Consider the following 144,179-nt stretch of genomic DNA (forward strand, 5'->3'; position numbering starts at 1 on the left):
CTGTGATGTGTGATCAGACACGCCCCCTCCCAGTTGAACATCAGGCATCCAACAAAGCCCTGTCTATTCCAGAATGCATTTTAAGTAAGTTGTATTATGCCTGCTTATAGAACTTACGATTTTACCCCAGGGTGTGTGTGTTTTAAACACCTCATTATTTGACTGATGAATTGTTTTGATTGTTGTGTAAAATGCTTTGTGTGACTTGCTGTTATGTGCCTTCAAGTCAATTTCGACTTATGGTGACCCTATGAATCAGCAACCTCCAATAGCATCTGTTATAAACCACCCTGTTCAGATCTTGTAAGTTCAGGTCTCTGACTGCTTTAAGGGAATCAATCCATCTCTGGTTTGGATTTCACCCTTTGTTTTCACCCTTAGTGAAAAGTGATCTACAAATATTGGAAACAAACATATAAACACAAATACTGTTTAGAGACACATAAGTATACAAATGGTGAAGGGGAGTGCTAATAACCATTGTCTGGAAATTCTCTTACTCAACACATCATATTCTACAGGCTGTGCAGCAGCCTACATTACTCACTCAGATGCCCATGGAGTGATGTGGATTGTGCATAACCCGCATAGGTGGGGAAAAGTAAAGTGGACATGCCAGGCATTCATTTTTAATGTAAGTCAAGGGTAGTGAACCTCAGGCCTGAGGGCTAAATGCAACTCTCCTGGCATCTCTATCTGGCCCTCAGAGTTCTTACAAAGCCATACCCTCTCCATATGCCACACCCTTCGCTGGTCCTGCTTCACATTCTCCTTCAGTGTTTTTGGCTAGCTGAAATGAGACCTTGCATCTTACCTGTTAGGGTGAAAGATATAGAGAGGTAAAATTTACATTCATTGCTTTGCCCACTGTTGGCTCTGGTCTTGCCCACCATTGGCATGTGGCCCCCAGAAGGTTGTCCATAAGAGAATGTGGCCCTCAGGCTGAAAAAGGTTCCCTTTCCCTGTTCAGAATGAGACCAGTTCAGTGTCAGCGGCTGGACTCTATGTGCCTCTCAGAGCAGAGTGCCCTCCATGTTTGGGATGAGTGTGCTTATTTTCAGTAGATCACCTAAAGCAAACTGAAGTATTCCTTGAAAGCTTGGTATATGTCCAGAGCTATAAGGCCACCATCCATTTGGTCTCAAGAAGTCCCAGTCGCTTTAGCAGGACTACTCCTGAACAGATGGGTTTACTCACACGCATATATAGTGCTTTTCTTAAGAACTCAAAAGTGTTTTCTTTGGAGCCTAAAAAGAATCCTTTATGCCAGTATTATTCTCCCAATATTACAGATGGGGTGCTGAGGCTAAGTTGCCTAAGGCTCAGTGAGTTCAAAGTTGAGCATAGATTTGAATTACAAACAGTTCATAGTGCATATTCTTTCCAGGAATGGGGAACTTGTGGCTCTCCAGATATTGCCGGACTACAGCTTCCATCATCCTTGGTCTCTGGCCACATGGGTGGGGCTGATGGGAGTTGGTGTTCAGCAACATCTGGAGAGCCACAAGTTCCTCACCTCTTCTCTGAACAATTATGCTGCACCAATGCATACAACTGGCACCTCAGTCCTAAACTTAACCTTGAACTCTGTTGATTGAACTCTCATGCACAATTAAATGTGTTTAAAACCTGGCTATGCCAACTGTGCATTTATTTTATTTCCCTTAGATTTAATTTCTTGCTGATTTTATACAGATACACAATGCTGTTTTCCTAAGTCTTTTGTTCCCATGTTAATTGCTTCCTCTCAGTGGGCACTGCAAATAATTAATTAAATTGAAGAATTGCAAGCTTAAAGTATCTCGAAAATTCAAAAAGCTTAATTTTAAAAGCCAGCTTTCTTTTGAATACCTCCCAACTGCGGATCTTATAATGCATTTTGCTGGAGTTATGTCAAATCAGGTCTCTTTTAATGTCTGCCAAGCGCAAGTATGGGCCAAAACTACATGTGATTGGATCTCACAACATCTTTTTCTGTACTTCAAAGCAGCTGTGGGAGGCTGTGGATTGATCAGGAAGTGGTGTTAGGTCAGGGGGAGGAGGTGGTTAACATTGTTCCATCATGCCATTTTACTAATTCATCGTCGTCGTCATTTTTTTTGTTTAGCAATATGCCATTACAAGAATAGATCATTCAAAGCTGAGACACAAATTCAGCTCTTACAATCCTAGCTGCCGGGGCAAATAAGAAACACATACTGAGATATAATTTTCCTTGTCCAATAGCAAAAAACACACAAACTCACCTGGTGAAACTAAATTTTTCCTACAACTAAATACAGACAGATATTTCTCACGAGGATCTTTATATAAAGGACACTGGGTAATATAATGAACAACATCCTCTATAGCTGCTTTACAAAATACACAAAACCGGTGTTCTAAGGGAAGTTTTTTATAATGACCATCAAGAAAGGTGGAAGGCATGACATTAAACCTTAGCTCAGTAAAAGCGATTCTGCATGGAGCTAAAGTAATTACTTCTAAGTAATTAGCTTTCTAGTGATCTGTACAGCCTGGAAAATCTTGAAGAATGGATGGTTAGCATATCAGTTAAAGAAGCTCTCCTGTACACAAACTGCTTTAACTGTATTTTAGACAGTAACTGAATCTCAGTCAGCTCACTATCAAATGCTCTAGCAAGTGTATGTAAAGCAGCATCTTGCTTTGGGGCATTTAAAGGTGAGCCATAAGCTATGAAGATCAGGCGGGGGAGGGTGGCAAAGAATATTCTGTTGTGAAAATTTAGGAGTCGAACCTGTATTCTGGCCTGGGCATTTCACCAGTTCAAATTGTTCCCCTAAGCTGCTATTAGCTATTAGTCCTACTGTGGGGAAAAGTCAGGTACAATATAGCTATTTCTCTCTTTACCTCAGAGGTGCTAACAGCAAGTTTATTTATTTATTTAATAGCAGGGCACGGGGTAAACAATGTGGATTGGGAAACAGTAGTAAGTCGTAAGGGAAAATATTAAAACCAAACTGTGCCAATTTCTTCATCAAATTAGCAGTTCCAAAGAAAAAGAATTCAGAAGATCTAGTCATGGATCACCTGCATTACCAGTAATATTTGTTTTGACACTCATTTAACACAAAACTCAAAGGCCTTCCTACCTCCTCTATTATTACACAGCTATTTCTGCACTGAAAGATATTGTCATGAGATGCAGAATCTTCTGTAATAATTTCCCATATATCTGCATTCTTCTTCTAAACCACTTTGCCAATCTGCATGGCAAAGATACCAAGAGAAAAACTTAGAGGGGGAACCTGCAACCTTTTACCTGTGAGGCACCCTCCAAATTCCCATTTCTCAGAGGTTATTGAAGCCCGCGCTGTCTGTGTTGGAGAGTGCCTGGTATATCCCTCTCCACTATTAGCAGCAGGGTCAGGTTGATGCTGTCATGGATCAGGGAAGGGAGTGCCACCCTCCCACCCTTAGGAGGGGCCCTTCAGGGGCCCCTCTGGGCTGCAGAGGCCCTCAGCCAGAGCCCAACCTGGCCACCCTCTGGTGACTGCCCTGTTTCTACCATTTTACTAATTTTATTATAAATCATAGAATCATAGAATAGTAGAGTTGGAAAGGTCCTATAAGGCCATAAAGTCTAATCCCCTGCTCAGTGCAGGAATCCAAGTAAATTTTGGGATTTCCAAGGAATCTTGTAAAATGCAGTAACTTCCCGAAAGCATCAGTAATTTTGTAAAAGCAGAATCTAGTAATTCCTTCTTACACACCATTCTACAAATTTGTTTTGTCATCTTGGAAATGCGTAGGATACCTGTGGTTCTGTTAGAAATACATTGCAGTCAGATTATGAAAAAAAAATAGGATCAGAGTGCCATCTTTCTTCAAGTTTCAGTCTCCTCTGGCCTGATATTAGCATCTCCTTAAGGGAGAAGATTACCAACTGCACTGTCAGTGAAATGTCATAAAATTAGACTTCCCTTTGTTTTGTGAACAGACTGATTCAAATGTCTCAAGTTGCTTCCAGATGACCTGTTTATTAAGCATTCATCCTGATATATTTGCACAATGTGTGCAGGGAAGCTAGATGACATTGGCTATTGAGCATTAATCCTGATTTGACTGAGGGGCGGTGAGATGATGTTGCATCAAGCATTAGTCCACATTTTCCAGTGCTTTTCCCTGTCACTTTCCTTATCACAGAAAGTCTGGTTTGGAGGGCAAGGGGATGGCTTTGTTAAGCAAGGGCACCAAATCAATTTTAATTATGCAACATGAATTTACTAGTATGTGATTGAATCCCAATTGAAAATGGTGAGTTTGGAAGCTGAATACCATTGTTTCCATACCAAAATAATGGAATGCCTGCCACACAATGCTGTTAATTTGTATCTGGATATTTCCTGGTAACATCTGGTAGAGCTTTCATCTGGTGACATGCACTGAGTGGCATTTGGCATGGCAAAAGCATCAGAAAGATATCTCAGCTGGACAGGATTTTAACAGAGTCCAGAATACAGAGCTGGGTAAACACACAGGTGCTCTTCCATAATTACACTACAGTAAACTTCCAATCTGACTTTGCTTGATGAATTTTGTACAAGACTAGTACAGACATTGGATAGACTACTACAATTATATGTCTGGGAAGCATTGCTGAAAATATACTGTGCTGTGGGATAAACTAGAGCAGGGTAAACAAAGGGCAGTTTTCTTGACCTGCTAAAATTATGGAAAGGTCACAAAGCAACTTGCTATTTTTTGCAGACATAGCTGTGTTGGTGTTTAATCATTTCCAGCAAGGGCAACAGAGCCTTACTGTGTATCACATTCTTGACACTGGGAACTTGGGAGTTAAACATGTGAGTAGATAAACTTCTTTTCCTGTCCACCAGTCAATGCATTGTTAGATTTAGCATGTATTCACAGAATGGTAATGCAGAGAATTATCTTACCAGAGGCTTTCTGATTATGTATCTTTCTAAGTTAACAGCAATTGCTTCCTGATAATCTTCCCATTTAGAGATGCAGCAAAAAGAAGAAGAAACCATCGCAACAAAGCAACTTGTTCAGAGTCGGTCTTATTTCTTAGAGTCTGGCTTGCAGTGCAGACCTTTTTATGGCACTTCTGAGATACAGCTCTCAAGAGCCTGGAGGTGAAAGATCTTTCTGTGTTATAAACACACAAAAGAAGTAGAGAAGACTGGAGTAAAAGGGAAAAAAATAAATTGCACAAATAAAGATATGGACTAGAATGCAGTGACTGCAATCTCCACTTGGCAATACACTCATACGTTTATATAAATACTTCCACAGAGAAACGCATAGACACATACACCTCTAACCATAGAAGTACATGAAGGGAGAGAGACTTGGTTTGTCATCAGGGGAGGCTATTTCCACCTGCCTTGCCCCATCCTCCAGCCCTGGAAGCCTTCAAACACAGCTTCTTTCAGAAGACTTTCTGGCCCTTTGGGTTGAGCTATGGGGGTTTGGGGGATGGAAGAGATTTTTGTATCAGCTTGGGGGTTAGTTTTTAAATGTTTTTGCTTTGGCCTTCTTGTTGAGCTTTATGCTCATTCATGCTTTGATGTATATATATATTTCTTAATGTAGTGATTATACTTTTTATTATGTGTTGTGCCATTGCATTTGGATTATTTGTGTGAACCGCTTTGCGCACATGTGTATTTGTGGAAAATGCGGTATATAAATAAATTTATTAATAAGTACTACTGTTTCTTATATTTTGAAGATGTTGTTGTTGTTTAAAAAATAAAGTCTATACTCAAAGGCTTCAGGAAGAAATGATGCAAGCATAAGTTCCAACACAGAGATCAGTCTGTGTTTAAGATAGGCATATGGACCTGACCAAGTATGTGGCATGGACTCCCCCATTCATTGCAGACAACTAGTTGGAAAGAATCAATTCACATGCAGAAACTAGGACCAGTAGACAAAATAGCAAGTAAACTCTTACATGTGTAGATCATGCAAGTGTCTAAGAGAGACTGCATACATGCATGCATGTTAATCATCTGATGAGTACAAAATATATCTATGTATGGAACAGCTGTCCCAGAAGACGTACTGCAGTCAGGGAGCACTCCTTTAGATAATCTCAAACACAGTACTTAATTCAGGTACCTCAATTACAAATTGTTAAGTGTTAAGTCATCAAGCAATGACCTATCAAATTATATATGTACATGTGTGAATCAGCTCTGTGAAGAAGTGTATACCCTTTCTCATTTAGGGTGCTTCTGACAGTTGTGTGTACATCTGTGATCTCCATACATGATGAACATCAATGTGCATGTTTGCACAATGTTACAATATTTGGGACTTTCCAGTTTAGAGAAAATGTGAAAAAGAGGAGGCATGATAGAGGTGTATAAAAGCATACATGGTGTGGAGAAAGCAGACAGATAAACGTTTTTCTCCCTTTCTCATAACAATAAAACTTATCAATATCCAATTAAGCTGAATGTTGGAAGATTCAAGACAAACAAAAGGAAGTACATCTTCATATAGTAATGTAATTAAACTATGGAAACTGCTTCCATGAGAAGTAGTGATGGCCACCAACTTGGATGACTTTAAGAGAGAATTAGACAAATCAATGGAGGATAAGGCTGTTAGTGGTTACTAGCCATGATTGCTATGTTCTACTTCCACTGCTAGGAATCACGTGTTGGTAGAGTGCTGTTGCACTAAGGCCCTGCTTTTGGGCTTCCTAAAGGTACCTGAATGGCCACTGTGACAACAGGATGCTGGACTAGATGGGCCATTGGCCTGATCCAGCAGGCTCATCTTATGTTATGTTTTTCTCCTTTATCACCATGCCCCCATGTAAGGATAGCATCGCAAATGAAGCAGCTCTTATTTTTACCTAGATGTGTGCCTTTTTAAAAGTAATCTTCCAAGCTCTGCCCTGAACTTAGTGTTTGAATCAGCTTGGAAGGATTGCTCTCTAATCCCAGATGCATGGGGGTGGGGGGTTACAATTGTTTGGTTGCAAGTGAAATGCCCTCTGTTCTTACGTACTCTCTCCTGTTCCCAACCGTAGCTGCCACAACAGGTTCCATATTGGTGGTCTCCATATTGGTGGTTCCTGCCTAATACTAACCATAGAACTATTTTTGTTTCAAAACTATACATTAAATGTTTGTTTCAGCCAAAAGCAGAAGCAACCTAGTTGGTGGATTGATGCTCCTTTTTCCCAAAGATTGACATCAGTGCCTCTGTAGTCCTTTGATATTCTTGAATAAGAGGCATTCTTTCAAAATGAATGAATTTATTGTATTCTTAACCCGCTGTTCAGGAAAAAAAGGGGGGGCTCCCAGAGATACACTGCAATACAAGTGAGACATGAAATAAAATGTTGCAATGTGGAGTGCTTTCAGGATTCCAAGCAACCAGCTATGACCTCTTCCATGGTATGCCATTCCAAACCTACCACCTGTTTTCAATTTCTCTCTCTCAACAGTCAGCATTCTGTGGCTACATTTTGGGGTTCCACATCCCTTAATGTTTTCTAAAGGTTTTTTAAAATTATTTTTGTAAACCTTGAGGTTCTTCCAAGCCTTCTGTTACTTGGTCATGTGCATGGGCAATGCCATTTTAGCAATTAGTATATTGGAAACTGTTGGAACCAGGAAGGGTGGAGGTTGCCTGGTTGCCAGCTCCAAGGACCTTGGCCTGAAGAAATTGTTTTTTTGTTTTGTTTTTTATTAATGGGCATGTACAACCCAGAGAATAATATGTTGGGGCAAGGACTTAATAAGTCGGGGTTCTCCTTTTTTTCTTTTTCTTTTGGTACTCAAGCTCAGCTCCTTAACATTTGGTAAAATGGTTGATGTGTATGGAAACATTATGGTTAGGAAAGAGAGAGAGCTCTGGAGAGTACATTTCTCAAACACTGTGACATCACTTCTGTATGGCTATTAGAGATGGGATTCTGTAGCTGGTTCCTAGCTGTTTGAATTCTGACAGTCCAGCTTTCAGTACTGATCCGCCATTTTTTTATTCACGATTTTTGCAATTGCAGATTTGTAGGGGTGGGTTCCAGTGAAAAAAATAACATAATTGCTAACGAAAATGCTAATGAACATGCTTATGCTGTAGGTACTTGTTCCACTAATTTGCATTAGCTTAGAGGAAACCTGATTATGAAGACAATAACGTAAAATCCAGAGCAATTTTTTTTAAAAAAACAACCCATGCCAATGATAGCTGTGACCCACCACAAGAAATCAGTCAGACAAAAAACAATGTGAGTTGTCGAATTATGTTAAAAATGTGGTAATAAATAGCAAATATTCTCCCCCATCCCTGATAGATATACAGGAAAGTAAGTGGAAGTTACCTATTCTGCTGCTTATTCCTCACACAATGATTGCTTCTCTATAAGTTAAATTTCATACTTTAGGAGAGCTTTGGACCTGGGACACCTGAAATAAAGAGCATCCATGATCCTCTATATTTCAAGCCCAGTTTTCATAACATGTCCAACATTTGTTAGGCTTTAAAGTGCACAGGACTCTGTTATTTTTGCTGCTAATCTGGCTACACTACCCTCTGGAAGTTTCAGAATGGGGATATACTGAAGCTTCAGATTGCCATTTCATTCCATGTTGAATGATGCAAGGATCTACATTCAACCCATGTTCATATCATACCAATTTCCTTGTGTGTGAATTAACTATACATGGTCTTACCTCATATATAGCATAAGGCAGTGGTTCCCAAACTTCCCCCCCCCACAATCACTTGAAAAATTCTGAGGGCTTGGCAGACCACTTAATTATTTTTCTGCCTGTTGTAGCAATTGTAATTCCATAGAATTCAAATGGCAATACAATAAACACGATACAATAAATAAAAGAAGCAAGAAAATATAATTAAAAATAAATATGAATATTCATTATGATGGATGTGCCATTTCCCATCTTCAACCACAAATTCAAACACACTGCAGACCACCAGAATGAAGCTCACAGACCATTGGTGGTCCATGGACCACAGTTTGAGAACCCCTGGCATAGTGGACAGTTATTTCCAAACCATATCCATAGAACATCACGTACATCCCTTGCTTCCAGCACCATAGAACCAAGATGTGTCTTAAGGTTAATTCACATTCTATGTGGAAGTTGTGTTTGTTTTGCTGCATACACACTGGTGCTTGTCAACATAAGCTACAGCAACATAAAGTAAGTAGCAGAAACAAGTGTATAAACATGTCAGTCAGTATGAAGCCACATCTCAAACTATAGTCCTAGCATGCTTCCAAATGCTTTTATACTTTGCATAAGCCCTCCTCAGAGGTCCTGGATTTGTGAATAATCCAGAGTGGAAGGCAGAAGATGACACTTGCTGTCTTGGTTCCTCTCATCTACACATTGATTTGAAGGTCTGAATAAAGCCTGTTCTTGTATAGCTGTACACACAAACACACAAAGATGGAAACTATGCCACCTGTGCAATTTCTAAGTAATAGGCTTTATTTAGGGTCCAAATTTTAGACTCTCAGATCCATGGGTGGAATTTGGGAGTGGAGGGAGAAGACACAATGTTCTCCCCATTTTTTTCTTGCTGATTATAGGTGCTTCCAGGTGGGTGTTTATGAGTGGGACTGGTGCTGCTGACACATGCACCTTTTCACAATGCCTATACAATGTCATTGGCATCAAAGTGCCAGCATGTATTCCGCCTCGTTCAATCTGGCTTTACCCTTCCCATTTTTAAAAAAACACACACAATCTGTTCCCAGTTGCCCATCTGCAACATCTAAATGACCCATATACAATACTACGCCGTCTGGAAGCATCATTAGCCAATAAAGCTCTACCATTAAGCAGAGTCATGTGGCTGCCTCTGGTAGCTAATTTGGAGGTATCCTGAAACGGCAGCAAATTGTTAGTTAATTTGCTATCATGTTTTTAACCCCAGGGAGAGGCAGGGGAAGGATAGTTCCAACACAATTTGGTGCCATGCACTGTGACCGGTGGGGGTGGGCAGCCATTTGCTGCTTCGCCTCAAGACGCAAAATATCTCGAGTCTGCCCTGTCGAGTGGTATTCACATAGGGAAACACGTCTGCTGTTGCTGTGCGTAAAGTTGGACTCAACCATCATATTTGGCTATGGTGAAGTGAGACCCTTCACCTCAACCCTAACTTGCAAAAGACTTCTGAGGAGCATTTGCTAGCTTTGGGAGCGCAGAGAAAGTGTGTGTCCGCGCGGAGACCATATGGGCGCGGCGCGGGAGAAGGAACAGAGAGTTCCCAGCCGCACACACTGAGCGACCACCATCTTTCCCTCACTTTGAGCGAGGAGCCCCTCCTCTGCGCGCTCTCCCTTTGCGCAGGGGCTGCCCGCAAGCGCCCAGTCTGTCTTCGTGGCCCTTCGCCGAACAATGAGAAGAGGCAGCGTAGCGCCGTGCGCACCCCTCCCTTCACGCTCTCGCCCTCTCTCCTTTCCTCCCGCCCTCGCAGTCCGGACTTTGAGCCGACGGAAGCAGCAGCAGCAGCGCCCATCTCAGAAGCCATAGACACACCGGCATATCAGCAGCAGAAGCGGTAGCACTGGGGTTGCCTCAGTATGTCCACCCCCCAGCACCGGCGGCGGGCGATGCTTGCAGCCAGCCGAGCCGCAACAGCCAGCCGGTGGCAGCAAGAGCAGAAGCTGCGGAGCTTCCCGGGTCTTTAACGCCCCGCTTGCTCTTCAGCCGCCGCCAACAACACCTCCTTCTCCAGAGGACAATGATAATGAACTAACCCGGCGGCAGTGGCACCCCTCCCCATCTGCTCCCACCCACCTCCACGGTAAGGAGCGGTGCGGAGGAGAGAAGCGCCCTTTCCCCGTCCCGGGAGGAGGCAAACTGAAGTCGACATAGCTACTGTAATAATAATAATAATAATAATATCTTTCCAAAAGCAGAACAGAGAGAGAAGCTTGGCTTTGCCCATAGTGAGGGAAAGAAAGAGGCGCGCGCACGGTTGAACCACAGCGTGCAACCACGGCCATGTGCAAGGAGGGGAGTGGAGCAGAGGTCAGAAGCACAGCCTGAAGGAGGGCGGGAGTTGCCCAGATCGGGGGGGGGGAGCTGACAGTTGGATGGCAGCTGGGGGAGGGGGCTGCCTTGGTGTGTGGGAGCTGGTTGGCGCGAGCGTTAAAGGGACCTTGCTCCCGGGTCCCACGAGAAGCAGGGAGGTAAGAGCTGCTGCCTAAGCACGGTTTGGTGGATTTTGAGGAATTCCTAGAATGTGGTAGGTTGTTGATCCTTCCCCGTGTGTGTGTGTTTGCATGTAGGTATCTATATATGCATAGTTGAGCGTCTTAAAAAAGGAAAAGGCATTTTCTCCCCTCCCCCCGCTCTGCTAATGAGAGAAGATGCTGCCTTTCCTTCCCTCAAATGTAACATCCCTGGCTGGTCTTGGCAGCAGCACTGAAGCGAGTGGAGTGGCCCCCGGCACAGCACGCACAGGGAGACTGTGGCAGCTGCAAAGTGCGTGGGAGATCAGAAGTATTTTGCCCGCTGGGTCTGAAAAGAGAAGTGCCTTGGTCTCTCTCTCTCTCTCTCTCTCTCTCTCTCTCTGTTTCTCTTTTTAATAACCGAATGAACGCTTTTTTGTTCAGGGAAACGCAACCTTCATTCAACAACGGGCTAAGTTGTTTCACAAATATCCCAGAGCTTCAGTGATCTTGAACATGAAAATCGGAGAGAATCAAGATTAGTTTGACTCAAAAGCCCTCAAATATAAATGCAATTTGAGTGGTGTGTTTTGTTTTGTTTTTTGAAAAGGTCCCTCAAGCTTTTTGCACTCTTAACAAGGAGGAAACTGGTTTTTTTACTTAAAAAACACACACTAATTTTTAGTGGGATAGCCTGGTCTTTTTGTTTCCAGAGTTCTGCAGCTTACAGTAGGCAGTGTGGTTATTTATTTATTTATTTAGTAAGATGTAGCTGTTCAAAGAGTTGAATAGATATGTTTAGAGATGCAGTGCTTTCCAAGAATTTAAATGAGGTCTTTAAAAATGGCTTTCCAGGACTTTTCTATTAGCTCCCTTTGTTTTCTCTGGCTGACCTTTGGGTAGTTAGGCAATTGTGCTGAATCTTAAGGGGCAAAGCCATGGTCATACAAACAAATTTTGTTGTGCATCCTTGAGTGTTTTCTGTGTAACTGGAAATATTTATCATGATCACCATGCTGAGAAACAATAGAATAAAACAGGATGATTTACAGACATTTTAATAGTAATTTGCTCTAGTTGGGTTAAATCTATAAGCCTTTCTTGCAGTGATATATTTTATATGTATAAATATAATATAAATATAAATGTATACATGTTTTAGAATGGTACAGTAGAATTACAGTAGGACAGAAATGTAATCTTCAGCTTCAGTCCTTTACCCACTGACTTCTCAGGAGATATATTCAAGATTGCACTGTTAAAGACATAGGTTACAATGTGATCCCAGACATGTCTACTCAAAGGTAAGTCCTATTGAATTCAGTGAGGCTTACTCCCAGGTATGAGGGGCTAGGATTGCAGCCATAGTTTTCCATTTCAAGAATTTGTACCTCAGTTCTAAACTCCACTGACTTTGAAGTTATTGCTATTGATTAGGATCAGGATAGATGTAGATGTACTGCCCTTAAATCGATTCCAACTTATGGCGACCCTATGAATAGGGTTTTCATGAGGTTGAGATGCAGTGACTGGGCCAAGGTCACCCAGTGAGCTTCATAGCTATGTGGGGATTCAAACCCTGGTCTCCCAGGTTGTACTCCAACACCTTAACCACTATACCACACTGGCTCTCTGAAAAAATATGGAACGCTTCATGAATTTGCTGTTCAAAATACATCATATGGAAATAAGCTTTACTGAAATTAATGGGATTTTATTGCAAGTAAAACTACTCATCATCATCATGTTATTGTATTTGACTAAAAGCCATTACAAAAGTAAAACTACTCAGGTTTAAGATGTTGTTAGGACTTTTGGTGATCTCTGTGTGTGCAGAATCAAATCTGCATTTCTTCCATGAAGAATTCCTTATATTAGTATTTTTTAGTGGAAAAAGTATTTTGATTTTAAAACTAAAACTTTTCTTTCCAAAGAAAATACCAATCATTTCACTATAAGGTATTGGAGTTTAAAGTTGAAATTGGTCATGGAAGTAGCTACCACTCAGGAGAAGTGTTTTGAATCCTCAGAGAAAATTTGATACGATTGGACTGGGTTAAATAATCTGCAGAATAATCACATGCTGTGAATGTGTAGACTACTTTGCAAGGAGTTTTTCTCTCAAAGCTCATAAACTGTATAGTTAACGGAAACTTTGTGGTGCATGCATACTTGATTAGATTTCATTGTGTAATATAGATATATTGTGCTATATAATATGGATACTTGGACTTTAACCCAGGCTCTTTGAAAATGTAACTGTATAACAAGTGCCCTAGAAATAGTCCCACTGAATGGGATATAGGGAGATACTTAACATCTTAGTTTCCTCTGTGTATGCTTCTTTCAAAGTACAAAACTGGACTTGTCATTGCAGTTGGATGTCTTGCTTCAAGGTAGGAATGGATGCTGTTCTGCACAGTGTTTGGATATGCACTTGAGCTGTGAACTGTAAATGCAGTTTGGTGTGCTACTGCTTCTACATTATATCCCACTTTTCCTCCAAAGACCTCAAGGCAGTGTAGATGGCCTTCCCTTTATTTTATCCTTGCAACACCTCTGTGAGGTAGGTTAAGCTAATTGTGAAAGGTCCAAGTCACCCACTGAGCTTCATGGCTGAGTGGGGATTAGAACCTGGATGTTCCAAGGCCTAGTCTGGCACGCTAACCACTACACAGCACTCTGCAGATGTCCTGGGTGTTCTATATAAGGATGGGAGCAAATGTAAAGTCTTAGTATAGACATTTGAATCAAGACATTGAGATAGCAGATCTGTGTTTGCTAAATTTTGTAGGAGAAAGCCCTTGTTAAGAAGCTTTTGATCCTATACAGTTTCTGATATTTGTGTTTCTCCCACTAGTTAGTTCTGTACAGGGAGTAAATTTATAGATATATGAACTGTAGGTTCTATATTTTGGTTTCTGTGAACTTGAGGTGGCACACCTGTGAGATTCATGATCAGTTATCACAAATTGACCATCCACACAGCACATATAGTCTTGGATCCTACAACATTGTCAAGAGAATGTTAAGGTTTGGCTGCTCATCAAAATGATTGGCATCACATATCTATTTTCATTCTGTGAATGCAATCTACCAGTAATGTCATCACTATGCATTTGCATGAATGTATGGTAGTATACACAATACATATGTATGCATATATTGTAATGAATATTCCTGTATGACCAGTGTTTTAAACATAAAATTTATATAACCTTCCAGGTTTGGGTAGCTTCCCCAAGTATATGCATGTTGTTTTCTCATTCTGAGGAATCAGTACTTAATTTTTAGTTATCTACTAAGTATACTAAAATATGAACTGAAGATACAAGTTTTTTTCTGTTTTCTGTAGAATATTGTAGATGTGTTATTGTATATCTTAGGACTCATTTATACATGCATGTTCACTCATTGATTGCAGCATTGTGATGACTTGCATGTATGAATAGGCCATCACAGATTCATTGCAGATGTCAATTCAGATGCAGTACATTTTCAAGGAGAGAGTTCACAATTAAACTGAGAGTAAACAAAGGATGAATGTACATCAGTGAACCTCCTTGTAATGTAGTAGGATAGAACTCTTGGTTATAGTATGAGGCAGTCAATATTTATGTATATTGTTCTCATGCATGAACTGTAGTCTCGGAGGTCCTCTGTACTTGTTGACAAATCACAAAGAACTACATGGACACGCAATGTTATGCTAAACTACTTCATATTTTGAGAGCAAATATATTTGTAGCAGTTTGTTCCTGGAGTGAGAAGTATGGGAAACAACAGGTTTGTCCTTGTGAAAACCTTTATCAACTCCACTGACCAACAGAATTAACCTCTAATTGAAAGGGGCTGATGAGAAGTTGCTAAACTTGGCAGAAAGGAGAGCAAGATACTTGGTATGGTGCATTGTAGCCAATGGCATTGGAGTGGACAGCAGTAATGGGAAAAGGAGTGTGGGAGACTTTGAGCTCAGTAAAGAAACCTAACCCTGTTTTCACTTATCACCTGATCGCTTCTTGCCTTTTACAGGTTTGTTAAGGAGTCTGTGTCACACTCTTACTGTAGCAATGCCATTATCCCTTCTCATGGTAGTAAAGTATACTTGAACTGATTTGAAGAGCCAAGGTTTTATATTTTAACAATGAGACTAGAGTATTTAACAGGGTTTCATGATATGAATTTTTAGACTTGAGACTGTTTCACTGCCTCTGCGTTTGAAGCAGTGCTGGGCAGCATTCGGATCCTGACTTAGTTTTTCTTCATTGCTTCTGCAGGTCAAGTGTGTGATGAAATAAGACCCAAGTCTTTGTTTTTCTTTTTTTAAGGCTGCATGCACACCACAACTTTAAGGCACTTTTAAAGCACATGACTTCCTCCAAAGAATCCTGGGAACTGTAGTTTAAGGGTGCTGGGAATTGTAGCTCTGCAAGGGATAAACTACAGTCCCCAAGATTCTTTGGGAGAAACCATGTGCTTTAAATGTATGGTGCATATGAAGCCTAAGAGGACACACTGGCCCAGTTCATACATAATGCTAAGCCAAACCATGACTCAGTACAAACAGGAAATGCTGATTCCTAGAGCAAAGATTATGACTGCACCACTCCTCCCATGACTGCTGCCATGCAACCAAGGCTTAGCCATGGTTTTACCTAGCTTTATCTCGTTTCAAGTGGTAAACCAAGAACAGATCTTGGTTACAGCTTGTAATTTGCCTGGAGTGAGAGAAACCATGAGTCCGGATAATGTTAAGCCAAACCATGGCATAGTCTTGGATAGCATGGCAGCAACAGGACCAAAGGAGGAGTGCAGCAGTTGTGATCCTGAGAATCCACGTGTTTGATCATTACACTAAGGCTAAGCTATGGCTTGACTTAGTGTTGCATGTGAGCTGGGTCATTGTGCACTTACTAATGAAAATAATCATATAGGGCAGTCATTTTCTTGCAGTGACTATATTAGTGACAATGCTAAAAAAATGCTGCAGAGGGCAAGAACTCAGCTGAGCCCAGTGCATTCTGAATGCCATACCTTGAATTTAAGGGAAAGATTGCACCATGCTAGTATTTTCAAATATATGCATGATTGCTTTACTGTGCTGAGTGGTACTGATTGTTTTTGTTTGATGATTCTTGAGCCTTAAATATGTTTTTCAACAAGGCATTTCAAAAACAACAATTTCTAGTGCTGTAGTTATTACTGGGAAGTTTAAAAAATATCAGAAACATCTTTTAAAATTAGAGGTCTGAAGATGTGCTGGCAGCCCTTCTTTCTTTTAGAAAATATGACATCCTTATTGGAGATTTTCTTTCCTTTTGAGCTACCTAGTGGCCTCTCTCATGACTTGGCAGTGAGGATAAATTAAATCGGAGCACATAGATCACATCCTTTATGAGGCTAAGATGTATTTCTGTGTTTCCTGGATAGGGCAGCCAATTACTGGACATTCCTTCCCTCTACTTCCTTCTGATCAGAGGGAGAGAGGCTTCCTACTTAGAAACTTTTCCCTATAAGATACTGACATAGATATGCATCATAACCATGAAGGGATGATGAAAGGTAAGCAGATATCAAAGTACTTAGAGATTAGGTTTCAAGGCCAGCACCTGACAGACAAGTAGGATTGTGGATTCCAATTTCGAAAAGGTGTTGTTTACTAGCTGAATGGCAGAGTGTAATTTGGAACGTGTGTGTCTCAGCCATGCAGCACACCTGCTAAACTGCTCTATACCACTCATATTTTGAAGACATGGGAAGTTCACAAATTGACAGCAATATCTGGGCAAATCTGTCGTCTTGTGCTTTGATTCTGGTAGCATCAGTTTGAATCTGCAAGAAATAGTGGAGGAGATGCATTTGACTGTGAGTATTGGTGTCAATGAAATCTGTCAGTATTGTTTGAAACAAACACAAACCCTGCCAAAGGTCTTTGCTTCAATAAGTGGTGGCATAAATCCTTATAATACATTTTTTAAAAACAAAAAACAACACCCAGCTCATCTCCCTTTATGCTTGCTTTGACAAAAAACAGCAAAGAAAATGGAAACCACTATTAGTACCTACAACAGGTTTTATTTGTAAGTCAGTATTCTTTTGTAAGTAAATGTTTGAATGTTTGTGACATGCATGGAAAGAGTGGAGAAGAGATGGCTGAGAAGGAATTAAATTCTTGTTATTCCAAAAAATGTTAAAATAGTCTTACAACTTTGTTAATTTGTTTGTAAATGGCTTGCTGGGTATCATTTGATCTTTGTCTTGTTGAATTATTAAAGATAGCACAGCAGTCTATGTACACTATAATAATTGTATTCAGTCACTAAAATGTGGGCATTTTTTTGTTTAGGAGGAAGCATGTATGTAGCCTACCATAAACGTTTCACCCTTCTCATCTTTAATTGTTGCAGTTTTGCTACATACAGTTAATGTGTGTGTGTGGGGGGGTTGTTTTGCACAGCTAAAAATAAAAATAAATGCTACTGAATGCAGTTTCTGAAGTTGTATTATTTAAATGAATATTTTGTAGTTAATTATATACTCTAATACATATTTGGGAACTACAGCATGGCTTCTTAGAAACATGTGTTATTTATAACTATAGCACGTTTCTGAAAATAATCAAGTGAGTTTACCATCTTTCAGGCTCATATATGTGTATTAAAAAGTCAGGTGTCATTCTTCTATGTCGTTGTCACATTCTAGTATGACTTAGGCAGCAATCCTATGCACACTTAACTGGGAGTACGTTCCACTGAACTTGATGCCACACACACACACACACACACAACACACACACACACACACACGATGTCAGTAACCCTACACCTGCTGTCTGTTCCATGTTGGTTCACTCTTCTCAATAAGCAAATGGTGTTCTTAACCCCAAAGTAAAGCTCTTTGCTTGGAGGACTGTCACAGGTGCATTTGCCTGTCTTGGCTTCTGACACTAAAGCACATTTAGAGCATATCACTTCTAAAGAATCCTCGGAACTGTAGTTTGTTAAGAGTGCTGGGAATTGTAGCTCTGTGAGGGGTAAATTACATTTCCCAGGATTGTTTTGGGGAAGCCATGTGTTTTAAATGTATATCTTGAATATATGGGTCTATGTCCCAGCTCACCCATTGTAAGGTTGGGTATTTTGTTTGTTTGTTTTCTAATTTTATACCCCACTCTTTCTCTCCAAGTTGCCCAGTTGTGATAAAACAATAAAATTAATTTAAAAAATGAAAATAATTTAAAAACAGCAAACACAGTAAAACATTAAATAAATTTAAAAGCAGATGCAACCAAATCATGTGTTTGGGTAGGCCCACTGAAACAGAGAAGTTTTCAGGTAGTGAAAATTCCTGTGTAATGTCAATAGGCAAGGAGTTCCAGAGCACAGGTTCTGCCACACAAAAAGAATGACTCCTTGCAAATGTGGAATCAACATTGTGTGACACTTCTCTGGATATTTTGCTCATATCTGGGTATAAAAAACAGCTATCACATGTTTTAGTACATGGGTAGCCAATGTGGTGCCCCCTAGAGGTTGTTGGATGACAACTCCCATCATCCTTGACCGCTGGCCATGCTGACTTGGACTGATGGAGTCCAACAACATCTGAAGGGTTCCACACTGGCTACCACTGCTCAAGTGTTATACTAAAAAGTGGAATTTAAAGCAGGGATATGCAAATGTTGGGGTGTATGTATGTAAATATAGGTTGTTTCAGGTCTCAGTACCCTTGAATTCTAAGGAACATTGTAAATGAACTGTAAAAGTTGTAAAACTGATTATAGATATATGATTCTAGTTTCCCAGAGCATCATGAGCTTAATCGCTGGTTTATTTTCTTGTAAGTCTTTTAAAAGATCAATTATTGGTGTGGTTACAAAGATATCCTCCATTCACTGTGAACAAGAGTTGTTATAATCACTCTTCAATGTGAATTCCTTGAATGGAATCTTGAGCTGCACTGTTTGTTTCAGAGTTATCTACTTAAAACATATTTATCCCACCTTTATACTAAGAGTAGCTTCCAATATTCATTTACAGATTCAATTTAAAGGCATCAAATGATGAAACTAATTAAAAGTTAATATTAACTTAAAAAAGAAATGAAGAAGCATTTGAAAAGACCATCATAAACAAAATTAATACCACTCAAGTGTAGATATTGTTTAAAGAACAGATAAAATAGGACAGACTTTTCGTGGCACCTAAAAATAGTACTTGTCAGGGAGGAAATTCCACAGTTGGGGCACCACCATTCAGTCTGTCCAGTAGCCTTCGTTAAACCTCTGAAGGTGGGAGCATCCGGAGAGTGCTGGCAGTCCTTTAATTGGCAGACATTTTAAACACCACAGTAATATTAAGAATTTATCTTAATCCTTAGATGCTTGTTATTATTTTATTCCTATTCTCTTGGGCTCGTTTATTTATTTATTTTATTATTTATTTATTGCGTTTGTATTCCACCCCATAGCCAAAACTCTCTGGGTGGTTTACAACAATTAAAAAAATTAAAAACAAATATACAAATTTAAAAACACATTTTTTAAAAAGCAATTTAATAATTGCTTATATAGAGAGAATAAGGTAAGCATGTAGGATATATTGATTCTGCTGTCTTTTGTGTTAGAACCAGACCTTATAACACCTGACATGGCATGCCAAGAACTTGTTGATGGAGGTATTTCTTACTTTATTGCCATTTGTGGATATGTTGTCAATATGATACTACATGAAATGGATTCTTGTATTTTGTTAATTGTTTATTTTTAGTTATATTCTGTATTATTATTAGGATGTCAGTGTATTTTTTTATAGTTTGTCATTTCTGTGGTTGTAAATCAAATTAAAAATGAAATGAAAATGAAATATAACAAACCTTTTTCTATATTTGTGATCTGTCTTTTATGAATTTGTGATTTCATGGTATTCACGATCTCTATGTATGTATGTGAAAGTTGGACAGTGAAAAAAGTGGATAAGAGAAAAATCAACTCATTTGAAATGTGGTGTTGGAGGAGAGCTTTCCGCATACCATGGACTGCGAAAAAGACAAATAATTGGGTGTTAGAACAAATTAACCCAGAACTGTCACTAGAAGCAAAAATGATGAAACTGAGGTTATCATACTTGGACAAATCATGAGAAGACATGATTCATTAGAGAAGACAATAATGATGGGAAAAACAGAAAGGAGTAGAAAAAGAGGAAGGCCAAACAAGAGATGGATTGATTCCATAAAGGAAGCCACAGACCTGAACTTACAAGATCTGAATAGGGGTTCATGACAGATGCTTTTGGAGGTCACTGATTCATAGGGTCGCCATAAGTTGTAGTCAACTTGAAGGCACACAACAACAACAAGCATGATTGGGTCAGAGTTTCAATTCTAGTGTCAGACTACTGAGAGAACAGTCCTATCCTTGATGTATAACAATACAGGGATGGGAAATATGTGACCCCCCCCCAGATATTGTTGGACTTCACCTGGCATCATCCCTGACATTGGCTGTGCTTGCTGGGGCATGATGGAAGTTGGAATCCAACAACATCTGGAGTCTTACTGGCTAGGATCAGAATAGGATTGGTTCTAAGTCCACTTGCACTGATAAAGTCTGGAGAAGTGCTAGTGTAAGGAATGCATACCAAAATAGCACCACCATCGTATCTGTGGTACCCGCTGCTTGTAGAGTCATGATGTTGGTATAGAGGCAGCCGGACAAGGGGCAAAGAAAGTATGGCAAGGTAAGGGAGGTTCAGAACTAAGCCAGAATCCTGTGTTTCTTTCTTGCAATAGTTTAATGCAAGGCCTACAGAAGAGGTGGAGTAAGTTACACAGTTCCAGCTGAAGACATCCACAGAGGACTATCCTTTCTGCTCTCTCAGAAGATAGGGTTCTAGCTAACCTGGTAGCCAATCACAAAACACAGCACAGCATCACTCCTACATCAAAATGAATTGTATGGGGCTATTTGTATGGTTACTCTAGCCCCATGGCTGCATATATGTGTGCACAGGCGGAAACTTGGTGATGGGGATTTTTTGATGAAGAGGGGAAGCTGTACACAAAAAAATATTTTATTTATTTATTTAATTTGTTAGTCGCCTATACCTAGTGATTTCCAGGCGACTTAAAACACATTTTAAAAACACATAATATAAAACAAATTTAAAAACATACAGTATACAAAATTTAAAACCCAAACAAAAAGCACTAAGACAGTATATTAAAGGCCTGAGAGTGAGAAGGAATATCTTTGCCTGGCACCTAAAGATGGATAAAGAAGGCAACAGGTGCACCTCCCTGGGGAAAGCATTCCACAGCTTGGGGGGCCATTACTGAAAAGACCAGTGGTGTCTGGCAATGCGAGAACACCACTGTTCTTGTGTTGCCAGCCTCTGAGCCTCCCGTGGAGGGGGCACATAAAGAAGGGCCTCAGATGATGAATGCAGGGTCCAGGTCAGTTCATATGGGGAGAGGCGGTCCTTAAGATATTGAGGTCCTTTTTAGGCTTTATAGGTCAAAACTAGCACTTTGAATTGAGCCCAGAAACTAATGGGTAGCAGTGCAGCTCTGCCAAAATTGGTGCTATATGTGTGGACCAAACTACCCCGGTCTGCAATCTGGGTACCATGTTCTGCACTAGCTGGAGTTTCCGAACTGTTTTCAGAGACAAAAATGAACAACAAAGGCTAACAACAAAGTAGAGAGGACAGATGAATAATGCCTGCCTCAGAATCTCAGAATCAGGATTCCGGATACAAACACATCAGGAATGTCAACTCAACTCTGACAACTCCAAAGACACAGGTAAGCAAAGTAGGGAGGCCTTATAAGGGAGGGAGAAGTCCACACCTCAAACTACAACTCCTGAGAATTTTCTCCATCCCTTCTAAGCTATGCCACATGAGGATGTGTGGAGCATTTACCTACAGCCACAATGCTTGTCTACCCCTTTGTAATATGAGCAAATTTACATGAAATCTTCCTCAATAATTTGGAGCAATGTATCCAGCACAAAGTACACAGGTTAATTATGAACTAAGAGGGGTCCTTACCACACATGCAGGTACACTGCCATCTTTTATAGCTGAAAGCACTGGGGAGCACATCCATTTTGAGTTGGTGAACACCATGAAATTCCATCTAGTTCTCTTGCAGGCCAAACATTCATGATGTATCCTTCTTTGCAGGATGATTGGCAGGGCACATGGAGCAGAACAAACAAACTGTGGAGAGAGTTCCAATGTATACAGAATAGGTGAGTATTGTCTTAATGACTACTTTGCCTCCCCCAGCAGGTAAGTCTCCAAATGCAAGCATAGGTGGACTACCAATGAAAGGCAGAGCTAGACTTCAGTGTATGTGGTATCTCCTTTTCTCAACACCTCACTCATTAGCCCCCAATGATCCCCTAGTCATTGGATCTGTCTGTTGCAGCTATTACCCATTATGCATTGTCATGCACATGTTACTCATGTTTCTCTACAGGCAGCCTGGCAGCCACCCAACACGTGCAGAGGAAAGGATGCTGGCTGATGCCTTCAAGGCAGATGTTGACACTCAATTTCTGATTCTTGTGTGCCATACTCCTCACTCTTAGTCCCGTGCAGAGCACAAGCAACAGTGAGCAGTGGAAGGCCAGCTGTCTTAGGTACAGGGACCCTGCTACCCTGGGCGTGGATTCCCTAACTCCACATTGCTTTAAAAATTCAGTCCATGGTGTTGCAGTTTAATAAAAGATATGACAGTTTAAGTTGTTTATTTATTTATGCAAAAATGTATAAACGACTTGATCAAAAGAAATTCCAAATGGTATACACATAAAATTATAGATAAAACATGGCTTAAATCCATAAACCAATTAAAAACAAATGAATATTAAATCATCATCCTTAAAAATAGACAGGAAACCTCTGGCTCATGGGCCTAAGTAGGCCTGCCAGGCCACCCCATTTGGCCCGCCAGGTCATTTTGGCCAAGTCATACCCACCTGCCCTATACCTGAAGTCATATATGATGTCAGGTGTGGAGCAGGTTGTGACGCCCTTCCCTGGCTCTCCCTGTCAGGTTCCTACCTGCTCGTGGTTACTGCCTGTCTCTAGGCACCACCAGGGACTCCACCAGTCCAGACTGTCCTTTCTTATGGTTTCTCTCCCCGCTCTAGCACAGATCTCAACAGATCCCCCTGCTAGGCAACCACCAGTCACGTCCTAATACTAGTATTCCCAGAGACTCTGAATACTGGTATTGTTATTCTCTTCACCGCTGCCACCATTTGTTACAGTTTCCCTTCAGCCTTGGTCATTACCTTACCCTCCCTTCTGGTCTGTGAAACCCCAGCCAAGGATCGGGCCTTTGGTAAACCAAATTAAGTATTTATTAAAGATAACAAAGCTAACAAGATTAACAAGATTTCTTCTTAAGGCACATAAGCATATGGTTTTACTCAATACTAATCCGAACTCCACCTCCCTCCTTCTCTTTCCCTCTCCTGGCAAACCACTCTCTCAACCCCACCAAACAACCCACTCTTTCTCTTCCCCCCCCCAGATTCCACTCTCACTCTTCCTTTTATACATTCAGCCATTTTAAACACTCAGCCAATCATCTAGCATTCTACTGCCCATTCACTCCCCCTCCTCTTTCACTCCACTTACCATGTATCTTCTAAAACAACAACACTTACCATATATACATTAATATAGGAACATCACATTCTCCCCCCCCCCTTAAACAACAGCAGAGTATTATTCCTGCTCCAGGATTTATACGTCGCGTTAACAAATAAAAGTCTCTATGGGGAAAATGTCTTTCTTTGTTCCTCTGTCTGGTCACATCACTGCAGTCCCAGCCACTTGCCTGGAAAGTCCATCGGCCAGTACATTGTCCTTGCCTTTTATGAACTGGAAGTCCACTTGATAGTCCTGTAGGGCCCAGGACCACCTCTGCAGCATAGTGTTATGGTTTTTCATAGTCTGCAACCATAACAAGGCCCGATGATCCGTAGTCACTGTGAATCTTCGTCCCCACACCTATGGGCGCAACTTGTTCAGTCTCCACACGACCGCTAGGCACTCCTTCTGGACCGACGAATAGTTTTTCTCCCTCGGCGTCAGCTTGCGACTCAGGTACGCCACTGGATGTCTGGTGCCTTCTCTCTCCTGCAACAAGACGACTCCCAGCGCCAGGTCCGACGCATCTGTAGCCACGATGAATGGTTTCTCATAGTCTGGTGCTATTAATATGGGTCCTTGGCACAAGGCTTGCTTCAGTAGATCTAAAGCCTTCTGACATTCATCCGTCCATACCACACTCTCAGAACACTTCTTCTTTGTTAATTCATGCAAGGGGGTTGCTATTTCCCCAAATTTCTCACAAACTTCCTATAAAATCCAGCCACACCCAGAAATGCCCTTACTTGTTTTTTGGTTAAGGGGATCGACCACGCTTGTATTGCCTCCACCTTCCTCCATAAGGGGGTGATTTTCCCACTCCCCACCTTATGTCCTAAATAGATTACTTCCTTTAGTCCAAACTGGCATTTCTTAGCTTTTATTGTGAGGCCTGCTTTTCTTAAGGCCTCCAATACTGTTGTCAGGTGTTGGACATGCTCAGGCACCAACTTGCTAAAAATGGCCACGTCATCGATATAGGCCACTGCAAAATCTGACATGCCTCGCAACACAGTATTGATTAGCCTCTGAAATGAACTTGGTGAGTTCCTTGGTCCCATGGGTAAGGTCACAAACTCATATAACCCATCTGGTGTACTGAAGGCAGTTTTGGCTCTGGATTGCTCGTCTAGTTCCATTTGCCAAAATCCTTTACAGAGATCTAGTGTAGAGATAATGGTTGCTGCCCCCAATAACTCTAACATTGCGTCTACCCTAGGCATAGGATACGCATCTGGGACAGTAATTTTATTGATTAGCCGATAATCAATGCAAAACCTTGTCGTTCCATCTTTTTTCGGAACCAGGACAATACTTGAGGCCCAGGGACTGATGGATTCCCTGATCACTCCTAATTCCAGCATATCTTCCACCTCCTTTTTGATCTCATTCAAAACTTTCCCATTCACACGGTACGGAACAGATCTGATTGGGGCATGATCTCCAGTATCAATGGAATGTATAACTATACTGGTTCGGCCAGGTTTGTTGCTAAATAGATTCCTATAGGTTTTCAAAACTCTCAGAATCTCCTCTTTTACTTCCTCCTTCACCTCCTCTGGCCATTCCACTTGATCTACCCCTCCTTTGTCTTTGCTTTCCTGTACCAAATCTGGAAGTTCAGGCCCACTTCCCTCAGGGAATAAGGTAACTTGCAACACCTGTGCATCCCTGGTATGGTAAGGCTTCAACATATTTACATGAACCACTTTGCTTTTGTTTAATTGGTCTGTGGTGATTACATACGTCACTGTGTCAAGCCTTTCTCTGATGGTATATGGTCCTTCCCAGTTAGCCTGTAATTTGTCATGTTTCCTGGGTATGAACGCCATAACCATATCTCCCACATCATACACACGTTCCCTGGCTGTTCTGTCATACCAGTAACTTTGCTTCTGCTGAGCTTGACTGGGATTCTCTTTCACCACTTCCATCATTTGTTTCACTGGTTCACATTCATCCTTTCTCTCAGCAGGCATCCACAGTCTATATAAAATCCCATTCTCACACACAACTTGATTCCTCAGTTTGTCAGTGAAAGGAATCTGTTGGGTCAGAGCTTGTTCCTTTATTTGATTCAAACTGGTATCTTTATTCAGTTCTTCTCTGAAATGCTCTGTCTCTTCCCCAGAGACCAGCTGATACAGTTTGTCTCCTTCAGCAGGCCTGCTAGTGGAGACTATGGTGACCTGAGGCTGCTTAACAGTTTCCACCCTGTTTGTTTCAGCCCCCCTTAATATGGCTTCTTTTTCTCTGCCAATTTGCTGTCTGGTCACTACATAGATCTTTCCTTGGGCGCCCATTACATCCCTTCCCAGTATTACTGGTTCTTGTTGCTGGGCATCAATGCCTACTTTATATCGGCCCTCTCGGCCTCTCCAAGTCATTTCCACCAGGGCCACAGGCAAACTTTCTGGTTGACCCCTCACTCCTTGGATAGTCACAGTTTCCTGAGGTAATATTACCTCAGATTTTATTAAATCTGGCCTCAGTAATGTCTGAGCGGCACCAGTATCAAGCAATGCCCAATAATTTGCCCCATGTACACTCACTTCCTCTCTCAGACTTGAATCAAGGTCTGTTACTTCTGTCCAGTTTATCTGGCAGAACTGAACCTTTTTTGCTGTTTCTAAAGCCTTGGGCTCTGTTTTCACTGCCCTTGTCTGAGCAGGATTACTAATGGGGTTGGCAACCTCACATTGAAAACGTAGGTGCCCCGGTCTACCACATTTGTAGCATAATTTCTCCTCACTTTTAGGGTACACAGATCCACTCTGGGGTGTCCTCTGCCCTTCAGATTTTACTGGAGGACTCACTCGCTGTGGTACCACATCCCTTCTGCCAGCATTATATGGTCTGGGTTTAAAATCTCTTGATGTTTTCCCCACCCAGCCAGTTCTGTTGGAGGCGAAGTGATCCGCCATCTCTGCGGCCTCCTGCACCGATGTAGGGGAACGGTCTTTGACCAGGAGCCTCATTTCTGGTGGTAACTGATGGTATAATTGATCCAATATCATGAGGTTTTTCACCTCCTCCACAGACTGAGCTTTTGCACTTGTCAGCCATTTCCCAAATATGTCCATCAGTTTTGCCCCCAGCTCCACGAAAGACCTCCCTGTCTGTATCTGGCAATTTCTGAAAAGCTTTCTAAAATAATCAGGCCCCAGTCTGAATCTTTTAAACACTGCTTCTTTGAATTCAGCATAGGTGACGGGCCTGTCTGAGGGGAAATATTGGTATACCTCAGCCAATTCCCCTTTAATCAGGTTTGATAAATACTGCATGTATTTATCTTCATGTAGCCCCCACAACTGAGCTGCTTTTTCAAAGGTGCTGAGGTAAATTTGAGGATCTTGACCAGGCTCATAGACAGCAAAGTCCTTTGGAGTAATTTTTATTTTTGCTCCATCTCTGTCCTTTCTTGTTTCATCAGAATGAAACTTCTCTCTTTCAAATTTTAACTTTTCTACTTGTAATTCAGCATCCAATGCTCGTTGCTTCTCCCTCTCCTCAAACCCCAATCTCATTCTCTCAATTTCCAACTCCCTCTGTTTTTCCTTCTCTGCACCTTCCATCCTCAATCTCTCAGCTTCCAACTCTCGCTGTTTATCTTTTTCCTCCGCCTCAAAGACCCGCTGCTTTTCTTTCTCATCAGCCTCCCTCCTCAATCTTTCAGTTTCCAACTCATGCTCCCATCTTAACTTCTCTCTCAAATACTCTATATAAGCGGGATTGGTTGAGTATCCTTCTGGGGTCTCTTCTCTGACAGGTTGTTTTTGCTGGGCAGTTGCAAATCCTATTAGTGCTACCCTCAATTCATCTACCCCTTTACCCTCGTGAGGTAAATTGAATGTTATGCACTTCTCCACCAGCTCCTCTCTTTTCATTTTTATGTATTCAGCCATGGTGTTTGAGTTCACTCACTCTTTGCCACACACTCTTTGCCAGTCACTCTCACAAGTAATCTTGTTTTGTTATTTCTGTTTGCCACACAACTATTAGGGATTGTCTAGTATTCGTATCTGGATTCTCTGTTGTTCGTATCCCACCGCTATTGCCACCACATGTGACGCCCTTCCCTGGCTCTCCCTGTCAGGTTCCTACCTGCTCGTGGTTACTGCCTGTCCCTAGGCACCGCCAGGGACTCCACCAGTCCAGACTGTCCTTTCTTATGGTTTCTCTCCCCGCTCTAGCACAGATCTCAACAGATCCCCCTGCTAGGCAACCACCAGTCACGTCCTAATACTAGTATTCCCAGAGACTCTGAATACTGGTATTGTTATTCTCTTCACCGCTGCCACCATTTGTTACAGTTTCCCTTCAGCCTTGGTCATTACCTTACCCTCCCTTCTGGTCTGTGAAACCCCAGCCAAGGATTAGGCCTTTGGTAAACCAAATTAAGTATTTATTAAAGATAACAAAGCTAACAAGATTAACAAGATTTCTTCTTAAGGCACATAAGCATATGGTTTTACTCAGTACTAATCCGAACTCCACCTCCCTCCTTCTCTTTCCCTCTCCTGGCAAACCACTCTCTCAACCCCACCAAACAACCCACTCTTTCTCTTTTCCCCCCCAGATTCCACTCTCACTCTTCCTTTTATACATTCAGCCATTTTAAACACTCAGCCAATCATCTCGCATTCTACTGCCCATTCACTCCCCCTCCTCTTTCACTCCACTTACCATGTATCTTCTAAAACAACAACACTTACCATATATACATTAATATAGGAACATCACACAGGTAAACACGACTGAGCTAAAAAGGGGTTTGTAGGCATGAAGGAGTGGCCTTTTAACAGCTCAATGTCCTCCTGACCCTTCCCTGTTACCACTGGTTATAGTGGTATAATGTGGTGAATTATGTTAATAGGCTGCATGAAGTGAAAGGAAGGGAAGTGGATAACAAGGTCTGGGGGAGAAAGAGCCAGTATCTGCTGGTCATCAATCAGTAGAACATGTGGACTGTGTGGCTGGGTTGGATTACATGTATTCTGGGGTCCAAGTAAGGCAGATAGCTGAATCATTGGTCCTTGCATTCCTCACTTGGTGGAATGCAACTGTCTTAGGTGTGTATATATGCCCCTTATCAGCTCTTTCTCCCAGAGGTCTGTGGCCAAGTCAAGCTCCTGTCTGCTGAGTTTGTGTTGTTCCAACGATCTATAGCTCTTAGTAAGATCTCTTTGCTAGCAGTCTATGTGGTCAGGGGCTGTGTCATGGGTTAGGACCCTGGAAGACTATCAGGGCCCCCCATCATGAGCTTCTCTATCTATGCCTGTGTGGTTAAAGATGATTGCTGTCTGGAATGGGAGTTGTGCTTTCTACTCTTGCTGACTCACCCCCCTTTTCTATCAATAACTATTGTTGCCAGGCAGACATAGTCTCCAAAGATGGGCTTTGGCTTGTGTAGGTTGCCTTTCCATCTCTTTGGAGTGAGATTCAAATTCATCCTCCTCTGAGGTTTTCTTTGTTGCAGTGCTCTTTTCCACTGTGGTACCGGGTAGCTCTTGGAGCTACTTCCTACTTGTGTCCTTGCTGTTGTAGCTTCCTCCTTGAGCAGAGGGTCCTTTCCCTCTACATTGCAAAAGCACATATGTCGACATAGACATGCTGTATGTAGTACTATTAGCATGGCCTGTTTGGAATGTTTAGTTGTGCAATACTTTCTCTAGAGAAGGCTTGTCACCTATGTATTATACATGCAGGCTTCATCCCAGTTACTGAGCTATGAAACTGGTTGACTTTCTTTTTAACTGCAATGTATTTATGTATTTATTAATAAATAATGATTTATTTATTAAATAAAGGAAGAATTGCTTTTTGTCCTGGCAAAAGAATTATTTTGCTGCTACCTGTGTTTTGGGTATATCAGAGAACTTGAACACCTGCCTAGAGTAGTCCTGGATTATGGCTTTAGACATGGTCTGCTTCTCTTCTAGCCACTAAACCACTAAGAATTTGCAGTCCCTGGAAGAAATGCTATGGGTTCTTTCTGGCAGCATGCTTGTGTCTTGCATATGAGAGGGGAATTGTATGGGTTAAGTGATGTTGTCATAGTGTTTATTCTGTCACTGCATGTTAATTGGTGCTTTCCATGCATGGGTAATGTGGGGGACAACTTGACTGGTGGACAGAGCTTGGAAAAGTTACTTTTTTAAACTACAATTCCCATCAGCCCCAGCCAGCATGGACACTGGATTGGGCTGATGGGAGATGTAGTTCAAAAAAGTAACTTTTCCAAGCTCTGCTCGTGGATGATGGAGTTGTTAGAGTCTCCATGTGGGAGTAGGCATCAATATTGCTATACTGTCTGTTTTTCTACTGTTGGCATTGTGCTTTTGTCATTGCTGCTTGTGAAAGCATAGGAATGCAGCTTGTTACACCCATGTAAGCTTTAAGCACTAGCAAAGTGGTAACCATCTTAGTTGTACTCAAGAATTGCCTTCTGAATTTTCTATAAAATTGAATGCTATGCTGCAAGGTTTCTTACAGAGAATAAAATAAGCCATTTGACATCATAAGCATTGAGTCAAAGATTAATTGCTTGCTTTGGTACTACTAGTTTTTTGTAAAATAGTCTGCTCGTAGATTGATGGTAATCCAGAACCCATTATGGTGTGGCTGTTGTTTTGTGGACATAAATTTGCGCAAGATGTAATCTGGAATGAAATGTGCCTTTATAAGATACCTGCCCAGTGGCCACACCTAAATATGGGTTAGCTTGTATTGGGTTTTGCTTTTGCTGGTTGAAATCAGGCAGAATCATTGAGGGAACTTTTCAGTGCTCTGAATGTTATTTCTCTGGGCATCCTTCACAAGCCTGCTTCACAGGTTAAGGCAACAGCTGTTGAAAAGTGCTTGCTGGTGTCAGAGGCTCTGTGCAGGTGCTTTAACATAGGCAATGCTGATCCCTGTATATCACGGATAAAGGTTTTGCATTGGCAACTCACAGGGGGTGTGGCGCTGAAAGGGAGGCAGTGATCCACATGGTCAAATGTCTAAATGCGTTATAGGAGACAGAGAGTCCTTATACAAAGAAGCAAACAGCATTTTAATTAGTAGCCCAAATGTCAAAGTGGTCTTGGAAAAGACATATTTTATTAGCCTACTTAGAGAAACTAGTAGTGTTCTCTTCCTTTTTGCTTTTGGCTGCAATGCCATTCCCATCTGAACATGAAATCCTTCTCCAAATCCCAAACTTCTATATCCTATAATCTCTTCCAGCCTTAGCTCCCAGTTTCTTCCAAAAGTTCCAGGTACCCATTTACTGCCTATGGCTAGGAGAAAGTGGAGAAGTTCTGGCTTCCAAGTGTCCCTCGCAGTTTGGTCACTCCTGGATAGGACTTCATGCCACTAAACTGACTTCATTTGGGAAATATGGCTTAGTAAATAATGCAATAATAGTCTCAGGATTTTGTTGTGAAATACCAAGTGCTGGGATCCTTTATTTAGAAGAGTGACAGCCAGTCAGACATAGGCTTGGGTGGCAGTAGGGTGGCCAGACACAAAAGAGGATAGGACTCCTGCACATTTAATAGTTGTGTAAAAGAGGAAATTTCAGCAGATGTAGTTTGTCATGTAAACTCCACCTGCTGAATTACAAGTGCAGGAGTCCCACTCACTTTTACACCTTGATGCCACCCCAGCCTCGTGTGCCTGTGGTGACTCTCAGAGGTGGTTGGACGACGTGTCTCATTGCCAACTGCTCCACTCCTCTCCATTGTTCCCTTCTCCACAATAAATCTATACAGTAGGTTAAATGTTTACTCTGATACAGAGTGCATACTCGCAAGTATAAAAAATACTTGAGTTTCCATGCTATGGAACAGGGATTGTTGTGTTGGATCAGGCTAAAAGTCATCCTGATCCATGGGTGTCCACAGGAGAGAAGAGGGAAGTTCCCCCCCCCCCAGATGAACCATAATCCTCAGATTCCCAGCTTTCATTTTAAAAAAGAGTAACTCTAGCGCTTAAAGAACATCCAGTGGGCATGATTCTATTTTTTTCTGAGAAACTAGCCTGGTCCCTACTTTCAGTGTTTTATTCCCCCCACCCCCCAAAAAAGTCCTGCAAATGCCCATGCCCTGATCACTGAAGCTTTATTGGGGCAACCAAATGTCAGGATATTTCTAGAACTGAGAATTCCTTTAGTTCTTGATAGTGTCTCTTTGAAGGCTATAAAAACATAATTCTCCCTGGAACGATGGGATAGGTAAGAACTTATTTCAACATAAGGAAGGTTGCTTCTGAACTATTGCTGTACAAGGCTGTGTAGCTAGTGGACGACCAAAGTCAAAGAGAAGCAAATTGTTCTATTCCCAGCCCTACTGTAGTGGTGTGCTTTAAATGCAGAAATACATACACAGTATTTAATTCCTGCAAATAAACCATCTCTGACAAATGCATGATTAGCTAAGCCGAGAGATGAAGAAAAGGCTTTGTACAGACTATTCTCTTGAGTAAATAATCTGAATTTTATGGGTTTTATAGGTTTGAGTCATAACTTTAATGTTATTTAAATGTAAGGATTTCTTGAGTGTGGTCAGCTATAATAGTGTATTGATTTTTGAAGATGCAGCGGGTAATTGCAGACACTGGGAAGCTTATTCTCCTTTTGATGCACACTTGTAACTTCCATCAGTGTGGCAGTCATGCATGCATGCATCTTAAAAGAATAGGCTCCTTTGTAGTTAAGTCATTTTTCACTTCAAATACCGAGGGGAAAATCCAAATTAAAATGGAGTCCTGGATTTTCTATCAGCTGATGATGTATATAAATTCTAAATGAGTCACAGTGTTAATCGTCCACAAGAACAGCAAACATGAAGGTAAACTACTTTTCAATAAAGTAATTCCCCTTTGTATCTGTTGCTCTTGTATGTGGTGGAGATAGGTGATGAATGAGTCAAAATATGGTTGTATGAACAAACATCTAAGCACTGCTGCAATTACCTTCATTTCATTAAGGCTTGGAATTTGGCATGTGATCTACTTTGAATGGGGAGACACTGTTAATAACTGAATAATATGTGCTTAATTTTCATTTTTTGAAGACAGTATCATCCATTTAGCTATTGAGATTGATGGTAGCTGTTTGAAATTTTTATGCACTTGGGCCCTGCCCCTGGGTGGTCCTGAACACTTGTTTTATATCACATGGAGGGTTAAGCATTTTGCCTGCCATTATGTCAAAAACCAGTGGGGTGTGTGTGTGTGTATAATATGTGGTAACATGCAAGAAGGATAAATCTGCACATTGCACAGATGCATATGACTCATGACCAGCATGGAAACACAGGAAAGCAGAACTTGTGGCCCTCCAGAAGTTTTTGGACTCCATCTCCCATCAACCCCAGCTAGTTTGGCCAGTGGTCAGGGATGATGGGAGTTCTAGTGCAGAAACATCTGGAGGGCCACAATTTCCCCACCCTGAGCTAACACGGAAGGAATTTCAAGTGGCTATCTTGTTGACCTATAGTGGTAACTGGACAGAAATTGTGTCTTACTGCTTACACGATGTCCCAGTAATGTGGGCTTTTACTGCGACCTTAAATATCTGAATGAATTGTTGTCTTTACAATTATTACTACTTTTGCCTAGTAATTTCAATATTGCTATTGCAAATATTTATGAATTTCTGTTTTAACATCCTAGACCATAGTTAATTCTTTTCCAAATGTACCCAAGACAGACCATCCATGCACAAAACTGAGGTATCTGGAGGCTTGCAGAAACTTCAAGGTTTGCGGAAGTACAATTAAATTAAGTTAAATTCTATTAAAATCTAAAATTAAATTTTGGGACCCAAAATAGCCAATGACAACTAAAGATGCTTGATGATCACAGAATTATGAATATCTGTTGGAAGAGGGTTAGGAAAGAAAACCGGAAGGGACAGTGAACTCTGAACAGGAGTACTCCATGATGCAACATTTTTGGGCTGCAGGTCTCAGTTGTTCCAATATAAAGTTAGGTGCTGAGAGCCAAGAGGATTAAAGCCAACACAGAGCCAGGGGAAACAAGAGGGTAGTATCGGCACACTTGAGGGAATTTTCAAGGTTTGCAAAACAAAAGCAGTCCAATGAGGACTGAGAATATTCAATAAACAGGGAATACAGAGTGACAGGTTGGAAAACAAGATTGCGGGGAGTGGGAAATGTCTGGCTGGAACTGTGAACAGCAGCTATCCTTTTCCAAGAGGATACAATGAAACATTTCATGTCACACGTTGGTTCCTTTCTAATTATGGCTCCTTATAGCATTGTATTTAGTTTTGTTTTTCGTTCTGGATCTTGTAGGGCAGGAATTTTCAAATTGTGTGCAGCAACTACACTAATGTACCACAAGAAAATTAACTAAATTAATGGCTTCTCTGAATCCAAAGCACCCATCCACAAAGAAGGTCACCCATTTCATCCCTGCATGATTCATGGCTGTAGTGTGTCTCTTTCTAGTCTGTCTTGGGTGGAAGCAGGTAATTCTACCAAAGTCAGGATTATTCACTTGCTCCAACTGTGGAGACCAGGGAAGCTATTTGACTTCAGATGAGGCTGTCCTTTTCATTTCTACACAAACCACTGCTATGGGTTTGCTCCCCTCCCCAATAAAGAGATGTGTTGAGAACAGTGAGGCTGCATGCATGTAGCACTTATGGGACATGGTCCATGAAAACCACAAGAAACGTACGACACAAAACTCCCACAATATTCTAGCACTCATTTCTCTGTTAATCATTGCCAGAAAAAAAAATCTGTTTGTAACTCTGGAAACCTGGAATATCTCAGGAATTTTGCATTGAAAGTTTCTCATGGTTTTCATGGATCAAGTCCTCCATAATTCACACTATGAAACCTTGGATGGTATATTGGCACACCATGCAGTAAATCATGGGGGAACAGAAGCATACATGTGCATAAAGGATGAGGGATGACGACATGTCTGATGATGTCAGCTGGAGTGTCATACCACGCCCACTAGTGTGAACGAAATTTAGCACGACATGGCACTATATTGATCAGAAAGTCACAGTTCCATAATGCAACAGGCAATGCAGTGAAAAAGGAATGTTAGAAATGGGGACAGAAGTAGTATTATTCACTAATAGGCAAAAAACGTTTAAAAACGTACCTATAGCCAAGAAATATTTCTATCAAACTTTAAAAAGCAGGGCAATTGGGCAGTTAATAGTGAATGCACCAGGAGAGCAGGAGACCTGACCTCCTCTCTGAGATATTGTACTGCCCTACAAATTTGTCAAAATGCAAACACAATTTGGGTTGGTCTTTCACAGTCCAATCCACTTCCTCCATAGCTTGGAAGAATTTGGTAACGTGCCTCTTTGGATATGGGGAGTGGTGGCAACACCTGCTGTCTCCAAAGATGGAGAATTACATTCTTGTATGTTCGTTGGTGTTCTTGTGAGAGCCAGTGTGGTGTAGTGGTTAAGGTATTGGACTATGCCCTGCGAGACCAGGGTTTGAATCCCCACATAGCCATGAAGCTCACTGGGTGACCTTGGGCCAGTCACTGCCTCTCAGCCTCATGAAAACCCTATTCATAGGGTCGCTATAAGTCAAAATCAACTTGAAGGCAGTATATTTACATTTTGGTGTTCTTACTCTGCTTTTTTTCTGTGTTACTACTGTTTCTACAGAGATTCTAACCTAGAAAATTATATTTCTCTCATTATTCATCCTAGAAATCTGTCAAATTTATTTTTATTAATTTTAAAGCCTTTTTACTGGTCAATGTCATAAGATGGTAAACACAGCCTTTTGTGTTGGAAACTGAAGGTTATGCTCTATTTCAGGTGCATTAACAGTTGAATCTGAAACTGCAGTTTCATGTAAAATCAGACTAATTACATTATGTTGTTACTTAAGCAAGGACTTTAGCTGCTGGAAAAAACAAACTTGGCCTGCCCAGGATGCATGTGTTCAGCTTGCCATGTTTAAACTACTCCACTTAAGGAAAGGTGGGCATGGTCAATTAAAAACAGAGAGCACACCTAGAATTTTGCTAGAATATATTTCACTTCCCACTGTTTTATCTTGTGCAATCTGAGACATTCCTGATGTCCACTGGAAACTATTCTGCAGAATAGTCAGTGCCATTATTCCACAACTCTTTTTGGTGCTTTGTTTTAGTGTTGCTGTGCATACACATTCACAGAAACAGAAGCAAAAGAAAATGATTTCCTATAGGAAGCTTCAGCAAAATTGCAGAGTAAATCAGACATCTTTAAAGTGACTACCTGAACTATGTCAAAATGGAAATGGACTGCCTTCAAGTCGATTCCAACTTACGGCGACCCTATGAATACGGTTTTCATGGTAAGCAGTATTCAGAGGTGATTTACCATTGCCTCCCTCTGAGGCTGAGAGGCAGTGACTGTCCAAGGTCACCCAGTGAGCTTCATGGCTGTGTGGGGATTTGAACCCTGGTCTCCCAGGTCATAGTCCAACAGCTTAACCACTACACCACACTGTCTTCACTAAGATTGCAAAGTAAATCAGACATATTTAAAGTGACTATATGAACTATATCAACTGTTTTAATATTGTTGCTTCCTCCCTGCTAATATAAGATCAGCATAGCACATGTCATTTCTATTCTTTGGGCTGATTGCAGGTGTTGCCACCACTCACCATATGCTCAGAGGCACATGTTACCAAATTTTTCCAAGCTACACAGGAAGTGGATTGGACTGTGAAAGACCAACCCAAATTGTGTTTGCATTTTGACCAATTTGTAGGGCAGTACGACATCTCAGAGAGGAGGTCAGGTCTCCTGCTCCCCTAGTGTATTCACTGTAGCTGCCCAATTTCCCTGCTTTTTAAAGTTTGATAGAAATATCTGTTGGCTATAGGTATGTTCTTTAACCGCAGGTTTTTTTTGCCTATTAGTGAATTTCTCTGTTTTTTAATCCAGGAGGTAAGAAATGGGATCCCGTGCACGTTTCCTGAGAATGGATTGATCATTTGCATACTTATTGATTTCAGTGGGATTTACTCCCCTGCAATCATGCTTAGGATAGGTGAAACTGACCACAGGGGATGGGGAAAGGGGGTGGGCAGGTTTGACCATCTGCATGTTTTTTGAGTTCAGTGGGATTTACTCCTGTGCAATCATACTTAGGATAGGTGAAACTGACCTAGGGGAGGGGAATGGCAGTAAAGGGGAGGGGAGAGGATTGGATGGGTGGGTACTGGGCAGAGGGAAAGCCCATTACCTTTCCAAAAGGAAAATATTGTGAACAGTTTCATTTTTTAAGCGTTTCCCCCACCATTTTATTCTACAGAGGCTCATGTAGCCTGCTACCACAATTTAAACCTAAGCTGTCCTTGGCCACATCCACACCAGACCTTTATTTTCCTTTAGATAGTCATGGCTTCTCCCAAAGAATCCTGGGAAGTGTAGTTAGTGAAGGATGCTGAGAGTTGCTAGGAGAGGCCCTGTTCCCCTCACAGAGCTTCAGTCAGAGCGGCTGACTGTTAAACCAGTCTTGCCACTGGAGCTCTGTCAGGGGAATAGGAGTCTCCTCTCAGCACCCTTCACAAACTATACTTTCCAGGATTCTTTGGGGGAAGCCATGACTGTCTAAAGTGAAATCAGTCTGGTGTGAGTGTGGCCCCCTGATTTAGCCAAGCCAAGCAGCTGTGAGTCTGGCTTTTAGAACACTGACAATTGGTTCTTACTGAGCATGCCTGACATTATCATTCAGTTCAATGCTAAATTTCTTAAATTAATTAAAAATCAGCTAGGCATTTTTAAAAAAACTGTTAAACTGCAAAAGGTGAAGATCAGAGTATGGGGCAAGGTCAGTAATAGATTACAGGCACTCTGTGAACATGGCTGATTTTTAATGAATTTCAACAGATTATGAGAACTCTTGACAGAAAAAAGTCCAAAAGGGGTCTGGGTTTTTTCTCTCTCGTTTTACACGTTGAGCTCTCAGTTCTCTTTGACTGTTTTGTGTATCGCCATGAAAATTTAGAGGGTTGTTAAGCAAGTATTTCTGAGTTCAAGGCTGTAAGTTTTGTAAGGTTTCATTTTGGAATGAGCTTATGGGAAGCATCAGAATGGCATGGGGGTAATTTCGATTTAACATTGCAGAATGCAAAAAAATCCATGCTGACTAGTATACAGCCACTTTTGTGGCTGTACAATAAGCAGGATTACTAATGCAATAAAACCCATGTCTGAATGCATCCTGAGTCATGCAGTAACTCAGGGATAGACTCTTCTAAGGTAACTAGTTGTTCCTTCATATTTTAAAGAATAAACCTTTAGGGGCTGATTTTTTCCCTTGAATGGAAAATCCACTCAAGAAAGAAGGGTGTCTCCAGTTTAAATCTGGGGCAGGGAGTCTTACACTAGTAGAAGCTTGGGATAGGGTTTCTGATTTTAAGACTCCTGTCCCAAAGGATTAATAAAATATGGCCATTTGATTTTGTTGTACTCTTGCACAGGGACTGGCACAAGGTTTGTTTAGTGGTTGTTTTATGGTTCTTGTAGAACAAGAGTTATTGTCAAGAAAACCAATTATTTAGGTTGCTTTTTATAACGTGGGCTTAGTTTGGCAGTCAATGGCAGATAGACACATTTGGAACTGGAGTGGGAAAATCAAAAAGGGTTGAGTTAACAGGAAAATTGTAGGAAAGAAGGTATTCGACAAGAAAAATGTGGTCTGCAGGAGAGGTGTGGCAGCTAGCCAAGATTTTATGGCACATCTTGTATTTAAGCATGACACAAATAGTGTTTGACTTTCTCAAATTCAGATAACTTTACTACAAACAAATCCTAAGCTGTAAGGGTCTCCTATGGGGTCTTTAAAAATTAGTTTCAAACTCTTATTTATTGAGAAGAGGGACACCTGATTACAAAAAATATTGCCAAACTGCTAGTTTCAAAAGGAAAAATGGAAAATTAAAATCCAGTAAAACCCCAGGTGTTACTTCATTATTTCTATACTAACTAGTGCTTCCCTGAAGTTTCTAATATTATGAGCTGGTAGCTCAAGTGTATTTCAGTCAGCTCTGATCATTTTAAGATCCAGTTCTATAGAATAGAGCTTTTCTCCTGCCACTTAAGCATGAGGTGCTGCAGATGATCAAACTGGTTATTTGGTGGAAGTGAAGATATTGGACTTTTAATATGCCACTAAAATATTAGTGAAAAGAGAAAAAGGAGGCATAAGTGCTCAGTCTAAATGGCTTAAGAACCATAATTCTAAATACTCATGGAACTGTTAAGTTATACAAGCAGATTTTACCATACTAGCTTTCCAGTGTGTGCAAATGCCAGCAAGCAGTGTTGGCAATGAGTTGTGCTGATATTGCACACATAATTCAATTTCAATTAACAAGCACCCTTAAACTGGTCAGAAGCGCTAGACTTTGCCAAGGAAACATTAAAAGCAAATTTTAATATTCAGAGCTGAGGCATTTTAAAATATGCTAAAGAAAATTAGGAAAATGTCCAAGAACTGGAGAACATCTCATTTTTTTTTAATTCATTTATCTTCAGAATGCTCGGTCCAGTATGTCTCAATTTCAATAAGCGAACAAACCCCAAAGCTCTACAGTAGCACAAGGTATGCTGGCTTCTAGCAACTTTTGGTTTATCCTGTATGGAGTCTGTAGTATAGAGATTGTTGTTGTGCTTGTTTGTTTGTTTTGGTAATTTTATTTAATTAATTTATCCTGCCCTTCAAACATTTACCTGGGATGGCTTATCTGACATAATTAAAACAATAAAAAACAGAGGAAAAGCAAACCTACAAATCCTAAAGCATGTCATGCCAGCATTAGTAGTGAAACCCATTTAAAATGTGTGTGTGGAAAGGGAAGGATGACATCGAAGTAGGTCCCAGATGAGCTTATCTGGGGAGAGCTTTCTGTATTAGGACATCATAAGAAGGTCCAATTACTGATTGCCATTCACCATAACTGTCATGATGGGAGAAACCTGAAGAAGGTCTTCCCGCAACAACCTTGGAGTACAGCCACATGGGCTCATAATTTAAAACTCTATATTCAGGGAACTTTCTTTGTGTGAACTTGCCTTCCACATTGCTGTGGGTTCTTGGGAGTGGTATAGATCATGCATTCAGTTCATAATGAGCTCCTAGGCAGTCCTGTATTTAGTATTAATAACAATAACATTTATTTATTTATATATTACTAAAATGTATATCCTGCTCTTCCTCCCAGAAAGAGTCCAGGGCAACAAATAAATGATAAAACACTAAAAGCATCTTTAAAACATCTTAAAAACAAAAGATCTTAAACATTGTTTTTTTAAAAAAATCTTTAAAAACATCTTAAAAACAGTTCCAACACAGATGCAGACTGGGATAAGGTCTCTACTTATAAGGCACTGAAAAAAGAACAGAGGTGGCATCTCTCTAATAAGGGGAGTGAGTTTCAAAGGATAGGTGCTGCAACACTGATGAGATATCTGCAGCAGGCCCTCACCTGCAGAGTACAGTGGTTGACTGGGTGTATATGGGATAATACCAATATTTCAGGTATTCTGGTCCCAAGCTGGGCATTATACACCAAAACCAGCACCCTGGGCTGTAGGGTTCCTCTGCTGCCCTGCATGCCACAGATAAAGTGCTTCAGAATATAGCCAACACTTCATAATGGAAGACAGTGGGCCAGTTGCATTTCAGGGAAACCTGTCCACCATTGTGATCTCATCGCTGAGTAATCCTGAGTAAACCCAATTCTGTACCATCTTGAAAACAACTGGAATAAAATATAAGTGACTCTTCACAACGCAACAGACTAAAGGTACAGCAAAGGTTGGAATAGAGATATCAAGACTGCACCAATATTTTTAAAACGTATGGTAAGAAGCAGCACCAGGTGAGTAGTATTTCCAAAGTTAAAGATTGAGACTTCAGTTCTATTAATCACTTGTCTGGAGTGATTAAACAGTGAACTCAGTGAAGTTTCCTTCTGGATAGACATGCATAGGATTGCATTGCTAGAATTTTTAGAAAATGTAAATTACTCTGCCTTCATAAAAAAGGAGTAGTGGTCTACTTCCTTCAGTATCTTTGTGAGTTACAAATAGGGGTGGCTGGTGCCCTCTAAAACTGGTGGGGCTGCTTTGAGGCCACAGGGAGGGTGCTCAGTGAGGCCACAAGGAGCATACCCAGTGTTTAGTTTTTCTGCCCATCCTCCATTGAAAGATTATGTGGATGCTTAAAACGTTGCAGTTTTACAAATAGCACTTAAATAAACTGAAATGTGCCTTACTTTGGTTTAGAGGGGGTTCACAGTTGCTTCTCTGGTGTGAGAAAAGTGTGTGGCCTCCACTTGTTCTCTTCCTAAAATTCTTCCTTGCAAAAAAAAACCACACCCAGTGAGCACTTAAGCATTTCAATACTATTGTTATTTAGCACTTAAGTAAACTGAAAATTTTCTTTCTTTGGCTCAGAGGAATCTCTGGATGGCTTTCCCACTTGCTTCTTTTGGAGTTAAGCTGTATATTTTCAACCACCCCTTTATTTATTTATTTATATCCCGCCCTTCCTCTCAGTAGGAGCCCAGTAGATACCCCAACCCTTTGCATTGGCATCTCAGTACTGGCTTTCTTTACACCTCTTTTCTTGTAAAGAAAGAACAGAATTAAGCATTGCAGCAACGCTACAGTCACAGCAATATATGGTCATCTTGGTTCAGAAGGGATCCATGCTGACTGTAACATTTGCTTCTTTCCTGGAGGAAGGTTCATCCATGGGGCCTCCACCTCCCCTTACTGCCACTGCAGTCCTACAGTCCGTGTTAGGCAAACTTCCTTGTGTATATTTTTCCTTTGTTGTTTTAATTGTTTTTTTAATCCTGCTGTAGTGACAGTGAAGGCTTCTCTGTCCCATTTCCTTAATTCGAAGCTTGGCCTCCAAGGGTAGCATGGACAACTACGTTTTCAGCAATACTTCTATAATATTCATCCTGCTTAAAAATAGAAGAAGAAAAAGGAGCACAAAGTGAGTGAGTTGCTGCAAAAAGCATTAAAAAAAGTGTAAGGCCTGTAAGCACCACAGAACACAGTGGGTTTAGTGCATAATAATTTGTGCAGGCCACACAGCTCTTAAGGCATATGTTTTTCTCTCCCCCCCCCACTGCCAACCTAATACATGTAAAGACCTCAAATTAAGAGTAAAGACACACACATTTAGGCAACTTGATGATATATTTTAAAATTAAAATATTTTTATTTAATGATGCTTGATTGTAAAAAAAAGTCTAATCGGTTTACAAAAGACACTAAAATTAACGGTAAAACAAAATGGGGCAAGTAATAAAAGAAATGTGGTGGTTGGAGTCTACTACCGACCACCCAATCAAGGAGAAGACAAGAATGTAACTTTTGAAAAGCAAATTGCCAATGTTTCAAGGAGGCATGATGTAGTAGTAATGGGGGACTTCAATTATCCCGATATCTGTTGGGAGACAAACTCTGCCAAACATGGCCCCTCCAAGAAATTTCTGACTTCTGTTGGAGATAACTTTCTCCTACAGAAAGTGGAGGAAGCAACCAGAGGATCAGCTATCCTGCAGTTGATTCTAACCAATAGAGATATTTGGTGGATGAAGTGGCAGTTATGGGAACTCTGGGGAAAGTGACCACACGATACTCGAATTCTTGATTTTAACAGAAGCAAAAGCTTAGCCATATGCGCACCCTGGACTTCAGGAAAGCTGATTTTCATAAACTCAGAAAAATTGTAAGTACGGTTCCATGCAAGCGACCCTAATGGAAAAGGATGGGTGGGAGTTTCTAAAAAAGGAAATTCTCAAAGTGCAATGGCAAGCAATTCCAACAAGGAAAAACGGGGGGGAAACAGCAGAAGAAGCCAATGTGGCTTCACAAAAAGCTTAGAGATGGGAGGACACATACAGGAGGTGGAAAGAAGGCTAGGCCACAAAGGAAGAGTACAGGCAAGTATCACGGAATTGCAGGGATGGTGTTAGGAAGGCTAAAGCTGAGAGTGAGCTGAGGTTAGCAAAAGATGCTAAAAGCAACAAAAAAAGCTTTCTTCAGGTACGTCCATAGTAAAAGACAGAGAAAAGAAATGGTGGCACAGCTACTCAATGAGGATGGCAAAATGACAACAGATGACAAAGAAAAGGCAGAAGTACTCAATTCCTACTTTGGTTCAGTCTTCTCCCCAAAAAGGGTCTATGATGCGCCTAGGAAACATGAAGTAGGAGGGGCAGGATTGGAGCTTGAGATTGATAGACAAACACTCAAGGAATACCTAATCACTTTGAACGAGTTCAAATCGGCAGCGCCCGATAAACTGCATCCTGGAGTATTGAAGGAACTGGCTGAAGAACTCTCAGAACTGCTGTCTATTATCTTTGCAAAATCATGGAGGACTGGTGGAGTGCCAGATGACTGGAGGAGAGTTAATGTTGTCCCTATCTTCAAAAAGGGCAAAAAGGAGGAACCGGGGAACTACAGGCCAGTCAGTGTAACATCAATCCCTGGAAAAACTCTGGAGCAGATTATAAAGCAGTCAGTCTGTAAGCACCTTGAAAACAATTCAGTGATTACTCGGAGCCAGCATGGATTTATGAAGAACAAATCCTGCCAAACTAATCTTATCTCGTTTTTTCATCGGGTAACCTCCCTTGTAGACTGTGGGAATGCTGTGAACATAATATATCTCTACTTCAGCAAAGCTTTTGACAAAGTGCCCCATGATATTCTGATTAACAAGCTAGCTAAATGTGGGCTGCATGGAACAACTATCAGGTGGATCCACGCCTCCAGAATCTTACTCAAACAGTGCTTATCAATGGTTCCTTCTCAAACTGGGCGGAAGTAATGAGTGGGGTACCACTGGGCTCGGTCCTGGGCCCAGTGCTCTTCAACATTTTTATTAACAACTTGGATGAGGAGGTACAGAGCATTCTTATCAAATTTGCAGATGATAGAAAGTTAGGGGGCACAGCTAATACCGTGGAAAACAGAAATAAAATTAAAAGGGACCTTGATAGGCTGGAGCATTCAGCTGAAAACAACAGAATGAAATTCAAAAATGCAAAGTTCTACACTTAGGAAAAAGAAACCAAATGCACAGTTATAAGATGATGGGGATACTTGGCTCAGCAATACGATATGTGAGAGGGATCTTGGAACTGTCGTTGATCACAAGCTGAATATGAGCCAACAGTGCAATGTGGCTGTAAAAAAGCTATATTAGGCTGCATTAATAGAAGTATAATTTCCACATAGCGTGAAGTATTAGTTCCCCTCTATTCAGCACTGGTTAGGCCTCATCTTGAGTACTGTGTCCAGTTCTGGTCTCCGCACCTCAAGAAGGATGCAGACAAACTGGAACGGGTTCAGAGGAGGGCAACAAGGATGATCAGGAGACTGGAAACAAAGCCCTATGAGGAGAGACTGAAAAGACTGGGCATGTTTAGCCTTGAGAAGAGAAGACTGAGGGGAGATACAATAGCACCCTTCAAGTACATGAAAGGTTGCCACACACAGGAGGCCCGGGATCTCTTCTCGATCGTCCCAGAGTGCAAGACACGGAATAATGGGCTCAAGTTTCAGGAACCCAGATTTGAACTGAACATCAGGAAAAATGTCTGTTAGAGCCATACGACAATAGAACCAATTACCTAGAGAGGGAGTGGGCTCTCTGACACTGAAGGCATTCAAGAGGCAGCTAGACAGCCATCTGTCAGGAATGCTTTGATTTGTATTCCTGCATTGAGCAGGAGGTTGGACTCGATGGCCTTGTAGGCCCCTTCTGACTCTTCTATGATTCTATGGAAATGAGCATTTGTATTTGTATAAAAGTAATGGTTAGAGCTTTGATCTAGGACCTGGAAGATCCCCAAACAGCCATGAGTAATACTAGAAATTCCTTTTCTGCCTATGCATACACAGAGAGAGACAACACACTGGCCGCTTTTTGCTTTCAGTCTACATCTGATTAGATGCAAAGCATCAAGCACCTGCCCCCACAATGATCCATTTGGGGCTCTGCTTTTCTCCTTCTCCCTTCCAAAGGCCCTCAGTTCAAAGCATACTCCTCCTTTGCCACTGCCATCGTTGTCCTCTCCCAGCCAGCAAAAAGCTGGTTGGGGCCAAAGCATACCTCCTCCTCCAGTGGCCAGCAAAAGGTCAGTCCTGGCCAAAGGTATACCCCTGCACACCCCTGCTCCCGCCATTATGTGTTGGTCCCATAGCTCTTTTTTCTCTGCAATCCGTAAAAGGCCCATCAGGGCCAACACCATACCTCCGCCACTGCTGCCACCATTAACATAGCTATTTTTTTCTATCTCATTCAGCAGCAAAGGACCATTCAGGCAACATACCCCTCCCCCATTGCCACGCAGCTTTTTTCTATTGCTCCCCAACAAAGGCTGTTTGCCCCAGCAACATGCATACACATGTGCACAAACATATATTCAAATACTGAACTGAACACATATTTTGCTGCTGCTTTCAAAGGCTGACTACAGAGAAAGAATTCTGATTTCTGCTACTTTAGCTTGCTGCTTGCAAAAGCAAGGGAACAGCAATGCAAACTCAGAGGAGCCAAGGCAGAGATTGCAAATGCATGCATCTGATTGGCTAAAATTGAAATGCATGCTGGAACATTGGAGAGGCTCTCCACAGTCCTGCCCTAATGCTATGGAACTTCCAATGCATTTCTGAGACTCCTGATTTGCTTGAGTTTATTCCATGGGAAATAATATCAAAATGGAGGTGCAGAGGGTACCCCTGCCATCCCTAAGCCATTCTTACTAAAATTTATTATTACTACCCTGAAGACGGGTGGGACTACAGCAATGATTGAAATTGGCTGTGCTATCCAGAGATGATTGACCAGAAGATGGACCGAAACTGTCTCTAAATATTGAATATAAATGTAAGGAACAGAAAAAGGACACTGGGCTCTAGATGATGTATTGAACATGAATGTAAAGAACAGGGAAAGAACACTGGATTATATAGGTAATGTATTGAATATGAATGTAAGGAACAGGGAAGGGAATGAGCTATATGTTTGAGCATTTAGAGTGGTGGTGGGGCAGTGCCCCTCTTGCCCTTAGTGAAGGACCTCCACTGATTTTCTTATTTATTAAAATTATATCCTGCCCTTCCAGAAAGAGCCCAGGCAGGCAAATAAGCAATAAAAAATCTTTTAAAAAATCTTTTAGAAACAAATCTTTAAAATTCCAACACAGATGCAGACTGGTGTAAGGTCTCTACTTATAAGGCACTGAAAAAACAACAGAGGTGGCATCTCTCTAATATTTAAGGGGAGTGAGTTTCAAAAGATAGGTGCTGCAACACTGATGAGATATCTGCAGCAGGCCCTCACCTGCAGAGTACAGTGGTTGACTGGGTGTATATGGGATAATACCAATATTTCAGGTATTCTGGTCCCAAGCTGGGCATTATACACCAAAACCAGCACCTTGAAGTGTAGGGTCACTTTGTTGCCCTGCATGCCACAGAATATAGCCAACATAATAGAAGACAATGGGCCAGCTGCGTTTCAGGGAAACTTGTCCACCATTGTGATTTCATCGCTGAGTAATCCTGGATAAGGTCCCACAGAACCCAATTCTGTACCATCTTGAAAACAACTGGAATAAAGTATGAGTGATTCTTCACAATGCAACAGACTAAAGATAAAGCAAATATTGGAATGGCGATATCAAAAATGCACCTATATTTTTAAAATGTGCAAAGTTAAAGATTGATTCTGCAATTCTATAATCCCTTGTCTGGAGTTATTATATAATGAACTCAATGAAGCTTACGTTGCCAGCATTTTTTAAAAATTAGTTTCTCTGTGCCTTCAGAGAAAGACAATGGTCTACTTCCTTCAGCATCTTTCTGAATTACAAATCAGAATCAGGATAGACAGGTACATTATTTCTGACAACAGAAATGTGGGGAGTCCCATTCCCTATGTCATGCCAATAATGGATATGCAGGCTCTCTGTAACAACTACTTGTGAATTCATGCTGGAAATTGCAATATTCAGGAGCTTCTGTTATCTAGATATATCCAGTTTCTGTCATACCACTTGCTTTTTTTTTTTTTTTTTTTTGGCTACAGCTCCCATCATCCTGAGCACTGGCCACACTGGCTGGAGAACATGGGAGTTAGCCATTGCCAACATCTGGAGGGCACCACGTTGGCTACTCTTGCAGTATGTTTTACTGAAACAGAAGTAGAAGGGTTATATAGTCATAATGTAACCAATAGCACTTGGGCTTCCTGATTCTGCTCCTGGCATTACTGAGATGTAAACTTCCAGAATAAAGAGAATGGGCGTCTTTCACTGGTCAAAAGCAAGAAAGGAGATCCGGTTATGTTTAATAAATGTTCCATTACTACTTCTGGGGTAGATCATACATGATGCCTCTTTATAACACTCCCGTTGGTGATCCACAATTGCATATTTGTCACCTGCACTGGCTGGTGCCTTCAAGACAGACCTTGACACTCAATTTCTGATTCTTGTCTGCCAAACAGAGCTTGTAATCATGTCTTCCTGTCTCCCTTCTCTTTGAAATGCAAAACTTTTCTAATCAAAAGACTTGTTCATTTTTTTTTTGTCTCTGGCTGGGAGACAAGAGAAAGAAAATATCACAGTGTGTAAAGTAAGTGAGGCATTTGAAATACTTTTGAAAAATACAAACAAATAACCGTTACTGATTGGCTTAAAGACTTTTAACAGCTGCAGTGAACCACTGGAACCTAGTTTTTTTAGTGTGTAATTTGAAGCCAGAGCTTAATAAAGGTGTATTAGCTCTAGAAACTAATTTGATGGCATAATTTAGTCCTGGTGTACATCAAGTAGTAATTCAAGGAAATTGTCCTTTTGACCACACCCACACCAACCCCAGCATTACAAATAGACCCCAGTCACCTGCATACCTAGGAATGGATTTAAGGTCTTCCAGGACTGATTGAATTATTTCCATCAAGGGTTAGGAATATAGAAAACTGCTTTAAAGCTAGTGGTCTGTCTAGCTCAGTATTGTCTACACTGACAGCAGTTCTTAAGGGTTTCAGACAGGTCTTTCCCAACCCTACTTGGAGGTGCTGGGAATTGAACCTGGGATTTTCTGCATGCAAAACATATGCTCCACCTTGGCCAGCTTTTCCTGTTATAAGAGCTTGAGCTTTAACAGTTCTCATTGGGATAGTGATGGACAAACTCCCTTCCTAAACCTAGTTTAGGATGCACTGGCTGGTGTGGTGGAAAAAGAATGGAAACTGACCACCTTCAGAATGGTTGTGGTGAGTTTATTGCTGCACCCAGAGAGAACTCTTACAAGATTTATGTTGTAAACAAACAAAAAAATGGAGCACTCTGCCCTCCTGGGCAGGTTGTTCAGTACTTATACTCAGAAATAAACAAAGTTTCAAGCAAATGTAACAATATGACAAGGGGAATTTTGCAAGGGCCTTTTGCAGACACTTCAAACATTTTCTTCTAACTACAGCATCTTCTAACTACAGCCTAGCAACGGCACCTTCTCAGCGTAGCAACAGCAGGTGGGCCTCTTGGCGTTTGGAAATCCCCTACCATCTAGCTTAATCACAAACTGTTCCATTTCCTCTTGCCTGCTGCCTACATGACTTGTCAGCTTTGCAGAAATGATTCTAACTTCTGCTTTAAAAGAGATCCTCAGCCAAAATGGATGCTGAGGCCAAGATGGATTCCAGTTTTCCCCCATCATTACCCCCTTTGGCAGTCTTTGACTGCCATTCAGTATTCAGTTAATGACATCTCATGTACTAGCTTATCCAGTTCCTCCATATCCTCCCATCCCTTTCCTCTCACTTCCATTTCCATGTACATCACCCGTATCCCTTCCTTTGTGATAGCCTCAGTGGTCTTAGTCACACATTGTCTAATATAACCCAGCACTAACTGAACTACTACATATATGGGCACTAGCAAGCACAGTCCCATTATAATATATTTCAGCAATTTTTTTACTAGGCCTTCCAGCCATCCACCAGGGTTGGGCAGCCATTCCCACCAAACAAAGTCACTGCTTCGATCAGCATATGCTATTTCTGATATTCTGTTAGCACACTGTACTATGGAATTGGCAAGTGCCTTTATTTCAACTTCTGAGCTGTTTATGTAGGTGCAACATTCATTTCCAATGAGAGTGCAGACCCCCCCCCCGTACTGCTATAGCAGCTAATCCAAAGCCATCCTGTTCTGATGCACCATTTTTCTCATCTGGCTCTGAGCTGCTGATAGGGCCCTTACTGCTTGGGACATTTCATAAGAGACCATCCCTAGTTTCATTTGCAAGGAGCTCCACCACTGATTGAAGTCTCAGCATTCCAGATGCTGTCAGGTGAGGCCACCTATAGGCAATAGGGAACACCCTACTAATGCACCCATCATCAAAGGTATATGATTTTCTACATCCCATTGTGCTGTCCCAAGATCTCTAACATTCCTAATTCTTTCCCCTGGGAGCACTTGAGTGATTCTGACAGCCGGGACAAGCCAGGCGACATAGAAAGTGCCCATCCAGTTAGCAGGTGAAGTTGTGTAGGCCTTATCTCCACAGACCCAATAGTGACCAATCAAAGTGTCCCATTGGCCAGTGTAAGGGATAAGAGTATTATTGGTGGTGTTAGTATAGTACCTTCTGTAATAAGAGCCTGTGATATTAAGCCAGGGAAAACTGCTATATGACTGCCTGAGGGGATTCTTGGTTCCATTTCAGAAGCATGTTCCCGTCCTGTTGTGGTACTTACAATCCCACAAATTGGCATAATAACTTTTCCATCTAGCTTAACCACAAACTGTTCCATTTCCCCTTGCCTGCTGCCTACGTGACTTGTCAGCTTTGCAGAAATGTCAGCTTTGCAGAAATGATTCTAACTTCTATTTTAAAAGAAATGCTCACCCAAAATGGATGCTGAGGCGAAGATGGATTCATTTTCTAGTCTTCCCCATCACCGGTCTTCTGAATGTGAAAATGGTTCTGAAAAAAGATACTAAAGATACTAAGTTGGAGCTGGAGTGCCTTCAAGTCAATTCTGACTTATGGCGACCCTATGAATAGGGTTTTCATGGTAAGTGGTATTCAGAGGGGGTTTACCATTGCCTTCCTCTGAGGCCCAGAGGCAGTGACTGGCCCAAGATCACCCAGTGAACTTCATGGCTGTGTGGGGATTTGAACCAGGTCGTAGTCCAACATCTTAACCACTACACCACACTGGTCCATACTAAAATGGACCTCATGTCAGTTAAAGTCAGCAGGGCAGGCCCTTTTGGTAATGCCACTGCCCTCTGTGGTTCAAGCGGTAGTGACACATGAGAAGGCCTTGTCTGTGGTGGTGACCTTCCCTCTTGGGTGTATTTTGCACTATTATTGTATGCTTCTTGATGATTAGTCAAGACACAACTCTTTATTCAAGGCCCTTGGTTGAGTGGATGTCTTCCCTTCTCCTGCATTGATGTTCTGTACTAGTTTGTTAACTCTGTTATTGCTTAGTTTTGTGGTTTTATTTTATGATTTTAATGATCTTTTGTATGTATTTTTCTTCTTCTGTTTTTTGGTAATCTGCCCTGGGACCATTCAGTGAAGGGAGAGCTATTACAAATAAATCAGTTATAAAATCTGGTTTGTAGAATCTGCTTTATGTATTCTTGTGAAAAATCTTATATTACTTAGAAGTAAGCACTGCTTGCTCACCTTAAGTTGTATGTTAGGAATGCTGTTCTACAAATACAGACTAGGCACCATGCATACACTTGTAATCGCTGTATTAGGTCATGTATGTTTAACATGGCTAAAAGAACCAATGAATGTAACAACTGTGGAAAACAAGAACTGCAACATAATTAGTGTCTCCCAAGATAAAACTTGTAAAAACTGACACATTCCAGCCTTCTGTATGACCCTCATCAAGGCAGGCAAATGTGGGGTGTTCAATTTGCTTGGATATGTGCAGTATGCTCTTCTATAGCATAGGAAGGGCTAACCCTCAGTCCAGAGCCCTGATCGAGTCCTGGGCCAAAGGTTAGCCACCTCTCTTGAGGTTTCTGCTGTTCCATACCATGGGTTCTATATCCACATTTCTGTACATGTTCAAATTTTCCTTAGGAACATAGGAAGCTGCCTTATACTGAATCAGACCATTGGTCCATCTAGCTCAGTATTGTCTACACTGACTGGCAGCAGCTCCAGGGTTTCAGGAAGAGAATTCTCCTAGCCCTGCCTGGAGATGCTGGGGACTGAATCTGGGACCTTCTGCATGGAAAGCAGATGCTGTATCACTGAGCTACAGCCCTTCCCCTCATGCCCCCAAGCTTCTTCACACAGTAGTTTTGCACATTCTGCTGCTGGTCCTGGAACGTTCAGCACTAATTGCACATTATTCAAGCTGCAATCCTATGCCCATTTATTTAAGGGCTATTGAACTCAGTGAGACTTAACTGCTGAATAGACATGTACAGGATTGCATTGTTAGCCCTCATGTAAAGGCTGCAACAAGCAGGGCTTCTGAAACAGATAGGCTCCCTCTCATGTTAGACTCGTCTGGAGGAATCCCTTTACTGTGTAGAGGCAGGGACAACTCAATTGACAAGGGTTTCAAATCTGGGAGCTTGTGCAAAATGTAGTACATCCAACCATATCTAATTTTGTTTACTTTGAGCATTATGTGCAAAGGTTAGTGTATCAAGCTGCTAATTCATCTCTCCCCCCACAAAATGGAAATTAAATTGAATTAAATTCAGACAAAAGATCTGGGTACTCATCTGCACCATGGAATTATAGTATCAGTGTTAGAAGTTGAACCTCGCATGTTAATGCAGTAACTGTATAATTGGCTGAAAGTGAGTATATCTGCAGTGTTGGTGCCTGAGAGTACTGGAAGGGTAACTGTATTACATGCTGATGAAAAATGTTGTTCTCTGGAAAGCATACCCTTAGGCATGTTGTGTTTGAAAATATGTCATTATACTTCATGTGTAATTCCATATCTGTGTGGAAACAGTGGCATTTACTGTATCTGCACGGCTGAAGTATTTCCTGTGTCTTAACCCTTTTTAATAGTAATCAATCACTGCTCATTTCAGAAATTTCATAGTATAAGCTCAGGAATCTATTACATGAACACTTAATGGTTCGACATCCACATCTGTCTCCAACAATAAACTTGGAGAGCCTTCTGAAAAGTTTTGGATTATATATGATCTTTCCCCTCCCCCCCTTTTTTTGTTTTCTATATAAGTTGTTTTTTGATACTTTTTTTAATTAACGTAACTTAAACTATTGTCTACTTAATTACTTTAGTAGGCAATATGGGAAAACATGCGCTATTGTGAATTGTAATAATATGATGTTTAAATACTGAATAACCCTTCTGATCCTGTCAGGAGTTTGTAACAATCTCACTTATATTGCTGTTAATGGATCTTTGAACTGACTGTAAAAATTCCTCAACTGGGAAACAAAAATGTTCTTTTAATTACTAATTCTGAACATTTTAGTTTTGCTTAATCAAGACTTGAACTCTTTATATCTAACACCCTTTTATACAGCACCACATGAGAAAAAATAGATAAAAAGATATTTAACTATAATTTTAAATCAATGTTCCTTTACTTTCCAGTTCAATAGTTTTAATCATAATTCAAGTCGTAAAAATGATAACTTTTATTTATTTATTTATTTATTTATTTATTCTATTTCTATGCCGCCGTTTGGCCAAAAGGCCCTCAAGGCGGCTCACAAGGTTGTGGCTCTGCAGGACACTACGGCTACTTGTTTCCCTGGCACTCCTCCAAAAAGCTTCAAAAAAAGTTTCATCAATTGCCAAGTAACCATGCTAAAGATCAAAATTTTAACCTTCTGCTTAAATATCTGGCTGAGATGTATTTTACCTAATAAAAATTATTAATCACAACTGGCAACCCAATCAATTTTTATTAAGGTAGCTGAGAGAAAGCTGTGCATAGCTATCTAATATTAGCAGGAACAGAAGTATGTTTTCCTTCTAACAATGATATTGGAAAGACTCTTCACCAATTTAAATTTTAAATGTAGCTGCATCCTGGTGTTTAGCATCATATGCTAAACTAAATAAAAACTGAGTTCAGTGGCTCCTTAAAAGACTAATAAATGTTCTGAGCTAAAAGTTCACTTTGTCAAATATGCTACCACAGACTGATATACTTGCTCATCTAAAATACAAAAGGCATTTTAAAGACATACATGACATGAGAAAGTGACAGATGTACAGCCTCTCCTTCCTGGGCAATTAAGAATAGAGCAGGGTTGCCAATGTTTTTGGGCCCATGGGCACATTTTGAAATTTGGAAATTGCCATAGGCAGCTTCCCTCCTACAAACCAAAACCATATAGGTAACATTCCCTTTTTCAACACCCCCCAATACACCCAGGCAACATCCACCCTCAGAAAAATAAAACGGGCAACATACCCAATGCCCCTACCATCCTTCAAGCCTTCCCAATGCTCCCCAGTCCCCCCATGTGTTATTAGGGAGTAGCATAGCCCTTCTCTTGCCCTCATTTCCTTTTCCTTGAAAAAACAAAATACCCAATTTGGCTGGGCATGGTAGAAAACAAAGCACCATCTAGAGAGGCCCCACCATCTTTGTTTCCTGTTCCCAGAAGGCCCAGCCCAGAGGCATTCTGGGGAGAAGAAAGGAAGATGGCTGGAAGCTAGAGCTTTCTTCTCAAAGGTGAACTTAAAACTTTCACATACAAAAAACCTAGAAAGTTACATTATCTAGGAAGTTGTTTTAGAGGGTGTACAAGATGTGCACAAACAGATTTTCTAAGAGTCAGAGTTGGGAGTATTTTAGCTTCCCCTCCCCCCCCTTAAGTTGGTATACTTTTCTATACCTGCCAAGATCTGAAAATAAAAAGAAGCTAGGGTTTCCATCTGACCAGAACCCCCCTTCCCCCATTTTATAGGCGTAATGGCAGCTTGATATACACAAATTGGAAGGTGAAGCCTTTCAAATAATAGAAATAAGCAGTATCACCTGCTAGTCTGCAAAACAAGTGCAGGTGGATTTAGGCCCAACCACCAACTGTTATACAGCATGGCTTGGGCCCTTAGGAGATCTGTGGTGGCTCAGTATGGACATAAATAGTTTTCCATGATCTTATTCCTGAGATATAAGTGTTACAGGTTCCCCATTTCAGGAACTTACTGCCAGTAATTGTAGGGTCTAAACCAGGGATCCTCAGATCTGTGTTAACCTCCCCCATATACTGATCTATCAGAGATGTAACTTGGAACTTACTCATAGGCAATGAAGTATTCTCAGGCTCTGGACTGGCCCCACTCACCATGACTTGACTACTGGGACTCCTCTAGGCAGTGAGGTCTATAAAGAGTTTCCTGAGCAATGGTGGTCTTCCCGACTCTTGTGTGATCTTTGGGTTTGATTTCCTGGTACTGAACAACATCTGGTTCCTAGCTTCCCTATGACAGCTGCCTATGGCTCAGCCCTGAGTCTGAATGGCTGCTTTGTTAACTTTTCCTGGCTGGAAGGGTATATAAGGGTAGTGATGGAGGGGTGTGACTGACAGGCCTGTATGCTTGTCTTGACAATTCATTTGCTAATAAAGATAGGCTCTTTGCAGCATGGCTGAGGAAAATGCTGTCATATTGTGTCTTTCTCCATCCTTTGTGGTATTAAGTTCAATAGTGTAGTGGCAAATTCAGAAGTGCAGGTCGCTTCATGATAGTTAGAGCCAAGCCTCCCCCCCCCTTTTTTTTTTTTTTTTGCTGGATTGAGAATACATTTTTATTAATGTCTTCTCCCACAACAACAGATGTCCCGAGGAGCCAATAAGCATGAAACAGAAAGTGTCAACTACTGAAAAGAGTCTTCTCAGTGGCCGACTCAACTCCTTTCACTCAGATTGGCTCCAATCAGCAGGAAAGGACAAGGAAGCACATTAGAAGACTCTTCTCAGTGGCTAACACACTCCCCTTTCATTCTGATTGGCTCATAGGATGCTAGAGACATAGGGACCCTGCTTCCAAAAAAGTAAGGGGTCCAAGACCCCCAAGATCCCAGACAACTACACCCCTGATTTAGGTTATTTCCCTTGCTCTCAATTTCAGTTATAAATCATAAATTGGAAAGAATGATGATTTATCTCAGAGGCTTGTTGGAAGGGCAAATGGAATGAAGATGGTGAAGCACCTTTCAGTTTTAAATGCGATATTCACTAATAGGCAAAAAAAAAAACACTTGCAGTTTAAGAACATACCTATAGCCAACAGATATTTTTATCAAACTTTAAAAAGCAGGGCAATTGGGCAGCTATAGTGAGAGAGCAGGAGGCCTGACCTCCTCTCTGAAATATTGTACTGCCCTACAAATTTGTCAAAATGCAAACACAATTTGGGTTGGTCTTTCACAGTCCAATCCACTTCCTGTGTAGCTTGGAAGAATTTGGTAACGTGCCTCTAAGCATTCAAAGATATATTCTTAAACTTCAAGGTTTTTTTGCCTGTTAGTGAATTTCTCTGCTTTTTAATCTGGCAGGTAAGAAATGGGATCCTGTGCTGAGAATGGATTGATCATTTGCATGCTTATAGAGTTCAATGGGATTTACTTCCCTGCAATCATGCTTAGGATAGGTGAAACTGACCACAGGAGATAGGGAGGGGAGGAGAAGGGCAGGGGTAGGGGAAGAGTAGGGAGGGGAGGAAGGGCAGAGGGGAGGGGAAGAGGGGGGAGGGGAGGAGGAGGGCAGGTTTGATCATTTGCATGCTTATTGAGCTCAGTGGAATTTACTCCCATGCAATCATGCTTAGCTTATGTAAAAATGACCATGGGGGCGAGGAGGAGAAGGGGGGGCTGGAGTGGTCAGGGGAGGAGAGGAGGAGGAGGAGGGGAAAGGCAGGTCTCATCATATGCTTATTGAGTTCAATGGGATTTACTCCCATTCAGTAATACTTAGGATAGGTAAAACTGACCATGGGGGAGGGAAAGGGAAGGAAGAAGGGAGGGGAGAGGGGGGAGCAAAAGGAGGACGAGGGGGAAGGAGGGAATTGGGAGGGACAAAGAAAGGGGGGAGGGGAGGGGCAAAAGGGAGGTGATGGGAAGGAGGAGGAGGGGAGGGCAGGTTTGATCATTTGTATGATTTTTGAGTTCAGTGAGATTTACTCCTGTACAATCATGCTTAGGATAGGTGAAACTGACCTGGGGGATGGGCAGAGAGGGGGGGAGGAGGAGGGCAGGGAGGGGGAGGGGGGACATATGTGAACAGTATCATTGTTTTTCAGGGTTTCTCTCACATTTTTATTCTATAGCAGGCACATTTAGCCTCCCACCAAATATAGACCAAAGCTGTCACTGGCCACTGTGATGCGTCCTTCCCTGGCTCTCCCTGTCAGGTTCCTACCTGCGCGTGGTTACTGCCTGTCACTAGGCACCACCAGGGACTCCACCAGTCCAGACCGCTCTCTCTTATGGTTTCTCTCCCCGCTCTAGCACAGATCTCAACAGATCCCCCTGCTAGGCAACCACCAGTAACGTCCCAATACTAGTATTCCCAGAGACTCTGAATACTGGTATTGTTATTCTCTTCACCGCTGCCACCATTTGTTACAGTTCCCCTTCAGCCTTGGTCATTACCTTACCCTCCCTTCTGGTCTGTGAAACCCCAGCCAAGGATCAGGCCTTTGGTAAACCAAATTAAGTATTTATTACAGATAACAAAGCTAACAAGATTAACAAGATTTCTTCTTAAGGCACATAAGCATATGGTTTTACTCAATACTAATCCGAACTCCACCTCCCTCCTGGCAAACAACTCTCTAAACCCCACGAAGCAACCCACTCAGTTCTCTTCTCCCCCCCAGATTCCACTCTCACTCTTCCTTTTATACATTCAGCCATTTTAAACACTCAGCCAATCATCTCGCATTCTACTGCCCATTCACTCCCCCTCTTTCACTCCACTTATCATGTATCTTCTAAACAACCAACACTTACCATATATACATTAATATAGGAACATCACATTTCCCCCCCCCTTAAACAACAACAGAGTATTATTCCTGTTCCAGGATTTATACGTCGCGTTAACAAATAAAAGTCTCTATGGGGAAAATGTCTTTCTTTGTTCCTCTGTCTGGTCACGTCACTGCAGTCCCAGCCACTTGCCTGGAAAGTCCATCGGCCAGTACATTGTCCTTGCCTTTTATGAACTGGAAGTCCACCTGATAGTCCTGTAGGGCCCAGGACCACCTCTGCAGCATAGTGTTATGGTTTTTCATAGTCTGCAACCATAACAAGGCCCGATGATCCGTAGTCACTGTGAATCTTCGTCCCCACACGTATGGGCGCAACTTGTTCAGTCCCCACACGACCGCTAGGCACTCCTTCTGGACCAATGAATAGTTTTTCTCCCTCGGCGTCAGCTTGCGACTCAGGTACGCCACTGGATGTCTGGTGCCTTCTCTCTCCTGTAGCAAGACGACTCCCAGCGCCAGGTCTGACGCATCTGTAGCCACGATGAATGGTTTCTCATAGTCTGGTGCTATTAATATGGGTCCTTGGCACAAGGCTTGCTTCAGTAGATCAAAAGCCTTCTGACATTCATCCATCCATACCACACGCTCAGAACACTTCTTCTTTGTTAATTCATGCAAGGGGGTTGCTATTTCCCCAAAATTTCTCACAAACTTCCTATAAAATCCAGCCACACCCAGAAATGCCCTTACTTGTTTTTTGGTTAAGGGGATCGGCCACGCTTGTATTGCCTCCACCTTGCTCCATAAGGGGGTGATTTTCCCACTGTCCTAAATAGATTACTTCCTTTAGTCCAAACTGGCATTTCTTAGCTTTTATTGTGAGGCCTGCTTTTCTTAAGGCCTCCAATACTGTTGTCAGGTGTTGGACATGCTCAGGCACCGACTTGCTAAAAATGGCCACGTCATCGATATAGGCCACTGCAAAATCTGACATGCCTCGCAACACAGTATTGATTAGCCTCTGAAATGAACTTGGTGAGTTCCTTAGTCCCATGGGTAAGGTCACAAACTCATATAACCCATCTGGTGTACTGAAGGCAGTTTTGGCTCTGGATTGCTCGTCTAGTTCCATTTGCCAAAATCCTTTACAGGGATCTAGTGTAGAGATAATGGTTGCTGCCCCCAATAACTCTAACATTGCGTCTACCCTAGGCATAGGATACGCATCTGGGACAGTAATTTTATTGATTAGCCGATAATCAATGCAAAACCTTGTCGTTCCATCTTTTTTCGGAACCAGGACAATACTTGAGGCCCAGGGACTGATGGATTCCCTGATCACTCCTAATTCCAGCATATCTTCCACCTCCTTTTTGATCTCATTCAAAACTTTCCCATTCATACGGTACGGAACAGATCTGATTGGGGCATGATCTCCAGTATCAATGGAATGTATAACTATACTGGTTCGGCCAGGTTTGTTGCTAAATAGATTCCTATAGGTTTTCAAAACTCTCAGAATCTCCTCTTTTACTTCCTCCTTCACCTCCTCTGGCCATTCCACTTGATCTACCCCTCCTTTGTCTTTGCTTTCCTGTACCAAATCTGGAAGTTCAGGCCCACTTCCCTCAGGGAATAAGGTAACTTGCAACACCTGTGCATCCCTGGTATGGTAAGGCTTCAACATATTTACATGAACCACTTTGCTTTTGTTTAATTGGTCTGTGGTGATTACATACGTCACTGTGTCAAGCCTTTCTCTGATGGTATATGGTTCTTCCCAGTTAGCCTGTAATTTGTCATGTTTCCTGGGTATGAACGCCATAACCATATCTCCCACATCATACACACGTTCCCTGGCTGTTCTGTCATACCAGTAACGTTGCTTCTGCTGTGCTTGACTCAAATTCTTTTCCACCACCTCCATCATTGATGTTAATTTATTGCGGAATACAAAATCTACTACGGATGTTTTGTACTCTCCCAGGGTTCCTTCCCATGAATTTTTTAATAGTTCCAAAGGTCCCCTCACTTTTCTAGTGAACATCAGTTCAAAGGGTGAGAAGCCTGTTGACTCCTGAGGGACTTCTCTGTATGCAAATAAGAAGCATCCCAACCGTTCATCCCAGTCTTGTGGGTGATCTTGAACATAGCTTCTGATCATGCCCTTCAAAACGCCATTGAATCTCTCTGTTAACCCATTAGTGGCGGGATGGTAAGTAGTGGTCTTTAGATGTTTTAGAACACAACATTTCCACATACATTGCATCACTTCTCCCATGAATACACTGCCTTGATCCGTCAGCACTTCATGAGGGAAACCCAGCCTCATAAAGATTTTTAATAAAGCCTCTGCCACTACAGGGGCTTCCACGGATCTTAGTGCTTCTGCGTCTGGGTACCTGGTGGCAAAATCCACCACCACCAATAGATATTTCTTGCCATGCCTTGTGGGTTTGGAAAAAGGGCCCACCAAATCTATTCCCGCTCTATAAAAGGGTTGTCCAATTATAGGAAGGGGCTTTAAGGGTGCCTTAATCTTTACTCCACTTTTTCCCACCTTTTGGCATATTCCACAAGATAGACAATGTTGTTTTACATCTTTGGAGATGTTTGGCCAATAATAGTGTGCAGCCAATCTCCTCTTGGTCTTTTTTATTCCCAGATGTCCTGCACATGGGACATCATGGGCTACCTCTAGCAATCTGGTTCTGTATTTGCTAGGTACTATTAATTGCTTCACTGGTTCACATTCATCCTTTCTCTCAGCAGGCATCCACAGTCTATATAAAATCCCATTCTCACACACAACTTGATTCCTCAGTTTGTCAGTGAAAGGAATCTGTTGGGTCAGAGCTTGTTCCTTTATCTGCTTCAAACTTATATCTTTTTGCAGCTCTTCCCTGAATTGATCTGCCTCATCATTATCAGAGACCACTTGATACAGTTTGTCTCCTTCAGCAGGCCTGCTAGTGGTTGCTATGGTGACCTGAGGCTGGTTAACAGATTCCACCCTGTTTGTTTCAGCCCCCCTTAATATGGCTTCTTTTTCTCTGCCAATTTGCTGTCTGGTCACTACATAGATCTTTCCTTGGGTGCCCATTACATCCCTTCCCAGTATTACTGGTTCTTGTTGCTGGGCATTAATGCCTACTTTATATCTGCCCTCTCGGCCTCTCCAAGTCATATCCACCAGGGCCACAGGCAAACTTTCTGGTTGACCCCTCACTCCTTGGATAGTCACAGTTTCCTGAGGTAATATTACCTCAGATTTTACTAAATCTGGCCTCAGTAATGTCTGAGCGGCACCAGTATCAAGCAATGCCCAATAATTTGCCCCTTGTACACTCACTTCCTCTCTCAGACTTGAATCAAGGTCTGTTACTTCTGTCCAGTTTATCTGGCAGAACTGAACCTTTTTTGCTGTTTCTAAAGCCTTGGGCTCTGTTTTCACTGTCCTTGTCTGAGCAGGATTACTAATGGGGTTGGCAACCTTACATTGAAAACGTAGGTGCCCCGGTCTACCACATTTGTAGCATAATTTCTCCTCACTTTTAGGGTACACAGATCCACTCTGGGGTGTCCTCAGCCCTTCAGATTTTACTGGAGGACTCACTCGCTGTGGTACCACATCCCTTCTGCCAGCATTATATGGTCTGGGTTTAAAATCTCTTGATGTTTTCCCCACCCAGCCAGTTCTGTTGGAGGCAAAGTGATCCGCCATCTCTGCGGCCTCCTGCACCGATGTAGGGGAACGGTCTTTGACCAGGAGCCTTATTTCTGGTGGTAACTGATGGTATAATTGATCCAATATCATGAGGTTTTTCACCTCCTCCACAGACTGAGCTTTTGCACTTGTCAGCCATTTCCCAAATATGTCCATCAGTTTTGCCCCCAGCTCCACGAAAGACCTCCCTGTCTGTATCTGGCAGTTTCTGAAAAGCTTTCTAAAATAATCAGGCCCCAGTCTGAATCTTTTAAACACTGCTTCTTTGAATTCAGCATAGGTGACGGGCCTGTCTGAGGGGAAATATTGGTATACCTCAGCCAATTCCCCTTTAATCAGGTTTGATAAATACTGCATGTATTTATCTTCATGTAGCCCCCACAACTGAGCTGCTTTTTCAAAGGTGCTGAGGTAAATTTGAGGATCTTGACCAGGCTCATAGACAGCAAAGTCCTTTGGAGTAATTTTTATTTTTGCTCCATCTCTGTCCTTTCTTGTTTCATCAGAATGAAACTTCTCTCTTTCCAATTTTAATCTTTCCCCTTGTATCTCCGCATCCACTCTCATTCTCTGTTTCCATCCTCAATCTCTCAGTTTCCAACTCCCTCTGCTTGTCTTTTTCCTCAGCCTCCATCCTCAATCTCTCAGCTTCCAACTCTCTCTGTTTTTCCTTCTCTGCACCTTCCATCCTCAATCTCTCAGTTTCCATCTTCAACTTCTCTCTCAAGTACTCTATATAAGCGGGATTGCTTAAATATCCTTCTGGGGTCTCTTCCCTGACTGGTTGTTTTTGCTGGGCAGTAGCAAATCCTATAAGTGCTACCCTCAATTCATCTACCCCTTTACCCTCGTGAGGTAAATTGAATGTTATGCACTTCTCCACCAGCTCCTCTCTTTTCATTTTTATGTATTCAGCCATGGTGTTTGAGTTCACTCACTCTTTGCCACACACTCTTTGCCAGTCACTCTCACAAGTAATCTTGTTTTGTTATTTCTGTTTGCCACACAACTATTAGGGATTGTCTAGGATTCGTATCTCACTGCTACAGCCAACACCTGTGACGTAGTCTCCTTTGTCACCACGTGTCTTTGGGACTCTCTTTGGTTCGTATCTGGATTCTCTGTTGTTCGTATCCCACCGCTACTGCCACCACATGTGATGCGTCCTTCCCTGGCTCTCCCTGTCAGGTTCCTACCTGCGTGTGGTTACTGCCTGTCACTAGGCACCACCAGGGACTCCACCAGTCCGGACCGCTCTCTCTTATGGTTTCTCTCCCCGCTCTAGCACAAATCTCAACAGATCCCCCTGCTAGGCAACCACCAGTAACGTCCCAATACTAGTATTCCCAGAGACTCTGAATACTGGTATTGTTATTCTCTTCACAGCTGCCACCATTTGTTACAGTTCCCCTTCAGCCTTGGTCATTACCTTACCCTCCCTTCTGGTCTGTGAAACCCCAGCCAAGGATCAGGCCTTTGGTAAACCAAATTAAGTATTTATTACAGATAACAAAGCTAACAAGATTAACAAGATTTCTTCTTAAGGCACATAAGCATATGGTTTTACTCAATACTAATCCGAACTCCACCTCCCTCCTGGCAAACAACTCTATAAACCCCACCAAGCAACCCACTCAGTTCTCTTTTCCCCCCCCAGATTCCACTCTCACTCTTCCTTTTATACATTCAGCCATTTTAAACACTCAGCCAATCATCTTGCATTCTACTGCCCATTCACTCCCCCTCTTTCACTCCACTTACCATGTATCTTCTAAACAACCAACACTTACCATATATACATTAATATAGGAACATCACAGCCACATCCACACCAGACCTTTATTTCACTTTAGATAGTCATGGCTTCTTCCAAAGAATCCTGGGAAGTGTAGTTAGTGAAGGGTGCTGAGAGTTGCTAGGAGATGTCCTGTTTCCCTCACAGACCTTCAATCAGAGTGGCTGACTGTTAAACCAGTCTGGCCGCTGGAGCTCTGTCAGGGGAATCTCTCAGCACCCTTCACAACCTATGCTTCCCAGGATTCTTTGGGAGAAGTCATGACTGTCTCAAGTGAAATAAAGATCTGGTGTGGGTGTGGCCCCCAGATTAGCCTAGCCAAGTAGCTGTGAGTCTGGCTTTTATAACACTGACGATTGGTTCTTACTGAGCATACCTGGGCTTATCATTGACTTTAATGTTAAATTTCTTAAATTAATTAAAAATCAGCCAGGCATTTTTAAACTTTTTTAAAAAGTCCATCAGGGTCTGGATTTCCCCACCCCCCTTTTTTTTACACTTTGAACTCTTGACTCTCTCTGACTGTTTTGTGTATCGCTATTAAAACTTAGAGGGTTCTTAAGTAAGCATTTCTGAGTTCAGGACTATACGTTTTGTAAAGTTTTATTTTGAAATGTGCTTATGGGAAGCATCAGAATGTCATGGGGGTATTTTCAATTTAACATTATTATTATTATTATTATTATTATTATTATTATTATTATTATTTGGATATCCTTGCCTTCTATGATTTATATCATAAAAGATAGAGTCATTCCAATAGATTGTGTGACACCCGTGATTTACGGAGGATTGGAAAGGGGGAGGAGAATATAAAAGTATGTTGTCAAGTACTTTCTTCTTAAAATAAATTCATTATCAGTGTAACACAAAATTAAAGCCTCAGGGGTTAGGCAAATTCATGGAGGATAAAGTTATTAAGGGCTACTAGTCATAATGGCTGTGTATTTTTTTAGTAACAGTATTGACTACAACAGACCAACTGCAATGGCAAATGTAGCCAAAAAAATTATTTTGTAAAGTGAAAACTGGGCAAAACTTAAGGTACATCACAGAACACACACACGGGAGAAACCATTTAAATGCACAGACTGTGGAAAGAGCTTTAGAGTGAGCAGTGATCTTACTGTACATCAACAGACACACACAGGGGAGAAACCATTTAAATGCATGGAGTGTGGAAAGAGCTTCAGTGTGAGCAGTAAATGTAATGTACATCATACAACACACACAGGAAAAAAAGCAGTGTGGAAAAAGCTTCCGTAAGAATCATCACCTTACTTTACATGAAACAATGCACGCAGGACAGAAATTGAAATGAATAGAATGCGGAAAAAACTTCAGTGTGAGCCTTACTCTACGTCTTTAAAGTAGAGGACTGGTGAAATCTAGGTGGACCAATGTAGTAGTTAGCAATGCTATGTATGTAGTTAATTTTAATCTTATAGTCTACCAAAGATTTTAATCTTATAGTCTACCAAAGATTAAAATCCAATGCAACTTGGGACAATAATACCTGGAAATCTCACCTCTTACATATCCAACGAATCGCTGCAGTGTGCAGGACACGGCCTCTTACATATCTCATCAGGAGATCCATTTTGTATGGCATAGGAACATGGTCTTTAGTGTGGTGGCAACTACCCTTTGGAACCCCTTCCCATTACATATCAGACAGGCACCGTCTGTATTTTCTTTTGGGTGCCTGTTGAAAATCTCTTTTTTCAACCAACCTTTTAAAATGGAGATCTTTATCCCAGTCTGTATTTGTGTTGGATTTAAAAATGTTTTTGATTGTTTTGATGTATGAAATGATTTTGTTGGTGTTTTTGAGATATCTTGTGGGAAGCGATTAATAAATGAAAATAAAAAATGAATAATGCTAGCCTTTGTATGTAGTGGCCTCTTTATCATGTGCTATCATATCATTCAGTATACTTTTTACTGTTGATCTTATTCATTTTGCTTTTAAAACATGTTTTTAAATGTCGATTTTTCTTGATAATTTTAATACATATTTTATATTCTTTGTAAACCACTTAAAGGTTTAATTACATTTCAGCAGTATACATATTTTGTTAAATACATAACTAAAACAAATTATAAAATAAAACAGAATTATTGTTGGTGGTGATACCAGGTCCCAATAGTAATTGAGTACTGGGGTCTTCCCCCTGGTCCAAATGCCCATGGAGTTCTTGAGATGAAGAATGAAACTGAAGAAGCATCCAAATTAGGAAATGTTGAGGGACTTCAAACTACCCTCACATAGACTGGGTGTTCCACTCATTACAAGGAAGTAAAATTTCTAGATACCCTAAATGACTGTGCCCTAGAACAGTTGGTCATGGAACCGACTTAGGTTCTTATGGAGCAGCTCCCCTATGAGATTTTTATTGTTTTTAAAATGTTGTTTTAATTGTTTTCATAATGTTTTAGTAACTTTGTTTTTATTGATGATTTTTAATGTTTTTTTGTAAACAGCTTAGAGGTGTTTACAGTCAAGCAGTATATAAATTTTGTGAAATAAATAAATAAATAGAATTGGTAGTGATGCTTGGTGACGGAGGCTTTCTGTTAATAAAATGTCAGATTTTTAAATTAACCTCCTGAGATATGGGGACACAAGTTACTGACAATTTTAAAAAACATCCAGCTTTAGGATTTTTTCCCCTTAGAAGAAGATATTTATTTTAAACTCTGTGGGGTTTATCTTTCTCTCCTTTGGGTAGGGAAATGGTAAACAAACAATGGCACTGGTGATACTGAAATTAAGGGCCTTATGGAAGGGTCAAAGTTAGCAAAAAAAAATTCTTTTTCTATCTTTACTTGCTTGCTGCTCACCCTGTATTTGGTGCAAAGTCGATAACAACTATAAAAAATGATGTCCAAACTATGGTGAATAAAACCTTTTTTGATTGGAGTTGATAACATTTATAGAAGCAGAGAAATTAAAGATAAAGCAAAGCCTTGTAGGTCCAGCTTTTATATGACCCTCCCCCATTTCTGTAAATAAGGGATGCAACATAAACATTTTCTGAATGTGTTTTTGGTGTCTTCTGTGAGAACGGTTATTTGGGGAATGTCTCTAGCTTAGGGGTAGAGCATCTGCTTTACATGCAGAACATCCTAGACTCAATTCCCGGTATCTCCAGGTAGGACTGGGAATGTCCTTTGTCTGGAAACCCTGGAGAGCCATTGCCCTTCAATGTAGACTGTACTGAGTTAGATGGACCAACGGCCTGACTCGGTATATGGCAGCTTCCCGTCTTCCTATTCCCATTTTGCAGATGGGAAATTAAGATTGATAATGACTTACCCAAGGCTGCACAATGAGTCTGTGGCAGAAGTGTGTTCCATATCCTAACTCAGCTCTCCATCACTGGATCACAGAGACACCCCATAAGCATAAAATTTTGTTTTCTCTTTGGAAGACTGTTACCACTTCAGGTTCTTTAGAATTATGACTAAAACTTTGTAACTGATGGTAAGTAACTTTTGGAATTGTAAGTTGTTGATGCTGGAAATTTAAAAGTTTTTGTCTTTTAGAAAGGAATTTAGTTTGTTGCTCTCAGCTGCAGTTACCACAGTTAATGCAGAGTAATGTAGCAAGAGCAAATATTTGTATAGTAAAGAAAAGAAACCTTTATTCTAACCTTGCTAAGAGCATATATAAAATGCATATGGAGTGTGGAACTTTGTAAGGACTTGTAATATCTGATTTCTAATGACTACGTTTTAAGCCAGTCACAGAGGTGCACAGGACTTTCGGAGACCGCAAATTTATTTATCCTGTCAAAATGTTTTAAAACCCCTCAATTTTGCTATTTATTATGTTTCTTTAAATACGGTGTCTGGAGTCAAACACAAAATCTATCCTAAGCTATATGTATCCATTTGTGCAGGTGTGATTAATGCAGTTCATAAAAATGCTGCTATAGGCTCTTTCTGACGTTGAATGGTTCATTCATTACCAATAACTCCTTCTCCCAGCAGCCATTTCTGGTAGTAATATGCCATAGAATATTCCAGCAGTCATGCACAGTTACACATGATGTCAGAGCAGAGGGATGTGCTGCTTTGAACTGCAGTTTTTCAATTCATCTGCTCTTCTAAATTGAATGAAGTGGGCAGAGAGAAATCAGTTGCATAGGAGATCAGAAAATGGATTGAAAATGGGTAACAGTTTCTTGCTTGTTCTCAAAATTAATAGTCTTGCTATGTCGATTCACTTGTGTTGCATTTCTCTGAACCACAGAGTGCTTAATAAGACTACTGTTAACATGGACAAATACATGGTGGGTTGTGTGTGGGGGTTTTCATAGGGAAGTTGGGGCAAAGGAGCCTACACTTCCTCTCCAGCAGACATCATTACTCATAGCAGCTTTAGGACACATTGTGGTAGCAGGAGCAGGAAAGAGCTCTGATAGCACATGCTATAATTCACACCCACTCCTGATCCTTATGGCTGTAGGATCCTAGTATGATTGGGTCTATCCTAGTTTTAAAACAGGAGATTATTTGTTACCTGGTTTGGTTTGCTGCTTGCTTCAGCTAGAACTGCAATAGATTGTCATCAGAGCCAGTGTGGTATAGTGGTTAGAGTGTTGGACTAGCAACTTGGAGACCAGAGTTCAAATCCCCACTCAGCCAGGAAGCTCGCAGAGTGACCTTGGGCCAGTAACTATCTCTCAGCCTAACCTACCTCACAGGGTTGTTGTGAGGATAAAATTGAGAGGAAAGAGAAACATGTACACCACCTTGAGCTCCTTGAAGGAAAGGTGAGATATAAATATAATAAATAAATAATAATAAATAAATCAGGCTCCAAAATCTGGCAGATATCCAGAGACATTTAATCAATGCAATGTGGCTTCAAGATTATTAAAAGTGAATTTAATTTTTTATACATTTAAATTAATTGATGATTACATGTTTTCACCTCTTGGGGAGATGGCAATCACATTGTTATTGCACCCCAGTCTCAGAGCAGTGTGAGATTTCAGGGCTGCCAGCACATACCTTGGGCTTAGTTTCCTTAGAGTAAGGTCAACGGAGATGGTGGTAGCTTTGTGGTACATGGTTTTATTTAAACTTAAATACAGTCTGAGCCTAAGTTGGAAGGGCTCATAGCTGTAACAGTCTAACTGATCTTGCTCCCCTATTAGGCGACTTGGGAAGCTCCCCAAGCCATAGCTCTGGATCTAGCACAGAGAGCAAGTCAAGCTTCTATGTCTCTTTCCAGCTTATAGCAAGACAAGACTGACTCCAGGTCTCTTGTTCACTCATACTCCCATTATGCCTCCAGCCAGGGGAGGAAGACCTGCCTTCTTGAAGCCTCTGGTAGTTTCTGTCCACTTTAGTCATGCAAACAGCAGATCTGGCTATACCCATTAAGTTAGCAAAGAGACTGGTTCAACCCCTTCGGCAGTTCCTCTTTTTGCAGAATGCCATCTTACAGATATAAAACCACAGGTTTGGACTGGATTCAAAGATGACATGCAGAACAACCTCCAATCCTATAACAACCTCGCTGCTTCTTGAAGAATGGCTGAATCATAGATGCATGCAAATCAATTGCATACAATCCTAACCACCAATCTGTATGCTGGGTGTGGGAGGTAGCATCAGGCAAAGGTGACCCTTGGCCAGTTAGGATAACTCTACCACTATGGAGGGCCCCCGCTTCACCCAACAATGTGGGAAGATTTGTTGTTATGTGCCTTCAAGTCATTTTTGACTTATGGCGACTCTATGAATCAGCTATCTCCAATCATATCCGTTATAAACCACCCTGCTCAGATCTTGTAAGTTCAGGTCTGTGACTTCCTTTATGGAATCAATCCATCTCTTGTTTGGCCTTCCTCTTTTTCTACTCCCTTCTGTTTTTCCCAGTATTATTATCTTTTCTAATTAATCATGTCTTCTCATGATGTGTCCAAAGTATGATAACTTCAGTTTCATCATTTTAGCTTCCAGAGATAGTTCTGGTTTAATTTGTTCTAACACCCAATTATTTATCTTTTCCACAGTCCATGGTATCTGCAAAGCTCTTCTCCAACACCACATTTCAAATGAGTTGATTTTTCTCTTATCCACTTTTTTCACTGTCCAACTTTCACATCCATGACAGAGATCAGGAACACCATTGTCTGAATATCCTTACTTTAGTGTTCAGTGAAACATCTTTGCATTTGAGGAACTTCTCTCATAGCTGCCTTCTCTAGTCCTAGCCTCCTTCTAATTTCTTGACTATTGTCTCCATTTTGGTTAATGATTGTGCCAAGATATTGATAATCCTTGACAAGTTCAATGTCCTCATTGTTGACTTTAAAGTTACATAAATCTTCTGTTATTACTTTAGCCTTCTTGACATTCAGCTGTAGTCCTGCTTTTGTGCTTTCCTCTTTAACTTTCATCAGCATTCATTTCAAATCTTTACCGGTTTCTGCTGGTAGTATGGTATTGTCTGCATATCTTAAATTATATTGATATTTCTCTAATTTTCACACCTCCTTCATCTTGGTCCAATCCCACTTTCCATATGATATGTTCTGCATATATTTTAAACAAATAGGGTGATAAAATACACCCGTCTCACACCCTTTCTGTGTGTGGGGAACCAATTGGTTTCTCCATATTCTGTTCTTACAATAGCCTCTTGTCCAGAGTACAGGTTGCGCATTAGGACAATCAGATGCTGTTGCACTCCCATTTCTTTTAAGGCATTCCATAGTTTTTCATGAACTACACAATCAAAGGCTTTGCTGTAATCTATAAAACACAGGGTGATTTTCTTCTGAAATTTCTTGGTCTGTTCCATTATCCAAGGTATGTTTGTGATATGATCTCTGGTACCTCTTCCCTTTCTAAATCCAGCCTGGACATCTGACATTTCCCGCTCCATAAATGGTAAGAGCCTTTGTTGTAGAATCTTGAGCATTACTTTACTTGCATGGGATATTAAGGCAATTGTTCGACAATTACTGCATTCCCTGGGATCTCCTTTCTTTGGAATTGGGATGTATATTGAACGCTTCCAGTCTGTGGGCCATTGTTTTCTTTTCCATATTTGCCATCTGTTCCTGGTAATTTGTTTCTTCCAAGTATTTTAAGAGCAGCTTTCACCTCACATTCTAAAATTTCTGGTTCTTCATCATACAGTTCCTCCGTGAATGCATCTGTCATCCTGTCATCTCTTTTACAGAGTTCTTCAGTGTATTGCTTCCATCCTCCTTGGTCAGTTAGTGTGTTTCCCTGATGATTATTCAACATCCCTACTCTTAGTTTGAATTTCCCTTTAATTTCTCTAATCTTTTGGAATAGGGCTCTTGTTCTACCTTTTTTGTTGTCCTCTTCTATTTCTATACAATTACTATTGTAATAATTCTCTTTGTCCCTACGTACTAGTCGCTTTATTATTGCATCTAGGGTTCTGACTGTGTTTCTGTCTCCTCTTGCTTTTGCTTTCCTTCTATCTCTAACCATTTTAAGAGTTTCATCAGTCATCCATTGAGGTCTTTCTCTCTTTTTAACTAGAGGTATTTCTTTTTGCATTCTTCCCTGATAATGTCTTTGACTTCAATCCATAGGTCTTCTGGTTCTCTATCAACTAAGTTTAAAGCCCAAAATCTGTTCCTTATTTGATCTTTATATTCTTCTGGGATGTTATTTAAATTGTATTTTGGCATTATGATTGTTTTGTTCTTCTTTAGCTTTACTCTGATTTTTGATATACCAGTTCATAATCTGTACCGAGGTCTGCTCCTGGTCTTGTTTTCGCAGAAAGTATGGAACTTCTTCATCTTCTGCTACCAATTATATAATTAATTTGATTCCTATATTGACCATTTTGTGAGCAATAACAATCAATGCCTTCCTGTTAAAATTACCTCGCTACTTGTGTAGGCTGACTTTGCCTGTTAAACTGGTTTTACAGGTCATAAAATGGCGCTGGGCAAGGAGACAACGCCCGAAGGGAGAAGGGTGGAAAAGTGCCAAACAAGCCTTATATGGAAAAGTTTGGGAATGAGGAAATGGGCCGGCTAAATAGATAATGTATGCATGAGGCATGTGGTGCAAAAGGTATAAAGCCTGGCTGCGTCCAGGAAGTGGCAGACTCGGCTTAGTTCGTTTCTCCACTTGCGCAAGTGTTTCAATAAAACTTGGTTTTGCTTTTTAAAGTCGTTTCGTCGTTCCTTGAGTAATATTGGAACACTGTACTTGGGAGCGAACTCTCGCCTAACAATCAAAGTAATATTGTGGGCGTTTATTACAATTTGGTGATGTCCACTTCTACAGTCGTCATTTTGGTTGCTCAAAAAATGTGTTTGCAAGAAACATATAATTGGCTTCACAGAGTTCAATAAGACTTTCTCTTGCTTCATTTCTATCTCCCAAGCCCCATTTCCCCACAATTTCTAGTTCTTCTCTTTGGAAAGTCCCAAAAAGATGTGTAGTGGGGAAGGGTGCTCGTGGGTTTGGGCCTACTAAATCCAAAGCCCTGGAGATACCCCAAGCGGCCTAATAAAATGAAAAAGTACTCCACCTTCTGTCCTGAATGGCATGAGTAGGAGGGCTTCAGATGGAGCAGTGAGCAGAGTGGGTCCAACACTCTGTTCCTGGACAGGGGCTAGAATTGCTCTATCCTTCTTTCCGTACATAATGACCAATGTTTATTCCGTACATAATGACCAATTTGTATGGCACCTGAGCAGCATGGAGCTGCTTTGATGTGGCTGCTTTCAGTGTGAAGTGAGTAATCTTTCTTATAGTGATGGCAACTTTCACACTGCTTGGATATCATAACCATAGCTCTAATTCTATACATTTCCTGCATCTGTCAAACTCTTTATAAAGCCACATTTTACGAACAAAATACTTGCATCTTTTGCTTTCTTTTGTAAAATTTATAATTTGGATTTTACTTTGTGCAGAATGTGGATTTTGTGGGGGAACTAAAGATATTGTTCTGGTTTTGCATTGAGGTTTCCACTATGTTAGATTTGACAAAAATAACTAATAAATTTTGGATTGTGCTTTTGTTTATTGTTTGTTTGCTTATTGTATTTATATCCTACCTTTTCTCTAAGGAGCTCAAGGTGGCATACATGATTCACCCCTTCCCTATTTAATCCTCACAACAACCCTGTGAGATAGTTAGGCTAAGAGGCAGTGACTGGCCCAAGATCACCCAGTGAGCTTCATGGCTAATGGGGATTCAAATCCTGGTCTCCCAGGTCCTAGTCTGACACTCTAATCCAGCCTTTCCCAACCAGTGTGTCTCCAGATGTTGTTGGACCACAACTCCCATCAGCCTCAGCCAGCATTGCCAGTGGTCAGGAAAGATGGGAGTTGTGGTCCAACAACATCTGGAGGCACACTGGTTGGGAAAGGCTGCTCTAACCACTACACCACACTGGCTCTCTTTTATAAACCATGTTCTGGTTCGTAACTTTCTGGTATTCATACATTGCTAAAACTAATTTCAAAAGAAAAATGAATACCAAATTGAATAACAAAAAAAAACAGTACTGTAGAGCCAAAGATTCAATAAAAACAGCAATATCGAACTTCAGAGAGCTAACAATGTATTCTAGAACTGAAAGTGAATTTTGCTGTTTGCACATGAATATTGGCTGCAAATTGTGACTTCACATGGCACTAAGAGAGGCAACCTTTTGTATTTCTTATGTCTGTGTAAACCTGAAGCTTATTGTGTTGATTTCTTGTTAGTTTCATCATTTCTGTCTGTTTTGCCTTCTATTCTTTCATTTTTTAACTTTCTATTTTTATCAGTTTTCTCATAGCAGTTGTGTTTGGATAACTTATACATCTATGTGAGCTGGGCAAATGCAGATTTGCTGCCTGGACACGTGTTTAGAAGGAAGGCAGAAAAAATACTTAAATGCTCTGCTTTGTGTTGAATTACCTTCTGCATGGTACAGCATCAAAATGTGGGCCTGTGTATGTGTCTGAATGTCACAAAATAGCTTTTAAACAATCCCATGCCTGTGCGACTTCATCTGTGTCATACAGCTCTTCCTCTCAACTTGGGCAGAGATATTAAGATATGTATGTATCACGTAAAATGTATTTTTTTCTTCTGAAATCAGTTGTGTTCTGAAAAAGAAGTGCCAAAGACACTCTTGGCAGTCTCTAGTTCAAAGAAAGGGTTCTAATTATATAATGGAAAATATTGAAAGCCACAAAACAACTCCAGTGCCCTCTCTCTCTCTCTCTCGTGTGTGTGTGTGTGTGTGTGTATCCATGCTTTGAAGAGATACCTTCTTTTGCTTTATGTTGGAGAGATTCCTTAATTCCTCCTACCATGGAAATGTGTTCTATCCAGGCTGCACAGGCTGCCCATCAAGTTTTAATTTGCAACACCCTGGGAATGTCTGGCCACAAAATTCACAACCTCTGCTAACCCTAGGGGTTACAATAAACTTCTAACTGAAAAGCTGCAATATACTCTCTCCCCTTTTCTGGGAGAAAAGGGCCTATTTAACATAACAGTGCCTAACTCAGAACATCAACTTGAACCATCCTGACCTCATAGCTGCTTGTCTTTATATACTTTTTCTTAGCAATGGAGAACCTTAACAATGGGAAATACTGAAAGAAGGGAAAGTTTGAAAGGGATAAAGACTTTTTCCACTGAGCTCCCCTATCCTGTAATAAATAGGCGGCCTTGTTTGGAGACATTAAAAGTGCCTTCTGTTGCAAAACACTGGGAGTTGTGCATAGGGCCTGCAGTCAGCCACTTGAATGGGATCAAAGGAGGACAAAAGTTCCTTCAGCATAGTATTTTCACTAGAGAATAGTATTTGTTTTAATGCAAGCTGAGAATCATATAATCAGCTCTTGGGAATCTTTTAAGGAGGTGTGACTGCCACACTGCAATTTATATAGGATTCCAGTATTGTCATTAAAATCCTTCCTTAATAATAGTTAACACTTTTAGGTATGTGCTTCACTGACATAATGTTTTTAACAACCCTGTGAGGCAAGACAGTATTATCCCCATATTGCAAATTAAGACAAGCTGGCTTGCATAAAGCCACTTAATAACTTCAAAACTAAAATATGAACCAGGGACTTCTGATTCATAGTTCTCCCTATTAGCCCCAGGCTTCATCCACTCTTCTTTTGACTCTAAATATTCAGTAAAGAATCTGTATGATGCCTGTACTAAATAATTGTGCTGAGATATACAGTATCCTGTCTTGATAGGATTGGATAAGTTTTCCTTCAGACCTATTTTATCCCTTTAATCCTGCAATTAGTATAACTTTTATAAATGATTCAAAAACCCACTGCACTAACTTGTATTAAACATGCATTCAGGTGCACTGTGAACATATGTCTCATATGGAATAACAAAGATTTGCACATGCTGTTCAGTTCTTTTGGGTGTATACATCTGTGTGTTTGCCCTTGTTTGAAAATTTGCAGTTGATGGGCACTTGTCACGATAAATTTTAGTTTATCTGGAATTGATATGGCAGTGGTTTGCAGAGTTTATACAACATGCAAAGGTACTGAAAACTGGGCATTGTGCTGTTTTGCTCTGAAAAACAGACATTATACCACAAATAATTTAGGTGTGTTATCCGTTGTTAAAGAAAACAATCTACCTACCAATAGGTGCTCATATAAACAAGCATTGTATAGGTTTTTCAGATTATCATTATCCTTAAGAAGTTTTTTTTCCATTTTACTGTTTCTGTGCTACCTAGAGAGACATTTTTCACTGATATTTTGTGTGTGTGTGTGTGTGTCTTCTTCCAGGTTTGATTTTCCTTTACTGGTCCTTTAAGGTACAGAGGAATTGGCACACAATTGCCATGAAACCTAACTTGAAGCAATGGAAACAACTAATGCTGTTTGGAATATTCGCATGGGGCCTCTTGTTCCTAGTTATCTTCATCTATTTCACAGATAGTAACCCTGCTGAAGCAGTTCCAAGTTCCTTCTCTTACATTGAGACTAAACGGCTTTTGCCCATGCAAGGCAAGCAGAGGGTTATAATGGGAGCAATTCATGACCCATCCTTCTCTGAAACAATTGATGAGAAAGAGGTGCTTCTCAGCAAAGATGTTTTAGATTCATTTAAATCAGGGACTGGGAGCATTAAAAAGTGGACTGCCTTAGACGATGGCTTTGAAAGTGAAGAAGAATTTTTCCCTTCCCAATTAAGAAGAAAATCAAAAAGTGCTTTCTATCAAAGGGATGGTGATTATTTATTTGCTGCTGGTCAAACTCTGTCACAGAGCAGTGTTCAACAAATAGTGAAATTGATCTCTGCAGAGGGGATGGATCAGAAGAGGAATGCTTTGCAGGATAATTGGCTCCCTCGAAGGAAGATAAAAAAAGGACATGCAAGACATAGGAGAAGCCGAATCTTTGAAAAGTCTCATAAATGGGATGGAATACTTTCCACATTGTCAAAATCTTTCCTGTACAGGCTTTGGAAAGGGGAAGTATCCGCTAAGATGCTGGACCCTCGCCTGCAAAAAGCAATGAAAGATTACCTGAATACCAATAAACACGGGGTGCATTTCAAAGGGAAGCGAAACTTCAAGTTGACTTCAGAGCAGCTCTTCTGCGAGCTCAAGGCACGTGTGAACATCAGTACCATTGATGGCAAAGAAGCTCCCTTTTCTGTCCTTGGATGGGAAAAACATGTCCCAAAAATTCCTCTGAGTGAACTATATCCACGTGGGTTTGGAAGCTGTGCTGTCGTTATGTCTGCTGGTGCCATACTGAACTCTTCTCTAGGAGATGAAATAGGTGAGTGAAAGTGTCAAGATGAGATGGACAAATCAAGTCCATGGCTGGTATCCAATTGACTATGCATGGCCTACTCATGTGCACCAGTGCTTTTCATCCAGAAAATTTTGCTCTGAAAGCAGTTGCCTGTGAGAAAAGGTTACAGTATTTGGGGCTTTTTGGTTTTGAAAAATGATGAGTAAGGAGGGACATGACAGAGGTTTATTGAATTATCCATGGTGCAGAGAATGTGGATAGAGAGATGTTTCACACACACACACACAAGTACTAAAAAAAAGTCAGTCTGGAGGCAACCTTGTTGCACTTTAAACACCTATATGTAAACACAACCAGAGTAAATGATAAATTCCCCTTCCTACCTTTTTAGCGCAAGATTGCATGTGAAACAGTGAGCCTTAGCCTTAGCCTCAGGGTGATGCCTAGTCCTGATTAATTGATTTAATCTAGAATAAAAGCATCATGTGAAGTGTGTCTTCCAGGCCAGTTCTTGTGTCTTAGTGCTGCTAACTATTAAATCCCACTCATCAGCTACATTCTATCCTAACTCCATTCTCTTACTGCAGATAGATATATTAACAAGGGACTTCCCCTCTTTTCATGTACTGTAGGTTCTGTTGCTAAGGGAATTCTGGAGAGAGGGAGAGCCTACTGCCGTCAGATGTTCAGAAACGGCTGCCCCGTTCCCCTGTTGTATTTGCCATAAGCTAAATGAGTGTAAATGTGAAGCCATCATGGCTCTGAGAACAATTTACAAGTCATTATGAGAATGCATGTTGTCACATTCACCTCACGGCAGCCTGATTTTGTTCTGCTCTCTTGTACTGTTTTGGAAGAGCTTTGGCTTGCATTCGTTTGTGGAAAGAAAGATTCACAGTGATTCCTTTTAAGTCATGTTCTAAAATCTTGAGACGAATGTTTCACTCAGTACCTACTCTTATGGGAAGGAATTGTTGTAAATTGTTTCACTTATGTGCTTCCAGGTTGATGATTATGATTGCAATAATAATAATAATAATAATAATAATAATAATAATAATAGTATTTCTACAGTATCTTTCAAGTGTTCAAAGCACTTTTTCTTGCATATTTCCTTCAACAATCTCAGATTACAACTCCTGCTTCTTCTGAGAGAATTGCAAGGCACATTACACCTGCTTGTACCACCCGTGCAGTCACCCCGATTCCCTCCTCCCATGCTTCTTTTTCCTCCATAAACTGCTGCTCTTTTCCTTCTTTTGCTGGCTCAGCTGATGATCTCTGGGGGCTTCCTACTTTGGGGCATTGCACACTGAGCTACTGTCACTGCCACATATTTTTCTTCCTTAGTAGCTGGAGATAGAAAGTAGCAGAAGGAAAAAGACAAAACTTATTGTCACAGCTGCAGATGTAATTGTTTTCATTGTTCTTATATTCACTTTCTTAACTTTTCTATCTCAGCCATCCTGCTTTATATCCTATATCAGGGAAGGAGAACTTCAGGCCTGGGGAATGAATGTGACCCTTTCTATCTGGCCCTCAGAACTCTTCCCAGCCCCCCCCACACACACACGGTCTGTGATTTGCACTTCTAGTGGTTTTTGCTTAGCTGGAATGTGTCCTTGAACTCTGAAAACTCCTCTTGCTGGTCTAGATGGATGATAGAGAGCAGCGAATGAGCATGTGAAGAAACTAGCCTACTGTACAGGGTTACAGTTTGTTGCTTCACCCACTTTTGCCTCTGATCCCACCCACCAGTGGCATGTGGCCCTTGAAAGATTTCCCCAAAGGGAATGTGGCCCTCTGGCTGAGAAAGTTCCTCATCACATCCAATATAAAACATGTTGGGTCTCGCTGACAACTTAGTTATGACATTCTGAACCATGTGGGAAGGTAGGTCATGTGTGTCATTCCCATAGCAATACATCCAGGCTGCTGACAGAGAAATATGATATGGCCAGTGCCTCTGATGCAGAACTCCAGTTGTTGCCTGTGCAACATAAGAGTTGACTATAGGTGAGTGGGAACCATACTGCAAGAGGTGACATTTGAACCAGGCAGGATGAAGTTATCAACATTGTTATCAGGGCTGGCACCAGGCATTCTGGGGCCCTTTGGCTCCAGCCTGCCCTAGGCCCCAGCACACGCACACACACCCCACCTACCTACCTTTCTCTTGGTGAACCCTGCCCGCGCTGTGTGTGCATGCTTGCCATTAACCAAGATGGTGGCCAAGGCTTCCCTAAGGGGTTGATGCATCTGCCACCACCTGGGTTGATGGCACGCGTGCATGTTATGCACGCACATCCCTACCACCAACCAAGATGGTGGCAGGGGCATTAGCCCCTTAGGAAAACCTTGGCCACCATTTTGGTTGATGGCAGGCTGGTGCATGCAGTGCAACCAGCATTTATGTCAAGGGAGAGGTAGGTGGGGCATGCAGGCAGGTGTCATGGGCCTGCATGGCAGTAGAGGAGGTGCCTGGGAGCTCCCTCTTGTGATCTGCGGCAGGGTTGGGAGCTGATGCTGATGCAGATCATGGAAGGGAGCGCTACCCACCAACCCTAAAGAGGGGCCCTACAGGGGCCTTGGCCAGGGCCCAAACTGGCTGCCCTCTGGCACTGGCCCTGACTGTTATGGTACTTCCATACCACCTGGATGTTGGTGCATGTAGTCTAAAGAACATTTAAAGAATCAGAAAGTGGTGTTTTTTGTTGTTGTTTTTAACAACTGAAGGTCAAAATGCGGAATGCAAACCATGCCTTGTAATAGCGGCCAGACTCAGTAAAGAAGATAGGAGTCTTGTTACCAAATTATTCCAAGCTACACAGAAAGTGGATTGGACTGTGAAAGACCAACCCAAATTGTGTTTGCATTTTGACAAATTTGTAGGGCAGTACAATATGTCAGAGAGGAGGTCAGGTCTCCTGCTCCCCTGGTGCATTCACTATAGCTGCCCTATTTCCCTGCTTTTTAAAGTTGGATAGAAATAGCTGTGGGCTATAGGTACATTCTTAAACCGCAAGGTTTTTTGCCTATTAGTGAATTTCCCTGCTTTTTAATCCGGGAGGTAAGAAATGTGATCCTGTGCAAGCTTGCTGAGAATGGATTGATCATTTGCATGCTTATTGAGTTCAGTGGGATTTACTCCCCTGCAATCATGCTTAGGATAGGTGAAACTGACCACAGGGGATGAGGAGGAAACACAGAGGGGAGGACTAGGAGGGGAGAAGGACAGGTTTGATCATTTGCATGTTTATTGAGTTCAGTGTGATTTACTCCCATGCAATCATGCTTAGGATAGGTAAAACTGACGGTGGGGAGGGAAGGCTGGAGTGGGCAGGGGAGGAGGAAGAAGGAAGAGAGAGGAGAGGGGAAGGAGGAGAAAAGCAGGTCTGATCATTTTCATGCTTATTGAGTTCAATGGGATTTACTCCTATGCAATCATGGTTAGGATAGGAAAAACTGGTCATGGGGGAGGAGCAAGGGGAAGGAGTGTATTGGAGGGGGGCAAAGGAAGGTGGAGGGGAGGGCAGGTTTGATCATTTGCATGCTTATAGAGTTCAATGGTATCTACTTGCATGCAATCATGCTTAAGATAGGTAAAACTGGGGAGGAGGAAGGGGAGGGGGAGGAGGAAGGGGAGGGGGGAGGAAGGGGAAGGAGGGGATGGGGAGGGAGGGGCAAAGGAAGGGGATAGGAGGGAGAAGGGAGGGTGGGTTTGATCTAGGGTTGCCAGGCTCAGGGCCTGAGAATGATTCTGTATCTTTAAGAGAAGAGAAAATTAAGCCAAGTACAGGTTTTCTTGCAACACTGTAATGGGAAAAACCACTGTGTGAAATTCTCCCTTCCCCCTGCACAACTTTTAAAGATACAGAAGACCTCTTGGAGGCTCGGCCTGGCAACCCTAGTTTGATCATTTGCATACTTTTTGAGTTCAGTGGGATTTATTTCTGTGCAATCATGTTTGAAATGGAAATGGACTGCCTTCAAGTCAATTAAACTTATGGTGACCCTTTGAATAGGGTTTTCATGGTAAATGGTATTCAGAGATGGTTTTACATTTGCCTTCCTCTGAGGCTGAAGGCAGTGACTGGCCCACGGTCACCCAGTCAGTTTCATGGCTCTGTGGGGATTCAAACCCTGGTCTTCCATGTCCTAGTCCAACACTGACCTGGGGAAGAGGTGAGGAGGGGGAGGAGATTGGGTGGGTGGGCACTGGGCAGAGGAGAAAACCCTTTCCAAAAGGAAAACATTGTGAACAGTATCATTGCTTTTCAGCGTTTCCCTCACCTATTTATTCTACAGCAGGCACATGTAGCCTCTCACCCAAATTTAAACCAAAGCTGTCCCTGGCAACATCCACACCAGGCCTTTATTTCACTTTGGAGAGTCATGGCTTCTCTCAAAGAATCCTGGGAAGTGTAGTTAGTGAAGGGTGCTGAGAGTTGCTAGGAGACCTTCAGTCAGAGCGGCTGACTGTTAAACCAGTCTGGCCACTGGAGCTCTCTCAATGGAACAGGAGTCTCCTCTCAGCACCCTTCACAAACCACACTTCCCAGGATTCTCTTAGGAAAGCCATGACTGTCAGGTCTGGTGTGGGTGCGGCCCCCTGATTAGCCAAGCCCAGCAGCTGTGACGCTTTTAGAACACTGACAGCTGGTTTTTACTGAGCGTGCCCCACGTTATCATAGGGTTCCAGCCAAAATTTCTTAAATTAATAAAAAATCAGCCAGGCATTTTTTTAACTTTTAAACTGCAGAAGATGAGAGTATGGGGCCAGGTCAATATTAGGATTACAGGTACTCTGTGAACATGGATGATTTTTTATGAACTTCAACAGATTATGAGAACTCTCAGAGAAAAAAGTCCAAAAGGGCTCTGGGTTTTTTTCCTCTCTTTTAGACTTTGAACTCTCAATTCTCTGTGACTGTTTTGTGTATCACCATGAAAATTGAGAGGGTTGTTAAGCAAGCGTTTCTGAGTTCAGGACTGTAAGTTTTTCAAGGGTTTGTTTTGAAATGAGCTTATGGGAAGAGCATCAGAATGGCATGGGGGGTATTTTCAGTTTAACATTGTGGAATGTGAAAAATCCACACTGACTATAGTATACATCCACTCTTGTGGCTGTATAATACGGGCTGAAAATAGGTGGGGTCAACTGAAGATGAGTTCTTGAGGTCTGCAAAAGAACACAGCCTGGTTAACTGCCATATGAAAGCAAATCAAAGCCTCACAAGTCCAGGATGTTCAAATGTACAAGTAGAGTTTGGGCGCCCTCTTCTGTTTTTCTGCTAGAAATGTGATGTTTGATGTTTTACTTTTAAGTGTTATTGTGATTTTACAAAAAGGGTATGCACAGCAGCTTTGAATACTTTAATGAGGGCCCAAATACTGAATAGTGAACTATTTTTAAATAGTATAGCATATTTTAATGCAATCCTAGGATGTGGTTTACAGAAAACATTTGGTATATACAGTCATTTATAACACTATTTCCCAAAACTTCATATCATAAATCTGAAACTGAACGTAATATTAAAGTTAAAATTAATGCCAATGCAATTTTAAAAAGTGGGTTTTTTTACTGGAGATGTAAAGTCTACCAGGATTTGGTTTATAAAAACTTTGAATTTGTTGTGGTAAAATTATTCACAGCTTAGAATTTTTAAGAGCTAACCTTTAAAGTAGCAATCATCAAATAAAAGTGCTAAAGGAAGGTGAGTAGAATGGGGCTCAATTTTACAAGTAGATATGGCCATTTATTATCCCTGTAAGCACGGAACTATTATGTATCACAACAGAGTAGTGGTGGGGGACTAGATCTGGCTGGGAGAACAGATTGTTATCTCCCACATCCCAAAGGTCAAACTTAACCATACACCTGTCAGTCTCATGATGACACAGTAACATCAGGTGACATGCTTTTGCTCACAAGGTTTGAAATCAAACTGTGCAGTCAAAGGTACTGCCTGCAGAGTGCCAATGATCAGCTGATGATTGGGACTTGCGAAGGGCTATGCACAAAGCTTTGCAGGATCCAACTGTCAGCTGATGGGCGGTACCTGCCAACCCTCTTTTGTCTGAACTAGGTCTTTATCTGCCCCACTTGACATCAGATGTAGGGCAGGTGGGCGTGGCTTGGCTAAAATGGTCTCAAAGGCTTAATTAGGCCTGTGGGACAGAGGTTTCCCACTGCTGTAGTAGAACAATGCTCTGTCTGCATACTCTTAACCTTTTTGTATTAATTTTCAAATCTTAACATACTTAGAATTCAAACAAGGCCAAGCATAAAAACAAAGAAAAGGCAGGGGAAGAAATGATCATAGACAGTCTAGCAAGATTAGGTTTTACTGTTACTGAAAATGGAGTAACCATAAATAAACCCTACAAAAGAGTGAAAGAGAGCACTTGAGAGGGGGAAAGAGAGTGTAAAACAACTTCTTTTCCTAAATACAAAGCACTCTTCTTTGTAGGGATCAGATCTCTGCATCAATTTACAACTGAGCCCAAAGGTGGAATTTCTTTGCCTTCAGTATAGGCTCAGAATTTCCCAGGAAAGTCCTTACCAGTAGCTTCTTGTGTAACACTAACCTGTTTGATTTTTGCCAGAGCTGCATTTACTGTGTCTTCCTCGGCCATTCAGTGTATGGGTGATGGCAAAAGAAAACCCTCCCAGAAGATCATGGGGGAAATAAGGAATTTCTCCAAAGTTTTTGGGGATGGATTGCCACTAAACTTGCAAGGTGGCCAAGGGTTTTTCATCCCCCCCATTTAAAAAAAAAAAAAGACAACAAAGTCCTATGCTGCTCACAGCACCATATCAGGTCACTCCTAAGGCATTACAGGAAGTGTATCCTGCAAGAAGTGATGGAAATCTCGCTCCACACCTTCCACCAACGAGATCCCAGTAAGGGTAAGTGGCAATTTCCTCTCAAAAATCCCCTCTGCCTCCCTGAAAACAACAAACAGTCATGCTCCACTTTCATGAGGAGAATGTTTTCTGGAAACTGGCTGAGGGGAGAGGAGATTTCATCCCAGCCTTAATGTCAGCACCTCTCTCAAAATAAAACCAAGCATATTATGATTCCTCAGCTATGGTGTTCTTCACCCCCTTTTTCCTCATCCAAGTGCCAAGATCTCACACAGGAAATCATCCCTCAGCAGAAGTTAGTAACAGCTTGCTTTCAAAGAGGCTGGGATTCTTTTCATTGATGTTACCAATTTTATTCCTTCATAGCTTCCCCTTGTGTGTGCTGAATACAGAGGTTCTTCAGGCACTGATACTGACTTCCAATTTGACATTTATACGAATGTACTATACAATGACTGTCATTTGAAACACACCTGAATGTAGCTTTCTCTGGCTTTAGATTCCCATGATGCTGTTCTGCGATTCAATGCTGCTCCAACACGAGGGTATGAAAAAGACGTGGGAAATAAAACAACCATGCGCATCATTAACTCCCAAGTAAGGTCCTTGAACATTTACGTATTTGTATTATCTTCTAGGCATTATGACTCCTAGAATTTACTAGATATTTTATGCCAGCTGCTCACTTATGACTCTCTGGTAAACATCAGCCGTGCTGTTAGCGTAAATTTTGGGTTCCTCTGGAACTCTGCTTTGATTTTAAATACTAGTTCCTAATCCACATCATTGCTGAGAAATTTTAAAATGTTTAGGCGGTGTTTCCTAAAGATTGGGATGATGAATTGTGAATGTTAATTCCAATGTCTATTGTCTGTCTCCCCTGCCCTTCCTGCCATGATTCGTCTAAGCCTAATTCTTTTTGAAGTGTTTTTAAGCTTTACATGAAATATTTATTTATTTATTACATTCTGTATTTGTTGTTCACCATAAGGTCCCAGGGCGGGTTACAGCAATATAAAAATACAATAATATTATTTCTCCCTTTGGGAGGAAAGACAGGATATAAATTTAAAGAAATACATATTGAAATGTATTTTATTATTTATTATTAGATTTATATCCTGCCCTTTCTCCCAGTAGGAGCTCAGGAGTGGTCAGTTAAAATCAGTTAAAACAATTTACAATCAAAAGAACTGCAATTACGTTGCACAGTTGGGGGGAAAACCCAAGTTAATATGTGCAAAGGAGGTGAATGGTAGTGCAAAAAAATAAAGCATGGGAAATGGGACAAATATAGATGCTATGTTACATAGTACAAAGTAGGAAAACTTTTAAAAAATGCAGTGCCCTCTTCTTGTGAACACATTGTAGGTTCACTTCAAAATGGCTTATTTGTAAGTATTTTTATTTTTAATTTCCCTATCTGAATTGACAACCTATCTCTCACAATCCCTTAATCCAATAATTCTACAATATATATGGTGGTTGCATGATGTGCACAATAGAACAGGTCCGTGTGTAACCATGTATGCAATTGGTCTGTCTTAGACACATCAAAATCTGCATAGGATTCTGTTGCATTTGGACAACAGATTAATATTGTGCAGACTAGCAGATTTGTTTTCATGCATGCTGTGTGAAATCAAGGAGATAAGAAAATAAAAAGCCCTGCTGGATCAGACTAAAGGCCAGGATTCTGTCCTCACAGTATCAAGGCAAATGCCTGTGGGAAACCTACAGGCAGGGTATGAGTACAACAGTATTCTCCCCACTTCTGCCTCCCCAGCAACTTGTATAGGGAATGAATCGGCCACAGTCGCGCTGATGGATGACCTTTATCGGGAGAAGGACAGGGGGAGTGCAACCCTGTTACTCTTACTTGATCTCTCGGCGGCTTTTGATACCATTGACCGTGGTAGCCTTCTGGGCCGACTTGGTGAGATGGGTATCAGAGGCACTGTTTTACAGTGGTTCCAATCCTATCTCCAAGAATAGCATTGAGTGATTGTCTTTTGGCCCCCTGGCAGTTGTGCTATGGGCTGCCGCAGGGTACCATCTTGTCCCCCATGCTGTTTAACATCTATATGAACCCCTTGGGAGTGGTCATCAGGAGATTTGGGGCATGGTGTCAGCAGTACGCTGACGATACCCAGCTCTCTTTCTCTGTAACATCTGAATTGGGAGAGGCTGTGCAAGCCCTGGATCACTGCCTTGACTTGGTGGTAGGCTGGATGAGGGCCAATAAACTGAGTTTGAATCCTAGCAAGACGGAGGCACTGTGGGTTGGTGGTTCCCGAGTTCAGATAATTGGTCAGTTGCCTGTTTTGGATGGGGTCATACTCCCCCTGAAAGAGCAGGTATATAGTCTGGGGGTGCTCTTAGATCCATCTTTGTCGCTAGAGGCCCAAGTGACCTCAGTGGCTAGGAGTGCCTTTTACCAGCTTCAGCTGGTAAGACAGCTGCGGCTGTTTCTGGACCGGGATAGCCTGACCACTGTTGTCCACACACTGATAACCTCCAGGCTGGATTACTGTCATGCGCTCTATGTGGGGCTGCCTTTGAGGTTGGTCCGGAAGCTGCAGCTGGTGCAAAATGCAGCAGTGAGACTGGTCACTGGGGCAGGGTATCGCCAACATGTCATCCCGCTGCTAAAATAATTGCACTGGCTGCCCATTTGCTACCGGGCCAAGTTCAAAGTTCTAGTTTTGGTGTGCAAAACCCTATACAGCAGGGGACCAGGATACCTGAAAGACTGTCTTACTCCTTATATCCCCAGTCGATCACTGCGCTCTGCAGGTGAGGGCCTTGTGCAGATACCATCTTATCAAGAGGTCCGTTCTGCACAACATAGGAAACAGACCTTTGGTGTGGCGGAACCTACCCTGTGGAATTCCCTCCCCTTAAATATTAAACAGGCTAATGTATTTTAATGTCTGTTTTTATGATGTTTTAAAGTGTTTTTAGTGCTTTTGTTTGCCACTCTGGGCTCCTGCTGGGAGGAAGGGTGGGATATAAATCAAATAATAAATAAATAAATAAATATTCAGAGTTGTGGAGACCCGAAAGAAACCTGGAAAAATTGTGGGGGGGTTTGCCCAAAGCCTTTTTGTTTTTACCAAAAAAAATGGGAAAATGGGGGGAAATTAGACTATGACATGTGAAAGGGTATAGAAGCTTGTTTAAATCCTAGCAAACCTTTTTAGAAGTCCAGATAAACATGATGACAAATATGAAGAAACAGAAGAAGCAGAAACTGATAGTGATAGCTCAGAAAATGAGACTGATGTTGGTTTCCAACTGCTTTAGGTCCTCTTGACACTGTTGAGGACTGGAGAATTTCCAGAATGTATAATTTATTTTTTTACTGTAATGTTGATGGTTTTTCCTATTTTTATTGCCCTGGCTATTTGCTCCTCAAAACAAAAGAGTTCCTAGATGCCTTATAGTTCTGCAGCTCCATTTGTAAGAAACAAAAAAATTGTAATTATTGTCTGAATAAACTGTACCTTTAATGTGCTGAACATGGTAATTTAATGGCAAACCAAGTTAAACAGAATACATTTTATGTTCCTTAAGTAACAAAGTGACTTTCAGTCTGTAAAAGGTGCTAAAAAAATAAGAATTGCATATTTTCCCCAAAATTTCCTCCAAAAAACTAGAAAAGAACCAGTTTTTTCCATGGCTTCAAAATTTCCCTGTCTTCAAAAAGATATAAAACCAGTATGTCTAAAATGCCCAAGAGGCAAATTCTGATAGAGGCTTTACTGTTGTTCATACTGGGATGGAGAGGATGAAAGTGGCCTTTGCACGGTAGGAAGTGACTGAAATTTATAAAAAGCCTAGCTGGGCAACTTTTCACTTTCACAGTCCACAGGCTGTGAAAGTAACAGGGCATTTTCAAGGATGTTTTTTTGGGGTGGGGAGAGCAAGACACAAATTTTCAGAGATTGGGGGACTTCCTAATAAGGGTAGGGGTGGCAGCATTTTAAAAAAAACTTTTCCCCCATTAACAGAAAGTTTTCCTATTGCTTCCAGTAACATTAAGCAGCTGCAATTGTCAGTCAGATACATAGCCATGTTCCCACAAAATGCTTCCGTTGGAGTGATGCCATGACTCCAGAGGTATTGTTTGAGGAAAGATGTCTGCCCCACTGAGACGTTGGGTGACATGGGGACTCAGAAGACCACCAACTGAAGCTGCTCCATGCTACTTGAAGGAGGAAAACCTTTTTTTTGTATGTTTATTCAGGAAGAGTAGTTTATTTCAGAAAGGGTTCTTGTACCAGTAAGTTTTCTGCCTATGAAAATGTTTTCATGCCCCCCAATAACTTCAATTTCTCCTCCTGTTTTTGTCTACCCCAACCCCCAGAATTTTCTGGGGAAAGAAACCTGATGAAACATTTTAGAACAGATGGAAAACCACTGGCCTGCAGGCCTAATTGGAATCAACATGGATCCCAGTGCGCTCCATGGGCACTTTGTCTCAAGCCAAACCCACTTGCTCCATAGCTGATGTCAAACCATCCACCCACAAGACATCTGTCTTTCCAGAATTCAAGCTTAGTTTATGGTCCCTCCACTACTGCATCCAGGTTCAGGGGTTGCACAGCCTCTCCTGACTATGACGTGATAGAGAAATAGAGCTGGGTATAATCAGTGTACTGATGGCACTTTGTTCCAAAACTCTGAATGACCACTCCCAATGGTTTCATATAGATGTTGAATAGCACTGGCGAAAGGATAGCACCCTGTTTACCTTATAGCATAAACATCAAGGGGCTGAAGAACATTCTCCCAATGCTACTTTCTGGACGTGGCCATGCAGATGGGACAGAACCACCATGCCACTGATACCTATCCCACAGTCAGTCCAGAAGGATAACATGGTATCAAAATCCACTGAGAGATAAAGCAAAAGGAGCAGGGTTGCATTCATCCTGCCTTTCTCTCGACACCATCAGGGCAACCTCTGATTCATTCCAAACTCACACCTGAACCCAGACTGGCATGGATCCAGATAATCAGTCTCATCCAAGAACGTCTGCAGTTGGTCAACTCTCTCAATCACCTTCCCCAAGAAGGAGGTATTTGAAACTGGGTGATAGTTGTTGCAGGGCCAATTTTTTCAGTAGTGGCTATACCACCACCTCCTTTAAGGTGGCAGACACCATGCTCTGTATCCACCTGGTCAACCTTCTCCCACCCCACTCCCCCAAGGCTTGAGTTCACCAACCATCATAGAGATCAAGAGAGCAAGTAGTCAGGTACATCCCTATGTGCACCCTGAACAAACTGAAATTGATGCCATGAAGTTGGAGAAGATGTAGCATTGGACACCTCAATGGGAACTGGAACCATAATGATAGCATCTAAACTGCCACAGAGTCAAGCAATTTTATCCTCAAAGTGATGGGCTTAGTAGTCACAGCAGACTTCTGTTGCCTCCAGAGGGCCGTCTCCAGCAATAGGTGAGATTAGGTTCTGGATGACCTGGAAAAGCTCTACTGAACTTGAAAACACAGTTGCCACATGGTAGGAACAGTTACACATTCTAACCAATGTTCAGTCGGCCTTGCAACATAATTTACACCACTGGCTCTCTAGCTATCCTTTAGCCTGTTTCATCACTTGTAGCTCCCTAGAATACCAGGGAGCATTGTGGGCTCCGCAGCGCTGGAGACAGCACTTAAGAGCAATCATGTCAATAGGCCTTTGCCTTTTGATATTCCACAATGAGATGAGAGCTTTGACAGGATCATCTGATCTGTCCACTGAAAAATCCAGTGGAATCCATCAGGGTTCATAAGTCTCTGGGGGCAGACCCATCTTAATCAGTCCATCACCCCTGCAGAGGGGAAGAGCTGCTGTGTATCCAGACTTCACCATGAGATGATACGACTATGACAAAGGAGTCACAGAACCCCCCATTTCAAAACTGCCCCTTGTGATGTTCCACTGTATATATGTTTATTATTCCTGTGTATGGTAAGTAGAGGTGATGGGGGGTGAGTGAGTTAGAATGATGGCAAGTGCTGTGTGTGATTGGCTGAGTTTGGTTGTTCATGTTTGAGTGTGTGGCAGTTTGTCAGTTACAAAGGGCTATGATCTGAGGGGTAGATAGGGAACTGATCCTGGGATAGAAAGGGCAGACTTTGTTTATGTTCAGTGGGATTTGGTGGGGATGTGGAGAATAGGGCTGAGTGATAGTGAGGGACTCTGTATTTTAGTTATTTAGGTAGGATAGAGGAGGATTAATAGATTCTTATATTAATATTTTCATTTACTGTTTTTCATTATCCTATGCCTGAGACTCGGTTATTATACTAAGAGAGAATAAAGTAACATTACAGTGGTATTTACACATACAATCCACACATATCTAAGGGATTTGAATCTAAGATAAAAGATCCTGGTGGCAGCAAAAGAAGTGGTGGTTAATAGGAGTAGCCTGTTCGGAGGGCAGAGGCCTGGAAGATCAAGGGATTCCCCTTTAAAGAGAACAGGGTGCTACACCTATCTGCCTACTTGGAGCAAAGACAATTGGAGGGTACGTTCTGCTCTATGCACCTGGCTGTTGACAACATGAGACAGTCCCATTGCCATGCAGACCATGAGCCAATCCAGTGGCAGCCTCGGCATGAATATGAATGTCACTGAGCATTATCATCTGGGATTCCTTCTACACCATGCTCAAGACAACCTCAGTTAGGGAGGCTGTTGGACAGCTGGGTGGACAGTACACCAGCAGCATTCCTAATCTGTCTTGAAGACCCAGCATCTGATGCTGGCTCTCTAGTCCCACTCCAAGGCAGAGAGGTTTCCTAGTGAGGGAAAGGACAAACCTTCAGTGAACCCTGGCAAACCCACCTCCCTGACCCTCTAACCTGGGTTGATGCTGCGCTGAGTACCCAGTGGGGCAGAGGAGGGTAAGATCTGGTTCACTCATCTCACCTAGTTTAGTTTAGTGCAGCAATGGCTGCCTATTAGCTACCAGGCTAAGTTCAAGGTGCTGATTTTGGTGTACAAAGCCCTATACAGCTTGGGACCAGGATACCTGAAAGACCATCTTACCCTTATATACCCAGTCAATTACTTTGCTCTGCAGCCGAGGGCCTCCTGCAGAGTCCATCTTATCAGGAAGTCCATTCCGCACAACATAGGAAATGGACTTTTAGTGTAGTGACACCTACACTTTGGAACTCCCCTTAAATATTAGACAGGCGCCATCTCTGTTATCTTTTTGCACCTATTGAAGACCTTCCTCTTTCAACATCCTTTTTCCTGATGTCCAGATTTCGACTGGACATCAGGAAAAACTTCCTAACTGTTAGAGCCATACGACAATGGAACCAATTACCTAGAGAGGTAGTGGGCTCCAGGGGTGTCACAACCGGGGTGCGGAGGGTGCGGCCCACACCCGGGTGTCACCATGAGGGGGGTGACACCCAAAGCCGCCCCGCGCCGTTGCCCGGCAAGGCTGCTCCAGCTCCTCCTCGGAGGCAGGCGGGCGGGCGGGCGAGACTGGGAGCAGCGTCGGCAGGGCGAGGGAGGTGCGTTGGCGGGGCGAGGGAGGTGCGCCGGCGGGGCGAGGGAGGTGCGCCGGCGGGGCGAGGGAGGTGCGCCGGCGGGGCGAGGGAGGTGCGCCGGCGGGGCGAGGGAGGCGCGCCGGCGTTCGCAGGCCTTCTCCGGCTGGGTGCCCCTCCGGTGCGCACCCTCCCAGGGGCATGGACGGGGTGGCTGGCCTCGAGTGCGCGTGTATGCAAGCCCAGCCACCTCGTCCATGCCCCTGGGAGGGCACGCACCGGAGATCTGCACCCCCCCCGCACTCCCGGTAGTGACGCCACTGGTGGGCTCTCCAACACTGGAGGCATTCAAGAGGCAACTGGACAGCCATCTGTTGGGAATGCTTTTATTTGGATTCCTGCATTGAGCAGGGGGTTGGCCTCGATAGCCTTATAGGCCCCTTCCAATGCTACTATTCTATGATTCTAACAAGCCTTTTAAGTAGAGACCTTATCTCAGTCTGCGTCTGTGTTGGAACTGCTTTTTAAGATGTTTTTAAAGCTTTTTTTAAAATGTTTTTAAAGGTATTTTTTAAAGATGTTTTGTTTTAACATGTTTTTAAGGATATTTTGTTTTAATATATTTTAAAGTTTGTTTTTATGTTGTTTTAGAATGTTTTAGTGCATTTGTTTGCTACCCTGGGCTCCTACTGGAAGGAAGGACAGGATATAAATATTATTATTGCTTTTGTTATTGTTGTTGTTGTTGTTAATAATAATAATAATAATAATAATAATACAGAAAAATTGAAAAATATGCAAAATGATACATTACTGATTGGTACTTTGGGGTAAGTGGGATGGATGGATGGATGGATAGATAGGTAGACAGTCAGTGTAATACAGTATATATTAACTTCTTGGCTACTTGGTTCACTTAATGCAGATTGATTTAAACAAAATAAGGGCCTGATGCAGCCAAAGCTGAGCACTTTGGGGTGTCTGATCCCAAGCATGTTTACTAGTAACTAAATTCCAGTGATTTCAGTGGAGTTTATTTCCTAGTATACTTGGATTAAGCTTTACGCTTCATTGACTCCAATGGGAAAAATATTAAGGCAGGCATGGGGGAACTGTGCTCTCCAGATGTTGTTGGGAGTCCAACTCCTATCATCTTACCACTGGCCATGTTGGCTGGGGCTGATGGGAATTGGAGTCTAACAGCATCTGGATGGGGCACAGGGTCTTTTAAGGCTTAAAATGTAAGCATTTGCCTAGCTCTCATTTCATTGGGCCTTAAATATGAGTTAGTTTTGGCTGGATCAAGCCTTAACTCATTTTCAGCTGACCTTAACATAAGTTTTAGTAACTCTTCCCAGAAAGAATGCTATATGGCATGATAGTATCTGGATGGCAACCCAGAACTTTATAGTAAGTAGATAGAACATTCTGAGATTTGGGGGAAAACATAGCTGTTGGGGGAATACTAAAATGGATAATAAGAATTTCCTGATAATTAACCCTGCAAAGGCTGTTTTCTGTACTGTGTTATGCTATTTCTTGACATTTGGAATAGAGTTGCCAAGTCTCCGGTTTGAGACTCTGGATTTTTGGGGTCCTCTCTAGGTGAGTCACCTTAATCTCCGGACTCTCAGCTTTCATTTAAAAAAATAATTAATTTCTAGGTGATCTGGTTCAAGAGATATACACCAAAATGTCAGCCACTCCACCACCCGCAACTTCTGTAAAATGAATTCATAACTGGCTGCTCTAACCCCGCCCTTTCAGGTTTATAGCCAATAAGTGAAGTCAGGATTGTGATTGACAAAGCAGTACCTAGCCCCATTGCAAGTTCAGAAAACTGTTTTTTTCTTTCTGCTTATCTGAAAATCTCATAAATTGAGTAAGTATGTAGCATTCAATCTTTTTTTCTCTTTTGTGCAGGTATCAAACAAGTTTAAATTTTCCTGGGCTGTTGAAAAGGGCAGTGTTTTGAAAACCTTCCCAATATGAAACTTTAATCCAATACTTTCTTTTCTGGGAGTAAAGCTGCAGTGCTAATCCCACATACCCAGAGTAAACCCCACTGAATTCAATAGGACTTACTTTTGAGTAGACATGGTTAGGATTGTGCTGTAAATTAATGGGACTTTTGAGTGAACGTAGCAAAGAATTGTGTTTGTGTTTTAAATCTTTCTCTCCCCCTGCAGTCCTATTTTTTAAAGCAATTAGCCAGGGCTTAAATAGGTATTGCTGCTTTTATTTTGTAGGAAACAATACTGATTTTTTTTAAAAAGTGTTCTGCAATGACCAACTGGTTTTGACAATAAATTATCATATGGGGTGTATGTATTTTTACATCTTCAGTTTGTATGTATATATGAAGTCTTTCCAACAACTCTGTAAGGTAGGGTTGCCAACTGGAAACCAAGGCAGGTCACAATAAGAAATAAATCCCTTTAAAGTCCAGTAACCATAAACAAACAAGTATAAACAGTTGCAAAACAGTTTAAAGTGGCATGATTCTGAATTTTGAGTTGGATGAGTAAAGTTCCTTATCATTTGAGGTTGCAGTCCTGTGCAGGCTTCCCTGTTTGAGTAAGCGCCATTGAATACATCGGGACTTGCTTCTAAGTAAACATGCATAGGATTGCACTTTAAATATCTTTACAGGTTGTGTAAGTAATAAATATTTTTGACAGTCATGCTTATGTAAATGTTGCGTCATACTGTGTTAAGTATGATTTCACACTATGGCTGTACGGTATTTCCTCTACATTTTAAGTGTGTCCTTCTTCCTTGGGGTGGTCATGGTTCCCCTCTGTTTATTCAGAGGGGCAGATTAGGCTGAGCAATGGTGAATAGCTCATGGTCACCCAGTAAACTTTATAGTTCATTTCCATTTTAAAAAATTAATTAAAATGATTTACATGCAGGCAAAGTTTATTAAGTAGATCCACACAATACATTTAAAGCACATCCAACTCGCATTTAAAGGACATGAGTTTCTCTAAAGAATCCCGGGAAGTAAAGTTTCCCCTTCAGTTATCGTTCCCACCACCCTTAACAAACTACAGTTCCCATGATTCTGTGGTGTGATTCATGTGCTTCAAATGTATGTTGAATATGCCCTAGCCAGCTGGGGAGGACTAGCCTCAGAGGGAGGCAATGGTAAACCCCCTCTGAATACCGCTTACCATGTGTGGATCTGCCCTAGGTATACTGTGCATTCATTAGTGAACTGAAAACAACAATTTAAAAAGATACTTTTGGCAAGTACTATGTGGCAGCTGTAACATGGAAAGCACACCTTGAACTTGGCCTGGTAGCAAATCAGCAACCCGTGCAGATTTCAGAGCGGAGGTATTATGTGCTGATAGGGTCTCACTCATGTCAGCAATTGTGCCATAGCATTCTGCACTAAATGCAGCCCCCAGGTCAGGTTGTGCTGCCTGGGGATTTCTGTGACCTTGGCTGACTGGCTACCAGGATTTTTTTAGTTTTGGTTTTTGGTTGGGAATCCTGACTGGTTGTGGGATGCTGAGTGTTCTGCCTTACTCTTAGGAATCTTGTTGTGGTTGGTATTGTATTGCATTTAGAAAATCATCACTGTCTTTTTCTTTTTCTGTTTGCATTTCATTTACCTTTAACCTCACTCGCATCATAGAAGCAATAACAGTGGTTCCATGCACTCATCTCAACTCCCTAAAACCCACTGATGAGGAACCTTGTTATTTGTATGATGGTTTGTTTCTTGCCCAATAGTGGTAAAAGAGAATTCACATACTGGGCAGCGTGGCTGCAATTGTTCCCAAGCTGCTGCCTATGAAGGTAGACCAAACCATGTGTGTTTTCTCTGTGTGTCCATTATTATTCACTGAAATTGGGTTGGCTATCAAAGTGAGTTTATAGCAGCCCACTGTGTAGACAGAAAAGGGTAGCGAATCTTCTTGCTCTTACTCATTTCTCAGACCTCTTTCGGAAGTGGTCAAATCTGTAAAGAAATTTGGAGCAGCCATGGTAAACAGTAGGTGCAGAGCATTCCAGACAGAGTGTTGCCCAGCCTGCTTGGATATAGATATCTTTGCAGAGGATCCCTAGTTGAGCTTTACCAACATCACAATCCAAACCATATCTACTGAGAAGTAAGTCCTATTGAGTTCTATGGGGCTTAGTCCCTTAGTGTGCTTAGAATTGCAGCCTTCAGGGGCATCCATCTTTACTTCTGAGTGCTTCCATCTAACATCTCCACAACCCTAGGCTCCTTTCTTACTACAGTGGTCTTCTGGTGACTGGCCTGGCCTGGCCTGAGGGCACTTAAACCCTTCTTGTCAGAAGCATGTAAGCTAGATTAAATGTTCCCTACCCAGGCTCCATCTTTTAGCTAAGATTTCTATCTTAATTTCCAATCAGAGAAATGTTTTTGTTTGAATTGTATGCGCCAAGCAACTATGGTTTATGCTTAATGTATCATGCTTAATGACATCACTCGGGCCCGCCACCATGACATCACTAGGATCCACCCCTGACATGTCAGGGTTTGGGATGCTTCTGACCTGGCAATCCTATTTGGGAAAGATTTTAATGGAGATATGTTTTTGTATTTTACAGATTCTTACTAACCCTAACCATCACTTCACTGAGAACTCCTTATACAAAGATGTTGTTCTAGTTGCTTGGGATCCTGCTCCCTATTCTGCAAATCTGAATTCGGTAAGTCAACAACCAGGATGAGTTCAACACCAATTGTAATCACCTTATTTAAAAGCAATGAGGTTTGATATGAAACTGAAAGTGCTTCCAGGCCACAGCTTTTCTAGCACCAGTAGTACTGATGACCACCAACAATCAACACAGAAACTGCTCTAATACTCATGTGGATCCATCATATCTGGCTGCAAACTGTTCATCTAAGCACCTTAAAAGTTTGGAATTGCTAAAGTATTTACAGTGCAAACCTGTACTTATTTATTCAGAAGTATAGCACAGTGGGGAGGAGAGCCTGGCTGGGAGTCCAGAGTCTGTGAGTTCAAATCCCTGCTCGTGTCTCCTGGGTGTCAAGGGCCAGCTAAAGATCACCACCACAGTGAGTGGCTCAGGGGTTACGTGCCCTGTCACCTGTGGGCAAACTGCATAGGCCCAAGGAGCCCAGTTGCCCCCCAGCTGGCAGTTGTGGACAAGGAAGGGGCTGGCTTGTGCAGCTGTGGCAAGCTGAGCAGGCCCTAGCCAGCTGGGGAGGACTAGCCTCAGAGGGAGGCAATGGTAAACCCCCTCTGAATACTGCTTACCATGAAATCCCTATTCATAGGGTCACCCTAAGTCGAGATCCACTTGAAGGCAGTCCATTTCCATTTTTTTCAAGACCCAGTAAGTGGGTTTACGATTGCAGCCTGAGTACCTTAGAACCAATTTTTTAAAAAATCAAATGCTTAAGTAAAATATCTTAATTAAATGTATTCTCAGAAAAGAAAACTGTAGTCTTAAATTCTCAGATTACAAGTGTGATGTCCTTTGGGCCCTGTGCAAGGTCCTGGCCCCTAGAGGTCACTGGTAACCCAGAGTGTCTAATAGCCCAGCCTGTCCTCTAGCTCTAGCCCCACCACAAACCTATCCAAGGTAAACAGTTTGCCACCATGTAGTGACCTATAGAGCTGTAGGGACTCTCATTAAATATACTTGACTCTGCAAATAAAGTCAAGAGGGTGGGGTGACAGTAGGGTAGGCAGAATAGTCTTAATTCGGTTTATGTCTCTTGGACACAAGTAGACCAGTAAGCCCATTTCACTGAATGTCTATGAGGATATTTTAGACAAAATCCTGAAAAAATCCACATGCTCTTAAAATGTAACAAACAAAGTAGCTATAAAGTACTTACTATTGGGAGAGGTGTTCCAGAAGATATTGAGGTCCTGAGCCGTAAAGAGTTTTATAGGCCAAAACCAGCACTTTGAATTGGGCTTGGAAGCAAACTGACTCAACATATCTGTCTTCTCTTTTCACCTGCTCTCTTGACCACCAGACTTTTCTTGATTCTTTCTAACCTGCTGTCTTCACTATCTTCACAACAGATACTCCCCACTTGCCGCTTACTCTGATAACACTCACTGTGCCATTGAATTCTCCTGCTGTCCTTCTCATTCTTCTCCCCGTCTTTTTGCATTCTCAGACTCAAGTTATAATGCAGAACATTTTACTGTAGTTTCTGTGGCTTACAGAGGAGCAGAGAGTAACACACACACAGTTAAATTTAATGTGGAATTTTTAAAAAATCTATCAGCCTTATGAAATGAATTTTCATTTCTTGGCACTAGAGGGAGCTGTCTTATCATATGGAACATAGGGAGCTGCCATAAGCTAAGTCAGATCAATGGTCTGTCTGGTTCAATATTGTCTGCACTGAGTGGCACCGGCTCTCCGAGGTGTCGAGCAGGAGACATTCCCGTCCCCAGCTGGAGATGTTGGAGACCTTCTGTGTCCTATATAGTCTTTCTTTCTTTCTTTCTTTCTTTCTTTCTTTCTTTCTTTCTTTGCCTTGCACAGCGTTTGATTCTTCCATCTTCCTATCCCCACATTTCCTGATGCTGTTAACTCCTACCTCCTGATTTATATGCCTTCCCAACCGTTTTTCTGGCCCTTCACCCAACCACCCAAACATTCTGAATTCATTTATGTAGCCCAAATACATAAGTTGGTGTCCAGCAGCTCTGAAGGACTGCAGATTAGTTCCCCCAACTTTAAAGGCAAAGGCCTAGAGGCCAGTTCTTTGTAATTTAAATGCCAACTGTACATTTTTTTTAAGGATTCATTGGCAGGCATTAAAGACTTGTCAGTTCTGCTACTCTGTCTGTCTGTCTGTGACATCAGAGCATCACAATGAATAAAAGTTGTGAGAATCCAGATCCACTTCCTTTCATGCTATGATGGTGTATTTTATATCCACAGAGATGACAATGTGATGCTTTAGATGCAGTTTTATATGTGAGGCGCTTCACTCTGTTTGCTTTTTATTTCCTCTACCAGTGGTATAAGAAGCCAGACTACAACTTGTTTACTCCCTATGTACAACATCGCAGGAAGAATCCAAACCAGCCATTTTACATTCTACATCCCAAATTTATATGGCAACTCTGGGATATCATTCAGGAGAACACTAAGGAAAAGATACAACCCAACCCGCCTTCTTCAGGTTTCATTGGTAGGTGTGCTTATTGGTAGATTGGGCACCTACTGGGAGGAAGGGCGGGATATAAATCTAATTAATAATAATAATAGATTTCTTCATTAGCTGTGTCTGAAGACTATATGCTGAGGTTTAGCATGTATAATTTAATTGTGATGATAATGCAATTCAGTGTAGAGGAGATGGATGGAAGGCATGCTGTTTGGTATAGGTGCTGTATTAAATGTACATGTTGCATGAACTTTCCAGAAAATGTAGCTACAGGATTTGTGAGAAGCAAAGTATGGCTAAAACCATTTATTACTGAGGCGTACTCCAGAAATTATATAAACAGTAGACACAAAGCCATCCTTTTATCCAAATCACACCCACCACTATGGCCAATATTGCAGCAGTGGACACTTTTTGGAACTGAGCCCAAGCTATTCATGCCATTATAAAACAGTATTCATTTTTATGATTTGTGCTATACTGTGCCTTAAAAAGCCCTTCTTTTGTTGTCCAATTCAAGAATGCGAAACACTTATCACAGATTTATTTATTTATTAAAATTTATATACTGCTTGATTGTAAAAAACCTCTATGCGTTTTATAAAAGACAGTAAAATTATTGATAAAACAGTTAAAAACAAATAATTAAAAACATTTTAAAACAAATTAAAAACAGCAAAAGACCAAAAAAAATGAAAACACATCAACATCTGGATAGGCTTGCCTAAACAAAAAAGTTTTAAGCAGGCACCAAAAAGAATACAGCAAAGGCGCCTGCCTGATGTAAATAGGTAGGGAGTCCCAAAATGTTGGTGTTGTCACACGTAATGATTTCTTACAAATGCGGAACAGATATTATGTGGCACCTGTAACAGTGCCTGTTCTGCAAACCGAAGTGTTTGAGTGGGCACGTACGGGGTAAGACAGTCCCACAAGAAAATTGGTCTCAAGCTGTTAAGGGGTTTATATACTGATAGTAGCACCTTGAACTTGGTCTGATAGCAAATGGAGAACCAGGCCAGATCTCGGAGCAGAAGTTATATGCTGACATGGTCTCACCCTTGTCAGCAATCTGGATGCAGCATTCTGCACTAATTGCAGCTTCCAGGTCAAATGCAAGGAAAGCTCCACATAGAGTGCATTGCAGTAATCTACTCTTGAAGTCACCAGTGCCTGAACTACTGTGGCCAAGCTGTCCTGGTCCAGGAATGGTTGTAGTTGACTCACCAGGTGCAGCTGATAAAAGGCACTTCTAGCCACTGAGACTACCTGGGGCTCCAGTGACAGAGCTGGATCCAGAAGCAACCCCAGACTGCGTACCTGCTCCTTCAGGGGACATGCAACCCTGTCCAGGACAGGCAATTGACCAATTTATCACAGAGAACTATACATTGTCCTAAATTGAACAGTTATGGCTATGGCTTGCTGGGGTTCAGTTGCCTAAGCTGGAACTTGCAGTTGGGTGGAATGTGTCAGCACAGCGAGGTGAAATTGTGCCTTTATTTGGCATCATGCCACTACAATGATAGGTGCAATAAAGTACCATAAGATGACACATCATACGTGTAGGACACTTTGAATACACAAGCCACAATCGAGAGGAACAAAAAGTACATTCATAATGAGGGCACATAATATGGGCTTTTACTTCCACTTTCACCATTTTACTTCTTGTCTCTGATTTGCAGATTATTTTTTAAACTTTCTGCCCCTAATCCAAATCTAATGGTTGCAGCAGTTGGAGGTGTGCTCAAATAGCCCCAGTGAGATATGCTGATCAGCTGTTCAGCAGCAAGGAACTAAACCTAATTGTTCCCCCAACTCCTGAATGGATTTATTTAGAATTTCTAACTGGCGCTGGTGTATCAGATATGAGAAATAAGCATACAATATCTGTTTCTATCCCTAATCCCCCCACCAATGAGTAAGCAGCCACTGAGCTGGATGGGCACTTAAGTATAAAGAGTAGATGCAGGATTCAGACATAGCAAAAATAAAGCTAAAAATGAAAGCATGCTAGTATCTGATGCATGTGTCAGCACTGAATATGAAACATACACCACATCAATAACCATGTAATGCATGTAATGAAAGTGGAAAATGTATAACTGTTTGAGAAATGGGTGTAGAGTGCAAAGTAATACATCAGTATCTGGTGCAATCAGTCTGCATAGATGTTTAACAGGTGAATTTTTCAGAGTGGCTATCCATCACCCAGTCTTAGAGAAGATATCTGATCTGAGCTAATACTGACAAACTGGAAGAAATGACATTGTGATTGTCATGGGATGTAAATTAGAAGATGCTGCTGGATTATTTGCAATACTAAAACCTTCCATTTATGAACCCATATTCTCAGTGGCAACATTCAGCATCAATAAATAAAATAAATGGGAACTGTCATAATGTGACAGACCTTTATTTTCAAGAATATTTATGGGGAAAGTTATTAAACCGACTTCTTCTTAAATGTGCTTGAAATTGCCCTATTGTAAAAAATATTTCTTGTGGATGCTGTTTTGCTGAAATAAAAATTCCTTGTCCTAATCCCCTGGATAGCTTAGGCTAATTCACACTATGGTTTTAGATTGTAAAACTTGGTTTAGACTGCAGCAAACTATTAAGCCATGTTGCACTGTGGATCCTCTGATATATATACTCTCAGAAGTCAGGAAAGGCTTATGAATATATTGTGATGCCTAGGGTGGTGTGGCGTTAAAAGATTTGAATGTGGAACCTTGGGTTCAAATTCACATTCAGCCATGAAGTTTAATGGGTAGTCTTAGGGAAGCTACACTCTCACACCCTGACTAATCTGACAGGAAGATGAGTTGAGACAAGTCCATATACAACATCCTGAGCTCCATGGAGAAGGGGCATTATACAGCAGTGGCAATTTTTGAAGAAAGACCTTTTAGATGGCTAAAGAGGTGATGAGTAGAAATGAAAAATAATGTGCCTCTGTGCACTCCTTACTTGCCAGTCCTCATGGACAGAGACTGAGCAGCTGAAGTGTATGGCCTAATGGGTTATCAGATTCCCAAATAACATCCTGCACAGATGCATCCTAACAAAACCCACCGAGGTCATTTGTAAAGTCTTGCTTTGTGAAGCCCTTCAGCATGCTTCTCCTTCCCCTGCTAATTTTTTTTAAGTCGCTCAGCACTGCTAATGACTCATTTTACCCCAAACCCTGTTCATAATCTGTTCCCTTCTCCATTTTATCCTCGTGCTCATTTGTCCAAATCTTCTCAGATGTGCACCTTTTTATATTTTTATTTATTATGCTGCTCCTTAACAGAAAGTTGTCTGGGCAGCTTCCAGTAAATAAGTGAGAAACATGGTATTTGAAATGTGTGTATGTTCCCCGTTCTTCAGTTTTGTTAAGGAACAGATTCTGCATTTAAGCCTAATGTTATGTACTTGCTAATGGAAGTGCAAACTCAAAATAAGCTCTGGCAGCAGTTTTTACCTCATTGACTGTTTAGAATTTAGGGCTAAATATTGCATGCATGTTCACCCTTCGATCTGTCGTGATTTTTAGAAGTATTGGTTTTGACTGCTGATACAAGGGAGATAAAGTTCTGTCTGTGGTGGTTGATTTATGAAGACTTGTTTACAAGTTCAAGTCATTATCACTCATTTATATACACATTGACTTGATACTACAATCAATACTTAGTGAACATAGACGTGTAAACTGGTTTCCATATCACTAGATTGTGTTCAAGTCTCCAGCAAATGAATGTTGTAATGCTGTCACCCTTCCAGTTTAATTGCTTTGCCAGAAGTTATCCCTGCAGTGTACTTCTTAAAATAAGTATGAAGTCAGCTTAACAATGCAGGATGAACCTGCATCTAGACTGCAAGGACATTTCTCTAAAGGCCACTCAGGATTCTTCTCGCATCTGCAAAAAAACTTCTTCCAGGTTCACATGTCCATCAAGCCCGACATGTTAACTCCTCTATTTGCTTTATGATCTGTTTGGAGCTTATAAGACCCAATCTCAGTGCTCAGAAATTGGCATAACACATACATGCCAGCACCTGCAAGAGATGATATAACAAAGAAGGATTTGAAAGCAATTTGGCTTTAGGCAAGCAAGATATGTATGAACTAACCATAAAATATGTTATTGAATATGAAGATTGCTGTTTAAGGGTTCCAAAGGCAACACAACATAACAAAAATACAATAGGTCTTCTTGGTAGCACTATATATGCTTTTATTTTGTGCATGAATTAGCATGACAGAACAAGCAAGACAATTATGAAATTGTTATGTTGTCAGACTGCTGTATACCCCCACCCCCAACATAGATACGAAAATAGATTGAAACATGAAGAGCAGTTGTAGGCAGTATGTTCAGAATCACAAGCCATGCTGAAAACAGAGCTACAGTCAAGTGGCATACTTAGTTATAAATAAACATTACTGTAATAAGCACATAACGGACTTAGATTGCATATCATTTTAATCAGTGGTGGGAACCAAGCTACAGATGGTGTTAATAAACATTTAGTAATAAGCGTGCACCCATGCATGCACACACAAACTTCTTGATTGTCTTCAACTGTAGGTCATACTCCTCAAACAAGCTTAGAAAGTATCAAGATCTGAAAAAGGTTAAAGCTCTTTTCTCTTCTATGAATTAAGGAATGAGCTATGTGCACTCAAGGATGCTTCACTGTGTGCGTGAAGAACCCCTGGCTCAGATAAGGGGACAGCCACAACATGTTTAAAACATGTTTGCATCAAAGTTATGCTGTATAATGACAAATTAACCTGGTCTTATTTTTACTCATCTTTTTTATTTTAGAAACCTTTGCATATGTTACCATCGTATTTTAAAACTTTTATTTATAGACATGTATGTGTTAAAGTGCCTATGGGCAATTCATAGCTCATCTCATACTAAAAGGATTTTTTTACCAGTAAATATCATAAAGAATCAAGATATTAATTGAAAGAAAACATGGCAGTGTTAGACTGGAAACCAATAGATGTTTTGAAACCATTGGCAAGTTCTGCATTTATTTCACCATCATCTACAGATGTAGGTCCACCACTTCTTTTTATTTCAATGGAAAGAGCAGATCTATCCATGCAAAAGGGTCTGTTTCCTCCATTGAAATGAAAGAGAAAATATTCCACATTGGGGAGCTTCTCTTAGGCTGCTACATGGGAATCAGAACAATAACACTTACAGTTTGTATATATTAATCTGATCCATCTGTCCCAAGAAAGATAGGCTTTTGCTACCGCAGAATTGGCTAGGAGCCATACACAGACTTCTGTAACTTTTGTGAGGGCTATTATGCCTCAGGATAGGGATGAACTCCTTAAAAGTTAATAGGAAAATAATAATAGTCATATTGCATAAGGTACACGAGCTGTTAGCCAGGTCTATTAAGGCTATCTTAACTAATTCTATTTTTCATGGGCCACCATACTTTGGACTAAGGAGACTAAACTATGGAAACAGTCCATCTATAATTATTTTGTCTTCCATGGAAATTGTCTACTGAACACAGAAACTGGTCCATCAATGAAAACAAGTTTCTGCATATGGAATAGATATCGCACCAGTTCAGCAGGCTGCTGCAGAGGGAGAGAACATCCTCTCATCTATCACCCAGATTCTAGTAGCTAGCATTTAGTACCAATCTCTGTTAGGCAGGGAACAGTGAAAAGATGTGATATCCTTGGTCCCAGGTGTTCGTTTCAGCAGGTGATCCTCACTCAGCATAACTATTGATCAAAGTTGGGGGGCTAAATTGGAAGGTGAGTTAAATCCTGATCACTTTTTGAAATATATTATTTGTTTCATGCTAAGCTGGTACAATAAGGTAAATGAAATTACATTTTGTAATTTCTGAAAATGACTTTTTAATTAGTTTGTTAATTACAAAGTGTAATTGCATTGCACAAAGATACATGCTGGAAGCTGAAAAGCTCTTCAGCAATTAAAATTGATGAAGACAAATTAAATTCTTATTCTTTAGAATCCTTAATATCAATTTATATTTACTGTTCATGCAAGGAACTTAAACATTTATTTAATTCTGATAAAAGATCTTCAACACAGATTGCAAAATCCCAAGAGCTGGATCTGTTAGTTAAGCTGATTTTTAACCATTCTTTACAATCCCTAAATTCACAGCTATGTAAGGAAAAAAGGAGGGATATTTTAACTTACTGTGCAATGACTGTATGTGTTTTATCCATGACAGAGAATGCATACCTTTCATCAAGAAAAATATACACCAGTCTATACAGAGTCATTCATTTTGCCCACCAAGGTCTCTGTACAAGCATCAGGCACTATGTGTGGAAGCAATGCTGTACCCAGTACCTTGGGCAAATAAATGTGCAGTGTTTCTCCACAAGTACAGAACTCTGAAAGCACTTGTTGCATCTTTGAAAGGTGTGGGACTGATTCTAGGTACTCTATCACCCAAGATGATTAATCAATCCAATCAAAGGGTGGTTGCCCAGTGTCAGGTTTTCTTCCTTCTACTTGTACAATTTTGGCACCCTTATTTGTGTTGGGAAATTATGCGCTTCACCTCCCATAGCAACTAATGATGTGGTAAAGCATGTGATAAGATCTCATCACCCAGGATGTGTGGCTGAACATTGCATTATTTTTGACAAGTTCTGTCTTTGTTTGATGTAGAAGATTATCCTGTGAAGTGGTGTGTTTAAGAGTCTCTACATTGGAGCCAATCATACTAATCTAGAGAACCCAATCTGGATGGGCTTCACAACTAGCATAAAAGAGAGCTGTTGGGGAGAAACACTTGCATCCAGCACCTGGGTTGTGTGGAAAGTGTTTATCCACAGTGTGTCCACTATCTTAAAGCCAATCATCTATTAAGCAGAGAAAAGTGGGAAACATACTCACTTCATGTTCCTAAGAGTGAGCAGTGTTGAGAGGAGTGTTGTCCATGCTGATACCTTAGGCATGTGCATCTACTTTTCAAAAACAGTAGCAAGTTCATACTGGGTAGGATTACTCAAACAGCAATTAAATGAAGTTTTCTGCTACAGTTATAGATTTCTCTGTTGGGACCAATATATTTTTAAAAAGTTAAAACCATAAATATGTGACATATTTGTATGTTTGGCCCCTGCAGAATCTGTGGCAGAAACAGTCTTTTTTTAAAAAAGAAAAGAGCAAGGCTAGATGTCCCAATGCTTGAAGCATTAATAAAACTTCATACTGACTTATTTATTGGTATTCTTTAAGGAAAGGTCCCTTGCAGGGCATAGCCAGGAAATGAAGAGGCAATACAAGATGAGGTGTGGGTAAATCAAGGGCCACGTTTATTTGAATAAAGCCAATTACATGCTTGATTGCATGGTAGAATGATCTGCAGAGCCAAGTGTGGAACTTGTCTCACCCCCATTGGGCGAGGGCACCCTGCCATGGGAAAAAGGAGGTGAGCCAAGCCCAATTCCCTCTTCCAGGCCCCATCCCCAGAGGGTAGTTAGGGAGGCCTTCCAGATCCACCCCCCTCAGGGCTGCACAACCTCTGAGTGGGTGTTACAGGTTAGCCCCAAAAGTGAGCCTTATCCTGCCAACTGGCCACACAACCTGGAAGGCAGACCTCAAAACCCACCGATCACCTTAAAGGTTGCCTAAGGGTGGTTACCAAACCCTACCTTGTTAAATTCCACCACAATCCGCCACAGAAGAGGACAAGCTTCTGCTTAGTCCCTCTTCCCCCACCTGCGATGAATTATTTCATGCAGGGCACTCTGCAGATCAGAAAGAAACAGATCATTACCTAGGTCAGATATATGCACACCGTCTGGCCTGTAAAGATCGGCCCTCTCACACCTCACCTCCGGATGATGTATTACCTCGCCCTGCAGATAAGCAAGGGTGAGCCGGATTTCCCTATTTACTTTGTGACTAGCCTTATTCAGGCCTCTGGGATCATTCCCACTTCTCCAAATCCTCCTCTGGAGAATGTCGGACCAAACAATCATGATCCCAGGCCACCTGCTGTGTATGGCCTCGAAGTCCAGACAAGCCTGAATGACAAGGGTTTTCGCCTTCAGCATTCCCAGGTCATTGCCACCCAAATGTATCACTGCAACCTGTGGAGGGTGCTGCACCAACAAAGCATCAAACAGCGTTGGCAGGAGGCGTTCCCACAGCATGCCACGTCTACCCAGCCACTGGACCGAAGCACAATGGCTGAGCCCCAACTGGGTTCCGTACCTGGTCTGCGACTCCCTCTTGGCCCAGAACACCATGCTGTGGCCACAAATGAGTACCTTGACTCTCTTCAGCACCCTCCAACCTGTTAAAACAAGAAAGAGAACATTAAATGTAAGGCACTGAGTTAAAAAGGCATGTACCAAAACCATCACTGTAGCATTCTTAGAAGTAAGAGAGTTGATAACTCTTACTGTGCCCTGGTTATCACACCAAAAATGCACCACAGAGTTAGCCAACTCAGCAGCCCACTGCAACCATTATACGGAAAAACTCCAAAAAAGGCAAATCCCTAGTGATGCCAGCCTCTGCCCATGTTCCTGGCCATGCCTCAGCACACCACCTATCCCTAAAAATAACTCCAAAACCTAAAGCCCCAGAGGCATCAGAGTGAACTTGCAACTCTGCCTCCAGCAGTAAATCCCTACACCAAAATTATCATTTTAAAATAAAATGCTCCAAAAAACATGACCAAACTAACAAATCCTCCCGCATTTCCCTAGTAACTCTGACCCAATGATGAGGCCTGTTAAGGCCCCTCATCAGGTCGCAAATCCTGTGCAAAAATGCTCTGCCCGGCGCTACGACTCTGCATGCAAAATTCAAATGTCCCACCAACTCCTGGAGCTCCCTAAGTGTGACCTTCCTTGCTTCCCGCGTGCCATCAACCCTGCACTTCAAATCCCATAGCTTGACTGCCGGTAAATGACAAGCCTGTGCCACTGAGTCAAGCTCTATCCCCAAAAATGTAAGCACCAGTGATGGGCCTTCCGAGAAGAGGCCAGGGGGAGACGGAGCAGGGCTTAAATAGCCACCCTGCTCCACCTCTTACGCGACAGGAGCGCATGGCCACGTCGCGCCGGAGATGTGGGATTTTGAAGCCATGCCAGGTCTTTCCCGGCATGGCTGCAAAGGCCCGCCAGAGCCTTTGGACTGACGATGGTGGGAATTCTGTACTTGTTCCTTTCTTAATTCTTTTTTTTGTGAAGAGAACAAAGGGCTAATATGCATGCATGTTGACTAAAATGAAGTCGGTGTCCCTGCAGCCACAAGGCCAAGGCCAGCTCTCAGAACAAAAACAGGATGCTTCTTAAGCCATTGTCCCAGATTCTTTTTTTTAAACTGTATAAAACAAACACATATTTAAATCCCTGGTTGCCACTTAGTTAAAACATTGAAGACTATTCACAGAACAGAGGCTACACATAGTAGAAGAGTAGGGTAGGACTTTCCTCACACATATCCACCAGGTGAGCTTGCTCCACCTCTGAGCTCACTAGACATTCACCCATAAGTGTAACATTTGCACTGGGATTTATGCATGAAAAATTCATTATGTGTAAACATGCTGAATTTTACTCATGTCATTGTTACTATTATAGCAACATTATAGAAACAAATCACCAGGAATAGATGGCATACCAATAGAGTTGCTACAAGTTACTAAGACTGAATCTCTCCAAATTTTGACAAAAAATTGTCAACAAATATGGAAAATAAAACAATGGCCCACAGACTGGAAGTCTTCAATATACATCCCAATTCCAAAGAAAGGGGATCCCAGGGAATGCAATTATTATCGAACTACTGCCTTAATATCCCATGCAAGTAAAGTAATGCTCAAGACGTTACATCAAAGGCTCTTACCATATATGGAGCGAGAATTGTCAGATGTCCAAGCTGGATTTAAAAAGGGAAGAGGTACCAGAGATCATATTGCAAACATACATCGGATAATGGAATGGACCAAGGAACTTCAGAAGAAAATCACCCTGTGCTTTATAGATTACAGCAAAGCCTTTGATTGTGTAGATCATGAAAAACTATGAAATACTTCAAAAGAGATGGGGGTGCCATAGATTGTTCTGATGCACAACCTATACTCTGGGGAAGAGGCTATTCTAAGGACAGAATATGGAGAAACCAATTGGTTCCCCATCAGAAAGGGTGTGAGAATTGAGTGTATTTTATCACCCCATTTGTTTAATATGTATGCAGAACATATATGGAAAGCGGGATTGGACCAAGATGAAGGAGGTGTGAAAATTGGAGGGAGAAATATCAATAATTTATGATATGCAGACGATACCATACTACTGATACCAGTAATGTTGTGAAACGAATGCTGATGAGAGTTAAAGAGGAAAGCACAAAAGCAGAGCTGCAACTGAATGTCAAAAAGACTAAAGTAATGACAACAGATTTATGTAACACTAAAATCGACAGTGGACATTAAACTTTCAAGGATTATCAATACCTTGGCACAGTCATTAACCAAAATGGAGACAATAGTCAAGAAATCAGAAGAAGGCTAGGACTGGGGAGGGCAGCTATGAGAGAACTAGAGAAGGTCCTCAAATGCAAAGATGTATCACTGAACAAAGTCAGGATCATTCAGACCATGGTATTCCCAATCTCTGTGTGAAAGTTGGACAGTGGAAGAAGTGGATAAGAGACAAATCAACTCATTTGAAATGTGTTGTTGGAGGAGAGCTTTGTGGATACCACGGACTGCAAAAAAAGACAAATAATTTAATTTGTTAGAACAAACTAAACCAGAACTATCTCTAGAAGCTAAAATGATGAAACTGATGTTATCATACTTTGGACATATAATGAGAAGACATGATTCACTAGAAAAGACAATAATGTTGGGAAAAACAAGGGAGTAGAAAAAGAGGAAGACGAAACGAGATGGATTGATTCCATAAAGGAAGGCGCAGAACTGAACTTACAAGATCTGAACAGGTTGCTTTATAACAAATGCTATTGGAGGTCGCTGATTCATAGGGTCGCCATAAGTTGTAATTGACTTGAAGGCACATAACACACACACATTATTATTATACATACGCATCTAAGCTGCTAAATGAAGAAAAAATCAAAGTAATGTTCATAAAATCCAAACTAAAACCATAAAAAAGAAGAAAACTGGATCACGTGGCAGGGTAAAGTTGTGTAACTAAAAAGGTTTAAATCCGGCATCTAAAACTAGACAGAGAGAATACCTGCCTAATATACAAAGGCAATGAGTTCCACAATATAGGTGCTGCTAGGCTAAATACCCCATTCCTTTGTGGCTGCCAGATGGATGTCATAAGGGACATCTAGCAATGCTTGTCCAGCAAATCTGAGAATGGGCAGGAATGTATGGAGAAAGATTTGATGTAAAATTAGATTGATTACAATATGTTGATGCTTAAGCAGTGACTATGGCTGTTTGAAAAAACAAACTTGGCCTGCCCAGATGCATGTTTTCAGCCTGCTATGCTTAAACCACTCCACTTAAGGAAAGGTGGGCATGGTCAATTAAAACCACAGAGCACATCTAGAATTTTGCTAGAATATATTTCACCTACTATTTTATCTTGTGCAAACTGAGACACTCCTCGTGTCCATTAGAAACTATTCTGCACCATAGTCAGTACCATTATTCCGCAATAGTTTTTGGAGTTTTTTTTTAGTGTTGCAAAATGTTGCTGTACTTCACAAATTCACAGAAACAAACGCAAGAGAAAATGATTTACTATAGGAAATTCCACTAAAATTGCAAAGTAAATCAAACATTTTTAAAGTGACTATCTGAACTATATCAACTGTCTTAATATTGTTGCTTCCTCCCTGCTAAAGCAAGGCACATGTCTTGTTTCCGTTATTTGGGCTGATTGCAGGTGTTGCCCCCACTCAGCATATGCTCAGAGGCACGTTACCAAATTCTTCCAAGCTACACAGGAAGTAAACTGTGAAACACCAACCCAAATTGTGTTTGCGGGGAATTCCAGTATCTCAGAGAGGAGGTCAAGTCTCCTGCTCCCCTGGTGCATTCACTATAGCTGCCCAATTTCACTGCTTTTAAAAGTTTGATAGAAATATGTGTTGGCTATAAATACGTTCTTAAACCGCAAGGGGTTTTTTTGCCTATTAGTGAATTTTTCTGCTTTTTAATCCAGGAGGTAAGAACTGGGACCCTGTGCTAGTTTGCTGAGAATGGATTGATCATTTGCATGCTTATTGAGTTCAGTGAGATTTATTCCCCTGCAGTCATACTTAGGATAGGTGAAACTGACCACGGGATGGGGAAAGAGGTGGAGGGAGGGGGGAGGGGAATGGGAGCAGGCAGGAGGGGAAGGGGAGGAGGAGGGCAGGTTTGATCATTTGCATGTTTATTGAGTTCAGTGGGATTTACTCCCCTGTAATCATGCTTAGGATAGGTGAAACTGACCATGGAGGAGGAGGAGAGGGAGGGCTGGAGGGGGGAGGGGAGGAGGAAGAGGGGAGGGGAGGAGGAAGGGAGAGCATGCATGCTTATTGGTTTCAATGGTATTTACAATCCCAAGAAGAGGGGCTGACTGTTAAATGCCTCTGGCAACTGGAGCTCTGTCAGGGGAATAGGAGTCTCCTAACAACTCTCAGCACCCTTCACAAACTACACTTCCTGTGATTCTTTGGAGGAAGCCATGACTGTCTAAAGTGGAATAAATGTCTGGTGTAGGTGTGGATCTCTGATTAGCCAAGCCAAACAGCTGCAAGTCTGGCTTTTAGAACACTGACAGTTGGTTCTTACTGAGCATGCCTGATGTTATAATAGACTTGAATGTTAACTTTCTTACATTAAAAATCAGCCATACATTTTTTTTTTAACTTTTAAACTGCACAAAATGAAGGTCAAAATATGGGGCAAGGTAAGTAATAGGATAACAAGTACGCTGTGAACATGTCTGATTCTAAATTTAATTTCAACAAATGAGAATACTGACAGAAAAAAGTCCACCAGGGGTCTAGATTTCCCCCCCTCTCTTTTTACACTTTGAACTCTTGATTCTCTCTGATTGTTTTGTGTATCGTCATGAAAACTTAGAGGGTTGTTAAGCAAGTGTTTCTGAGTTCAGGGCTATAAGTTTTGTAAGGTTTTGTTTTGAAATGAGCTTATAGGAAGCAGTAGAACAGCATGGGGGTTATTTTCAATTTAACATTGCGGAATGCAAAAAACCCATGCTGGCTATAGTATACAGCCACTGTTGTGGCTGTATAATAATCACATAACATCTACTTGCTTCAGAGTTAAAAATAGTGATAGCAATACGATTTGTTCCTGCAGATTCCTTAAGGAAAAATAAACCAAATTGGTAATAAAATGGTAACGTATTTGATATAGATGTATTAGGCAACAGCTTGTACTCATTCACAAGAGTGAATTTTTCTTGGACATCTGTAGTGTGTTCTCTGAAACAGGCATTCCATGCTTGACTCTTGGCTGAGAAGGCAGACCATTTTTTCATTTGTTTGAGGCAGTACTTGGCTGTTACATGCAACTCCACCTTCTGCTCTCTGGTTTAGTTGGATGATTATGACCTTTGACTGACACATCGTTTCTCCATCATCAGCAGAAGGAGGTTGGCAGTGGAAAAGCACAAGAAAGCATTTGTAGAACTGAAAAACAAAAACAAACCAGTTTCATTTTACTAAACTAATGCTCTGGTTATAAATTACTAAATTACTCTAATAAAGATTTATGCATCTGTAAAGGTAGCTGCCATTCACATTTTTGTACTATTATTTTCATAGCAATCTCTCTTCCCCCCTTTTCACTTTACTCCCCCCACTTCTAAATTCATGAATGCAGATGTCATACATGCAAGCTTCTTACACAGAGCTGGTTTGTGCACGTGAAGCAGCTCTTCTTTCTGCTGAGAGCCAGGTACTCTAAATGTGGACAACAGTAACTCTCATACCGTACCAGAAGCTTGAAAAGCTAAAAAAACTCATATGTATTATTCCACTGTTTTTAGCATATGAAGTTTTAATTCATGAATTGATAGAGGGGCAAGCAAAAGGCAGCAGCAACCTATAATTTGAATCCACATTTTTCTGAACAGTCTCACACTATGATTATCTGTGTGCTTTCATTATAGCTCCTCTATTGTGTAAATGCAGCAAGGACCATGTGCTAAAGGAGATCTCTTAAAGTGGGCTGGGTAAGCTGTGGCCCTTTAGATGTTTTGGGGCTTGAACTCCCATCAGTCTCAGCCAGTATGACCAATGGTCAGGGATGACAGGAATTGTAGGTCAGCAACATCTGGAGGGCCACAGGTTAGCCACCAGTGTCTTAGAGAAATAAAATTGATCATCCTGACTGAGAAACCCAGATACATTCCTGAACTCGCATGGAGTTCTTACGTTCATAACTGGCAGTGTTCACTTAAGTGAAGAAACCAATCCATGGACGTAAAGGAAGGCTTCACTCAGAAGGCAGAGCCAGTTTGATTTTTCAGCTGAGGTGAGTCACAAAGTTTTGCTGGTAAGAGAGCTCTGAATGTGCAGTGGAGGTACCACATCAAAACGTTAAAAATATCTACACCCAGACACCTTTGTTCAACATCAAAGTATGTTATGGAGGTATCTAATCAGTTTTGTCACTGGTACTTGTTTGTTGCATGTACTGTTATCTGTTACATTTATATCCCTCCCGTCTACTGGCTAACAAAATATAGCAGAATAAACCAGAAAGAATCTTCAGAAAGTGCCCCAAATATTTTATTGTTGCTGATGCATTTCAGAAACAAGAAATTCCTTCTTGAGGGACACTATTCCTTATCAGCCCCCTGCAGAAATACAGTATTGTTGCTTCCTCCTTTGCCAAATGCAACAAAATATAGCACCCACCATCTTCAAACTGTTTCATACCTGGAAGAAAACACAAAGGATTATAAGCAATTTCAGTCACTCTATTCCATTCCTCTACCCAACCTCCATTTGGCATGTTGTGGTTACTAAGCAATGCTCAGTCCTCGTTGGGCCTTAGGGTTTGTTGTACTTCTACAAACCTTACGTTTACAAAAGCTTATTGATAGCTCCCTCTTGTGTGGGGGTAGTACCATATTACATAAGCAACAGGACCCATAGCCTGAATATTGAAAATATAAGGAACAATGAGTTTATGGACGGAAAGCAAAGATTGCTATCATATCCCTGGCTAAATGGTGAATTCCTTTCTTTCCATCCAGGATGTGTTGGCCAGTCAAGGACGGATGAATATGGAACCCCAAAATTAATTTCTAAGATTATGTGATGGTGCCATCTTGGGGGAAGGGTGTGCAAATAACACAATGTGGGCCAATGCGGGTGGTCCTAATTATGAATGAATCTTGCTTATGCAGACAGCACCTCCTGGGAGGGAGCATACTAATCATATTATACCTATGAGATGAATTAATGTTTTTGAGTGATTTAAGGAAGGGGATGGTCTTTAGTCTATCTTGTACATATCTCTTAATTTGAATTTGTAAGGAAAAATTACATCTCAAATTTCCTTAGAAATTGTGCCTGAATAGTTTAGTAAAATTATGCCATAAATGAAGAGACAGACACAACTTTCATAGATAAATGTAGGGTGTGCAACATGGCAAACCAAACAAAATTAAACTAACCTCCATTGTAGGTACTGTCCTATTTTCCATTAGTCTCATGCTCAGTGTTCAAGTTGCCAATACCATTATTGGCTCCTCACATCCAACACATGAATCCATGGTTAAGGGAGGCCTCGCTGATTCACTCCTCAAACAAGTCTACAACTAAATAATGGAACTAGTTGACCATAGTAGCACACAAGGTGTATGAAGGGCCTACTTTTATGCACAGTTGAGGAAGGAAGAGATATGTGGGTGGTTCACAACATCCTAATGGCCATCTACTGAGGTAGTCAATGGGAAGCGTATTTGCAGCTGGGAATTAAGGCCAGACTTTGGGAGAGGAGAATGGCACACAACTCTTTAGACACTTCACTCAGCACAAATTCACATACCGGGTTCTGCAGCATAAGAATAGTTGGTCACCACTAAGGCCTACAATGATTTCTCCCTTTGACAAAGAATGAGTAGTTTTTCACCAGCTCTGGGCTATAATCAATTGTGATGTGAATCTACTACTTTTTGGTCTCAACAGAAAGAGATGGTGCAGGTTATCGGAGTTAAAGGTGAGCACAGAAGAGTGCTGAGTAGCCTTGGGCATCATTTGCAAGTTTAATGGGGTTCTGGCTTGGGGAAAATGGGTCAGGATCCGCCTTAGGGTGTCTCCCTTGGCTACCCAAGGCTTATTAGCTGGAGTTGAGATCATTTTTTGTTTCATTCTATACACATTTGGGAGTGCCATTTAATTCACTGGGACTTACTTCACTGAACAGACTTGGGCTGAAAATCATTTGATAGTAATAGTTTCTGTAGATATAATAAGGGTACAGTCATCTTTGAAAGAAACATGCTTTGTTTCTCCAGTATAACAGCAGAAGAATATAAGCAGAAACTCTTATTCATTGCTCTTTGATTATTAATATCCAGATGTTGTGTACTAGGCCAGCAGCAGTCAGCAGGGTGGGATTGTGCACCTGATTTTCCAATGCCAAGCATTGCTGCCACTTACCAAGAGGGAGGGATTAGGTCAGGGTGGTGCAGGTGCAGCAGCAGAGCCAATCTCATGTACTTGCTGTTGCACTACACCACACTCTTGGTAAGCCGTGGCAACATTTGGTGTTGGGAAGCCAAGCATGCAACACCATCCTGCCTGCACCATCCCACCAACCACTGCTGCTGCTATCCAGAGTAATGTAGTTCAGAGTATTATACCTGTCTAGGAAATTTATACATTTCAGATGACTGAGAATATTTTAAATATGTTCTTTTAAAATTATCAGCAAGTCTCATTTGGAATCTGAAGGGCATAAATATTTTAAAAAGTCACAAAGGACTGGGCTTTGATTTGCAGCTCAAAATGTGATTTGTAACTGGTGGTCAAATATAATTCATTGTAATAGTAGCTTTCCTTTTATGCTATTTGCTTGTACCTACTCAACAGAACTGTGCATAAAATTATTCCCTACTTTATTTATCCACTCTTTCAAATTCTTTTGTTACTTTTCTGTAAATCAACTTTGAAAATAATTAAATAATACAATAAAATTATTCTCCACCATCAAATATTAGAGATGATTGGTGATTTTTAGCAAATAAATCTTGACTTGATTTTTGTATGCAATAATTAGGTGTTTTGTTCTGATATTGTTTTAAATGCTACATACATTTCTGTTTTTAGGAATTCTCATCATGATGTCAATGTGCAGTGAAGTGCACGTATATGAATACATTCCTTCAGTCCGACGAACCGATCTTTGCCACTACCACGAACTCTACTATGATGCAGCTTGTACCTTAGGGGCCTACCATCCGCTGCTTTTTGAAAAGCTGCTGGTGCAGAGGATGAACAGAGGCTTCCAGGATGATCTGTACCAGAAAGGAAAAGTGATTTTGCCAGGGTTGAGGTCAGTGAAATGCCCTGAACAAAATCGATTCCCATAGACATAAGAATGGACCTTTCTAGAACAATGTGCAATAAGATGCTGCTGTCGTACTAATAAACAACAACAAATACTTGAAAAATGGATCCTAGACCAATCTAGTCTTGAGTCTATAGACTGTAATTAAGTAGCAGGCATGGGGTGAGTTCTTTCTTCTGAAGCCTGAGTATTTATTATTGCTTTGCAGATAGCTTTTTTTAAAGCTTAGCTTTTAAGAGATGCAAACTACAGTGATGGCAAACTACATTGAGTATTTGTATTTGGGGTCTGCCAGAAAACATCAGCCAATTATACCGCATGTGCCAGATTACTGTCCTTTAGTTTAGACAAGGCAATTTAATAGTTAAACCTGGTCTAGTGAAGCAGTCCTTACAGTTAAATACAAACTATGGAGAATTTTTCAGAGAATCTTTTAAGATTTTTTCTCTCTTCCCATGTATAAAAAGTACAGGTACTGAATACAAAGAGCCATATTTCTTATTTTATTTAAACTCTTCAGATGATGGAGCTTGGAATCCTAACTTTAAAACATTTGTGCTTGACTGTTTTAATGTGCATTAAGACTATACAGCAGTGGAGGCATTCAAGAATCAGCTGGGCAGCCACCTGTCGGGTATACTTTAATTTGGATTCCTGCATTGAGCAGAGGACTCAGTGGCCTTATAGGCCCCTTACAAGTCTACATTCTATGATTCTGTGTTTGGTCACATACATAGATTGATGTACAGGAAAGGACGAGAAGCCAATCTTCAGGCTGCTTCAAAGAACAGCATGTCAAAATTTGTTTTTGTGCAGTATGCTGACACGAGTGTCCATGTAAGAACAAAGATATGTGCTGGAGTTCTGTGTAGGACAAAATTTGCCAGGTGTTCATTTATGCAGACCTGTAGGTTGATTCTCATCCATCAAGTCATGATAACTTTTTCCCCAATGACAGCTACTGCTCTTAGATGATGAAAAGTCTACCTGGTGGTAAGCCACCATGTAGTGAAAGCATCAAGTGAGTAGTTTGTCACGTGATAATTACAATCCTCAAGGAAATAACACAGGTTGTGTGTGGGTTATTTCCAACAATCAGCCAGGACCAACTTTGGCTAAATAAATTGCTCATATTGGGTAGTGAACAGTGTAACGTGAGTGCCATGATGCCAGATTTTGGCTCCCCATGAAAAGAAATATGTCAGGTTGTAGTGTATCTTCTCATAGATGGAGTTATGATTTTGAAAAAGTTATTAGCTCCCAAAATACGCTGCTCGTGCAAGTAGATGACTCGCGTAAGCCATCCCTGCCCCAAAAAAGTTGACCTCTGGGTCTATCATTGGAGCTTCTTGTGACTTAACTCTGACACAAGGATGATTCTTGTTGATTTTTTTGTAACAAAGAACAAGCTTTTAAATTAATATTTTTGTTTACTGTTACGTTGAATTGTAACTGTTCTAGCCAATCCTCCATAAGTGCAGTGACCAGAGGAATCGGCATAGGGCATAATACTTTCTCCCGCCTTGGTTCACACATACACATGTACATGCATTTTCTGGGAATAGGAGGCTCATACATGCCTCCAATATCTGTGTCAAGCCCATCCTGTTACGTTATAGGGCTGAATCAAGGTGAAAATAAATTCTACTCCTGAGCAGGAGGAGGAGCTTCAGAAAGCTCACCTTTAGAAAGCAGTGTGACTGGGTCCTTCCTAATTCTTTGCTTCCTGTACCACCAGTAGTGGTGTAAGAACAGATATCTTTCTTCAGCAGCTCTCCATTTATTTTATTTTCCATTCACTGCTCCAGAGCCCAGACACAGTGCCATTGGGGGGAAAGTGTGAGGAAGAAAGGTATGGAGGCCAATGGGACATGTAGTCTTCCTAACAGTTGCTGCCATTGCAGTATTTATGGGAAACCCAGATCAAAGGAAAGCAAATGAGTAGAAGAGAGGAAAGTAGTAAGCAAAGAGGACATTCATCAGGTTGTCTTGAGAGCCAAAGATGTAGCATAACAGTGTGAGACCAAACCCCTAGTTCCTTGTTGAAGAGCAGCTCATCGAAATTCTGATCCAGAAATATTCAAGCAATGCTTTTGCACTTTAACATTCCCCTTCAACCACAACTCCAAGTTCCGAATAGGAGGATCCTGATGCTGCTTCTGGCTCATAAGAATGTAAGAACTGTTTTGCTGGTCCATCTTGTCCTATATTCTTATTCCAGCAGATGCCTCTGGGGAAGTTCACAAGAAGGGCATAAAGGCAATGGCATTCCACTGTTGCTTGTCCCCAGCATCTGGATATATTGTTAATGTATTTCCACACACAGAATTTCCTTTGGTCTGCTGTGTCATAACTGCAAGAGATATATCACTTACGAGTTTGTCTAATCTGTTTTCAGAGCTATCTCAGCTGAAGTTCATTTCCAGATCTTATTTTCCCATGATTAAAAAATGAGGCAATGAGTTCCATCACTTAATGTGGATCAGATTGTTCCTCCAGGCCTGCATAGTCTCATATCAAATGCAGACTCTTCTGTCTCTTGGAGAAACTGTCGGACACTGAAAAACACCTTTTATAACATCTCACCTTGTTGTAGTACAGGAATGGGGAATCTGTGACCTCCTGATGTTGATAGAGTACACCATAACTTAGTTATGGCTTAATTTATATCCCATTTATTTCAATGGGAACTAAGTTCATTATTTCTTACATGGCAGCACACCAAATACCAGATACTTTTCTGTATACTGTCATTTTTATCAAGATTTATCTATAGTTGAATTGCTTGGACATGTCTTCAAGAATCCTAAATTTATGTTGGTTATATGGTATCCTCTTAAATGTAACATAGAAGCACTTCTCGTCTCCAAAACATGGACTAGCACAAAACTGTGAGTGCTACAGATCCTGAGTCATTCTTTAACAAAGTCTGGTTTTCCATCTCACCATTTACATTGTTCTAACTCAACCACCTCAGCAAATTAAGCTAGTTGTTTATTCCACTGACTTCAGTGGGGTTTGAATTGTACACTTTAAAATATTATCCTTGGTTCTTCTTCCGTTAGTATTCACTTGGCAAAATTCCACAGATGAAGAACTCTAATACATTTTACTCTAATGGAAAGGTAGAGCGGAGGGGGAAATAAGAGACGACTACATCTTTTGCTTTTTTACAAAAAGTCACAAGTAAAAGAAAGCATTAGCAAGCGATAGCTTATGGAAAGTTCAAACTGTTCAGTTTAAGACAGTAAATGAATGTGTATTAGATGTTAAACAGAATTTTGTATGCTTTTAGGCCATCTTATATATATGGGGCATTTTAATCCATCTCAGATTTATAAATATTCAATAAATGTCTGCAACTCCTACTTGCAGTCAGTGAGAAATCTCACTCTAAAAAATTAAGATGTCTGTTTAAAACTTTGCTTTTTTTAAACTAAAACATTAAGCTACATTTTTGAAAAAGCAAGGGTCGGTGGAAGAAGTTAGTTTTAATTTGTTTAGAGATGCTGAAAGCCTCACACTTTCTCTGCACTGGTGGCTGTACAGATGAAAAGTTGCACTCAACACTTTGGGTAAGCATACTTATTTTCTGTTATTATCTGTTACAGTCTACACTTTCCACTGTGAATTTTTTAATGTGGTGCTCAATTTTTTATGCATAATGCCTTCAGATGATTTCATTGAGGTGTTCTCATGTTTATTACAGGGAATTTCTCTGACCTGTTGAGCCAATCTTTGTTGCTAGACTCTATTCTAATATGTGACTTGGAGGCATGGCCAGATACTTGTTAAATCTTCTCTTTTTTTCCCTCCCCGTATAACTTGATTTTGTTATCAGTGTGAATTCATTCACATAATTCCCAAATATGCAACCTTGCTAATAGAAGAGGCTACCTTTTCCTTTGCATGGAAGCCAGCTGTCAAGAAAGAACAGTTTGCCCCCCCCACCCCAGACAAAAAAATTAAATTGTGATGCCCAGGGCTGCCAAGTGAGCCCTATGGCTGTGTGAGCTCTCATCCCTAAGTCAGAGAGGAAACACTTACTGGTGTTATGTATATCATGCAAAAATATCTGAAGTGTTAGTAATGAAAGCTGCAAAAGCTCCATACTTGTTAAAAATCACCCTTTCCTTGGCTCATTAAATATAAATGGATGTTTTTGAAAATATTATTCAGACTCTAAATGATTATTAGTACTTGAAAAATCTAGCTAGGATATGTTTTTTATTTATTTATTTTAACAAGGTTTCTCTGTCCACAAATTGAACTCTCACTTTGCTAATTTTAAAGTTCCTCGTCTTGGGTTGCTTGTGACTGGATATTCCCAAACTTATTCTTACAAATTTCAAACATTCAGTCACTTACATGACATACAAAACTGCATTAAACTATCAAGTGCTCCTTTGAAAAGAAGGCTGCAATATAACAATAAATGATGATAATTGCCTTCAAACAAACAAACCTTCTTTCCTTTCCTTCTGCTCTACAATTTGGAGATAAAATAGTGCAAATTTCAACAAATTTTAAACTGTTCTCATAGAGATAGATGTTATCCATACTGCTGCTTTCTGTGCAAAGACAATACCTGATTTAACGGTTTATATTTTAAGTATCCCAATACTCTTAAAAATTTATTTAAAATGTGTTTTTTCTCACAGATTTCCAATCTTTAACATGCTGACATAATTTGAATCTTTGTTGTTAAATGATCATCTGTGCACACGCCTTATATTCATACATATCTCATTTTCTAAAGCTGTAGTCACTGAACTATTCAAATAGAAGACTGTGTACTTTTTAATAGCATTGAGAATTATTTTGTATGATAATTTTTAAGTGAATGTGCACTCTTTAAGAAATGAAAGTTTGAGATTTTCCAGGAGTCACATTTTTAAACAGTGTTTGTATACATTTTAACACTTTTGTATTTTCTATTTTGATTTTATATATTTTTATGTATGCAGTGTACAGATTTTTCTTGTAAATAAAGTTTGTTTTTTATTTGATTAGCAGTATTGCTCTCTCATTATTTAACCTGAAGGGATGTTTTTCATATGTTACAAAACAGTTGTTGCCATTAAGTGCTGGGGTATGGCACTTTATATATTTTGAAAATAAGTTAAGTATTAGTCTCCAAAATTGGTCTCCAAATTACTTTTTATGAATGGCCCCATGAGAAGTGATCTATAGTTTGTGTCTGAGACCTAATTTGATTCCCTCCTACCACAGTTATAAGAGGAAGAGACAGAAAGTGTGAACAAAAATATCTGCAAGTGCTAAGACAAACTGAATTTTTAAAAACCACTAATGCACAGATCTTGGAAGGGGAATTGTGTGTGTAAGCAGGCTTTCACATGCACAGCTGTTGCAGATGTGCATCCACATTACAGTGTTCATCAGGGACCTGTTGAACCAGCTGCATCAGCTACCAGTTGTTGCAAACACAACTAAAAATGCTTACAAAATTATCTTTAGACTTCAGGGGTTTGAATTATGGGATGGGGGAAAGTTGCTCATCACCATGCCACTAGAACTGAATCAGCATGCTTATGTAAAGACAAGCCTTCCCAATAGCAAGTGACCAATAGTTTTTTTACTGCGTTAACCCACTTGACTGTTCACTTATATTTGTTACTAACCACATACTCTGAGGCCCTGTTAAGAAGCAGTGCCTTTGTTTTCTTCTGTAGCCATCCACTTACCTTAGATCCACTTCACCCATGGCACATCTGATTAGAGGATGGCCTTAGATCAGCAAAATAGAAGTAAGCACTCATCATAGGCAACATCATTGTAGGGCTCATCATAGCCCTGCTACATAATCAGCACAATCCAAAGCTTCATACAACAGGTGGGTGAAAACATGTTTGAAAGCTCACCAGTGCCAGGGAGAAAGCTAGTCTAAAATCTTCCTCCCTGACATTTTAAAAAATTAGTCTGAGGGGTGTGTGTGTGCATGTGCGCGCGCGCATTTAATGTGATGGAACGTCCAAAGATGTGAAGTCTCTCCTGCTTCCAAATTGAAGTGGCACAATCCATCAATCCATTGTGATACAATCCATTCTGTGGAACAGGTTGTGATACAGTGTAGCAAAGGGAAGCTTGGGGACAGGAAACAGAAGCACTGCTGGGCGCATGCAATCCATTGCACATGCATAAAGAGGCTTTACTGTATTGTGCTCCAAAGCACAGCTGCCTTATTCTGAGTCAGGCTATTATTAGTCCATCTAAACTTTCAAGCAAATATCTTTTTTAATGGGAGCATACGCTTTACTACTGAGCTTCTGCCCACAGAAGTAAATGTTCTTCTATATTTGATACATTTTTGGACTGGCTGTCATTTTAAGGTTTTATCTTGACTGCAGGTGGTAGGTAGAAGACAAACGTTCAAATGCTCAAGGGTAGGATGATATATCAAGAAAAAATTACACAAAACTTTAACATGCATTCTCAAAGGCTGTTCACCATGATTAATTTGCTAGGTGTTACAGTCGGGTATAAAAGGCTCTTTCAAAAACAGCTTGTTCTACTCATAATCAAAACCAGTAAAAGTAGCCAAATGCTAGAGATGTTTTCCTTCCTACACACATTGACTGAGTTGCCCAGTCTTATGATAAATGGTCCCTGTCATTATGATGGGATTCTACCACACAATGATAAAAGAGAAACAAATCCCTCATGAGTATTGAAATGTTAAGATTTTTGCTATATTTTTAGTACAGCCCTCTGTGTCTACTTCATAGTTGCTTTATACCAACAAAGGCTGTGGAATATCTCTCTGTGTGCAGAAAAGAACTTTAATTCTCAGGGAGTGAAGTAGGTCTCTAGCCTGTGGAATGAGGAAGCAAGTGGTAGCATCTTGTTATCACAGGAAGTGGGTGAACAATAAGGTTTCATAAGACTGTCAATGCCAGAAGGCTTCACAGCTATCTGGTATGTTCAAAAGACATGGATAGGTGTCCCAGATCTTGTGATTCTCAGAGAGACCCTTTCTGGATGAAATCCTAATGGGTGAAGAAAGACCCTTTCCCTCATTGAGACCTATTGATCTTGGCTTATTAGGTAATCAGCACCACTCACTCCTCTTTCACTTCTCCCTTTTGATCAAGGAACCTGGCTTAATCTTTGGTTACTAACTGGGATTGGGTTCTGGCTTCATCTCCTGTTCAGTAAGCCAAGTGCTCAAGTAAAGTGTGTGAGAGTAGAAGGGAACTTGTGGATACAACATAGTTTATTAAGTCAAGATTGTTACAACTGAACAGGCCAGTGTTACTCAGATCCAGGGGATCTCAAAGGAAAGCTATGCTACTTTCATGGCCTTAAGTAATTTAAAGACATGACCATTTAATAAGTACCACCATACTATTCAGAATGCATAGCCCTTAAATAAACACATATTTTAAAATGCTATGCTTTTCCGGTAATTTTCATAGGCTTTCTTGTCAGAGTATTATTAAGATAAAAAGGTCTTGGATTCTATTTTACACTTTGTGCTAAATGTAAATGTCTACACTTTCTTCCTTAGAATATGTAATTGACTGGCTGTTATACAGTACCTTTTTCAGTATGAGCTGTAATACAACGGTTAATTTGACTTTGCACTGGCTTTTTAAATGCCAGTAGCACAACCCATAACCCCAGTTACAATTTTTGAGTTCCAATATGCACTGCAAAAGGTCTGCTATCTAATCCATTCCTTTGTTATTAGACATAAGAATGTCTGACCTGAACCCAATACCCAGAGTATGGCTGCACAAGAAAGGTCCTGATAATTCAGCTTTGAAGCCCTTTTCAAAATGTGCACATGTGTACACGGGTTCATCAACAAATTTGATACCCAATGAGTCTATTTTTCACCTGTAATGTGTCATTTCTACTTATGAACTTATGACTCCCTGTCTGTGTATACATAAGTTCAGAAGCAGTAATACATGAACAATTTTAAGTCAATGTCACTGTAGATCAGTGGGGGGGGGAACCTGTGGCACTCCAGATATTGTTGGACAATTCCCCTCATCCCTGACCATTGGCAATACCGGCTAGTGTCAATGGGAGTTGGAGTCCAACAACATGTGGAAGGTCACAGGTTCCCCACCCTGCTTATACAGAGAATCAATGCAACTAAGTGTGTGACATAGACTGCTTCTAAGCCAAAAGTTGCCACACTTCTGCTTCCAACATTTTAGCCAACACATGAATGTAGCGGTGAACAGTTGCTCTTTATACAGGAATTATGCTACATAGGCTTCGGCAGACTGCTTGTTGTCACTGCATTAAGGACAGATATGGATCAGACACAGGTCAGTAGAGATAGATATTAACTGCTATTATGAGTAGGGCCAGAATCCACTTGATGATGTCACTTCAGATGACATTCTGCTGAACTAGCAGGGAATTATGGTCCATTTTAATTATTTTTCTGCTATCCTTTGCTTTTACTGATTCATTTTTTCTCCCAAAAATAATGATATTGTTATCATTATTTCTAACATTGTTTTCCTTTTGGAAGGGAAAGAAAAGGTATGCGACTTTCTCTCTGCCCCGTGCCCACCCATGCAATTCTCCCCCTTCGTCTCCTCCTCCTGCTCCCAAATCATATTGGATCTTCCCCCACCCCATACCAGGCATGGAAGAAAGCAAAATATCACCTGGCCAGTTACTGTGAGAGAAAGGGAAAGATTGCCTAGCCAATTTTATGTTACCAAAACAAAGATGCATGCCAGTCAGTTTCATGTTATCAAAGGAAAAACCCATGCTGGTCAGTTCAACATGAGCACAGCAACACAGCACAGGGAATATAATTATAATGTTATGTTTGGTGCCGCTTTTTTAAAAAAAATCTGTTGGGAAAAGCCACAGAAGTTTGCAGTATTCAGGATCGGTCTGCAAAGATAGCAAATGTGCAAACTGTGTTAAGTTCAATTTTAGCAAAATTCTTGCCCATCTCTAATTATGAGGCTGGAATATTGCAATGGTAAACACAACTGGTTTACAAAAAAATATAAATATTTTACACCAGGGTTTCCCAAATCTTTACCCCCACATACTACTTGAAAATTGTTCAGAATCTTGGCAGACTACTTAATTATTTTTCTGCCTGTTGTATCAATTCTAATGTGCTGTGCTAGATGCTGTATGATTTTTAATTTTATCATTACACACATGCTATGGACCACCTGAATGAAGCTTGTGGATCACTGGTGGTCCATGGACCACAGTCTGGGAACCCCTGTTTTAGACCAGTGGAAGAGGAGATAGAAATAAAGACCTACAAAATTTGGTGTGGATTCTGGAGAAGGATTCAAATTTTATGACAGATCAAACGATGTGATTAAAAATCAATTTAAAAATGTGGGATTATAATAAAATACTAATACTAATTTTCCTAGCGGCAACAGTAGTAACTGATGAAAGATTCAGTTCAGGGGGCAGACTAGGTAATTTCCAGGCATGGAGAAGTAGTGGCCTGGATTCATACCCTGATGGGACCCAAATATGGACATATCAACAGGCAATGAACAGAATGCAATTTAGACTCTTTTGGAACCATTTTTTTTCAAATAAGAACTTATTTGAATAAGTTGGAATGTAGACAGAATCTAAATAGACAAGAGAGTGTGAGACCCTACCTGAGAGGAAAGAGGAAAAAACCCTTCTCCAACATTTACAAAATGTTAATTTATAAGAAAAATAAATGTAATCCTGAGGTACATCACAAAAGAAAGTAGAATAAGGATTTACAAAGGGGATACCAGAAGATGTTCAGACCCACTTATTTAGTAAAGGGTCATATTTCTCCATAGCTATAATCTATAAGGGAAATTGCATAAAAATGGTGATCCAATGGTATTGGTCCTGGAAAGCTAAAATTATAGGAGAAATGGAAATGGAGAGTGCTGGTCTTCAGAAGTAGTAAAAGATTTTTACCATCTGGTAGCGACAAAGGAAAACTAAACAGTTTTGGAGTCATGTGGCAGGAAAAAATGAGAGTTTGCAGACTGAACTCCCATTGGCCCTCCTAATTTCTTTATTAAATTTAATTTAGTATGGAAATTTAAACAAACAAAATCCAGATCTTGCATATACTAACTACTTCAAGGGTTTTTTAAGCTAGAGCTTGAAAGAACACTCACAAACTAAACAATTATATATAATGAGGATATATACTCTTATGTGAAAGAGACAATTTGAGTGTAATTGTCATTTTGGTTAAGTGTTGAGACTCTTAATTCAATACCATTGTATTTATTCTTCTGAATTTAAAAGCGATGTATTTTTTATATATGCTCAACTCAGGATGTAAAAATCGTTTTGCATGATTCTTACTGTGAAATAAAAGTTTTATATGAAAAAAAAGATTGATTGAGCTGCCTAATTTCATCCTGTTTCAGTTTCACTAGTGCCCAGTCATTGGTAATTCTGTTCAATTCTGTGTGGATTTTTTGAAACAATGAACAAAAGTCCACACTTAAATGGTATGCATTTTGTTTGAACATTATACATTTTGCAATGCTTTTCAATGCATTTTTTCCTGGGAAATAATGTGTTTCATATGCATTGTAGCATAAAATAGTTATTTTGTGTGCACTTTTTCTCTCCACCAAAACTGTATCACAAAATCTAGAGAAGTGTGTAATCCAACTGAGAGTTGATCCACAAGCAAGTTCAGATGTGTTGGATAGGGTCAGTCTGCTACAAAAACCTGTCCAAACAAATTCTTCCTCAATTATTACAGGCCAGTTATGCATCAGCCATCCAAAGTGTCCTGTCCTGCAAATCTGGAACGGTATGCATCAGCTGCCAAAATAAGTGCCAAAAATCTATGTGGAAAAATATTTCAAGCTTGTAAGGCTGAACACACAGTTTTGTGTCAAAAATTTGAATAGCAAACTCCTGCATTTGTCTGCCAGAACTGCCGCAAGATTTAATGATGGAATAACTATGGCAAGACTACACTGATGTTTTAAGTTTATATGAGAATTTTAACCTAAAGTAATATCACTTGCTAGCTATGAAAAAGGACTAAGATGTGAGGAAGGTGATTTGGCCTCTTCAGCACACTTGACCTCCCTCCCACCTGTGGTATGGGACAGATTAGGCTGGCCATGAGTGCCAGTGCCAACTGGTGACATCACCTGTGAGTGCTCTGTGTTCACTAGCTCACCTGGGAGTAGCAAGAACTGCAAGTGTGGCTAGCCAGAAACAAGGGGGCATAGCAAAACAGCAACAAGGGGGTCACCGAAGAGGCTCATTAAAAACGCTTTGGAGGAGCATCATAGGTGAAAAAAGAGACAAAGTGAGTGGAGGAAGAAGAGGGGAGGAGAACTTCTGGCAGCTCCAACAAGGACAGAGGAGACACTGGATAGATGAAGAAGACAGACGAAGGAGGAGGAAAGTAGACAATGGAAAGTCTTGGAAGTGTTCCTGGTGGGATTGCTGGGGAGTGAGAGAGCTGGCGTTAGGTGTTCTCAGGAGTTTGAGGATAGATTACAGAGGATATAAGACTAAGTACAACTAGGGAAATGGAACTGAAATGCAGCTATCCTTGAGATTTGCACTTCTCTGAATTTTGTGATGCTGTTCTCCAACAACAAAAATGCACACAAAGAAGCTTATGCTAAGCAAAAGTGCCCACAAAAATATTAATGAGAATAACATTCAAGGTGCATTGCATCAGGAAAAACTGCATGCAGAAAAGCATATATTAGTTAAAACTGTATACAGAAATGCATCAATTGGGAGAAATGCACACAAAAATGCATACACATTTTGTGCAGAGTTTTTTTTAAACAAACAAACTGATGCAGAAATGGGCCAACCTGAATTTAAGATGCCATTTCTTGAGGTCCTTTGGATATGCTGTGACAATACAGCTGCTTTTGTACCTGCAGGGAAGAAGAGATGGACATCCATGCGTTTTCCCCAGCAGGAAAAACAGCAGATGGTGGAAGGCAATTTACAGGACTGCACTACCCATTTTGTTCAAGTTAGAGAATGTTACAGAATTCACATTGGCCTGGTGCAGATACAATAATAGATAACAATCTATTTGGGAGTGCCCATGATCCTTAGAATCATAGAATAGTAGAGTTGGAAGGTGCCTGTAAGGCCATCAAGTCCAACCCCTTGCTCAATGCAAGAATCCAAATCAAAGCATTCCTGACAGATGGCTGTCCAGCTGCCTCTTGAATGCCTCCAGTCTCAGCCCACTACCTCTCTAGGTACTTGGGTCCATTGTCACATGGCTCTAACAGGAAGTTTTTCCTGATGTCCAGTTGAAATCTGGCTTCCTGTAACATGAGCCCATTATTCCGTGTCCTGCACTCTGGAACAATCGAGAAGAGATCCCGGCCCTCCTGTGTATAACAACCTTTCATGTACTTGAAGAGTGCTATCATATCTCTCCTCAGTCTTCTCCAGGCTAAACATGCCCAGTTCTTTCAGTCTCTCCTCATAGGACTTTGTTTCTAGTCCCCTGATCATCCTTGTTGCCCTCCTCTGAACTCGTTCCACTTTATCTGCATCCTTCTCGAAGTGCAGAGACCAGAACTGGATGCAGTACTCAAGATGAGGCCTAACCAGTGCTGAATAGAGGGGAACTAGTACTTCACACTATTTGGAAACTATCCTTCTGTTAATGCAGCCTAATATAACATTTGCCTTTTTTTGCAGCCACATCACACTGTTGGCTCATATTCAGCTTGTGATCAATGACAATTCCAAGATCCTTCTCACATGTTGTATTGCTGAGCCAAGAATCCCACATCTTATAACTGTGCATTTGGTTTCTTTTTCCTAAGTGTAGAACTTTTCATTTATCCCTGTTGAATTTCATTCTGTTGTTTTCAGCCCAATGCTCCAGCCTATCAAGGTCCCTTTGAATTTTGTTTCTGTCTTCCACGGTATTAGCTATGCCCCCCAATTTGGTATCATCTGCAAATTTGATAAGCATGCGCTGTACCTCCTCCTTATGGGAGCCCTCCTCTTTCTTCTCTCTCCCATGTGCATTTTCCCTTTCTTCCCTGAACATTCATTAAGTATGCCTGAATAGAGGTTAACTCTATGGTTACCTTCAATCAGGGTTTAACCAGCTTTAAGCCCTGATTAAGAACTTTGATTGAGAGCTATCTGTAGTTTGTGTTAGCTTCAGGTCTGGCCATAGAAAAGAGGGATTTTCATGGGAGAAAGGAGAGCACAGATCATGAAATGTTCAGCTGCACCAGGCTACGGAGGTGGGTGGAAAACAGAAAATCCCAGGAGCCTGAAGGACAGAAAAGGAAGCTAATAAAATGCTAAAAATGAGATAAAAAAATAAAGTAGACTAATGGTTAAAGAACAATGTATCTTTGCTTTCACCTTTAGGTTATTACTTTTTCTTCTTTCTCTCACCTTTGTTTGTATTTCCAAGCAACCTCAGTTATTCTCAGTTTGATTTAGGGTCAGTGCCAGAAGATTTAATATTTAATATTAAAACAGCCAACATTAAGGAATATCCTCAGTATTAAATGATTTAAGGTAAATTTCTTGTTTCCCTTCACAATTTAGATTATACAAATACAGATCAATCAGTGTTATAAAGAAATCTGTAAATTTCATTTTCTTTGCCTTCCTGACTCTCCCATAATAACTCAGCTGTTTTTTGTTTTGATTAAATGCCTTTTAAAAAAAATCCCCTCTGTGCAGATCTAAGCCATTACCTTAATATTTACCTGTGTTCTCCCCTCAGGACACCTTTGCAGAATAAAAGCTTCTAATTCCTTTTCTGGAGAAGTTTCAGATCATAATCCTCAACAACTGAAAGAGCAGCTCAATTATTTTGGAACCGTATGTGTTGCATGGGATAACAAGGAATTGCACGTTCAAAATTAAACTAACTATGGTTTATTTGTGCCCAGCACACCAGAATATGAAACTATGGTTTGAAGTTGGTTGATAAATCTTGGCATCTAATTAACCCACTATCCTGACTTAATCCTGGTTTGTTTTGGCACCCCACCACACAGAAATTCATCTGGTTACAAAAGTGCAAGGCAAGAGAGGTAGAAAACTGAAATGAACATTAACCAAAATAAGCTGCAGTCCTTTCTACAGATGTCTGTCAATTTGCAAGATACACATGAATTCACAGACGTCTGGTGCCCAGGTAGAAAAATATATCTAGTCACTTGATGGAACAAGTAGATGAGCTTTACATCTAGTCATAGATCAGTCATCATTTTTGTAGTATACCAGATAAATAAAACCTTTGGTCTAGGTGAGAAGATAGGTGCTGGGCTCAAATCCTCTTATCTTAGAAAAGAATTAGTTGCTGAATCTGTTCTTGTTCCTTTCTTATTGATACAACATTCTCTAAAGAAACTCTTACCAATTTTACTCTCATTTTCAATAACCAACATGACAGCAGTGTCATAGGACTGTTGCAGCAATGCATTTTACTGTGTAATCAATGATAACTTCAGATATGGGCTATGAAATAAACAGTTGTGTTTGTTTCTATAATTTATATCTTCCCCTTTTATACTGAGATATTATAGGGTGGCTTCTGAAACTTCAAACAATGATAACAAATATACCAGTTGTTAATTTGATAATAAAGTTCATTCCAAATGTGTTCACCATGAATAAAAACAGAGATTATCACAACCTAATTTTAAAACTAAACTTCTGTATATTAATCAAAATTACAATACCCCAGAGTGGAAGGTTATTCTACCTAGAGGTCATTCTAACTGAAGTTTTCTTGAAAAATGTCCACAAATAATTCTTGGTAGACTCAAAGACTTCTAAAACCTAGAACAATATATAGCTTGACACTGAACACTTCACCTAGCTCCTTTTACAACATCAGTACATGTTCACTTAGTCAAGTGAAATACGATTGATGGAAACAGACTTCTTGATCCTCCTTTCCTTAGAGTAGAATGTATCCTGTTCTGGCTGGGATTACACTCCCTGCCCCCTCATCGGCCCTGGCGTTTGGATCCAACATTGTCATTGGAGCTACAAGTGGCCTCAGTAGCACAGAGTGTCTTCTACCAGCCTTGGCTGGTAACACAGCTGCAACCCTATCTGGCCATGGAAAGCCTGGTTGTTTATGCTCTGATAATCTCCAGGTAGACTACTGCAATGTGTTGAACAAGAGGCTGCCTTTGATGAGATGGAGGCTAGATTGTTAACTGAGGCAAGAAGGCATAACAAAATAACAGTGGTTCTGGCCCAACTGCACTACAGTTTGTTTCCAGGTCCAATTCAAAGTGCTGGTTCTAACATTTAAAGTCTAGAATCCTGAGATCACCATATGAGGCCACCTCCAAGGAGGTCTGGAGGACTGGCAACAAGAGAACAGGCCTTTTCTGTGGTGGCTATCTACGGAATGCTCTCTCCAGAGGCCCACCTGGTGACAACTTTGTTTTCCGGGCATTTATGTAGCACAGATATTTGGGTGTCGTATTCTATGTTTTTAACATGATTGTGTATTTTTATTATTATATTGTTACTCTGGTTTAGGGATGGAAGAATCTGTCAATTTCAGCTCACTCGGTTTCTCATTTTCCCAATCTTAAATTCAGTTCACCAGGTTTCTCCAGCAATTTGCCGTTTAAAAAATAATAGTCCTCATGAAAATGCTTCAGATTTTAGTGTGAATTTCTTCTAATAAACACGTTTTTGTATGTTATTGTTACTAATGTGTTCATTTTTATACACATTTTCCCCTAATACATGGATTTTTGTGAACGTTGGTTGGAGACCTGAATTGCAACATTCAGGTAAGTGCAAACTTCAAAGGATGGCTGTGTTTCGGTTCTCATATTGTTTTGGAAAGTATAAACTTGATAAATTCGGCTTTAAATGAAAAGTGAAAAGCATTTCTCCCCCATTCCTACTCTAGTTGTATATTATTTCAGGATCTTTTGTTGTGGGAAGCAATATCTAAATTTAATAAACTTACTTTACCATGGAGTGATATCTGTTTGAAGGAGTCCCCTATCTGAAGGGCTTTTTGTGGTGGGAAGGGAACTATAACTTAAACCTACTTTACTGAGGATATACCTCTGTTAAAAGGAGTCCTCTACTTGAAAGGCTAACTGTGGTTTAAAGTTTAAAAACAAGTAAGAAGGGAGAGTAGGGGCCTTGAGAACTGTTGTCCACCAACAGTGAGCAGCTCGATAGCAAACTGAGCAGGAATACAGGTCTCCTGGTTGCAGTCTTCCTCATTGTTATGAGATCTACTCTATTTCTATTTAAATTATAGTAGTTTTTAAACTTTTGCATCTATCCATATTAATTTGCATACTCACATTTTATGCAAAACAATGTTCTCTTTTGTCCTTTTTTTTGGTGATAAATTTCCTTGTTTTTTTGAAAATGTGTCAGGCCACCATAATAAGAATAGATCTATTTATTGTTGTTTTATCAATGATAGTAAGCTGCTTCAGGAGCTGTTTGGCTGGGAAAAGGGGTTTAGAAATACAAAGAAGCAAGTACTGTAATTGATATCAAGTTAACATAAATTTGGAAGATAAACAAGCACAGACTCTTAAATGTTTTTAAAGGCTTCATACAGTTGCAGTTCTCACATTACCTTGAGATTTAATTTGAATGTTTGGAATGTGACTCTCCTTGAATGAAAATATGAAAGAACAGAATGTATAGGAGAGATGTACTAAGTTCAGCCATCCTGTGTGTGTTCTTGCATAGCTATTACACACATCTGTGTGTTTTATGGCAATTACAGTGCTTTCAGAATGAGTTTTACACGTTCTTGGAGATGAAAAATGAATAAAATTATAAATGTGTGAGAAAAGAGTCATAAAGCCTGTAGGCTGTGGAAAGCAGTTAATTGGTTTATTAAATAGTGACTTAGCCACAGTCTGTCACACTATACAAACAATGAAAATAACATAAAAATACAGAATATAATTTTAAATTACAATGACAGGCATCAAAATAGCAGCATTTAAATGTGAAATGTCAAACTTTTAAAAAGTTAATTCTACAGACTATTAAAACCATCAAATTCACCACCTTCATAGGTTTATAAAAATGTTCATGGCCAGATTAATTAAAACATCTATTAAAGCCCATTATGAATCAATCATCATTTTAATCTGGACTATATCTAGTTTCATAAAAGTGTTAACTCTAGGAATTTTCTGAGGATCAGTTTGGACATGTTTTCCTGCCCAAAAGTGCTTCTGTATAATTCCCACTTTTATTTTCTAGGAAAGATCCTAGACTACACTCCTTTGGTTGCTGCTCATACATCTTTCCTTGTAAAATCCTCTTCAGTTCTGAACTAACCCCTAAAATCATTCCAAAAATGCTCCAAGGTCGCTATCATTTAACAGGTTTCAAATAAATTAGTTATGTGCATTGTTTTCTAAGGAAAGATTAAACAGCAAGAATGCCTAACAAGATAGGGGGATGGTCTTGCATTTAAAACACAATAAGAGCAGGTGGGCCAGTACAGTTTGAGCAGCTCAGTGGCCAAGCCTATCATGTCTAGTTATGTGCTGAAGTCCACAAATACTGAACTCAGAATGTGTATTACGCTGCTCTCAATGCACAAATTTATTTCAAGGCAAGTCCTCCTGCCCCTGAAAATGGTCTTTTGCTTGTCATATAACTTGGGAGTATTATAACCATAGAGGCCTATTTTGTGCCTGCAAAGTCCGCACTCCTAGTTCTAAAGGGATCTGCTATGTTGGCCCGTATTCATTAATTGCTGGAAATGACTTGAACTTTTAAAAATGGGTTGTTTATTACAGAACAATTTGCTGGCTCCCAGAGTGCTCCTGACTCCTTCAGACTTAAGCAATCAAGTTACTAGGAATTGCCCAGTTAGAAAAACTCACATATGCCCCAAGGGAAGGGTGCACATCATGTCCATGTGATCTTCAGCTGTCTGGGAATGGGAACATCTAATTAGGTTAATGGGAAAGAGGAAAAACAGGAAGCCTGCCTCCCACTAACCTCCTCCCCACACGTAGATTATTCAGAAGTCATTAATGGCTACGCTAAGGGCAACTAATCATAGCTCTCCAAGCAGAAGTCAAGGGCTGCTGTCACCTACCTCACTCATGCAGCCAGGAGTTCCCAGGGCGACAGCAGCAGCAAGCTGGATCACTTCACACTCCCTTCATAAGGCAGCAGCACACAAATGAGCCCACCACAGGTACTTTGTGGCCTGGGACATTCCTGGCTGAGCAGTGGAGGGAGGTTCCACTTCTCTCCCTTTGCTTATGCCTTGCCTTCCCAAACCATTCAAGGAAGAAAGCATAAGGATGAGGTGGCGAGAGTTACTGCCCCTCAGTGGTCTTTTGTGGTACCCAACTAGTCCTACTGTAATGTGCCACTTCTAAATATTGGCCATATAAGGCGGCACCAATGGAACCATCCCTAATGCCTTTTGGTGGTTTCCTAGCCCCACGAGTAACTGTGAAAGCTTGCTGGCAAGTACAGTGTATAAATACAAAGTCCTCCAGTTACAGTTTTCATCAACTCATTCCTGAAGCATTAGGGGTTAGCTAATGGCAGAACCAGAGCAGCAAATTGGTAGCATTATCTCCTTTAGGGGGATATGTACATTTTCAAATGCTGTGCATTGTTTCTACCTTTTGATTTTGACTCTGTGTCTCATGCAGAATGTCTTTGACTTTTTTTGTGTAATTATCATGCTAGGAAAATAGTACTTATTTTTTCTATGCCTAAAGGGGAGTGGCGTTAAAACATGCTTAAAATGGCCATTTTTATTTTTAAGAGAAAGCAGCTGCAAGACCCCAATCTGGAACATGGTCCTGATCTGAATCAGGGTCCCACATGAGTTTTCTGCTGAGAATCAGTTGCTTCCTGGCTTCTACTTACCCCTAACCTTTGGGAATGTATGTTCCAAATCAAGTCCACATGCTTGCTCTTTTTTTTTTTCTTTTGCTTTCTCTGAAAGCATAAATTACATAATGTGTAGTTTGGCCTCAAAGTGTTGAGGAGGAAGGAATAAATTGGCAATGTGGAAACATATCCAGTCTTTTCAACAGAGCATTCTCAGATCTTTTTCATAGTGTCACATAGCTCCGTGTTGGCTCAAAAATAGCTCTTGGCAAGTCACATCTTTCTCTTTGTTACCTCAAATCAACCAAAACACTTAAAAACCTGTATAAGCAGGCATAGTAGCTATTTGCAAATGTAGGTAAATAAATGTGCATATTTTGGAATTCTAGTTCTGTTAACCTAAAGTTTAACCACTCCTTTTAATAACAATGTGCCCTCCTGAAAGCACTTAGGCCTTTGAGGACATTGTCTGGAGCCACGTTGAGCCCGAGTCCAGGTTGCAGATAAGAAGGGATGGCGGATTGAGTAACCCCAACCCCATCCATCCTCAGGGCCATCCACTCCAGGAACAGCCACCTAGCCACTGCTCCCTACTGCAGCTGCTGTAGCCTCCCTGACTATGGCTTCTGCTGCCAGCTGCTCCTCCTCCTCCTCCTCCTCCGCCTGCTTGCGCTGCCCAACTGATCTGGTGCTGGCAAAGTGACAACAGCATCCTTCACAGCATTCACTCCAAGGAAGAAGTCTTTGTGGCTGAGATCACCCCAGAGAGTCCCCGTGCTGCTGCGCTGGAGCGACAGATACCAGTTAAAACGTTTAATGTTACTTTAAAGCAGGGGTGGCTGATCTGTGGCCCTCCAGATGTTGCTGGACTGCAACCTCAGTCATCCCTGGCCATTGGCTATGCTGGCTGATGGAAGACAGAGTCCATAACTTTTGGAGAGCCACAGGTTAGCCGCCCCTGCTTTAAAAGTTTAAGCTTACTTTAAACGGCATTTGCCACTGCTTTCTCAAAGCAAACACTCCAGAGAGTATGTGTGCAACAGATGTGGCAGCACAAAAAAGAGGGAAAGAGGAGGCAATGGAATAGGCACATCAGTGGCGCCTCCTGCCTACCCACTTGTGGGCCTGAGGTGAGGAGGAGGGAGAGGTGGAAGTGAGCCTGCCTGGACAGTCACCTTTAAGTCCGCTTCTTCCAGCCCATGAACTAAATTTCTAAAACAAGAAAGTATGTGTCCTGACTGCTATTTGTAGTTCTCTTCCTTTATTCACCCTCTTTAGGAGCCCTACACAAAGATTATTATCTTTTCCCCAGGAAATGTGCAGCCTTTCTTCTCGACTCAAATTTAATGCTTTTACCTTTTAAAACACCAGGGGGCAGTGTGAAATCTTTCTCTGTACATTTCTACACTTAATAAGGTATAAATAAAATGTTCTAATTCAGTGTGATTTTTTTGTACTGTCAGTATGAACACTACCTTTCCTGTCACTTTACAACATTCATAGACAGCTGCAGTTTTACAGATGTTATCTGTTAATTTCAATCTCTGTTATATCCCTCTTACTGTGAAACATGTTTTTCACATTTGCCCAGTCCAGCAAGGGAGTCCATACATAGTAGCTAGCTGCCTGGATGGACTGGAGCAAATGTTTTTCTTTGTATCTATATGGAAATGCATATTGTCCTGTTATAGGTGAAGGGGGGCTGCAATCTACAGCTAAAATTGATGATGATGATGATGATGATGATGATGATGATGAATGTCCTGGCCAGAGCCCAACACAGGAGATGAAATCACAGTAGATACTGCTTTAAATAATATATAAGGTTTCCTCCTTGACTTTCTGCCTCTGACAGAACAATTTATACGCAGATGGCATTATTACTACCAACACTCCTTGAAAGTTTATATCCTATGTTATAAATACATTTGTAAGCCAAAGAAGAGGGGAAAGAATGAGTTCCACAAATCTTTTCATCTAACTGCCTGCATTTTTTAAAAAATAGACTGTATAACTTCTCTACATCTGCCCTTGAATAAGACTGCAGACTACTACTGTTATTTTGTATCCTGTTTGCATTAACAAAACAAAGTTTGAATAGAAAAATCCCACATTACGATGCTCTAAGGCAGTCTTTCCCAACCAGTGTGCCTCCAGATGTTGTTGGACCACAATTCCCATCTTTCCTGACCATTGGCAATGCTGGCTGAGGCTGATGGGAGTTGTGGTCCAACAACATCTGGTGGCACACTGGTTGGGAAAGGGTGTTCCAAGGTTTATAAAACCCTAATATGTTAAATTTCTAATATTTCAGAATTGGAACTGAAGTAGTTGCATCAAGTCGCATTCATTATATCTATCCATTACATATTTTAGTTATATTTGTAAAAGTAGTGTTATAAATATAAATAATGGTCCACTTCTATGAGCCATTGCACTGAGGGAACAGTTCACAGGTGTAGGGTCAAGGTCTCAGCACTAGGCTAGAGTTGAGGACACAGCTCATTGTTCCAGTGCTGGGATCTGATTCCAGTCTCAACTCAAGCACAGGGATGAACCTAGGAAAAACTAGTTTGGAGGAGTCCTAGATCTCCTCAATGATCCTAGATTCCAACATGAACAGCCTAATGCAACCACAATGCATTAAATGCTTTGAAGAAGCATTCACTCAAGGGAAGAAAGAGATTTCCACAAAGAGCAACAAGAGGGCACTTTCCAGGGATGACACTTTTCCACCGGCAAGTTAGACTTTGCCTATGCAACCAATACCTAATTTTCGGAAGATATTCCATTTAAAAGCATATTGTGTCCACACTAAGCAAACAATGCATTAGATGGAACCTTGTGCTGTAGGGTCCTCTGCTGCTCTGTGCTGCAAAACAGTATCTAAATCTGATAAAGGGAATTCTGGGTCAAATGTCACTGGGATATTGTGGGTGCATCAACTCAAGCCGGCCCTGACATCTTGGGAAGGGGGAGTGACACAAGAGGCTTCTGTGATAAGCATGGGTCTTTTGAGAGGCATTCTTCAGGCGTTTCACAAAGTCAGTACGAGTGGTAATTGCAAAGATTAATTTCTTATTGTGGAATCCCCTGTGGTGTGAAAAAAGGGACTCTGAGAAATGAGCAGAACATACATTACGAGTATGTAATGAGTCCGACAATTTTGTGGTATCTTAACATATTAGTAGGAGAAGCCACAACTTCACCCTATGGGAGTTATCTTAAAAACGCCATCAGTAGCTCTGAAACACAAAAAGGAGAGCTTTGCACTGCAGTGGCCTCCTCACCCCACTCCCTCCCAGTCAGAGCTTGGAAAAGTTACTTTTTTGAACTACAACTCCCATCAGCCCCAGCAAGCATGGCCACTGGATTGGGCTGATGGGAATTGTAGTTCAAAAAAGTAACTTTTCCAAGCTCTGCTCCCAGTAAGCACCAGCAACCCACCTGCTGGGAAGCTAACATAGCACCTGTACCCCACACAGGAACCACTTCTGCCTCCAGCTACATCACCTCCAACAAACCTCTTTTTTGAGGGTGAAGGAGTTGTTCATCAGTTAGTGAGGAGAATAATACACTTGAGCAGGTTACTGCCACTGTGTTCCCCAGAACTGCCAAGTCACACAGGATCAAATTGAGATTGCAGTTCTTGGCCATGACATGTGTTGACCAAGATGTGGTCCCACCACCCTTCTATCCCTAATATTTTTGTGCCAGTAAATCTAAGAAAACAATAACAAGTGTTTTCTATAATTTCCCTCTAAATAAATCCATGAAGATGTCCATTCTAAAGGTAACAAAGTGGGGCAAGGTCTACCATTAGGCAGAGGAAATAAAGCAGCAAATTTGTGAGCACCAACGGAGGTGCAAATTATCAGTTATTTACCTTATTGTAGAGAAAATCTGCCATTTTGGATTTTCTTCTTCAGATACCAGTAACTCCTGGACCAGTCCTCCAAGAAAGGAAGATAACTGTGGTAGCATATAAGTCATTTTCAGCTTACAAAAAATAGCTAATTTTAACTGTAATTCTCACCTGTTTATAAGTATATAGATGATTGGATTGCACATAGTACTGCTCTTTGCCAGGATGGATGGTATGACACTTGCTACTGGGGACACCAAGCCTGGCCTGCCAAATGTTGTAAGGAGTGCTATAACTCCATAAGGCATCCAACAAATCAGGTAACAGATGTTGGTTGTGATCACCATGAAGAGTACATGGAATTCTCTTTTACGGGCAGAAGTTTTCCGTATTTTCCCAACCTGGCAAAAATTACATAACATCTTGTTATTAAGAAGACACAATGCTGTATTTTGTTTGAAATATATCAACTCAATAGCAATTTAAACTCTTTAAAATTGTTCAGGTCATTGTTCCTTTAAGTAGAACCAGTCCTACTATTAGGCAGAATGAGGTAGTTGTGTCAGGTGGCAGATGCTGTGGGGCGGCAAGTGGCAGCATGGTGTCTGAAGACAGAATTGTGTGTGCCATGCTGTTCACTCTGAACGCCCTTAAATAGCTTGCTGCCTCCAGGTGCAGCGGAGGATGCTGCTCCATCACCAGGGTTTTATTAAGATTCAGCTCTCAAATCCGGTCAGCTTCTGTACAGGAACTGACCATTTCCACAAAGGAAACAACATACATAAAAGACGAAGAAGAATCATAACATTTTTTCAAGCATATGTTTCAAGCATGGATGGTGACTATAAATACTGCAATGTGTTATGTTAGTTTAATGCCATCGACTTCTGTATGATTTAAGCAGTTTAACTGTGTGCACAGATTGCAGCTTAATTTATTATTCAGTTTGGCCACTCTGTTGACTAGGCTCACAATACAGAAGGAGTCTAGGAATTGTGTCTTAAAACACCTTTCGCCAACATGTAGGCCACACAGTACCCTTCTCCCACCACCAGATCTGATAAAGAGATACGAGGTCTACTCAGACATTCCCCCTTGTGCAATTAACAATCACATGACATGAGTGGTAGAGTGAAGCCATGTCTGCTGGCCCTACCCCCATATTCATGTTGGTGCCACTGCCCCAACATCTATCTGTGGTGGGACTACATTTGTAAAGGGGAATCTGCTCTACACACATAGGATGCTCCCAGCATGATCAGGGATCATTTTTAATTTAGTGTCTTTTCCTTCATTGTTTTTCCCTACCCACTTCTTCCTTTCTTGTTCATATTGATCTGTTCATTTAGGGTGATATCCAACAAAGTCATTCTCAGGTATATCCACTAAAATCAATGGGCCTACTCTGAATAAGAAAAATGTTGGAAATAACTCTTAGGTTGTAAGCCTGCCGGTATGGCTTTGTCAATATTAATTCTATGTTTTATACTGTAAGGTGTCTTGTTTTTTTAGGCATATTATTGTTATCATTATTATTATTAAAGAAACATTTTGTTTTTTAAAGTCTTATACAAGTGACTTTTAAGTACTTGCAAAACTATGAACGGATCAATTCAATTTAAATTAGACATATGCAAATTCCAGAATTACTGAGACTTTTTAATGAATGTATTTAATGTGCTTCTCAGCTAAAGTATTTCAGATGTGAAATAGTGTTTTGTATGTCTTGATTTACTCAAATGCATGTATTTCACCCAGCAGTGGCAGTGCTTAGATGTAGTTCATTAAAAGCACAATATTTACAGGCTGTAACCATATACTACCTTTACTATAAGGGCAGATGGCAATTTAACTTAGGATAAATACTACAAAAATGTCATCTACAGTCTTCAAAGTTCCTGTAATTTTCCATCTGTTTTATATTCAGCCACATTGCAATGCAGCCCTAGCAATCTTTTTTCTAGAAAAAGTCAATGATACTCCGTTTTTTCAATTTCTTTCATTTTCTAAATAATTATGGAGATTCTATAGACTACAAACCAGCATCCTCCTCTCCCATTGGCTCCTGAATGGAGGTTGGATGTGGCAGCCCCTTCCACCAGCTCCACTTCTGCCAGCTCTGCTTCTGCCAGCTTCTGACGAATTAGATTGCGCCCTAAGGCACGAGTTGCTACTCTGATGTCTTCCAGCTGTGGAGGCCTATAAACCCCATCAGCCCCCAAAGCACCATGTTGGCTACCCCAGACTGAAGTATATAAAAACACATACTGCCAAAAAAAAAAACCTATTATGGGTGGATCCAGATTTACTCATGAAGTAGACACCTTGAAATTAATTAGTCAAAATTAATTTGACTTTAGTCATGATTAAGTTCAGTACTATTGATTTCAATAGGTCTTCTCTTAGTATGACTAAGTCTGGATCCATCCCTAAAAGATGGACCCCATTAGGTTGAATCCAACACTGTCTTTGTGCAAGTGGAACACACTTATGCTTGCATAATGGGACTTCACCTTCTCCTCCTCCCTCCCAGCAGGCCTCAGAATCTGCTCTGGATGGTTGGGGGAGTCTCCAGAGCTGATTTTGGTGGCACATGTGGAGCTGTATGAGGAAGGAGACAAAGGTGAAGTCATTTTGCATGAGTAAGAATCCATTTGCACAGCGTTGGATTCTGCCCTTTAATGACCACAGGATTTCTTCTTGAGAAACTTTTTAGTTGTTCCTTCATTTTTGCAATATCACTTTTGGACAGAAAACTAACATTGCACTGGTCAAAGTCCACAGTTCCTCTTAATTCTGATTTTGTAGGTGACATTGTAAATGTGGTGTAATGTTTTAAGTTTTTTATTAACAATTATATATGTGCATGGGTAAAAGGAACATGGGAAATCTCAAAGGAAAAAGAACTTTCAAAATGAATCCCTAGTTAAAAGTAACAAAATGATATTATGTGTGTGTTAACCTAGATAAAGCCTGAATTGACTTAACTTCAACAGACTGAACACCTATACTGATCAATGCAGCAAAATGGTGGGACTGGAGTTAACAGTTGGTTACTAAAAAATAATGGCGGGCTATTTAGACCAGCCACATCCTCCCTGACTCTTGGCAATTGGAATGCTGCTATAGAAACTTCATAGGCATCAGGGATACTTTCCCAGCATCCCTGGCTCTGGAGAAGCTGTCATAACAGTGTCCCAAATACTATGGAGGCAAGGATGAAAGGTGGAGAAGAGAAACCATCCAATAGTAAATAGTGGTAAAATAGATCACAGGTTGGCTATCTACACCACCCTCCCCTTTGCCTCAGAACTGGTGGTCCTTGTCTTCTGCTTTCTGGTGCAGCTCCCCCTCTCCAAGTGAAGAAAGAAGCTTTGTGGACTCTCCTGGACACAACACAGTTCATACCTTGCCACTGCTGTTTTTTGCTTGACCCAGCATTCTCTTAAAGTGGGACACACAACTCTCCTCATGGATTTACCCAACACATGAGGGAACACATGGCAGCAGAGCTTTCTGTGGCTGCACCACAAACATCAAAACACCCAGAGGCCACCCAGGGAGGTTAGAATTGTTCCCTAACCCATTGGCAGCAATCCCCAAACTCTCCCATCTTCTTGTTCCGCCGCCCCCCCTTTGCAATTTCATTAAGAAGAAAAAGAAAGAGGGGGAAACAGAGAAAACCTCTGTCAGCCCACATTAACAAAACATTTAAATATCTATACATTCATTTCAGTTTGTACATAGAGATCAATATGTGCCAGCCAATGTCCATATATATATCCAAATGAAGTTGGTGTTTATAGAAAGTATGTTCAAATGTAGCATGTGTGTTTAGATCATCAAACCACTGCATAATCGTTGGCACAATAGTACTCATCCTTCCAGATGAGCAGTATCACAGTCTCTTAACAGTAGTTAGGGTACATAAAGTCCATTCTTGTTGCCCTGCTGTTAATCCCCGTATCACAGGAATATAATTTAAAAGCACGTCGACATCTGCAAAATCCCATCCTCTTGTAACGTGATCTTTACAAAAAAAAACAAGGACTGAAATATGTCCCAAATACTGCTTTCCCGTGCTTTTTTTTTTACACTATTATTTGATCAAACAGCCTTTTGCCAATCAGAACATGCAACTTGAATGTAAATCACCTTGGCCATGTCTCACACAAACACTCCAATTTTTCTTGACAAGCCCACCTAGTCATAATATCAAACACACCCCACAGCACTTTCACTCTTCATTTTTTACTTGCCTAACTTCGCACTTTTTTCAGACCAGCTGAAATGCTGCTGTAAATGTCAGCTAATGCACTGCTCTATCCTGTTTGTACAATGCATATGTCAGTAACAAGACTAGCTGATGCCAAAGAAGATAGGTACAGGACATACTGCTGAGGTCAGGTGCAGGCTTATTTATTATCAGCAGTTCTTTATTATCTGCTGCTCCTGCAAGTGCATTTGAAGCATACAAACCTCCCCACTGCCTCACTCCTCCCACTCCCAGTAAGCAGCAGCAACTCAGCTACCGGAAGGTTAGGTAAGAGCTGCCACCCCACCATCTGCTACTGTTTATTATTGCATTTAATAAATGGGTCAAAGCACCTTTAACTACAAGTGTTCCCAGGGAGTAGGTGCCAGATGAGCTTCTCTGTGGAGAGCACTCCAAAATTGGGGAGCCACCACTGGAAAAGTTGTCTGCCTGAATATATTGACCTATTGAATCTCAGAAGACAAGGGTGCCCCAATGAGAGCCTCAGGCAATAATCTCAGTGACCAAATGGAACGGTGCAGTTGAAAAAGATCCCAAGCCATGTCAATCTTTAAAGATGAAAAACATCACTTTAAGCCTGGAAATGAACTGGAAGACAAGATTTTCCAAAACAGGTGAACTAGGATCTCTTTGGCTGACTCCTGGTAGCAGTCTGGACCAGCTGCAGTGTCCGCACTTTCTCCATATTGAATGGATTCAACCTAGTTACCAGAGCACAAATACTTGTAGCCATGTGTAATGAACAGCCAGCATTCCTCCCAACTTTAAAGCTGCAAAGGTGAGCAGAATCATTCAAGCAGTTGCACAGCAATCTCTTCCAGCTCCAAAGTTAGGATGAAAGCAGGAGATTGTTCAGCAGCTGTGCAAACCAGCAGGGCACGCCTGCTGCTGCCCTTTCTTATTTTCGATTTATTGGCCATTACTGCCCTCAGACACTGGTTCAGCATTCCACTGCCCCACCTGAATCAATTGTAAAGATAAAGAGAGCTGAGTGTCACATGACATCTGAAAAATACCTGATGCTCCAGGTGTTTTATTAAACTTACAGTGCAATTTATGCCTGCCTGCTCAGAAGCTAAATCCCACTGCGTTCAATGGGGAATACTCAGAAGCAAGCGTTGCAGCATCACTTTCTGTTTTGTAGCATCCTTTGGCATGGAACTCATTTGAATCTCATGCACTTCACTTCTGGAACACTTCAAAATCTGAACAAGAGGTGGTCAGACATGCACCCCAAGTAGATTCACCAGGTACAGGGCCCTAATAGTTAATATTTTTAATTCTTATTTAAATTTGAAAGGAAAATAATTTTATTTTTTAAATTTAATTTTGTAGGTAATATGTCTGTGAAAAAAGCTACTCAAAGAAGAAAGGCTTCATCATGCATATTTCACATATAAACTCTATTGTATTGCTATCTCATGCAGCTCCTCATCAATGACTTAATGCCCCATGAGAATCTCTGTGTTATATAATTTCTAAGTCAATATTGCTAATTGACACTGACAGCAACATTATTATAGAGCCTGACCAGTGTGTAGCATTCACAGATCAGTGCCTGGCCAATTGAGCTGCCCTGATATACAGAAATTGACTATCCCTAACCTGAATCGTAGAGGTTACTCTGTTAAAGGGCTTTAATAAAGAAGATGCAATGTTGAAGCAAAGGGACAAGCCCAGGAGACAGACTCCAGGCATATTCCAGTGCTATAAATGTGGGAACCCTTCTTTTAAGTCCATATGGCCTGGATCAGTATTTTAGATCTTCAATTACTTGAAACAAATTGGCTAAATAAGCCATCACTTCCCTGAACCCTTCATTGTGCATGGGTTGGAAAAATAAATGTACCTTCCTAGTTTATCACAGAAACATTACAAAAAGCTTTAATTCTTCCTATGAAATGTTCACAACCCCAACAAGATTAAATACCCTAGCAAGACTCTGCTGGTAATTTTGAGCCATTATCTTAACGCTGCACCTCCCTAAAATGATTGGGGTGTGTGTCTGTGTGGAATCTTCACTCTGTTTAATCAAGATTTATCTACATGGAACACAAAAGCAACCCAAATGGTTTAATCTGGTTTAAAAGTATTTCGCATTGTCTAAAGACACAGCTCTACATTACAAATAAAAAGGGCACATGATTGGCGTCAATAAGGCATTGGCTGCCAGTTTTATAGGCCCATTCTTCCAGAATAAGCATCCAACCAAGTGATTACCTGCAATAAAAAATCTATTTTTTCTCTAAGAGCTTGAAACAGAGAAGAGGAAAAGGGATGTATGAATGCCTCTGCCTGTACCAGAGAGCACAACAAAGCTTATATAATAGGAACCATGCTTAATCTCATGATGATTACCCATAATGTTTCTTAATGTAGCACACACCAGCAGTTCACTTAAAAACACTACAGTGAATTTGCCCACAGAGAAAATTCCATTATATTCCTATAATTTTATGTACGTTTCACTTTGCAGACAGATCTGAATAATGCAAAACATGAATGCTGTCATAATGAGCTTCTCCATCTGAAAATCTCAAGGTGTAATTAACAACCTGAGAGCAGCATTTTGTTCCACATGTAGATGTCAGGGTTGGTAAATGAATGAAATGGGATGATATGTGAGAAGTGCTTACTATAAAGGATTATGGAACTCAACACATCCAAAAAGATTAAGTCTTCGAATCTGGACACCAAAATCCCTAGTCCTCATGATTATTTGGTGAACAAAAGGGACTCTTGTCTGTGTTCAGAACCAATATCCAATCAATAGGGCTGCAAGCTCCTAGTCCCCAAATTGCTAGCACTTCAGGCAGAATGTTTCTAAGCATGGGCAGAGCTCCACTTTCCTCCCCGCAAAGGAAGAGGCTGCTGGGAAGTCACAATACATCTATGCAATCTTACCAATTGCATTAGCAAATTAGTACTAGTCACAACCATGTACTTCTTACTAAGTA

The 144,179-nt window shown here is 40.9% G+C and overlaps 1 protein-coding gene across 7 annotated transcripts; it reads left to right on the forward strand.

The window, feature by feature from the left end:
- The first annotated feature begins 10,520 nt into the window (after window positions 1–10,520).
- ST6GAL2 (ST6 beta-galactoside alpha-2,6-sialyltransferase 2) lies at window positions 10,521–119,131 on the forward strand. Of its 7 annotated transcripts, none has more exons than XM_061626765.1 (7): window positions 10,705–10,791; window positions 22,351–22,418; window positions 74,170–75,171; window positions 82,521–82,618; window positions 94,135–94,236; window positions 96,544–96,718; window positions 114,010–119,131. In XM_061626765.1, the coding sequence occupies exons 2-7, from the start codon at window positions 22,352–22,354 to the stop codon at window positions 114,270–114,272; spliced, it is 1,707 nt and encodes a 568-aa protein (XP_061482749.1). In that variant the 5' UTR covers window positions 10,705–10,791; window position 22,351; the 3' UTR covers window positions 114,273–119,131. The 7 variants fall into 7 exon arrangements, with proteins under 7 accessions (XP_061482753.1, XP_061482749.1, XP_061482752.1 ...); XM_061626764.1 differs by lacking the exon at window positions 10,705–10,791 and adding an exon at window positions 11,164–11,235; XM_061626767.1 differs by lacking the exon at window positions 10,705–10,791 and adding an exon at window positions 16,693–16,723.
- Window positions 119,132–144,179: the final 25,048 nt, after the last annotated feature.

The sequence above is a fragment of the Rhineura floridana genome, chromosome 5, assembly GCF_030035675.1.
Source record: "Rhineura floridana isolate rRhiFlo1 chromosome 5, rRhiFlo1.hap2, whole genome shotgun sequence".
In the NCBI taxonomy this organism is placed as follows: domain Eukaryota; kingdom Metazoa; phylum Chordata; class Lepidosauria; order Squamata; family Rhineuridae; genus Rhineura; species Rhineura floridana.

Excerpts from the sequence above, each read along its gene's own strand:
- ST6GAL2 (XM_061626764.1), top strand. Across the intron at positions 82,619-94,134 it reads TGCGCATCATTAACTCCCAA|ATTCTTACTAACCCTAACCA; the intron begins GTAAGGTCCTTG and ends TGTATTTTACAG. Across the intron at positions 96,719-114,009 it reads GCCTTCTTCAGGTTTCATTG|GAATTCTCATCATGATGTCA; the intron begins GTAGGTGTGCTT and ends TTCTGTTTTTAG.